The 144179-nt window shown below is 51.8% G+C and overlaps 2 long non-coding RNA genes across 5 annotated transcripts in view; one reads left to right on the top strand and one right to left on the bottom strand.

The window, feature by feature from the left end:
- Positions 1 to 12606, top strand: part of LOC140617948 (uncharacterized) — a 19535-nt gene extending 6929 nt beyond the window's left edge. Inside the window, exon 2 of the long non-coding RNA XR_012018100.1 lies at positions 10692 to 12606. This is a non-coding gene — a long non-coding RNA (uncharacterized lncRNA). The remainder of the gene's footprint in view (positions 1 to 10691) is intronic.
- A 17006-nt stretch (positions 12607 to 29612) lies between these two features.
- LOC140617947 (uncharacterized) lies at positions 29613 to 98998 on the bottom strand. 4 transcript variants are annotated; one of them, XR_012018098.1, is made up of 6 exons: positions 81970 to 82998; positions 81166 to 81236; positions 74725 to 74833; positions 58262 to 58317; positions 54118 to 57561; positions 29613 to 30401 (listed from the first exon to the last, which is right to left on the bottom strand). It is a non-coding gene; the product is annotated as an uncharacterized lncRNA (long non-coding RNA). The 4 variants fall into 4 exon arrangements; XR_012018096.1 differs by lacking the exons at positions 81166 to 81236; positions 81970 to 82998 and adding an exon at positions 98774 to 98998; XR_012018097.1 differs by lacking the exons at positions 81166 to 81236; positions 81970 to 82998 and adding an exon at positions 97652 to 97736.
- Positions 98999 to 144179: the final 45181 nt, after the last annotated feature.

Below are 144179 nucleotides of genomic sequence, written 5' to 3'. Positions count from 1 at the left end.
GAATAGAATAGAAATGATTGAAATAGAATAGAAATGATTAGAATAGAATAGAAAAGAATGGAAGAATTTAAAAGAATGGAATAGAAAAGAATAGAAATGAAGAGAAAAAATAGAATAGAAAAGAATAGAGTATAATACAATAGAATAGAATAGAAAAGAATAGAATGGAATTGAAGAATAGAAGAGAAAAGAATAGAAAACAATAGAATAGAAAATAATAGAATAGAATAGTGTAGAATACAAAATAATAGAATAGAATTGAAAAGAATAGAATTGAATTGAAAAGAATAGAAAACAATAGAATAGAATAGAATAGAATAGAATAGAATAGTGTAGAATACAAAATAATAGAATTGGGATCCCTGGGTGGTGCAGCGGTTTGGCACCTGCCTTTGGCCCAGGGCGCGATCCTGGAGACCCGGGATCGAATCCCATGTCAGGCTCCTGGTGCATGGGAGCCTGCTTCTCCCTCTGCCTGTGTCTCTGCTTCTCTTTCTCTCTCTGTGTGACTATCTTAATTAAATAAAAATTAAAAAAATAGAATAGAATTGAAAAGAATAGAATTGAAAAGAATAGAAAGAATAGAATAGAAAAGAATAGAATAGAAAAGAATAGAATAGAATAGGAATGAAAAGAATAGAATAGAATAGGTGAATAGAATAGAATAGAATAGAATAGAATGCTATAATTTAATTCAGGACATGTACAGTACCAATACATTTCTACTTTTTACTAAAGGAATATTTCTTGGTCACTTGCATTTTCTACATAGCACTGTCTTTTCTTGGACTTATCTAACTAACAAGAACTATTTTATTCTCAGGGGACTCTATGTGAATGGGTACCTTGTTGTCTTTTAATACATTTGTCTCCACTTATTCCAGTACATTTTTCTCTTGTAATTTTTTACATGTACCCTTATGACCATTATGTATTTTTAAGTAATAAAATAGTATTTGTTTAAAAAAGTCTCTTACTCTGAGCCTTGGTTTCCTCATGTGTAAAATGGGGATAATAATATATTCTTCACCTCAGAAATGTAGATATGGACCTGTCTCCTCAGGCAGGGGGAACAAAAGCAGAAATGAACTCCTGGGACTACAGGAAATCATTAACAAAATGAAAAGGCAATCCAATGACTGGGAGAAGATATTGGTAAACGACATATCTGATAAGGGATTAATATCCAAAATATATATACAGAACTTATACAACAACAAAACAAAACAAAACAAATAATCTGAAAATAATGGGAAGAGGACCTGAACAAACATTTCTCCAAAGACATATAGGTGGCGAACAGACACATGAGAAGTTACTCAACATAACATCAATCATCATAAAAGAAGTGCAAATCTGGACTACTATGAGATATCACCTCACATCTGTCACAATGGATAAAATAAAAATACAAGAAATAAGAATTGAAAAGGGAATCCAAATAAAAAAATGAAAAAGAAAAATAGAAAAATAGAATAGAATAGAATAGAAAAGAATAGAATAGAAAAGATTAGAATAGAAAAGAAAAGAATAGAATTGAAAAGAATAGAATAGTAGTAAAGAATAGAATAGAAAAGATTAGAATGGAAAAGAATAGAATAGAAAAGAAAGGATACAATAGAAAAGAATAAAAAATAAGTATTGAAAAGGGAATCCTCATAAAAAGTAGAAAAAGAAAAATAGAAAAATAGAAAAGAACAGAATAGAATAGAAAAGATTGGAATAAAATAGAAAAGAATGGAATAGAATAGAAAAGAATGGAATAGAATAGAAAAGAATGGAATAGAAAGAATAGAATGGAATAGAATAGAATTGAAAAGAAGAGAATAGAAGAAAATAGAAAAGAATAGAATAGAAAACAAAATAATAGAATAAAATGGAAAAGAATAGAAAAGAATAAAAGAGAATACAATAGAATAGAAAAGAAAAGAAGAGAATATAAAAGAACAGAATAAAATAGAATACAAAATATTAGAATAAAATAGAAAAGAATAGAGTAGAATAGAGTTGAGAAGAATAGAATTGAATAGAATACAGTAGAAAAGAATAGGATAGGATAGGATAGAATAGAAAAGAATGGAATCGAACAAAAGAGTAGAATAGAAAAGAATAGAATAGAATAAAAAATAGAAAAGAATAGAATAGAATAGAATAGAAAAGAATAGAATAGAATACAATAGAATAGAATAGAATAGAATAAAAAAGAATAGAATAGAAAAGAGGAGAATAGTATAGAAAAGAATAGAATAGCATAGGAAAGAAGAGAATAGAATGGAATGGAATAGAATAGAATAGAGTAGAAAAGAAAGGAATAGAATTGAAAAGAGTGGAATAGAAAAGAATGGAATAGAATAGAATAGATTAGAAAAGAATACAAAATAATAGAATAAATTAGAATAGAATAGAAAAAATAGAATAGAATTGAAAAGAATAGAATAGAATGGAAAAGAAAAGAATAGAAAAGAATAGAATAGGATAGGATAGAATAGTAAAGAATAGAATAGAAAAGAAAAGCATAGAAAAGAATAGAATAGAATAGTATAGTAAAGAATAGAATAGGAAAAAAAGAATAGAATAGAAAAGAGCAGAATAGTATAGAAAAGAATAGAATAGCATAGAAAAGAAGAGAATAGAATAGAATAGATTAGAATAGAATAGAAAAGAAAATAATAGAATAGAAAAGAATAGAATAGAGAGGAATTGAAAAGAAAAGAATAGAATAGAAAAGCATAGAATAGAATAGAAATGATTGGAATAGAATAGAAAAGAATGGAATAGAATAGAAAAGAATGGAATAGAATAGAAAAGAGTGAATAGAAAAGAAGAATAGAATAGAAAAGAATAGAATGAAAAGAATAGAGTAGAAAAGAATAGAAGAGAATAGAATAGAAAAGAATACAATAGAAAAGAATAGAATAAAAGAAAAAAGAATAAAATAGAAAAGAGTAGAATATAATAGAAGAGAATAGAAAAGAATAGAAAATAAGACAATAGAATAGAATAGAATAGAATAGAATAGAGTAGAAAAGCATAGAATCAAAGAGAAAAGAGTAGAATAGAAAAGAATAGAATAGAATAAAAAGAATAGAATAGAAAAGAATAGAATGGAAAAGAATTGAATCGAATTGAATGGAATAGAATAAAATAGAAAAGAATCAAATCGAATGGAATAGAAAAGAATCGAATTGAATACAATACAATAGAAGAGAAAAGAATTGAATCGAATCTAATCAAAAAGAATAGAAAAGAATCAAATGGAATCGAATAGAAAAGAAAAGAATCAAATCGAATAGAATAGAAAAGAATCGAATCGAATCAAATTGAATCGAATCGAATCAAATTGAATAGAAAAGAACTGAATCGCATTGATTAGAATAGAATAGAACAGCAAAGCATAAATCGAATCGAATAGCATTGAATAGAATAGAATAGCAAAGAACTGAAAGGAATTGAAGAGAATACAATAGAATAGAAAGAATAGAAATGATTGGAATAGAATAGAAAAGAATGGAATAGAATAGAAAAGAATGGAATAGAAAAGAATAGAATACAATAGAATAGAATAGAAAAGAATAGAATACAAGAGAATTGAAAAGAATGCAATAGAAGAGAATAGAAAAGAATCCAATAGAATAGTATAGAAAAGAAAAGAATAGAATGGAATAGAATAGAAAAGAATTGAATAGAAAAGAGTAGAATAGAAAAGAAAAAAGAATAGAATAGAAAACAATAGAATAGAATAGGATAGAATAGAAAAGAATAGAGTAGAAAAGAATAGAATAGAATAGAGCAGAAAAGAATAGAATCGAACAGAAAAGAGTAGAATAGAATAGAATAAAAGAGAATAGAATAGAAATGAATAGAATAGAAAATAATAGAATAGAATACAAAATAACAGAATAGAAAAGAATAGAAGCCGGGCTCCTGTGAGTGCGGACGTGGTCCCATGTGTTCCTGAGTCATAGTCAGCGGGTCCTGAGGACACTGGGTCTCCTGTCACTGTGGACTATGCCTCACATCCTCTGGAAGCCTCACAGCAGGTCCTCAGGAAGCCGGGGGATCCTGTCAGCCTGGACATGGCCCCATGTCCCCCAGAAAACTCACCGTGGGTACTGAGGGGGCTGTGGGCTCCTCTCAGCATACACGCAGCCCCTTATGTCCCGAAGCCAAAGTGCAGGTCCTGAGGAAGACAGGGTTCCTGTCAGCATTGACGTGGCCCCACATTTTCCTCAAGCCTCACCATAAGACCTGAGGAGGCTGGGGGCTCCTGTCAGCATGGATGTGGCCCCAAATCTTCCCAAAACTTCACAGTGGGTCCTGAGGAGGCTGGAGACTCTTGTCACTGTGGATGCGACACCCACATTTTTCTTAGGCCTCACCACAGGCCCTGACAAGGCTGGGGTCTTCTGTCCACATGGACGCATCCCCATATTTCCCCAAGTCTACACCAGGGGTCCTGAGGAAGTCAGCGTCCTGTTGTGTCCATGTGGCGCCAAGTCCTCCCAAAGCGTCGCTGAGGGTTCTTAGGAGGCCGGGGCTCCTGTAACCATGAATGTGGCCCCCACCTTCCAGAAGCCTCAACTTATGTCCTGAGGGGCCCGGGAGCTCCTGCCAGAGTGAACGCATCGCCACATCTTCCTGAAGTTTCCCCGCGGGTCCTGAGGCTGCTCAGGGGCTCCTGTCAGCGTGGATGCGGGCCCCACAATTTCCTGAAAACTCCCCGCGGGTCCTGAGGTGCTCAGGGCTCCTGTCAGCGTGAATGTGGGCCCACATCTTCCTGAAGCCTCCCCGCGGGTCCTGAGGATGCCCAGGTGCTCCTGTCAGGGTGGATGTGGGCCCACATCTTCCTAAAGCCTCATGGTGGGTCCTGAGGAGAACGGGGTTCCTGTCAGCATGAATGTGGCTCAATTTCCCCCTGAAGACTCCCCGCGGGTCCTGAGGAGGCTGCAGCTCATCAGCATAGACGCATCCCTATGTCTTCCACAGGCCTCCCCAGCACAGGCTGGCTCCTGTTAGTGCAGGCAGAGGAGGCCTACTGCACATGCGCGTGCCATGGGCGGGGCCTGGTCTCCGGCACACCCTGCGGGATGCTCAGGCGCTACAGGAGGCTGTGCAGGAGGCAGCGGGTGCTCTAGGGGCCGCACCTGCCTCCTTTCAGGCTCAGCTGGGGCCTGTTAGCTTCGGAAACATCTCACTGAAAAGGAGCCCAACACCCAGCTTCCCCAGAAATACTTAAGGACAAGTAATTGGAGCCCACAGGACGTGAAATGAAATGTGGACCAGACTTTTACCACATCCTGCAAAACTCACTCAACCCTCTTCCACTGTGGCTGGGACCGCGGGTTTGTGCAGCCGCCCTGGAAACAGTGTGGAGGCCCCTCAGGAATTTACAAATAGAGCTGACCTGCCACCAGCAGGTGAACGGCCTGGAGCTCACTCCGAAGATACAGATGCAGTGAGACTCGGGACACCTGCGCCCCAATGTCCACAGCAGCCGGGTCCACAGTAGCCACACTTTTGGAGGAGCCTCTGTGCCCTGAGGCAGATGATGGATAAAGAGGATGGGAGATAGATGATGGTCATAGAGAGAGGAATGGAACTCAGCTATCAAAGAGAAGGAAATCTTGCCATTTGCAATGATGTGGATAGAACTAAAGGGATCATATTAAGTGAAGTAAGTCACTCGGGAAAGAGAATGACCGTGTGGTTTCATTCATAGGTGGAATTAAAGAAGCAAAGCAGATGAGCAACTGTGAAGGGAAGGAAAAACAAATAAGATGAAAACAGATACAGGAAATACAGACTCTTAATGATAGGAAACAAATGAGGGTAGCTGGAGGGGGCGGATAACAGGGGACCGGCATGAAGCGTAGCGTACAGGCGGTCAGCATGTGGGAGGTTCAAGTCCTAAGCTCAATCCAAAGGAGTGTGCATGCCTTGGAGGCAGCTGTCTGCTAGGCGCGAAACTGACAAGGCATACACTTGGTTCTCACTCCGCTACTCTCCCCCATACAAGGAAATGCTGTGGAAGCGAAACGTACAGGCAGTCAGGATGGAGGAGATACAGGCCATAAGCTCAACTCTCAGAAGTGTGTATGCTTTGCAGGCCGATGTCTGCCAGACACTTATCGAGGCGAGGTATACTTGAGCTGCACTCTAATTGAACAAGGACCTTGGCAATCGCTGTATTGAATTCAGATACATGTGAGTAGAGTCCTGACATTTCTACTCGCATTTCTCCTAGCTCTCCCAGCACCTCACTTAAGGATGTTAGCAGCTATGACTATGGGCAGGCAGGATGGGGGAGAGTCCTGCCCTGAGCTCAGCTCTCACAAGAGACCATGCCTAGAAGCCAGCTTTCAACTAGCTGCGTTCTAATGGCTGTGAGACCAAAGCAGTCTTCTTACTCAGGAGGTTCGAAGAATACCACTCTACTGCACCTGGAGACACCTCCTGGGCCTGCATTATTCCACTTGCGTCTCACAAGCTTCTGAAAAACCTCTCTGGTGAAGATGTTCAAAACTCATTCTGCAGGCAGTGGGAACTGTGAGGGACTGGGTGTGAGCTCAACTCTCGGAAGAGAGATGCTTTTGGACTCGGGGTTCAGCTAGCTTCTCACGTATGGAACTCAGTATGTAGCACCTAAGACAGGAATTACTAGGAAATCGCTGGATTGAGCTTGGAGGCACTAGTCTTGTGTGCCGGGACTTTCCACTTACCTCTCACAACACCTCAAACATGCATCGAGCTTAGGCCTGTTAGCAGCAAAGTGTACCTGCAGGCAGGATGTGGGAAGTACAGGCCATACGCTCAACTCTCAAAAGTGTGTACGCCTGAGAGGCAGATGTCTGCTACCCACTCGTACATGGGAGTTAGAAACTAGCTACATTCTTTGAAGAAGGCCGTTTGAAATCGCTGTATTCAACTCAGATAATCGTGAGTACAGGCCTGAGACTTCCACATGCATTTCACCTCCCTCTCCCAGCACCTAACATAAGCATATTAGCAGTTACGTCCACGGGCAGGCAGGATGTGGGAGGGTCCTGCCCTGAGCTCAGCTCTCAAAAGTAAGCATGCCTAGAAGCCAGCTTTCTACTAGCTCATTCTGATGGCCGTGAGAATGTAGCAGCATTGTAAATCGGGACGTTCCATGAATACCACTCTACTGCACCTGGAGACACAACCATTGAAGCCTGCAGCTGGCCCTTGAAGCCCATGAGTTTCTGACAAACATGTCTAGTGAGGATGTTCCTAACTGTATCTGCAGGCAGTGAGGAACTGGGAAGGACCTCGTTTCAGCTCATCTCCGAGAGGGAAGTTTCCCAGAGAGAGAGCTTTCAGCTAGCTACTCAGGTTTGGAAGTTAGTACGTAGCTCCCATCTGAGAGAGGAATTCCTCAGAAGTTGTGGATTGAACTAAGACACATTTGACTCTCACAAAAGTTGCGTCCCATATTGAAAGAAATCCTTTGGGGATCCCTGGGTGGCGCAGCGGTTTAGCGCCTGCCTTTGGCCCAGGGCGCTATCCTGGAGACCCCGGATCGAGTCCCACATCGGGCTCCCGGTGCATGGAGCCTGCTTCTCCCTCTGCCTATGTCTCTGCCTCTCTCTCTCTCTCTCTCTCTCTGTCTATCATAAATAAATTAAAAAAAAGAAATCCTTTGGAAGCGAAGCGTACAGGCTGTCAGCATGTGGAGGTTCAAGTCCTAAGCTCAAACCATGGGAGTGTTCATGCCTTGGAGGCAGCTGTCCTCTAGGCGCGAAATTGACAAGGCAGACACTTGGTTCTCACTCCGCTACTCTCCCGCATACAACGAAATGCTGTTGAAGCGAAACGTACAGGCAGTCAGGATGGAGGAGGTACAGGCCATAAGCTCAACCCTCAGAAGTGTGTATGCTTTGCAGGCCGATGTCTGCCAGACACTTATCAAGGTGAGGTATACCCGAGCTACACTCTAATTGAACAAGGATGTTGGCAATCGCTGTATTGAACTCAGTACACCTGAGTACAGTCCTGACACTTCCACTTGCATTTTTCCAACCTCTCCCTGCACCTCACTTAAGGATGTTAGCAGCTATGACTATGGGCAGGCACGGTGCGGGAGGGTTCTGCCCTGAGCTCAGCTCTCACGAGAGAGCATGCCTAGAAGCCAGCTTTCAACTAGCTGCGTTCTAATGGCCGTGAGACCAAAGCAGTCTTCTTACTCAGGAGGTTTGAAGTACACCACTCTACTGCACCTGGAGACACCTCCTGGGCCTGCATTATTCTACTTTTGTCTCACAAGCTTCTGACAAACGTCTCCTGTGAAGATGTTCAAAACTCATTCTGCACGCAGTGTGGAACTGTGAGGGACTGGGTGTGAGCTCAACTCTCGGAATTGAATGCTTTTGGACTCGGGGTTCAGCTACAGGGTTTGTAACTAAGTAGGTAGCACCTTTCTAAGAAAGGAATTACTAGGAAATCTATTGATTGAGCTTGGAGGCACTAGTCTTGTGTGCCGGGACTTTCCACATACTTCTCACATCCCTTCAGTCATGCCTGGAGCCTAGGCCTGTTAGCAGCGAAATGTAGGATGTGAGAAGTACAGGCCATAAGTTCAACTCTCAAAAGTGTGTACGCCTGGGAGGCAGATGTCTGCTACCCACTCGTACATGGGAGTTAGAAACTAGCTACACTCTTTGAAGAAGGCCGTTTGAAATCGCTGTATTCAACTCAGATGATCGTGAGTACAGGCCTGAGACTTCCACATGCATTTCGCCACCCTCTCCCAGCACCTAACATAAGCATATTAGCAGTCACGTCTACGCGCAGGCAGGATGAGGGAGGGTCCTGCACTGAGCATAGCTCTCAAAAGGAAGCATGCCTAGAAGCCAGCTTTCTACTAGCTCGTTCTGATGGCCTTGTGAACGTAGCAGCATTGTAAGGCTGTACGCTTACAATGAATACCGCTCTAATGCACCTGGAGACACAACCATTGAAGCCTGCAGCTGGCCCTTGCGTCCCATGAGCTTCTGAAGACATGTCTAGTGAGTACGTTCATAACTGCATCTGCAGGCAGTGTGGAACTGAGAAGGACCACGTGTCAGCTCATTTCGCAGAAGGAAATTCCCGAGAGAGAGATTTCAGCTAGGTACTCAGGTTTGGAAGTTAGTATGTAGCTCCCGCTGAGGGAGGAATTCCTAGGAAGTCACTGGATTGAACTAAGAGACACTTGCCTCTCGCAAAACTTGCATCCCGTATCGAACGAATTCCTTTGGAAGTGAAGCATACAGGCGGTCAGCATGTGGGAGGTACAGGCCATAATCTCAACTCTGAGAAGCGTGTATGCTTTGCAGGCAGATGTCTGCTAGCCATTCTTTTATGGGAGTTAGAACCTAGCTACACTTTAATTGAACAAGGCTGTTGGAAATCGCTGTATTAAACTCAGTTACACGTGACTACAAGCCTGAAACGTCTACATGCTTTTCACAACCTCTTCCAGCACCTAACATAAGGATGTTAGGACCTATGTCTACAGGCAGTCAGGTTGCGGGAGGGTCCTGCCCTCACCTCAACTCTCACAAGGAAGCATGTCTAGAAGCCAGCTTTCAACTAGCTGCATTCTTCTGGCCCAGAGAACGCAGCAGTATTCTAACTCAGGAGGTTCCAAGAATACCAGTCTACTCCACCTGGAGACACCTTCCAGGCCTGCATTATTCCACTTGCGTCTCACAAGCTTCTGACAAGGGTCTCTGGTGAAGACGTTGGAAAGACATTCTGCAGGCAGTGTGGAACTGTGAGGGACTGCGTGTGAGCCCAACTCTCGAATGTAAGTTGCCGTTGGATGCAGGGTTCGATTAGCTAGTATGGAACTTAGTATGTAGCACCAGTCTAAGACAGGAACTACTAGGAAATCGAGGGATTGAGCTTGGAGGCACTACACTTGTGGGCCTCACCTGGACGAGGTGACTGGTTCCCACCTGGGACTCACCTGGACCTGATAACTTTGCTCCACACTTTGGCCTCACCTGGCCCTGATGACTCTGGGCCCCCCACCTAGGCCTCAGTCTGGACCTGGTGACTGTGGTCCCCACCTGGGTCTCACCTGGATCTGGTGACTTTCGTTCCCACATGAACCACACCTGGACCTGGTGACTGTGGTGTCCTTCTAGCCTCACATTTACTTGGTGACTCCAGTCCCCACCAGGGCCTCCCCTGGATCTGGTTACTCTGGCCTGCAGGTTGGTCTCACCTGGACCTGGTGAGTGGGGTTGCCACCTGGGCCTCACCCATACCTGGTGAGTCAGGTCCCCACGTGGGGCTCACTTGGACCTGGTGAATCTGGCCCTTACCTGGTCTTCACCCGGACCTGGTGACTCTGGTCACCACATGGGCCTCATCTGAACCTGGTGAATCTGGTCCCCATCTGGGCCTCACCCAGTCCTGGTCACTTTGTTCCCCACCTGTACATGATTGCTGTGGACTCCTTCTTGGCCTCACCTGGAACTGGTGACTCTGATCCTATCTGGGCCTCACCCAGATCTGGTGACTCTGGTCCTCACCTGGGCATCATTGGGACCTGGTTACTCTGTTCCACACCTGAGCCTCACCTGGACATGATGATCTGGAACCTCTCTGGGCCATACCCTGACCTGATGACTCTGGTCCCCATGTGGATGTCACCTAACCAGGTGATTCTGGTACCCCTCTAGGCCTCAAGCAGACCTGGAGACCCTGGTCCTCAACTGGGCCTCAGCTGGACGTAGTGATTATGCTCCCCACCTGGGACTCATCTGGACCTGGTGATTCTGGTCTGCACCTGAGTCTACTCTGGATCTGGTGAGTGTGGTCCCCACCTGGGCTTCACTTGTACCTGGTGACTCTGATCCCCATCTGGGCCTCACCTGGCCCTGTTGACCATGGTCCTCCACTGGGCATAATTGGGACCCAGTACTGTGTTCCACAACTGGACCTCACCTGGACCAGGTGACTCTGGTCCCCCTCTGGGTCTCAACCTGCCCTAGTGACTGTGAACCCCACTTTGGCCTGACTTGGTCGTGCTGACTCTGGTTGCCATTGAGCCTCACCTCGAACTGTTGACTCTGGTTCTTTCAAGGGCCTCCCCTGTATCTGGTGATCCTGGTTCCCATCTGGGTCTCACCTGGAGCTGGTGACTGTTGTCACCACCTGGGGCTCACCTGGACCTGGTTATTGTGCTCCACACCTGGGCCTCACGTAGACCTGTTGACCATGGTTCCCAGCAGGCCTCACATGGACCTGTTGCCTCTGTTCCCCACCTGGGCCTCACGTATACCTGGTAACTCTGGTCCACACCTGGGCCTCATCTGGACCTGGTGACTCTGGTCCCCACCTGGGCTCCACCTGGATCTGGTGACTATGGCGCCCACCTGGACCTCTTCTGGACCTGGTGACTCTCTTTCCAACATGGACCTCACCTGGATCTGGTGACTCTGGTCCTCAGCTTGGCCTCACTGGACCTGGTGACTCTCATCCCCACTGTGATCTAGCTCAGACCTGGTGAATCTTGTCCCCACCTAGGCCTCACCCAGACCTGGTGACTCTTATCCCCAGTTGTGCCTCAATTCGACCTGATGAATCTGGTCCTCACGTGGGCCTCACATGGACCTGGGACTCAGCTGGATAGAGTGGCTCTGGTTCCCACATGGGGCTCAGCTGATACTGGTGACTGTGGTCTCCTTCTAGGCCTACCAGGACCTGGTGATTCTGATCCCCATCTGGGCCTTGCATGGCCCTAGTGACTCTGGTCCTCACCTAGTCATCATTGGGAACTGGATACTCTATTCCACACCTGGGCCTCACTTTGACCGGGGACCTCTGGTCCCACTCTGGGCCTCAAACTAAACTGGTTACTCTGGTTCCCCCTCTGGGCCTCACCCTTACCTGGTGACTCTGGTCCCCCCGAGGGCGTCACTTGGACCTGGTGAATCTGGTCCTTACCTGGTCCTCACCTGGACCTGGTGACTCTGGTCACCACCTGGGTCTCACCTGGACTTGGTAAATCTTGTTGCCACCTGGGACTCACCTGGATCTGGTGGCTCTGGTTCCCATATGGGCTCTCCAGGACCTGGTTCCTGTGGTCTCCTTCTGGCCTCACCTGGAACAAAACGACTCTGATCCATATTTGGGCCTCACCTGGACCTGGTGACTCTGGTACTTACCTGGGCGTCATTGGCACCTGGTTACTCTATTCTATACCTGGGCCTCACCTGGACCTGGTGACTCCCGTCACTCTCTGGACCTCACCCTGACCTGGTGACTGTGGTCCCACCTGGGCCTCACCTCCACAAGGTGACTGGTTCCCACAGGGACCTCACCTGGACCTGGTGAATCTGCTCCTCACATGGGCATCATGGGACCTGGTTATTCACTTCCACTTCGGGGCCTCACCTGGACCTAGTGACTCTCATCCCCCTCCGGGCCTCACCCTTACCTGGTGACTCTGGTCCCTCCCTGTGCTTCACTTGGACCTGGTGAATCTGGTCATTACCTGGTCCTCACCTGGACCTGGTGACTCTGGTCACCACCTGGGTCTCACCTGAACATGCTGAATATTTTTTTAATAAAATAATTTTTATTGGTGTTCAATTTACCAACATACAGAATAACACCCAGTTCTCATCCCGTCAACATCCCCCTCAGTGCCCGTCACCCACTCACCGCCACCCCCCGCCCTCCTCCCCTTCCACCACCCCTAGTTCCTTTCCCCGGGTTAGGAGTCTTTATGATCTGTCTCCCTTTCTGATATTTCCCACACATTTCTTCTCCCTTCCCTTATATTCCCTTTCACTTTTATTTATATTCCCCAAATGAATGAGAACATATAATGTTTGTCCTTCTCCGACTGACTTACTTCACTCAGCATAATACCCTCCAGTTCCATCCACGTTGAAGCAAATGGTGGGTATTTGTGGTTTCTAATGGCTGAGTAATATTCCATTGTATATATAAACCACATCTTCTTTATCCATTCATCTTTCGATGGACACCGAGGCTCCTTCCACAGTTTGGCTATTGTGGACATTGCTGCTAGAAACAGCAGGGTGCAGGTGTCCCGGCATTTCATTGCATCTGAATGATTGGGGTAAATCTCCAACAGTGCAATTACTGGGTCGTAGGGCAGGACTATTTTTAACTCTTTGAGGAACCTCCACACCATTTTCTGGTGTGGCTGCACCAGTTCACATTCCCACCAACAGTGTAAGAGGGTTCCCTTTTCTCCACATCCTCTCCAACATTTGTGGTTTCCTGCCTTGTTAATTTTCCCCATTCTCACTGGTGTGAGGTGGAATCTCATTGTGGTTTTGATTTGTATTACCCTGATGGCCAGTGATGCAGAGCATTTTCTCATGTGCATGTTGGCCATGTCTATGTCTTCCTCTGTGAGATTTCTGTTCATGTCTTTTGCCCATTTCATGATTGGATTGTTTGTTTCTTTGGTGTTGAGTTTAAGAAGTTCTTTATAGATCTTGGAAACTAGCCCTTTATCGAATACTTCATTTGCAAATATCTTCTCCCATTCTGTAGGTTGTCTTTTTGTTTTGTTGACTGTATCCTTTGCTGTGCAATAGCTTCTTATCTTGATGAAGTCCCAATAGTTCATTTTTGCTTTTGTTTCTTTTGCCTTCGTGGATGTATCTTGCAAGGTTACTGTGGCCAAGTTCATAAAGCGTGTTGCCTGTGTTCTCCTCTAGGATTTTGATGGACTCTTGTCTCACATTTAGATCTTTCATCCATTTTGAGATTATGTTTGTGTATGGTGAAAGAGAGTGGTCTCGTTTCATTCTTCTGCATGTGGATGTCCAATTTTCCCAGCACCATTTATTGAAGAGACTGTCTTTCTTCCAATGGAGAGTCTTTCCTCCTTTATCGAATATTAGTTGACCATAAAGTTCAGGGTCCACTTCTGGGTTCTCTATTCTGTTCCATTTATCTATGTGTCTGCTTTTGTGCCAGTACCACAGTCTTGACGACCACAGCTTTGTAATACAACCTGAAATCTGGCATTGTGATGCCCCCAGATATGGTTTTCTTTTTTAAAATTCCCCTGGCTATTCGGGGTCTTTTCAGATTCCACACAAATCTTAAAATAATTTGTTCTAACTCTCTGAAGAAAGTCCATGGTATTTTGATAGGGATTGCATTAAACGTGTATATTGCCCTGGGTAACATTGACATTTTCACAATATTAATTCTGCCAATCCATGAGCATAGAATATTTTTCCATCTCTTTGTGTCTTCCTCAATTTCTTTCAGAAGTGTTCTATAGTTTTTAGGGTATAGATCTTTTAGCTCTTTGGTGAGGTTTATTCCTAGGTATCTTAGGCTTTTGGGTGCAATTGTAAATGGGATTGACTCCTTAATTTCTCTTTCTTCAGTCTCATTGTTAGTGTATAGAAATGCCATTGATTTCTGGGCATTGATTTTGTATCCTGCCATGCTACCAAATTGCTGTATGAGTTCTAGCAATCTTGGGGTGGAGGCTTTTGCGTTTTCTATGTAGAGTATCATGTCATTGGTGAAGAGGGAGAGTTTGACTTCTTCTTTGCCAATTTGAATGCCTTTAATGTCTTTTTGTTGTCTGATTGCTGAGGCTAGGACTTCCAATAATATGTTGAATAGCAGTGGGGAAAGTGGACATCCCTGTCTTGTTCCTGATCTTAGGGGAAAGGCTCCCAGTGCTTCCCCATTGAGAATGATATTTCTGTGGGCTTTTTGTAGATGGCTTTTAAGATGTCAAGGAAAGTTCCCTCTATCCCTACACTCTGAAGAGTTTTGATCAGGATTGGATGCTGTATTTTGTCAAATGCTTTCTCTGCATCTAATGAAAGGATCATATGTTTCTTGGTTTTTCTCTTGCTGATATGATGAATCACATTGATTGTTTTACGAGTGTTGAACCAGCCTTGTGTCCCGGGGATAAATCCTACTTGGTCGTGGTGAATAATTTTCTTAATGTGCTGTTGAATCCTATTGGCTAGTATCTTGTTGAGAAATTTTGCATCCATGTTCATCAGGGATATTGGTCTGTAATTCTCCTTTTTGGTGAGGTCTTTGTCTGGTTTTGGAATTTAGGTGACGCTGGCATCATAGAACGAATTTGGAAGTACTCCATCTCTTTCTATCTTTCCAAACATCTTTAGTAGAATAGGTATGATTTCTTCTTTAAACGTTTGATAGAATTCCCGTGGGAAGCCATCTGGCCCTGGACTCTTGTGTCTTGGGAGTTTTTTGACGACTGCTTCAATTCCTCCCTGGTTATTGGCCTGTTCAGGTTTTCTATTTCTTCCAGGTCCAGTTTTGGTAGTTTGTGGCTTTCCAGGAATGCGTGCATTTCTTCTAGATTGCCTAATTTATTGGCGTATACCTGTTCATAATATGTTTTTAAAATCGTTTGTATTTCCTTGTTGTTGGTATTGATCTCTCCTTTCTCATTCATGATTTTATTAATTTGAGTCTTCTCTCTCTTCTTTTTAATAAGGTTGGCTAATGGTTTATCTATCTTATTAATTCTTTCAAAGAACCAACTCCTGGTTCTGTTGATCTGTTCCACAGTTCTTCTGGTCTCGATTTCCTTGAGTTCTGCTCGAATTTTAATTAACTCTCTTCTTCTGCTGGGCATGGGGTCAATCTGCTGTTTATTCTCTAGCTCCTTTATGTGTAAGGTTAGCTTTTGTATTTGAGTTCTTTCCAGTTTTCGAATGGATGCTTGTATTGCGATGTATTTCCCCCTTAGGACTGCTTTTGCTGCATCCCAAAGATTTTGGATGGTTGTATCTTCATTCTCATTAGTTTCCATGAATCTTTTTAATTCTTCCCTAATTTCCTGGTTGACCCTTTCATCTTTTAGCAGGATGTTCCTTAACCTGCACGTGTTTGAGGTCCTTCCATACTTCTTGTGATTTAGTTCTAATTTCAAGGCATTATGGTCTGAGAATATGCAGGGGACGATCCCAATCTTTTGGTATTGATTCAAACCCGATTTGTGACCCAGTATGTGGTCTTTTTTGGAGAAAGTTCCATGTGCACTTGAGAAGAATGTGTATTCAGTTGAGTTTGGATGTAAAGTTCTGTAGATATCCAGTGTATCATTTAAAGCTCTTGTTTCTTTGGAGATGTTGTGCTTAAAATACCTATCGAGGGTAGAAAGAGCTAGATTGAAGTCACCAAGTATGAGTGTATTATAATCTAAGTATTTCTTCACTTTGGTTATTAATTGGTTTAAATATTTGGCAGCTCCCACATTCGGGGCATATATATTCAGGATTGTTAAGCCCTCTTGTTGGATAGATCCTTTAAGTATGAGATAGTGTCCCTTTTCATCTCTCACTACAGTCTTCGGGGTAAATTTTAGTTTATCTGATATAAGGATGGCTACCCCTGCTTTCTTTTGAGGACCATTTGAATGGTAAATGGTTCTCCAACCTTTTATTTTCAGGTTGTAGGTGTCCTTCTGTCTAAAATGAGTCTCTTGTAGACAGCAAATAGATGGGTCCTGCTTTTTTTCCAGTCCGAAACCCTGTGCCTTTTGATGGGGTCATTAAGCCCGTTCACGTTCAGAGTTACTATTGACAGATATGAGTTTAGTGTCATCATGATGTCTATTCAGTCCTTGTTTTTGTGGATTGTTCCGCTGAATTTCTTCCTAAAGGGGAATTTTAAGAGTCCCCCTTAAAATTTCTTGCAGAGCTGGTTTGGAGGTCACATATTGTTTCAGTTCCTGCCTGTCTTGGAAGCTCTTTATCTCTCCTTCCATTTTGAATGAGAGCCTTGCCGGATAAAGTATTCTTGGTTGCATGTTCTTCTCATGGAGGACCCTGAACATATCCTGCCAGCCCTTTCTGTCCTGCCAGGTCTCTGTGGAGAGGTCTGCTGTTACCCTAATACTCCTCCCCATAAAAGTTAGGGATTTCTTGTCTCTTGCTGCTTTAAGGATCTTCTCTTTATCTTTGGCATTCGCAAGCTTCACTATTAGATATCGAGGTGTTGAACGGTTTTTACTGATTTTAGGGGTGGGATCTCTCTAATTCCTGGATCTGAATGCCTGTTTCCCTTCCCAGATTAGGAACGTTTTCAGCTATGATATGTTCAAATACATATTCTGGCCCTCTGGCCCTTTTAGCACCCTCAGGATCCCCAATTAAACGCAGGTTTTTCTTCCTCAGGCTGTCATTTATTTCCTTTAATCTTACCTCATGGTCTTTTAATTGTCTCTTTTTTCCTCAGTTTCTCTCTTTGCCATCAACTTGTCTTCTATGTCACTCACTCGTTCTTCCACCTCGTTAACCCTCGTTGTTAGGACTTCTAGTTTGGATTGCATCTCATTCAATTGATTTTTAATTTCTGCCTGATTGGATCTAAATACTGCATCATGAAGTCTCTTGAGTCCTTTATGCTTTTTTCTAGAGCCACCAGTAGCTGTATGATAGTGCTTCTGAATTGGCTTTCTGACATTGAATTGTAATCCAGATTTTGTAACTCTGTGGGAGAGAGGACTGTTTCTGGTTCTTTCTTTTGAGGTGTGGTATTCCTTCTAGTCATTTTGCTCAGTGCAGAGTGGCCAAAAACAAGTTGTATCGGGAAAAGGAGAAAAAGAGAAAGAAGGAAAGAAAAGAGAAAAAGAAAAAAGAAAAAAGGAAGAAAAAAAGAAAAAAGAGAAGAAAAAGAGATAGAGAAAGAGAAAGAGAAAGAGAAAGAAAAAGACTGAAAGGGAGAAAAGGGTGGCGGAAGCAAACAGAAATCAAAAAGAAAAAAAAGAAAAAAAAAACACGGGGAAGTATCTTCTGTTTCTGTATACTTTAAGTCCCCTGACTTCCTCTGGAACTTGTCCTTCTAGCAGTTCTTCTGGGGAAGAGGCCTCTTGTGCTGATTTTCAGGTGTTAGCACTTGGGGGAGCTGCTCTGCCCCCTGCCTGGTGCAGGGCTCAGTGGGGGTTGTTTACCCCGAGAGGCCCCTGGAGGAACAACCCCAGTGGCGGGGCCAGCTCTGGAAACCTGGATTCAGCCCCCACAGGAACTCTGAAGCACTCCGCCTGCAGGGCCTGGAGGCTCCCTGGGCAGGGCCGCTGATCTGCTCAGCTCGGGGCAGGAGCGTCCTTGCTGTCCAGGGCCCTCCCGGCCTCTCTGTCCTGGGGGACGCAGGATCCTGGTCTGTGTCCGCTGCCTGAGCCCCTCCGAGGTCCTCTGGGTCCCGCTGTGTGTGCTGCAGCCCTTAGGGAGCTCGGTGCACTCTCCTGTGCGCGCAGGTGTCCGTTAATGTCCCAGGGAGCCCAAGGGCATCCCCGCCCTCCTGGGGTCCTGCTCTAACTCCCTGCGGGCGCCTTTCTAACAAGGAAGGTTGGTGCAGCTCCTGCTCCTCCGGGATGGGGCTCTCCTGTCCTGGGGACACTCGCCCCGGCCTCAGCCCGGCTCCTCGCAGCCCCTCCCCCTCAGAGGCCTTTTGTCTCTTTATTTCTTTTTCCCCGTCTTCCTACCTTGATAGAAGCATGAACTCTTCTCACTGTAGCGTTCCAGCTGGTCTCTCTTTAAATCTCAGGCCGAATTCATAGATTTTCAGGATGATTTGAAGGTTTTCTAGGGAATTTGGTGGAGACAGGTGATTTGGGGACCCTACTCTTCAGCCATCTTGGCCCTCCTCGGACTTGGCGAATATTGTTGCCACCTGGGCCTCACATGGACCTTGAGACTGTGGTCCCCACCTGGACCTCACCAGGAGCTGGGGACTCTGGTCCTGAACTGGGCCTCAACAGGACCTGGTGAATCTACTCCTCACTTAGGCCTCGTCTAGACTTTGTGACTCTATTCCCACCTGGGCATCAATGGGACATGGTTACTCTGTTCCCCACCAGGGACTCACCTGGACCTGATAACTTTGATCCACACTTTGGCCTCACCTGGCCCTGATGACACTGTGCCCCCCACCTAGGCCTCAATCAGGACCTGATGACTGTGGTCCTCACCTGGATCTCAACTGGACCTGGTAACTCTCGTTCCCACATGAACCACACCTGGACCTGGTGACTGTGGTGTCCTTCTAGCCTCATATTTACCTTGTGACTCTGGTCCCCAGCAGGGCCTCACCTGGATCTGGTGTCTCTGGCCTGCAGGTTGGCCTCACCTGGACCTGGTGAGTGGGGTTGCCACCTGGCCTCACCCATACCTGGTGACTCAGGTCCCCACATGGGCCTCACTTGGACCTGGTGAATCTGGTCCTTACCTGGTACTCATCCAGTCCTGTTTACTTTGTTCCCCACCTGGACCTGATTGCTGTGGACTCCTTCTTGGCCTCAGCTGAAACTGGTGACTCTGATCCTATCTGCGCCTCACCCAGATCTGGTGACTCTGGTCCTCACCGGGGCATCATTGGGACCTGGTTACTCTGTTCCACACCTGAGCCTCACCTGGACATGATGACTCTGGAATCCCTCTGGGCCTCACCCTGACCTGGTGACTCTGGTCCCCATCTGGATGTCACCTGGACCAGGTGATTCTGGTACCCCTCTAGGCCTCAACCAGACCTGGTGACTCTGGTCCTCAACTGGGCCTCACCTGGACCTAGTGAATATGCTCCCTACCTGGGCCTCATCTTGACCTGGTGACTCTGGTCCCTACCTGGGCATCATCGGGACATGGTTCCTCTATTCCCCACTGGGACTCACCTGGACCTGGTAACTCTGGTCCTCACTTTGGCCTCTTCTGTACCAGGTGACTCTGGCCCCACCTGGGCCTCACCTGGAACTGGTGATTCTGATCCTCAGCATGGCCTCACCTGACCTGGTGACTGTGGTTCCCACTGGGACCTCACCTGGACCTCATGTCACTGGTCCCCACCTGGGCCTCATCTGGACCTGGTGTCTCTGGTACTCACCTGGGTAGCATCAGGACATAGTTACACTGTTCCCTAACAGGGACCCACCTGGACCTGTTAACTCTGGTCTTCACCTGGGCCACACCTGGATGGTGACTCTGGTTCCCACCTGGGTCTCATCTGGACCGTGTAAGTCTGATCCCCACCTCGGCCTCACCTGTAACTGGTGACTCTCATTACCACATGGACCTCATGTGGACCAGGTGGCTGCAGTGTTTCTAGCTTCTAATGTATCTGGTGACTCTGGTCCCCACCAGGGCCTCACAGGGACATGGTGAGTGTGGTTGCCACCTGTACCTCATCTGGACCTGGTGATTCTGGTCTGCACCTGAGACTACCCTGGATCTGGTTACTATGGTCCCCACCTGGGCCTCACTTGGACCTGGTGACTCTGATCCCCATCTGGGCCTCACCTGGCCCTGTTGACCATGATCTTCAACTGGGCATAATTGGGACCCGGTGACTGTGTTCCACAACTGGACCTCACCTGGACCAGGTGACTCTGGTCCCCCTCGGGGTCTCACCCTGACCTGGTGACTGTGAATTCCACTTTGGCCTGACTTGGACCTGCTGACTCTGGTTGCCACCTGCGCCTCACCTCTAACAGTTGACTTTGGTTCTTTCAAAGAGGTCTCCCCTGTACCTGGTGATCCTGGTCCCAACCTGGGCCTCACCTGGACGTGGTGACTGTTGTCACCACCTGGCACTCACCTGGACCTGATTACTGTGTTCCAAAACTGGGCCTCACGTAGACCTGTTGACCATGATCCCCAGCTGGCCTAACATGGACCTTTGCCTCTGGTCCCCACCTGGGCCTCATGTGTACCTGGTAACTCTGGTACTCACCTGGACCTCATCTGGCCCTGGTGACTCTGGTCCCCACCTGGGCTTCACCTGGATCTGGTGACTCTGGTCCCCACCTGGACCTCTCCTGGACCTGGTGACGCTCTTTCCAACATGGACCCCACCTGTTTCTGGTGACTCTGGTCCTCAGTTTGGCCTCACCTGGACCTGGTGACTCTTGTCCCCACTTTGACCTAACTCAGACCTGGTGAATCTTGTCCCCACCTAGGCCTCACCCAGACCTGGTGACTCTTGTCCCCAGCTATGCCTCAATTCGACCTGATGATTCTGGTCCTCACATGGGCCTCACGTGGACCTGGTGAATCTGGTCCCCACCTGTGCTTCACATGGATCTGGTGACTCTGGTCCCCACCTGGACCTCTTCTGGACCTGGTGACTCTCTTTCCAACATGGACCTCACCTGGATCTGGGGACTCTGGTCCTCAGTTTGGCCTCACCTGGACCTGGTGACTCTCTTCCCCACTGTGACCTAACTCAGACCTGGTGAATCTTGTCCCCACCTAGGCCTCACCCAGACCTGGTGACTCTTATCCCCAGTTGTGCCTCAATTCGACCTGATGTATCTTGTCCTCACGTGGGTCTCACATGGACCTGGGACTCAGCTGGATAGAGTGGCTCTGGTTCCCACATGGGGCTGACCAGGGGTTCACCACCTGATACTGGTGACTGTGGTCTCCTTCTATGCCTCACCAGGACATGGTGATTCTGATCCCCATCTGGAAATTGCATGGCCCTAGTGACTCTGGTCCTCACCTAGGCATCATTGGGACCTGGATACTCTATTCGACATCTGGGCCTTACTTTGATCGGGGACCTCTGGTCCCACTCTGGGCCTCAAACTAAACTGGTTACTCTGGTTCCCTTTCTAAGACTCACCCTTACCTGGTGACTCTGGTCCCCCCCCTGGGCTATACTTGGACCTGGTGAATCTGGTCATTACCGGGTCCTCACCTGTACCTGGTGACTCTGCTCACCACCGGGGTCTCATCTGGACTTGGTGAATCTTTTTGACACCTGGGCCTCACCTGGACCTTGTGACTGTGGTCCCTACCTGGACCTCACCTGGATCTGGTGGCTCTGTTTCCCATATGGGGCTCTCCTGGACCTGGTTCCTGTGGTCTCCTTCTGGCCTCACCTGGAACAACACGACTCTGATCCATATTTGGGCCTCACCTGTACCTGGTGACTCTGGTCCTTACCTGGGCATCATTGGGACCTGGTTACTCTCTTCTATACCTGGGCCTCCCCTGGACCTGGTGACTCTAGTCACCCTCTGGACCTCACCCTGACCTGGTGACTGTGGTCCCACATGGGTCTCACCTGGATGAGGTGACTGGTTCCCACAGAAACCTCACCTGGACCTGGTGAATCTGGTCCTCACATGGGCATCATGGGACCTGGTTACTCAGTTCCACATCGGGGCCTCACCTGGACCTAGTGATTCTCGTCCCCTCTGGGCCTCACCCTGACGTGGTGACTCTGGTCCCACCTGGATATCACCTGTACTGGGTGACTCTGGTCCCCCTATGGGCCTCACCCAGAGCTGGGGACTCTGGTCCTCAACTGGGCCTCAACAGGATCTGGTGAATCTACTCCTAATTTAGGCCTCGTCTGGGCCTTGTGACTCTGGTCCCACCTCAGAAACAATGGGATATGGTTACTCTGTTCCCCACCTGGGACTCAACTGGACCTGATAACTTTGCTCCACACTTTGGCCGCACCTTGCCCTGATGACTCTGGGTCACCCACCTAGGCCTCAATCTGGACCTGGTGACTGTGGCCCCACCTGGGGCTCACCTGGACCTGGTGACTCTCGTTCCCACATGAACCACACCTGGACCTGGTGACTGTGGTGTCCTTCTAGCCTCACATTTAACTGGTGACTCAGGTCCCCACCAGGGCCTCACCTAGATCTGGTGACTATGGCCTGCGGTTGGCCACACCTGGACCTGGTGAGTGGGGTTGCCACCTGGGCCTCACCCATACCTGGTGAGTCAGGTCCCCACGTGGGGCTCACTTGGACCTGGTGAATCTGGTCCTTACCTGGTCTTCACCCGGACCTGGTGACTCTGGTCACCACATGGGCCTCACCTGGACCTGGTGAATCTAGTCCCCATCTGGGCTTCACCCAGTCCTGGTGACTTTGTTCCCCACCTGGACCTGATTGCTGTGGACTCCTTCGTGGCCTCACCTGGAACTGGTGACTCTGATCCTATCTGGGCCTGACCCAGATCTGGTGACTCTGGTCCTCACCTCGGCATCATTGGGACCTGGTTACTCTGTTCCACACCTGAGCCTCACCCTGACCTGGTGACTCTGATCCCCATCTGGATGTCACCTGGACCAGGTGATTCTGGTACCCCTCTAGGCCTCAACCAGACCTGATGGCTCTGGTCCTCAACTGGGTTTCACCTGGACCTAGTGAATATGCTCCCCACCTGGGCCTCATCTGGACCTGGTGACTCTGGTCCCTACCTGGGCATCATCGGGACATGGTTCCTCTATTCCCCACTGGGACTCACCTGGACCTGGTAACTCTGGTCCTCACTTTGGCCTCTTCTTCTGTACCAGGTGACTCTGGCCCCACCTGGGCCTCACCTGGAACTGGTGACTCTGATCCTCAGCATGGCCTCACCTGACCTGGTGATTGTGGTTCCCACCGGGACCTCAACTGGACCTCATGTCTCTGGTCCCCACCTGGGCCTCACCTGAACCTGGTTTCTCTGGTACCCACCTGGGTAGCATCAGGACAGGGTTACACTGTTCCTTAACAGGGACCCTCCTGGACCTGTTAACTCTGGTCTTCACCTGGGCCACAGCTGGATGGTGACACTGGTTCCCACCTGGGTCTCACATGTACCTGGTGAGACTGATCCCCACCTGAGCCTCACCTGTAACTGGTGACTCTCGTTCCCACATAGACCTCATGTGGACCTGGTGGCTGCAGTGTTTTTAGCTTTTCATGTACCTGGTAACTCTTGTCCCCTCCAGGGCCTCACCGGGACCTCGTGAGTGTAGTTGCCACCTGCATCTCACCTGGACCTGGTGATACTGGTCTGCACCTGAGACTACCCTTGATCTGGTGCCTGTGATCCCCACCTGGGCCTCACTTGGACCTGGTGACTCTGATCCCCATCTGGGCCTCACCTGGCCCTGTTGCCCATGGTTCTCAACTGGGCATAATTGGGACCCGGTTACTGTGTTCCAAAACTGGACCTCACCTGGACCAGGTGACTCTGGTCCCCCTCTGGGTCTCACCCTGACCTGGTGACTGTGAACGCCACTTTGGCCTGACTTGGACCTGTTGACTCTGGTTGCCACCTGTGACTCACCTCAAACTGTTGACTCTGGTTCTTTCAAGTGCCTCCCCTGTACCTGGTGATCCTGGTCACCCCTGGGCCTCACTTGGACCTGGTGACTCTGATCCCCATCTGGGACACACTTGGCCCTGTTGACCATGGTTCTCAACTGGATAATTGAGACCCGGTTACTGTGTTCCACAACTGGACCTCACCTGGACAAGGTGACTCTGGTCCCCCTCTGGGTCTCACCCTGACCTGGTGACTGTGAACTCCACTTTGGCCTGACTTGGACCTGCTGACTCTGGTTGCCACCTGCGCCTCACCTCGAACTGTTGACTCTGGTTCTTTCAAGGGCCTCCCCTGTACCTGGTGATCCTGGTCCCACCTGGGCCTCACCTGGACGTGGTGACTGTTGTCACCACCTGAGACTCACCTGGACCTGGTTACTGTGTTCCACACCTGGGCCTCACGTAGACCTGTTGACCATGTCCCCAGCTGGTCTCACATGGACCTGTTGCCTCTGATCCCCACCTGGGCCTCACGTGTACCTGGTAGTTCTGGTCCTCACCAGGCCCTCATCTGGATCTGGTAACTCTGGTCCCCACCTGGAGCTCTCCTGGACCTGGTGACTCTCTTTCCAACATGGACCTCACCTGGATCTGGGGACTCGGGTCCTCAGTTTGGCCTCACCTGGACCTGGTGACTCTCGTCCCCACTGTAACCTAACTCAGACCTGGTGAATCTTTCCCCACCTAGGCCTCACCCAGACCTGGTGACCATTGTCCCCAGCTATGCCTCAATTAGACCTGATGAATCTGGTCCTCACGTGGGCCTCACATGGACCTGGGACTCAGCTGGATAGAGTGGCTCTGGTTCCCACATGGGGCTCAGCTGATACTGGTGACTGTGGTCTCCTTCTGTGCCTCACCAGGACCTGGTGATTCTGATCCCCATCTGGGCCCTGCATGGCCCTAGTGACTCTGGTCCTCACCCAGGCATCATTGGGATCTGGATACTCTATTCCACACCTGGGCCTCACTTTGACCAGGGACCTCTGGTCCAACTATGGGCCTCAAACTTAACTGGCTACTCTGGTTCCCCCTCTGGGCCTCACCCTTTCTTGGTGACTCTGGTGTCCCCCTGGGCTTCACTTGTACCTGGTGAATCTGGTCCTTACCTGGACCTCACCTGGACCTGGTGACTCTGGTCATGACCTGGGTCTCACCTGGACTTGGTGAATCTTGTTGCCACCTGGGCCTCACCTGGACCTTGTGACTGTGGTCCCCACCTGGACCTCACCTGGATCTTGTGGTTTTGGTTCACATATGGGGCTCTCCTGGACCTTGTTCCTGTGGTCTCCTTTGGCCTCACCTGGAACAACACGACCCTGATCCATATTTGGGCCTCACCTGGACCTGGTGACTCTGGTCCTTACCTGGGCATCATTGGGACCTGGTTACTCTCTTCTATACCTGGGCCTCCCCTGGACCTGGTGACTCTGGTCACCCTCTGGACCTCACCCTGACCTGGTGACTGGTCCCACCTGGGCCTCACCTGGAAGAGGTGACTGGTTCCCACAGGGAACTCACCTGGACCTGGTGAATCTGCTCCTCACATGGGCATCATAGGACCTGGTTACTCAGTTCCACATTGGGGCCTCATCCTGACCTAGTGACTCTCGTCCCGCTCTTGGCCTCACCCTTACGTGGAGACTCTGGTCTCCACCTGGATATCACCTGGACCGGGTGACTCTGGTCCTCCTCTGGGGCTCACCCAGAGCTGGGGACTCTGGTCCTAAAGTAGGCCTCAACAGGACCTGGTGAATATACTCCTCACTTAGGCCTCGTCTGGAGCTTGTGACTCTGGTCCTACCTGGGCATCAATGGGGCATGGTTACTCTGTTCCCCACCAGGGACTCACCTGGAGCTGATAACTTTGCCCCACACTTTGGCCTCATCTGGCACTGATGACTTTGGGCCCCCCACCTAGGCCTCAATCTGGACCTGGTGACTGTGGTCCCCACCTGGGGCTCACCTGGACCTGGTGACTCTCGTTCCCACATGAACCACACCTGGACCTGGTGACTGTGGTCTCCTTCTAGCCTCACATTTACCTGGTGACTCCAGTCCCCACCAGGGCCTCACCTGGATCTGGTGACTATGGCCTGCAGGTTGGCCTCACCTGGTCCTGGTGAGTGGAGTTGCCACCTGGGCCTCACCCATACTTGGTGAGTCAGGTCCCCACGAGGGCCTCTTGGACCTGGTGAATCTGGTCCTTACCTGGTCCTCACCCGGACCTGGTGACTCTGGTCACCACCTGGGCCTCACCTGGATCTGGTGAATGTGGTCCCCAACTGGGCCTCACCCTGTCCTGGTGACTTTGTTCCCCACCTGGACCTGATTGTTGTGGACTCCTTCTTGGCCTCACCTGGAACTGGTGACTCTGATCCTATCTGGGCCTCACCCAGATCTGGTGACTCTGGTCCTCACCTCGGCATCATTGGTACCCGGTTACTCTGTTCCACACCTGAGCCTCACCTGGACATGATGACTCTGGAATCCCTCTGGGCCTCACCCTGACCTGATGACTCTGGTCCCCATCTGGATGTCACCTGGACCAGGTGATTCTGGTACCCCTCTAGGCCTCAACCAGACCTGGTGACTCTGGTCCTCAACTGGGTTTCACCTGGACCTAGTGAATATGCTCCCCACCTGGGCCTCATCTGGACCTGGTGACTCTGGTCCCTACCTGGACATCATCGGGACATGGTTCCTCTATTCCCCACTGGGCCTCAATTGGAACGGGTGGCTCTGATCCTCAGCAGCGTGCCTTGAATGCACCTTTCCACTAGCTGCGTTCTTATGGCCGTGAGAATGTAGCTACATTGTAAGTCAGGACCTTCCAAGTATACCGCTCTACTGCACCTAGAGACACAAGTATTGAAGCCTGCAGCTAGCTCCTTTTGTCCTATGAGCTTCTGACCAACACGTCTAGTGTGGATGTTCGAAATTTCATCTGAAGGCCATGTGGAACTGTGAGGGACTGGGGGTGAGCTCAAATCTCAGAAGAAAGTACCCTTTGGACACTGCGTTTCACTAGCTTCTCATGTATGGAACTTAGTGTGTAGCACCAATCCTAGAGGGCAGTTCCTCCCATATCTCTGGATTGGGCTTGGAGGCACTAGTCGTGTGGGCCGGCACCTTCCACTAACCTCTCACAACCCTTCAGTCACGATTCAAGCCTAGGACTGATAGGAGCGAAGTGTACCTGCAGTCAGCATGTGGGAGTTACAGGGCATAAGTTCAACTCTCAGAAGTGTGTATGCTTTACAGGCAGATGTCTGCTAGACACTTATTGATGGGAGCTAGAACCGAGGTATACTCTAATTGAACAAGGACGTTGGCAATCGCTGTATTGAACTCAGATACACGTGAGTACAGGCCTCTCACTTCCACATGCTTGTCACACAACCTCTTCCAACACCTAACATAAAGATGCTAGGACCTATGTCTACAGGCAGTCAGGATGCGGGACGGTCCTGCCCTGACCTCAGCTCTTACATGGAAGCATGCCTAGAAGCCAGCTCTCAACTAGCTGCGTTCTTATGGCAGTGAGAAGGTAGTAGTATTCTGAGTCAGGAGGTTCCAAGATTAGCACTCTACTGCACCTGGAGATAACTTCCAGGTCTGCATTGTTCCACTTGCGTCTCACAACCTTCTAACAAACGTCTATGGTGAAGATGATTGATACTCATTCTGCAGGCAGTATCAGACCGTGAGGGACTGAGTGCGAGCTCAACTCTCAAAACTAAGTTGCTTTAGGACAAGGCGTTCAGCTAGCTTCTCACCTATGGAACTTAGTATGTAGCACCAGTCTCAGACAGAAATTACTAAGAAATCGCTGGATTGACCTTGGTGGCACTAGTCTTGTGTGGCGGGACATTCCACTTACCTCTCACAACACTTCTGTCACGCATCAAGTCTAGGCCTTTTAGAAGTGAAGTGTACCTGAAGGCAGGATGTCGAGGTACAGATCATAAGCTCAACTCTCAGTAGTGTGTATGCCTGGAGGGCAGATTTCTGCTAACCGCTCGTACATGGGAGTTAGAACATAGCTACACTCTGATTGAAGAAGGCCGTTGGATATTGCTGTATTCAACTCAGATACACGTGAGTTCAAGCCCAATGCTTCCACATGCTTTTCGCACAACCTCTCCCAGCACCTAATACAAGGATGTTAGCAGCTACGTCTACAGTCAGGCAGGATGTGGGAGGCTCCTGCCCTGAGCTCAGCTCTCAAAACGAAGCATACCTTGAAGCCAGCTTTCTACTAGCTGCGTTGTTATGGCTGTGAGAACATAGCACCACTGTAACTCAGGACGTTCCATGTATACCGCTCTACTTCACCTTGAGAGATAAGCATTGAAGCCTGCTAGCTAGCTCCTTGTGTCCTATGAGCTTCTGACAAACATGTCTAGTGAGGATGTTCGAAATTCCATCTGAAGGCCATGTGGAACTGTGAGGGACTGGAGGTGAGCTCAAGTCTCAGAAGAAAGTACCCTTTGGACACTGTGTTCAACTAGCTTCTCATGTATGGAACTTAGTAAGTAGCACCATTCTAAGAGAGCAGGTCCTCACATATCTCTAGATAGGGCTTGGAGACACTAGTCGTGTGGGCCGGCACCTTCCACTAACCTCAGACAAAACTTCTGTCACGCATCGAGCCTAGGCCTGATAGGAGCGAAGTGTACCTTCAGTCAGCATGTGCGAGGTACAAGGCATAAATTCAACTCTCAGAAGTGTGTATGCTTTGCAGGCTGATGTCTGCTAGACTTTTCGAGGCAAGGTATACCCGATCTACACTCTAATTAAACAAGGACGTTGGCAATCGCTGTATTGAACTCAGATCATGTAAGTACAGTCCTGACACTTCCACTTGCATTTTCCAACCTCTCCCAACCTAAAATAAGGATGTAAGCAGCTATGACTACGGGCAGTCAGAATGCGGGCGGGTCCTGCCCTGAGCTCAGCTTTCAAAAGGAGACATGCCTCGAAGCCAGCTTTCTACTAACTGCATTCTGATGGCCATGAGAACGTGGCAGCATTGAATTCAGGATGTTCCATGAATACCGCTTTACTGCACCTGGAGACACAACCTTGAAGTCTGCAGCTTGCCCTTTGCATCCCATTAGCTTCTGACAAACATGTCTAGTGAGGATGTTTGTAACTCTATCTGCAGGCAGTGTGGAACTGGGAAGGACCACATTTCAGCTCATCTCCGAGAGGGAAGTTCCCCAGAGAGAGCTTTCAGCTACGTACTCAGGTTTGGAAGTTAGTATGTAGCTCCCATCTGAGGGAGGAATTCCTCAGAAGTTGCTGGATTGAACTAAGACATATTTGCCTCTCAGTAAACTTGCGTCCCGTATCGAATGAAATCCTTTGTAAGTGAAGCGTACAGGCGGTCAGCATGTGGGCTGTACAAGCCATAAGCTCATCCAAAGGAATGTGCATGCCTTGGAGGCAGCTGTCCGCTAGGCGTGAAATTGACAAGGCAGACACTTGGTTCTCACTCCGCGACTTTCCCGCATAAAACTGTAATGCTGTGGAAGCAGAACTTACAGGCAGTCAGAATGGGGGAGGTACAGGTCATAAGCTCAACTCTCAGAAATGTGTATGCTTTGCAGGACGATGTCTCTAGACACTTATCGAGGCGAGGTATACCCGAGCTACACTCTAATTGAACAAGGACGATGGCAATCAGTGTATTGAACTCAGATACAGGTGAGTACAGTCCTGACACTTCCACTCGCATTTCTCCAACCTCTCAGCACTTCACGTAAGGATGTTTGCAGCTATGACTATGGGCAGGCAGGATGCGGGAGTGTCCTGCGTGTGCTCAGTTCTCACAAGAGAGCATGCCTAGAAGCCAGCTTTCAACTAGCTGTGTTCTAATGGCCTTGAGACCATAGCAGTCTTCTAACTCAGGAGGTTCGAAGAATACCACTCTACTGCACCTGGAGACACCTTCCAGGCCTGCATTATTCCACTTGCGTCTCACAAGCTTCTGACAAACGTCTCTGGTGAAGATGTTCAAAACTCATTCTGCAGGCAGTGGGAACTGTGAGGACTGGGTGTGAGCTCAACTCTCAGAAGACAGATGCTTTTGGACATGGGGTTCAGCTAGCTTCTCACGTATGGAACGTAGTATGTAGCACCTGTCTAAGACAGGAATTACTAGGAAATCGCTGGTTTGAGCTTGGAGGCACTAGTCTTGTGTGCCAGGACTTTCCACTTACCTCTCTCAACACTTCAGTCACACATCGAGCCTAGGCCTGTTAGCAGCGAAGTGTACCTGCAGGCAGGATGTGGGAAGTACAGGCCATAAGCTCAACTCTCAAAAGTGTGTACGCCTGGGAGGCAGATGTCTGCTATCCACTCGTACATGGGAGTTAGAAACTAGCTACACTCTTTGAAGAAGGCCATTTGAAATCGCTATATTCAACTCAGATAATCGTGAGTACAGGCCTGATACTTCCACATGCAAATTGAATCGAAACCAAAAGAATCGCATCGAATAGAATCGAAAGAACGAAACCGAAACTATTGTATCGAAACGAAAAAAATCGAATCGAATCCTATCGAAATTATCGAATCGCATCGAATTGAAAAGAATCGAATCGAAAATAATTGAATCAAATCAAATAAAAAAGAATCGAATCGAAAAAAATCGAATCGAAAAGAAATGAATCGAATTGAATCGAAACGTATCTATTCGAATCGAATTGAATCAAAAAGAATCGAATCGAAAAGAATTGAACCGAAGGGTTTCGAATCGAATCGACTTGAATCGAAAAGAATCTAATCGAACCGAAAAGATTCGAAAGGAATCAAAAAGAAACAAATCAAAAAGAATTGAATCTAATCAAATCGAAAAGAATTGAATCTAATCGAATCGAAAAGAATAGGATCCAAATGAATCTAATCGAAAAGAGTGGAATCGAAAAGAATCGAATTGTTTCAAAGAAACCAAATCGAATTCAATCGAATCAAAAAGAATTGAATCGAATCGATTCTAAAAGGAAGGAATTCAAATCGAAAAGACTCGAATCGAAAGATTCGAATCAAATCCTATTGAAACAAAAAGAATCGAATCAAATAGAATCGAAAAGAAACTAATCGAAAAATATCATATCGAAAAGAAAAAAATCGTATCGAATCAAAAAAATCGAAACGAATCGAATCGAAATGGATCGAATCAATTTGAAACGAATCAAAAAGAATCGAATCGAATCGAAAAGAATTGAATCGAATCAAATTGAAAATAATTGAAACAAATCAAATAAAAAAGAATCGAATAGAAAAAAATCGAATCGAATTTAAAAGAATCGAATCGAATCGAAAAGAATTGAATCGAATCAAATCGAAAACAATCGAATCGAATCAAATCGAATCGAAAAGAATTGAATCGAAGAGTTTCGAATCGAATCGAATTGAATCGAAAAGAATCTGATTGAACCGAAAAGATTCGAATGGAATAAAAAATTAATGAATTAAAAAGAATCAGATCGAATCGAATCCAAAAGAATCGAATCTAATCAAATTGAAAAGAATCGAATCCAAATGAATCGAGTCGAAAGGAGTGGAATCAAAAAGAACCGAATCATTTAGAAAAAAACGAATCGAATTGAATCGAATCTAATAGAAAATAATCGAATCGAATCGAATAGAAAAGAATAGAAAAGAACCGAATCGAATCGAATCGTAAAGAATCGAATCAAATTGAAAAGAATCTGATCAAATTAAATCGAATAAAATCGAATCGAATCGAAAAGAATCGAATCCAAATAATCGAATCGAAAAGTTGATTCGAAAAGAATCGAATCGATTCGAAAAAAACGAATCGAAGAGACTTTAAAAGAATCGAATCGAATTTAATCAAAAAGAATCAAATCAAATCGAAAAGAATAGAATCAAATCGATTTGAAAAGAAAGACATTCGAATAGAAAAGACTCGAATCGAAAAGAATTGAATCGAATCGAATAGAAAAAAATCGAATCGAATTGCACCGAATCAAAAGAATTTAATCGAATGGAAGTGAAAATAAATCAAATCGAATCGAATCAAAAAGAATCGAATCGAATCGAATCGAATCAAAAAGAATCGAATCGAATTGATTCAAAAAGAAAGGAATTCAAATCAAAAACATTCGAATAGAAAGACTCGAATCGAATTGAATCGAATCGAAAAGAAACGAATAGAAAACTATTGAATGGAAATGAAAAAAATTGAATCGAATCAAATCGAAGAGAATCGAATCGAATCAAAAAAGATCAAATCGAATCAAATATAAGAATCGAATCGAATCGAAAAGAATAGAATCGAATCGAAAAGGATCGAATCGAATTGTATCGAATAGAAAAGAATCAAAATCTAAAAGAACTGAATCGAATCGAAAAGGATCGAATCGATTCAAATTGAATAGAAATGAATCGAATCGAATCGAATTGAATCAAAAAGAATCAAATCAAATCGAAAAAAATCGAATCAAATCTATTCGAAAAGAAAGAAATTGAAATCGAAGAGCCTTGAATCGAAAAGATCGAATCGACTCGAATCGAAAAAAATCGAATCGCACCAAATCAAAAGAATCGAATCAACAGGAAGTGTAAAGAATTGAATCGAAACAAAAAGAATCGAATCGAATAGAATTGAAAAGAAACGAATCGAAAACTATCATCCAAACGAAAAAAATCGTATCGAATCGAATCGAAAAGAATCGAATCGATTCGAAATGAATAAAAATCGAATCGAATCGAATCAAAAATAATCGAAACAAATAAAAAAATAGAATAGAAAAGATCGAAAGGAATCCAAAAGAATCGCATCGAATCGAAAAGAAATGAAATGAATCGAATCAAAAACAATCGAAATGAATCGAATCGAATCAGAAAGAATTGAATCGAAAAGTTTTGAATCAAATCAAATTGAATCGAAAAGAATCTAACCGAATTGAAAAGACTCGAATAGAATCGAAAAGAAACAAATCAAAAAGAATCGAATCGAACCGAATCGAAAAGAATAGAATCTAATCGAAACGAAAAGAATCGAATCCAAATAAATCGAGTCGAAAGGAGTGCAATTGAAAAGAATCGAAACGATTCAAAAACAACGAATCGAATTGAATGGAATCGAATAGAAAATAATCGAATCGAATCAAAAAGAATCAAATCGAATTGAAAAGAATCGAATCAAATCAAATAAAAAAGAATCAAATCAAATCGATTCGAAAAGAAACTCGAATCGAAGAGACTCGAATCGAAAAGAATCGAATTGAATCGAATCCAAAAAATCTAATCGAATTGCACTGAATGAAAAGAATCGAATCAAATGGAAGTGAAAATAATCAAATCAAATCGAATTGACTCAAAAAGAATCGAATCGAATCGAAAAGAATCGAATCGAATCGAAAACGATCGAATTGAATGAAATCACATAGAAAAGAATCAAATCGAATCGAAAAGAATGGAATCGAATTGAATCGAAAAGAATCAAATCAAATCGAAAAGAATCAAATCAAATCGAAAAGAATCGAATCGAATCAAATCGAAAAGAATCGAATCAAATCGATTTGAAAAGAAAGAAACTCGAATCGAAGAGACTCAAATTGAAAAGAATGGAATCGAAAAAATCAAATCCAATCACACCAAATCAAACAATCGAATTGAATGGAAGTTAAAATAATCGAATCGAATCAAAAGGAATCCAATCGAATCGAAAAGAATCGAATCGAATAGAAAAGAAAACAAAGGAATTCAAATAAAAAACACACGAATAGAAACATTCGAATTGAATTGAATCGAAAAGAATCGAATCGAATAGAATAGAAAAGAAACAAATAGAAAACTATTGAATGGAAATGAAAAAAATCGAATCGAATCGAATCGAAGAGAATCGAATCGAAAAAGATCGAATCGAATCAAATATAAGAATCGAATTGAATCGAATCGAATTGAAAAGAATCGAATCGTATCGAAAAGGATCAAATCGAATTGTATCGAATAGAAAAGAATCAAATCCAAATAAATCGAATTGAAAAGAATCGAATCAAAAAGAAACGAATTGAATCGAATCGAAAAGAATCAAACCCAAATGAATCGAAGAGTTGAATCAAAAAGACTCAAATCGATTCGAAAAACGAACGAATCGAATGGAATCGAATAAAAAATAATCGAATCGAATTGAAAAGAATAGAAAAGTATCGATTCAAATCGAAAAGAATAGACTCGAATCGAATCAAAAAGAATAGAATCGAATCAAATTGATAGAAAAGAATCGAATCGAATTGAATCAAAAAGAATCGAATCGAATCGGAAAGAATCAAATCGAATCGAAAAGAATCAAATCGAATCGAATCAAAAAGAACTGAATCAAATCAAAACGAAAAGAATTGAATTGAAAAGAATCGAAGAGAATAGATTCAAATAGAATTGAGTCGAATGGAAAAGAATCGTATCGAATCGAAAAGTATTTAATGGAAAAGAATTGAATCGAAAAGAATCGAATCAAATCGAAAAGAATTTAATTGAATCAAAAAAATCGAATTGAACCGAAAAGAATAGAATCGAATCGAAAAGAATCGAATCGAATCGAAAAGAACCGAACTGAATCAAATCGAAAAGAATCGCATTGAAAAGAATCTAATTGAATAGATTCAATCAAAAAGAATCGAATAGAATCAATTCTAAAAGAAAGGAATTCGAATCGCAAAAAACTCGAATCGAAAGATTCGAATCAAATCAAATCCAAACAAAAAGAATCGAATCTAATGGAATTGAAAAGAAACGAATCAAAAACTATATCGAAACGACAAAAATCGTATCGAATCAAAAAAAATCGAATTGAATTGAGAAGGATCGAATTGATTCGAAATGAATCAAAAAGAATCGAATCGAATTGACAATAATCGAAACAAATCAAATAAAAAGAATCGAATGGAAAAAATCGAAAGGAATCGAAAATAATCAAATTGAATCGAAAAGAATTGAATTAAATCGAATCAAAAACGAATCGAATCGAATCAAAAAGAATTGAATCGAAGAGTTTCGAATCGAATCGAATTGAATCGAAAAGAATCTAATCGAATCGAAAAGATTCAAATCGAATCGAATAGAAAAGAAACGAATAGGAAACTACTGAATGGAAACGAAAAAAATCGAATCGAATCGAAGAGAATTGAATCGAAGAGAATCGAATTGAATCAAAAAAGATCGAATCGAAAAGAATCGAATCATATCGAAAAGGATCAAATCGAATTGTATCGAATAGAAAAGAATCAAATCAAACTGAAAAGAATCGCATCGAATCGAAAAGAATCAAATCGAATCGTTTGGTAAAGAAAGGAATTCGAATCAAAAAGACTCGTATCATATGATTCGAATCGAATCAAAAAGAAACGAATCAAAAAGTATCGAATCGAAACGAAAAAAATCGAGTCGAATAGAAAAGGATCGAATTGAATCAAATTGAATAGAAAAGAATCGGATCGAATCGAAAAGAATCGAATCAAATTGAATCAAAAAGAATCAAATCAAATCGAAAAGAATCGAACCGAATCGAAAAGGATGGAATCGAAAATAATCCAATCCAAATGAATCGAATCGAAAAGAGTCGAATCGAAAAAAATCGAATCGATTCGAAAAAAAAGAATCCAATCGAATCGAAAAGAATCGAATTGAAAAGAATCAAATTGAATCAAATTGAAAAGAATTGAATCCAAATGAATCGAATCGAAAAGAGTTGAATCAAAAAGAATAGAATCGATTCGATAAACGAATGAATCGAATGGAATCAAATCAAATATAATCGAATCAAATCGAAAACAATAGAAAAGTATCAATTCTAAAAGAAAGGAATTCGAATCGAAAACACTCGAATCGAAAGATTCAAATCAAATCTAATTGAAACAAAAATAATAGAATCGAATAGAATCGAAAAGAAACGAATTGAAAACTATCATATCAAAACGAAAAAATCGTACTGAATCGAATTGAATCGAATCAAAAAGAAATGAATCAGAAACGACGAATCGAAACAAAAACATGGAATCGAATCGAATCGAAAAGAATCGAATCGAATCAAGAAGGATCGAATCGAAAAGAATCCAATCCAAAATAATCAAATTGAAGAGTCGAATCAACAGAATCGAATCGACTTGAAAAAAACCGAATTGATTCGAATCGACTCGAAAAGAATCGAATTCAATCGAATCAAATCGAAAAGAATCAAATCAAATCGATTCGAAAAGAAATTCAAATCGAAAAGACTCGAATCAAAAAGAATCGAATCGAATCTAATAGAAAAGAAACGAATAGAAAACTATCGAATCAAAACAAAAAATTGAATCGAATCGAAAAGAATCGAATCGAATCAAAAAAGATGGAATCGAATTGAATATAAGAAGCGAATCGAATCGAATTGAAAAGAATCGAATCGAAAAGAATCGAATTGAATTGTATCGAATAGAAAAGAATCAAATCAAATCGAAAAGGATCGAATCGAACTGAAAAGGATCGAATCGAATCGAATCAAATCGAATAGAAAAGAATAGGTTCAAATAGAAAAGAATCGAATCGAAATGAAAAGAATCGAATCAAGTTGAAAAAATCGAATCGAATCGAATCGAAAAGAATCGAATCGAATCGAAAAGAATCGAATCGAATAGAAAAGAACCGAATCGAATAGAAAAGAATCGAATTGATGAATCGAAAAGAATCGAATCGAAAGGAATTGAATCGAATAGAATCGAAACGAATCGAATCCAAATAAATCGAATCGAAAAGAATCGAATCAATTCGAAAAAAACGAATCGAATAGAACTGAATCGAATCGAGAATAATCAAATTGAATGAAATCAAATCAAAAAGAATCGATTCGAATAGAATCGAATTGAAAAGAATAGAATTGAATTGGAAGAGATCGAATCGAATCGAAAAGAATCGAATCAAATCTATTCGAAAAGAATCGATACAAATCAAATAAAGAAGAATCGAATCGAAAAAATCGAATCATATTGAAAAGAATCAAATCCAATCGAATTGAAAAGAATCGGATTGAATCGAAAAGAATCGAATAGAAAAGAATCGAATCGAATTGAAAATAATCGAATTGAAAGGGATTGAATTGAAAAGGATCGAATCGAATCGATCAAAATGAATTGAAACGTGTCGATCGAAAAGAATCGAATAAAATCGAACAGAATAGAATCAAAAAAATCGAATCGAATCGAAATGAATCGAATCAAAAATAATCGAATCAAATCGAATTGAAACGAATTGAATAGAAAATAATCGAATCAAATCGAATCGAAAAGAACTGAAAATAATCAAATCGAATCAACTCGAAAATAATCGAATCGAATCAAATCGAAACGAATCGAATAAAAAATAATCGAATCGAAATGAATTGAATAGAAAATCAAATCGAATCGAATCGAAAATAATCGAATCTAAATGAATGGAACCGAATCGAATCAAAAATAAACGAATCGAAACGAATTGAATTGAAAATAATCTAATCGAATGTAATCGAAATGAATAGAACGGAAAATAATCGAATCGAATCGACTCGAAACTAATTGAATCAAAAGTAATCGAATGGAATCGAATCGAATCGAAAATAACCAATCGAAACGAATTGAAACGAAAATAAGCAAATTGAATCGAATCGAAACGATTCGAATCAAAAATAATCAAATGGAATCGAAATGAATAAAAAATAATTGAATCGAATCGAATCGAAATGATTCGAATAGAAAATAATCAAATCGAAATTAATTGAAGAAAAAGAATCGAATTGAAACAAATCGAAAATAATCGAATTGAATTGAATTGAAACGAATAGAATTGAAATGAATCGAATCGAAAATAATCGAATCGAATCAAATCGAAAATAATCGATTCGAATCGAAAATAATCGAATCGAATCGAACTGAAACAAATTGAATCGAAAATAATCGAATCGAAACGAATCGAATCGAATAAAAAATAATTGAATCGATTCAAATCGAAACGAATTTAATCGAAAATACTCGAATCGAATCGATATGAATCGAATTGAAAATAAACGAATCGAAACGAGTCGAATCAAAAATAATAGAATCGAATCGAATCGAAAATAATCGAGTCAAATCAAATCGAAACGATTCGAATTGAAACGAATAGAACCGAAAATAATCGAATTGAATCGAATCAAAAATAATCGAATTGAATCGAATCGAAACGAATCGAATCAAAAATATTCGAATTGAAACGAATCAAATAGAAAATAATCGAATCGAATTGAAAATAATCGATTCGACTAGACTACAATAGAAAATAATGGAATTGAATTGAATCGAAAATAATCGAATCGAATCGAAGAGAATCGAATCAAATTGGAAAAGATCGAATCAAATCAAGTTGAAAAGAATCGAATCAAATCGAAAAGGATCGAATCGAATCGTATCGAATGGAAAGAATCAAATCAAATCAAAAAGAATCAAATAGAATCAAATCGAAAAGAATCGTAAAAAGTCTAATAAAAAAGAATCGAATCAAATCGAAAATATCGAATCGAATGGAAAAGAATCGAATCGAATCAGAAAGAATTGAATCGAATCGAAAAGGATCGAATCGAATCAAATTGAATAGAAATGAATCGAATCAAAAAGAATCGAATCAAATCGAAAATAATTGAATCCAAATGAATCGAATCGATTTGAATTGAATCGAAAAGAATCGAATTGAATTGAATTGAAAAGAATCGAATTGAATCAGAAAGAATCGAATCGAATCAAAAAGAGTTGAATCGAAGAGAACTGAATTGAATCAAATTGAAAAGAATTGAATTGAAAAGAATAGAATAGATTCAAATCGAATCGAAAAGAATCGAATCAAAAATAAATCAAAATGAATCGAAAAGAACTGAATCGAACCAAATCAAAAAGAATCGAATTGAAAATAATCGAATAGAATAATTCAAATCAAACTGAATTGAATCAAAAAGAATCGAATCGAATCAAATCGAATTGAAAAGAATCTATTCGGGGATCCCTGGGTGGCGCAGCGGTTTGGCGCCTGCCTTTGGCCCAGGGCGCGATCCTGGAGACCCGGGATCGAATCCCACGTCGGGCTCCCGGTGCCTGGAGCCTGCTTCTCCCTCTGCCTGTGTCTCTGCCTCTCTCTTTCTCTCTCTCTCTCTCTGTGACTATCATAAATAAATAAAAATTAAAAAAAAAAGAATCGAATTGAAAATAATCGAATAGAATAATTCAAATCAAACTGAATTGAACCAAAAAGAATCGAATCGAATCAAATCGAATTGAAAAGAATCTATTCGGGGATCCCTGGGTGGCGCAGCGGTTTGGCGCCTGCCTTTGGCCCAGGGCGCGATCCTGGAGACCCGGGATCGAATCCCACATCAGGCTCCCGGTGCATGGAGCCTGCTTCTCCCTCTGCCTGTGTCTCTGCCTCTCTCTCTCTCTCTCTCTCTCTCTCTGTGACTATCATAAATAAATAAAAATTAAAAAAAAGAAAAGAATCTATTCGAATCGAAAAGAATCAAATCGAAAGAATAGAATCAAATCTAAAAGAATTGTATCGAATCGAAAAAAATTGAATCAAATCAAATCTAAAAGAAGTGAATCGAAAAGAATCAAATTGAATCAATTCGAATTGAAAAGAATTGAATCGAATCGAAAAGAATCGAATTAAAAAAAAAAGAAAAAAAGAAAAGAATCGAATTGAATCGAATCGAATCGAATCAGATCCAAAAAAATCGAATCGCACCGAATCCAAAGTATCGAATCGAATGGAAGTGAAAAGAATTGAATTGAATCAAATCGAATTGAATCGAAAAGAATTGAATCGATTCTAAAAGAAAGGAAATTGAATCAAAAAGACTCGAATCGAAAGATTTGAATCAAATCGAATAGAAACAAAAAGAATCGCATCGAATAGAGTCGAAAAGAACGATTCTAAAACTATCGTATTGAAACCAAAAAAATCGAATCGAACCGAAAATAATTGAAACAAATCAAATAAAAAAGAATCGAATAGAAGAAAATGAAATTGAAAAGAAATGAATCAAATCAAAAAGAATTGAATCGAATCGAAAAGAATAAAATCGAGAAGAATTCAATCGAAGAGTTTCAAATCGAATCGAATTGAATCAAAAAGAATCTAATCGAACTGAAAGATTCGAATGGAATCAAAAAGAATTGACTCGAATCGAATTGAAAAGAATCGAATCGAATCGAATCGAAAAGAATCAAATCCAAATGAATCTAATCGAAAAGAGTGGCATCGAAAAGAATCGAATTGTTTTAAAAAAATAATCAAATTGAATGGAATCGAAAAGAATTGAATCGAATCGATTCTAAAAGAAAGGAATTCGAATCGAAAAGACTCGAATCGAAAGATTCGAATCAAATGGAATTGAAACAAAAAGAATCGAATCGAATAGAATAAAAAAGAAACGAATCGAAAACTATATCAAAACGAAAAAAATCGTATCGAATCGAATCGAATCAAAAAGGATCGAATCGATTCAAAACGAATCAAAAAGAATCGAATCGAATCGAAAATAATCGAAACAAATCAAATAAAAAAGAATCGAATAGAAAAATAACGAATCGAATCGAAAACAATTGAATCAAATCGAAAAGAATTAAATCAATTCGAATCGAAAACAATCGAATCCAATTGAAAAGAATTGAATCGAAGAGTTTCGAATAGAATCAAATGGAATCGAAAAGAATCTAAATCGAATTGAAAAGATTCGAATAGAATCGAAAAGAGATGAATCAAAAAGAATTGAATCGAATCAAATCAAATCGAAAAGAATCAAATCCAAATGAATCGAGTTGAAAGGAATGGAATCAAAAAGAATCGATTCGTTTAGAAAAAAATGAATCGAATTGAATCGAATCGAATTGAAAATAATCGAATCGAATCGAATTGAAAAGAATCGAATCGAATTGAATCGAAAAGAATCAAATCGAATCGGAAAGAATCGAATCGAAAAGAATCGAATCAAAACCAAAAGTACGAATCCAAAAGAATTGAATCGAAGAGTAGAATCGAAAAGAATCGAATCGATTCGAAAAAAACCAAATCAAATCGACCTGAAAAGAATCGAATCGAAAAGAATCGAATCGAATTGAAAAGAATCGAATCGAAAAGAATCAAATTAAATTGATTCGAAAAGAAAGAAATTCGAATTGAAAAGACTCGAATCGAAAAGAATCGAATCGAATTGAATCGAAAAGAATCGAATCGAATCACACCGAATCAAAAGAATTGAATCGAATTGAAGTGAAAATAACCGAATCAAATCGAATCAAATAAAAAAGAATCGAATCGAATCGAAAAGAATCGAATCAAATCGATTCGAAAAGAAAGGAATTCAAATCAAAAAAACTCGAATAGAAAGATTCGAATCGAATTGAATCGAATCGAAAAGAATCGAATCGAATCGAATAGAAAAGAAAGGAATAGAAAACTATCGAATCGAAACGAAAAAAATCTAATCGAATCGAATCGAGAAGAATCGAATCGAAAAGAATCGAATTGAATCGAATCGAAAAGAATCGAATCCAAATGAATCGAATCGAAAAGAATCGAATCGATCCAAAAAAAGAACGAATCGAATGGTATCGAATCGAAAATAATCAAATCGAATCAAATCGAAAAGAATAGAAAAGTATCAATTCGAATCGAAAAGAATCGACTCAAATTGAATCGAAAAGAATCGAATGGAATCATATTGAATCGAAAAGAATTGAATCAAATCAAAAAGAATCGAATTGAATAGAAAAGAATCGAATCCAAATGAATTGAATCGAAGAGTCGAATCGAAAAGAATCGAATCGATTTGAAAAAAACGAATCGAATCGAATCGAATCAAAAAGAATCGAATCCAAATGAATCGAATCTAAAAGAGTCGAATCGAAAAGATTCTTATCGATTCGAAAAAAGAATGAATCGAATGGAATCGAATCGAAAATAATTGAATCGAATCGAAAAGAATAGAAAAGTATCGATTTGAATCGAAAAGAATCGACTCGAATCGAATCGACTCGAATCGAATCGAATCAAATTTAATCGAAAATAATCGAATCGAAAAGAATCGAATCGAATTGGAAAGAATCGAATCGAATCGAAAAGAAATCGAATCGACTCGAAAAGAACTGAACCGAATCAAATCGAAAAGAATCGAATTGAAAAGAATTGAATAGAATAGATTCAAATCAAATCGAATCAAATCAAAAAGAATCGAATCGAAAAGAATCAAATCGAATAGAATCGAAAAGAACTGAATCAAATCAAATAGAAAAGAATCGAATTGTAAAGTATCAAATAGAATAGATTCAAATTGAATCAAATTGAATCGAAATAATCGAATCGAATAGGATGAATCGAATCAAATCGAATAGAAAAGAATCGAATCAAATCGAAATCGAATCGAATCAAAAAGTATCGAATCGAATCGATTTGAATCAAAAAGAATCGAATTGAGTTGAGAAGAATCTAATTGAATCAAAAAGAATCGAATTGAATCGATTCGAATCGAAAAGAATCAAAAGGAATCAAATTGAAAAGAATCGAATCAAATCCAATCGAAAAGTATCGAAACAAATCAAATGAAAAAGAATCGAATCAAATCACAAAAACCGAATTGAACTGAAAAAAAAGAATCAAATCGAATCGAAAGAAACCAAATCGAATCAAATAGAAAATCGAATTGAAAGGAATCTAATCGAATAGATTCAAATCAAATTGAATCAAAAAGAATTGAATCGAATCGAAAAGAATCGAATCGAATCAAAAAGAATCGAATTGAATTGAAAAAAACGAATCGAATCGAATCTAAAAGAATCGAATCGAGGGCAGCCCTGGTGGCGCAGCGGTTTAGCACAGCCTGCAGCTCAGGGCGTAATCTGGAGACCCTGGATCGAGTCCCACGTCGGGCTCTCTGCATGGAGCCTGCTTCTCCCTCTGCCTGTGCCTCTGCCTCTTTCTCTGTCTCTCTGCATTTCTATGAATAAATAAATAAAATCTTAAAAAAAAGAATCGAATCGAAACAAATTGAAAAAATCATATCGAATCGAATAGAAAAGAATCGAATCGAATCAAATCAAATCCATTCGAAAAGAAAGGAATTCAAATAAAAAAGACTCGAATCGAAAAGAATCGATGCGATTCAGAAAAAATCGAATCGAATCGCACAGATTAATTAAAGAATCAAATCGAATGGAAGTGTAAAGAATTGAAAAGAATCGAATCGAATCGAAAAGAATTGAATTGAATCGAATCAAAAACAATCGAATCGAAAGATTTGAATTGAATCAAATCGAAAAGAAACGAATTGAAAACTATCGAATCAAATCGAAAAAAATTGAATCGAATCGAATCGCATCGAAAAAAATCCAATCGAATCGAATCGAAAAGAATCGAATTGAATCAAATCAAAAAGAATCGAATCGAATCGTTTGGAAAAGAAAGGAATTCAAATAGAAAAGACTCGAATCGTAAGATTCGAATCGAATCAAAAAGAAACGAATCAAAAACTATCAAATCGAAACGAAAAAAATTGAATCGAATTGAATCGAAAAGAATCAAATCGAAATGAAAAGGATCAAATCGAATCATATTGAATAGAAAAAAATCAAATCAAATTGAAAAGAATCGAATCGAATTGAATCGAAAAGAATAAAAAAATCTAATAAAAAAGAATCGAATTGAATCAAAAATATCGAATCAAATGGAAAAGAATAGAATCGAATCGAAAAGAATCGAATAGAAAAGAATCGAATCGAAAAGAATCGAATCGAAAAAAATCGAATCGAAAAGAATCGAATCGAATCGAAAGGAATCTAAAAGAATAGAAAACTATCGATTCAAATCAAAAAGAATCGACTCGAATCGAGTCGAAAAGAATCGAATTGAATCAAAAAAATCGAATTGAACCTTAAAGAACAGAATCGAATTGAAAAGAATCGAATTGAATCGAAAATAATCAAATTGAATCAAATTGAAAAGAATCGAATTGAAAAGAATCTAATCGAATAGATTCAAATCGAATTCAATCGAATCGAATAGAATCGAATCGAAAAGAATCGAATCGAATTAAAAAAATTGTATTTAATCGAATCTAAAAGAATTGAATCGAAAAAATCGATTCGAATGGAATCAAAAAGAATCGAATCAAATCAAATCAATTCGAAAAGAAAGGAATTTGAATCGAATTGAATCGAAAAAAATCGAATTGATTCGAATCGAATAGAATTGAAAAATTTCGAAACGAATCTAATCAGATCAAATGGGAAAGAATCGAAACCAAATTGAAAAGAATTGAATCGAATCGAACCGAATAGAAAATAATTGAATAGATCGAATCAAAAAGAATCCAATCGATTTGAAATGAATAGAGTAGAATCGAATCGAAGCGAAGTGAAAAGATTCGAATCGCATCAAGAATCGAAATGAATCGAATTGAATCCAAAAGAATTGAATCGAATCGAACAGTATTGAATCGAATCCAAAGAATCGAATCAAATCGAAAAGAATTGAATCGAAAAGAATCGAATCGAAACGAAAAGAATCCAATTGTATCGAATCAAATCGTAAACAATCAAATCGAATCGAATCGAAAAGAATCAAAATGAATCGAATCGAAAAGAATCGAATGGTATCGAATTGAATCAAAAAGAATCGAATCATATCTAATTGAATTGAAAAGAATCAAATCAAATCGAATCGAAAAGAATCGAATCGTATCGAAAAGAATAGAATCGAATAGCATCAAAAAGAATCAAATCGAATCGAAAATCGAATTGAATCGAATTGAAAAGAATTGAATCGAACCGAAAAGAATCGAATTGAAGGGAATCGAATCGAATTGAATTGAATCGAAAAAAATTTAATTGAATCGAAAAGAATCGAATAGATTCGAATCAAATCAAATCGAAAAAATTCAAAACAAATCTAATCAGATCGAATGGAAAAGAATCGAATCGAATTGATTTGCATCGAAAAGAATTGAATCGAATGGAATTGAATCAAATTGAATTGAACAAAAAGAATCGAATCGAATCAAATTGAATCGAAAAGAATCGAATAGATTCGAATTGAAACGAATCGAAAAAAATCAAAACGAATTGAATCAGATAGAGTGGAAAAGAATTGAATCAAATCGAAAAGAATCGAATCAAATCGAACTGAATCTAAATGAATCAAATAGATCGAATCAAAAAGAATCGAATTGATTCGAAATGAATCGAGTAGAAACGAATCGAAGCGAAAAGAATCGAATCGAAAAGAATAGAATTGAATCAAATTGAAAAGAATCTAATAGAATCAAAAAGAATCGAATCGAAACGAAAAGAATCATATCGAATCGATCGAAAAGATCGAATTGAAAAGAATCGAATCGAATCAAATCAAATCGAAAAGAATCAAATCGAATCGTATCGAATCAAAAAGAATCAAATCGAATCGAATCGAAAAGAATAGAATCGTACTTAATTGAATCGAAAAAAATCGAATCGAACTGAAAAGAATTGAATCGAATCGAATCGAAAAGAATCGAATCGTATCGAATCAAATCAAAAAGAATCGAATCGAATACATCGAAAAGAATTGAAACGAATCGAATCGAATCGAAAAGTATCGAATCAAATCGAATCGAATCAAAAAGAATCGAATCAAATCGAAAAGAATCGAATTGAATAGCATCGAAACGAATCGAATCGAATTGAAAAGAATCGAATTGAATAGCATCGAAACGAATCGAATCAAAATGAAAAGAATCGAATCGAATCGTATCGAATGGAATCAAAAAGAATTGAATCATATCGAATTGAATCGAAAAGAATCGAATTGAATAGAACCGAAAAGAATTGTATCGAATCGAATCGATTCGAAAATAATCGAATCGAATCTTATGTACTCGAATCAAAAAGAATCGAGTCGATTCGAATCGAAAATATCAAACCGAATCGAAAAGAATCGAATCGAAAAGAAAAGAATCGATCCAAATCGAAAATAATCGAATTGAATCAAAACGATTCGAATCGATACGAAACGAATCGAATCGAAAATAATAGAATCGAATCGAACCGAATCGAAATGAAAATAATCAAATTGAATCGAATTGAAAATAATCGAATCAAATCAAATCGAAAATAACTGAATCGAATCTAATCGAAAATAATCGATTCGCATTGAATCAAATCGAAAATAATCGAATTGAATTGAATTGAAAACAATGAAATCGAATCAAAAATAATCGAATCGAAAGTAATCTTATCGAATCGAAAATAATCGAATCGAATAAAATCAAAACGAAAATAATTGAACCGAATTGATCGAATTGAGTTGAAAGTAATCGAATCGAATTGAACCGAATTGAATCGAAAATAATCGAATCGAATCAAATCGAAAATAATCGAATCGAATTGAAAAGAATCGATCGAATCAAAAATAATCGGATCGAATCGAAAATAATCAATTCGAATCCAAGCAAATCGAATCGAAAATAATCAAATTGAATTGAAATGAATCGAAAATTATCGAATCGAAATTATTCAAATCGAATCAAATCGAATCGAATTGAAAATAATCAAATCGAATCGAAATTAATCGCATCGAATCAAATTGAATCGAAAAGAATCGATTTGCATCAAATCGAATAGAAAATAATCCAATCGAATTGAATGGAAAATAATCTAATCGAATCGAAAATAATCCAATCGAATCGAAAATGATCAGATCGAAAATAATCTAATCAATTCGAATCGAAAATAATCGAATCGAAAAGAATTGAATCGATTCAAATCGAAAATAATCGAATCGAATCGAAAATAATCGAATCAAATAAAAAATAATCGAATCGAATTGAATTGAAAATAATCGAATTGAATGCAATCGAATCGAATCGAAAATAATCGAATCGAATCGAAAAGAATCAAAACAAATTGAATCGATAATAATCGAATCGAATCATTGAATCGAATCGAATCAAAAATTATCGATTCGCATTGAATCAAATAGAATCAAAAAGAATCGAATCAAATTGAATAGAAAATAATCGAATCAAATCGAAAATAATCGAATCGATTCGAAGAATCGAATCAAGTCGAATCGATAATAATCGAATCGAATCGAATCGAATTGAAAATAATCTAATCAAATTGAATCGAAAATAATCAAATCGATCGAAAATAATCGAATCAAATCTAAAATAATCGAATCGAAAAGAATCGAATCGATTAGAATCGAAAATCGAATTGAATCCAAAAGAATCGAATCGAATCAAAAATAATCGAATTGAATCGAAATTAATGGAATGGAATCGAATCGAATCTTTTTCAATTTGTTTCGATTCTTCTTGATTTGATTCGATTCTTTTTGATTTGATTCAATTTGATTCGATTCTTTTCAACTACATCGATTCTTTTCGATTCGCTTCTTTTCGATGTCATTCGATTTGATTCTGTTCGATTCGATTCAATTCAATTCGATTTTTATCGATTTGATTAGATTCTTTTCGATTTGATTCTTTTCACTTCGATTCGATTCGATTCGAGTTTTTTCAATTCGTTTTGATTCTTTTTGTTTCAATTCGATTCTTTTCGATTTGATTCGATTCGATTCTTTTTGATTTGATTTGATTCAATTCTTTTCTATTCGATTCGAATCAATCTTTTCAATTCGATTCGATTCATTTATTCGAATCGAAAAGAATGGAAACGAAGAGAATCGAATCGAATCAAAAATAATCGAATTGAATCAATCGAATTGAAAACAATGAAATAGAATGGAAATGAAAACAATCGAATCGAATCGAAAAGAATCTAATTGAATCGAAAATAATCGAATCAAATCAAATTGAATCAAAAATAATCGAATCGAAAATAATCGAATCGAATCAAATCAAAATATCGACTCGAAATTGAATCGAATAGAAAATAATCGAATTGAATTGAATCTAAAATAATCAAATCGAATCAAAAATAATCGAATCGAGTTTAAAATAATCGAATCGAAAATAATCGAATCGATTCGAATGGAAAATAATCAAAACGAATTGAAAAGAATCGAATCGAATCGAAAATCAAATCGAATCGAAAATAATCGAATAGAATCAAATTGAATTGAAAATAATCGAATCGAATCGAAAATGATCAAATCGAATTGAATCGAATCAAAACGAATCGATTCGAAAATAATCGATTCACATCGAATCGAATCGAAAATAATCGAACCGAATTGAATCTAAAATAATCGAATCGAATCGAACCGAATTGAATCGAAAATAATCGAATCGAACCGAATCAAATTGAATTGAATCGAAAATAATCGATTCGAATCGAACCGAATTGAATCGAAAATAATCAAATTGAATAGAAAAGAATCTAATCGAATCAAAAATAATTGAATCGAATCGAAAATAATCGAATCGAATCCAATCAAATCGAATAAAAAATAATCAAATTGATTTGAATTGAATTGAAAATAATTGCATCGAATCGAATTGAATCGAAAATAATCGATTCGCATGAAATCAAATCGAAAATAATCCAATCGAATCGAATCAAAAATAATCGAATCGAATCGAAAATAATCAAATCGATCGAAAATAATCCAATCGAAAGAATCGAATTGATTCGAATAGAAAATAATCGAATCAAATCGAAAAGAATCGAATCGAATCAAATCGAATCGAAAGTAATGGAATAGAATCGAATTGAATCGAAAATAATCGAATCAAATCAAATGAATCGAAAATAATCGAACCTAATCAAATCGAATTGAATCAAAAACAATCGATTCGAATCGAACCGAATTGAATTGAAAATAATAGAATAGAAAAGAATCGAATCATATAAAAAGTAATTGAATCGAATAGAAAAGAATCAAATCGAATCCAATCAAATCGAATCAAAAATAATCAAATTGATTTGAATTGAATCGAAAATATTTGCATCGAATCAAATTGAATCGAAAATAATCGATTTGCATCTAATCAAATCGAAAATAATCCAATCGAATTGAATCGAAAGTAATCGAATCAAAACGAATATAATCAAATCGATTGAAAATGATCCAATCGAAAAGAATCGAATCGAATCAAATCGAATAGAAAATAATCAAATCAAATCGAATTGAAAATAATCGATTCGCATCGAATCGAAAATAATCGAATGGAAATGAATTGAAAACAATCGATCAACTCGAAAAGAATCAAATCGGGGGATCCCTGGGTGGCTCAGCGGTTTAGCGCCTGCCTTCGGCGCAGGGCGCAATCCTGGACTCAATCGAATCAAAAAGAATCGAATCGAAATAAAAGATTTGAATCAAATTGAATCGAATCGAAAGGAATCAAATCGAATCGAAAGAATAGAATCGAATCAAATCGAATTGAAAAGAATCGAATCCAATCGAAAAAAATTAGGTCGAATTGAAAAGAATTGAATCGAATCGTAAAGAATCGAATTGAATCGCACCGAAAAGATTTGAATCGAATCGAACTGAAAAGAATCGAATCGAAACAAATCAAATCAAAAAGACTCGAATCGAATCGAAAAGAAAAGATCTAAGAATCGAAAAGAATCGAATCGATAAGAATCGAATTGAAAAGAATTGAATCGAATTGATTCAACCCTAACCCTAACCCCTAACCCCTAACACTAAACCTATCCTAATCCTAACCCTTAACCCTAACCCTTAACCCTCACCCTAACCGTAATACTAACCCTAACCCTAACCCCTAAACCCTAACCCTAACCCGAACACTAAACCTAAACTTAAGCCGTACCCTAACCCTAACCCGTACCCTAACCCTAACCGTACCCTAACATTAAACTGTACCCCAACGCTAACCTGTACCCTAACCCTTACCCTAACCCGTACCCTAACCCGTACCCTAACCCTAAGCCCGTATCCTAACCCATACACTAACCCATTCCCTAACCCTAACCAGTACTCTAACACTAACCCGTACCCTAACCCGTACCCCAACCCGTATCCTAACCCTAACCCTAACACGTACCTAACCATAACCATAACCCTAACCTCTAACCCTAACACCTAACCCTAACCCATAAACCTAACCCTATACCAAAACCTAACCCTAAGCCCTAACCCTAGCCTTAACCCCTACCCCTAACCTGAACCCCTAACCACTAACCCTAAACCTAACACTAACCCTTAACACTAACCCTAAACCCTAACACTCACCCCCCTAATCCTAACACTAACCCAAACCCTAACCCTAACCTCTAACCCTAACATTAAGCCCTAACCTTAACCCTAACACTAACACTAACCCTAACATCTAACCCCTAACCCTAACCCTTAACACTAACCCTTAACCCTAACCCTACCCCTAACCCTAACAGTATCCCTAACCCTTAAACCTAACACTTAACCCTAACCCTAACCCTAAACCTAACACTAACCCCTAACCCTAACCCTAACCCCTCACCCTAACCCTAACACTAACTCTATCCCCTAACTCTAAACCTAACACTAAACCTAACCTGAAACCTAACCCATACACTAACACGTACCCTAACCCTAACACTCACCCGTAACCTAAACCTAACCCTAACCTATACCGTAACTCTAACCCGTACCCTAAACCTAACCCTAACCCGTACCCTAACCTATATCCTAACCCTATCCCGTACAGTAACCCTACCGCTAACCTTACACTAACCATAACCCGTACACTAAACCTAACCCATACCCGTACCCGTACCCTAAACCGTACCCTAACCCTAAACCATACCCTAACCCTAACCCATACCCTAAACCTAACCCCTACCCTAACCTGTACGCTAACCAGTACCCTAACCCTAACCCTAACCGTAACCCGTACTCTAACCGTAACCCGTACCCTAACACTAACCCTAACCTAACCCTGACCCCTAACCCTAACACTAACCCTAACCCCTCACCCTAACCCTAACCCTAACACTAACCCTAACCTTAACCCGAAACCTAACCCGAAACCTAACCCATACACTAACCCGTAACCTAACCCTAACCCTAACCCGTACCCTAACCCTAACCCATACCCTAACCCGTACCCTGACCCTAACCCATACCCTAAACCTAACCCTAACCCTAACCCATACCCTAACCCTAACACTAACACCCATACCCTAACCAGTACCCTAACCCTAACCCGTACCTTAACCCTAATCTTACCCGCACCCTAACACTAACCTGTACCCTAAACCTAACCCGTACCCGAACCCTAACCCTGACCCCTAACGCTATCCGTAACCCTTAACCTCAACACTTAACCCTAAACCTAACCCTTACCCTAACCCATACCCTAACCCTAACCGAACCCTAACTGTAACCCGTACCCTAACCCTAACCCGTACCCTAACCCTAAACCATACCCTAACCACAACCCTAACCCGTATCCTAACCCTAACCCGTAACCTACATCTAACCCTGACCCTAACCCAAACAATACCCTAACCCTAATACTAACCCGTGCCCTAACCCTTACGCTAACCCCAAACCTAACGCTAACCCGTACACTAACCCTAAATGGTATCCTAACACTAAACCTAACCCGTACCCTAATCCTAACCCTAAAACTAACCCTAACCCGTACCCTAACCCTATACCGTACCCCACCCTAACCCTAACCTGTACCCTAACACTTAAACTACCCCTAAACCTAACCCTAACTCTAATCATAACCCTAAACCTACCTCTAAACTTAACCCTAACCCTAACCTAACCCTAACCCTCACCCTAATCGTATCCCTAACACGTAAACTAACCCTAACCCTAACAATAACCTTAACCCATAAACTAAACCTAAACCTAACCCTAAACAGTACCCTAACCCTAACGTGTACCTTAACCCTAACCCTAAACCAACCCTAAGCCAAACCCTAACTCTAACCCTAACCCTAACTCCTAACCCTAACTGTAACCCTAACCTTAACCCTAACCTCTAATCCCTAACCCTAACCCTTAACAATAACCCTAACCCTAACTCCTAACCCTAACCCGTACCCAACCCTAAAACGTACCCTACCATAACCCTAACCATAACCCGTACCCTCACACTAAAACTACCCCTAACCTAACCCTAACACTAATCATAACCCTAACCCTATCTCTAAACCTAATCCTAACCCTAACCTAACCCTAAACCTCACCCAAACCCTATCCCTAACACGTAAACTAACCCTAACACTAACCCTAACCCGTAAACTAAACCTAACCCTAAACAGTACCCTAACCCTAACCCTAAGTGTACCTTAACCCTAATCCTAAACCTAAACCTAATCCTAAGCCGTACCCTAACCCTAACCCTAACCCAAACCCGTAACCTAACTCTAACACTAACTCTCCCGGACCCTAACCCTAACACATACCCTAACACTAACCCTAATGCATACGCTAACCTGTACCATAACCCTAAACCTAACCCTACCCTAAACCTAACCCTAACCCCAACCCTAACCTGAACCCTAACTCTAACCCGACCCTAAACCTAAACCGTAACCTAAACTGTACCCTAACCTGTACCCTAACCCGTACCCAAACCCTAATCCTATCCCGTTCCCTAACCCGAACCCTAACACTAACCCGTAACCGTACCTGTACCCTAACCCATAAACAAACCCATACCCCACCCTTAAACCTAACCAGAACCCGTACCCTAAGCCTAACCCCAACCCTAACCCTAACCCATTCCCTAACCCTAACCCTAAACGTATCCCATACCCTAACCCAAACTCTAACCCTAACCCTAACCCATAACCTAACCCTAACCCCTAAACTAAACCTAACACTATACCTAACCCTAAACAGTACCCTAACCCTAACCCTAAACCCTAACCCTACCCCTAACCCTAACTGAAACCTAACCCTAACACTAACCCTAACCGTAACCTACCCTAACCCTAACCCTAACCCGTAACCTAAACCTAACCCTAACCCTAAACAGTACCCTAAACCTAACCCTAACCCGTACCTTAACCCAAACCCTAACACTAACCCTAAACCTAACCCTATCCTGTACCCTAACCCTAACCCAAACCTAACCTTAACCCGTACCCTAAACCTAACCCAAACCCTAACCGTTACCAGTACCCTAACCCATACCTTAACCCATACCATAATCCATACCATATCTCTAAACCATACCCTAACCCTAACCCATACCTTAACCCTAATCTGTACCCTAAACCTAAGCCTAAACCGAACCCTAATCATAACCCTAACACTAACCCTAACCTGTAGCCTAACCCTAACCCGAACCCTAAATATAACGCAAACTCTAACTCTAACCCTAACCCGTACTCTAACCCTAACCGTAACCCTAACCTGTAACCTAACCCTAACCCTAACGCTAAACAGTACCCTAAACCTAACCCTATCCCATACCCTAACCCTAAACCTAACCTTAAACCGTACCCTAATCCTAACCCGTACCCTAACGCTTACCCTAACCCTCACCCGTACCCTAACCCAAACTCTAACCCGTACCCTAACCCTAACCTTACCCCAACCCTAAACCTAAAGAAACCCAATCCCTAATCCTAACCCTAACCTAATCCTAACCTTAACCCTTACCCTATCCATAACCCTAACCCGTAACCTAACCCTAACCCTAACCCTAAACAGTACCCTAACTTTAACCCTAACCCGTACCCTAACCCTAACCATAAGCCTAAACCGAACACTAAGCTGTACACTAAAGCTAACCCTAACCCTAACCCTAACCCGTACCCTAACCCTAAAACTAACCCTTACCTTAATCCATAACCTAACCCGACCCTAACCCGTAACCTAACCCATAACCTAACCCTAACCCGTAGCCTACCCCTAACCCTGAACCTACCCCTAACCTAACCTGAACCCTAACCCTAACCCTAACCCTAACCCTAAGCTTAAAAAGGACCCTAACCCTAACCCTAACCCGTAACCTAACCCAAACTTTACAGCATTGGAAGTCAGGTTGTTCCATGAATAAAGCTCTACTGCACCTGGAGACACAACCGATGAAGCCTGCAGCTGGCCCTTGCGTCCCATGAGCTTCTGACAAACATGTCTAGTGAGGATGTTCGTAGCTCCATCTGCAGGCAGTGTGGAACTGGGAAGGACCGCGTGTCAGCTCATCTTGCAGAAGGAAGTTCCCCAGAGAGACAGCTTTCAACTAGGTACTCAGGTTTGGAAGTTAGTATGTAGCTCCCTTCTGAGGGAGGAATTACTCAGAAGTTGGATTGGGCTAGGAGACACTTGCCTCTCACAAAAATTGTGTCCCGTATCGAACGACGTCCTTTCGAAGTGAAAGGTACAGGCGGTCAGCATGTGGGAGGAACAAGGCATAAGCTCATCCAAAGGAGTGTGCATCACTTGGAGGCAGGTGTCCGGTAGTCGCGAATTGACAATGCAGACACTTGGTTCTCACTCCGCTACTGTCCCGCATAGAAGGGAATGCTGTGGAAGCGATCCGTACAGGCCGTCAGATTGTGGGAGGTACAGGCCATAAGCTCAACTCTGAGAAGCGTGTATGCCTTGCAGGCTCTGCTAGCCACTCTTTTATGGGAGTTAGAACCTAGCTACACTTTAATTGAACAAGGCTGTTGGAAATCGCTGTATTGAACTCAGTTACAAGTGACTACAAGCCCGAAACGTCTACATGCTTTTCACAACCTCTTCCAGCACCTAACATAAGGATGTTAGGACCTATGTCTACAGGCAGTCAGGTTGCGGGAGGGTCCTGCCCTCACCTCAACTCTCACAAGGAAGCATGCCTAGAAGCCAGCTTTCAACTAGCTGCATTTTTCTGGCCCTGAGAACGCAGCAGTATTCTAACTCAGGAGGTTCCAAGAATACCAGTCTACTCCACCTGGAGACACCTTCCAGGCCTGCATTATTCCACTTGCGTCTCACAAGCTTCTGACAAGGGTCTCTGGTGAAGACGTTGGAAAGACATTCTGCAGGCAGTGTGGAACTGTGAGGGACTGCGTGTGAGCCCAACTCTCGGATGTAAGTTGCCGTTGGATGCAGGGTTCTATTAGCTACTATGGAACTTAGTATGTAGCACCAGTATAAGACAGGAACTACTAGGAAATCGAGGGACTGAGCTTGGAGGCGCTGCACTTGTGGGCCTCACCTGGACGAGGTGACTGGTTCCCACCTGGGACTCACCTGGACCTGATAACTTTGCTCCACACTTTGGCCTCAACTGGCCCTGATGACTCTGGGCCCCCCACCTAGGCCTCAATCTGGACCTAGTGACTGTGGTCCCCACCTGGGTCTCACCTGGACCTGGTAACTCTCGTTCCCACATGAACCACACCTGGCCCTGGTGACTGTGGTGTCCTTCTAGCCTCATGTTTACCTGGTGACTCCGGTCCCCACCAGGGCCTCACCTGGATCTGGTGACTCTGGCCTGCAGGTTGGCCTCACCTGGACATGGTGAGTGGGGTTGCCACCTGGGCCTCACCCATACCTGGTGACTCAGGTCCCCACGTGGGCCTCTTGGACCTGGTGAACCTGGTCCTTACCTGGTCCTCACCCAGACCCGGTGACTCTGGTCACCACCTGGGCCTCACCTGGACCTGGTGAATCTGGTCCCCATCTGGGCCTCACCCACTCCTGGTGACTTTGTTCCCCACCTGGACCTTATTGCTGTGGACTCCTTCTTGGCCTCACCTGGAACTGGTGACTCTGATCCTATCTAGGCGTCACCCAGATCTGGTGACTCTGGTCCTCACCTGGGCATCATTGGGACCTGGTTACTTTGTTCCACACCTGAGCCTCGCCTGAACATGATGACTCTGGAACCCCTCTGGGCCTCACCCTGACCTGGTGACTCTGATCCCCATCTGGATGTCACCTGGACCAGGTGATTCTGGTACCCCTCTAGGCCTCAACCAGACCTGGTGACTCTGGTCCTCAACTGGGCCTCACCTGAACTTAGTGAATATGCTCCCCACCTGGGCCTCATCTGGACCTGGTGACTCTGGTCCCTACCTGGGAATCATCAGGACATGGTTCCTCTATTCCCCATCGGGACTCAACTGGACCTGGTAACTCTGGTCCTCACTTTGGCCTCTTCTGTACCAGGTGACTCTGGCCCCACCTGTCCCTCACCTGGAACTGGTGACTCTGATCCTCAGCAGCATGCCTCGAATGCACCTTTCCACTAGCTGCGTTCTTATGGCCATGAGAATGTAGCTACATTGTAAGTCAGGAGGTTCCATGTATACCGCTCTACTGCACCTAGAGACACAAGCATTGAAGCCTGCAGCTAGCTCCTTTTGTCCTATGAGCTTCTGACCAACACGTCATGTGAGGATGTTCAAAATTTCATCTGAAGGCCGTGTGGAACTGAGGGACTGGAGGTGAGCTCAAGTCTCAGAAGCAAGTACCCTTTGGACACTGTGTTCAACTAGCTTCTCATGTATGGAACTTAGTGTGTAGCACCAATCCTAGAGAGCAGTTCCTCACATATCTCTGGATTGGGCTTGGAGACACTAGTCATGTGGGCCGGCACCTTCCAATAACCTCTGACAAAACTTCTGTCATGCATTGAGCCTAGGCCTGATAGGAGCAAAGTGTACCTGCAGTCAGCATGTGCGAGGTACAAGGCATAAATTCAACTCTCAGAAGTGTGTATGCTTTGCAGGCCGATGTCTGCTAGACACTTATCAAGGCGAGGTATACCCAAGCTACACTCTAATTAAACAAGGACGTTGGCAATCGCTGTATTGAACTCAGATACACGTCAGTACAGTCCTGACACTTCCACTTGCATTTCTCCAACCTCTCCCAACACCTAAAATAAGGATGTTAGCAGCTCCAACTACGGGCAGTCAGGATGCGGGAGGGTCCTGCCCTGAGCTCAGCTTTCAAAAGGAGGCATGCCTCGAAGCCAGCTTTCTACTAACTGCGTTCTGGTGGCCATGAGAACGTGGCAGCATTGTAATTCAGAATGTTCCATGAATACCGCTTTACTGCACCTAAAGACAAAACCTTGAAGCCTACAGGTTACCCCTTGCGTCCCATGAGCTTCTGACAAACATGTCTAATGAGGATGTTCGTAACTGTATCTGCAGGCAGTGTCAAACTGGGAAGGACCACGTTTCAGCTTATCTCCAAGAGGGAAATTCCCCAGAGAGAGAGCTTACAGCTAGGTTCTCAGGTTTGGAAGTTAGTATGTAGCTCCCATCTGAGGGAGGAATTCCTCAGAAGTTGCTGGATTAAACTAAGACACATTTGCCTCTCGCAAAACTTGCGTTCCATATCGAACAAAATCCTTTGGAACCGAAGCGTACAGGTGCTCAGCATGTGGGGGGTTCAAGTCCTAAGCTCAATCCAAAGGAGTGTGCATGCTTTGCAGGCAGGTGTCCGCTAGGCACGAAATTGACAAGGCAGACACTTGGTTTTCACTCCGCTTCTGTCCCGAATACAACGAAATGCTGTGGAAGGGGAACATACAGGCAGTCAAGATGGGGGAGGTACAGGCTATAAGCTCAACTCTCATAATTGTGTATGCTTTCCAGGCCGATGTCTGCTAGACACTTATCGAGGCTAGGTATACACGAGCTACACTCTAATTGAACAAGGACGTTGGCAATCGCTGTATTGAACTCAGATACACGTGAGTACAGTACTGACACTTCCACTTGCATTTCTCCAACCTCTCCCTGCACCTCACTTAAGGATGTTAGCAGCTATGACTATGTGCAGGCAGGATGCGGGAAGGTCCTGCCCTGAGCTCAGCTCTCACAAGAGAGCATGCCTAGAAGCCAGCTTTCAACTAGCTGTGATCTAATGGCCATGGAACTTTAGCAGTCTTCTAACTCAGGAGGTTCGAAGAATACCACTCTACTGCACCTGGAGACATCTTTCAGGTCTGCATTATTCCACTGCATCTCACAAGCTTCTGACAAACGTCTCTGGTGAAGATGCTCAAAACTCATTCTGCAGGCAGTGTGGAACTGTGAGGGACTGGGTGTGAGCTCAACTCTCGGAAGAGAGATGCTTTTGGACTCAGGGTTCAGCTAGCTTCTCACGTATGGAACTTAGTATGTAGCATCTGTCTAAGACAGGAATTACTGGAAATCGCTGGATGGAGCTTAGAGGCACTAGTCTTGTGTGCCGGGACTTTCCACTTACCTCTCACAACACTTCCGTCACGCATCGAGCCTAGGCCTGTTAGCAGCGAAGTGTACCTGCAGGCAGGATGTGGGAAGTACAGGCCATAAGCTCAACTCTCAAAAGTGTGTACGCCTGGGAGGCAGATGTCTGCTACCCACTCGTACATGGGAGTTAGAAACTAGCTACCCTCTTGGAAGAAGGCCGTTTGAGATTGCCGTATTCAACTCAGATAATAGTGAGTACAGTTCTGACACTTCCACATGCATTTCGCCGCCCTCTCCCAGCACCTAACATAAGGATATTAGCAGTTACGTCTATGGGCAGGCAGGATGTGGGAGGGTCCTGCCTTGAGCTAAGCTCTCAAAAGAAAGCATGTCTAGAAGTCAGCTTTCTAGTAGTTTGTTCTGATGGCCGTGAGAACGTAGCAGCATTGTAAGGCAGGACGTTCATGAATACCACTCTACTGCACCTGGAGACACAACCATTGAAGCCTGCAGCTGGCCTTTGCGTCCCATGAGCTTCTGTAAAACATGTCTAGTGAGGATGTTTGTAACTGCATCTGCAGGCAGTGTGGAACTGGGAAGGACCGCGTGTCAGCTCATCTCTCAGAAGGAAATTCCCCAGAGATAGAGCTTTCAGCTAGGTACTCAGGTTTGGAAGTTAGTATGTAGCTCCCATCTGAGGGAGGAATTCCTCAGAAGTTGCTGGCTTGAGAAGGAAGGAAGGAAGGAAGGAAGGAAGGAAGGAAGGAAGGAAGAGAGAGAGAGAGAGAGAGAGAAGGAAAGAAAGAAAGAAAGAAAGAAAGAAAGAAAGAAAGAAAGAAAGAAAGAAAGAAAGAGTGGCACCTGTGTGGCTCAGTCTGTTAAGCTTCTGCCTTAGGGTCAGATCATGATCCAGGTCCCAAGGAAGGCTCCCTGTTCAGCAGGGAACCTGCTTCTCCCTCGCCCTCTGCCCCTCTCGCTCATGCTTTATCTCTCCTCACTCTCTCAAATAAATAAAAAACATCTTTGAAAGAGAAACAAACAAACAAACCCACAAGGAAGAGAAATCACCCATATAGAAGAATTTCAAACAATTTGTGAAGACATTCCACCCTCAAGTTCATGAGCATAGCTTCCCACTCGTACGTGTGGAATACACATAGTAACTTCTTCTACAAAATATAATATGAAAAGCTTAAAATAATATTGATAATATAATAATAATTAATAATAATAAAGAATGAGTTTACTACTGAGAAAGCTGACAAACACTACCTCAGCAAGATGATCAGATCGATACCAAGACTGATAAATCATGTTGATAGTATCTATCCTTTATATGATATAATGAAAATGGCAGTATATCTCTGTATATAATCCACAAAAACAGTTCAGTCATGAGATAAACAACAGACATGTCCCAACTGAGGGAAATTTTACAAAATACTCTACTTCTCAAAGCGTTCCAGTTCAATAACAACAAGGAAAGGCAGAAAGACTGTCACAATCCAGAGGAGCCTAAGGAAACAGGAGGACAAATGGAATGTGATATGAGGGATGGTAACTTAGCAAAAACTAAGGAAATCTGAATAAACTATGGCCTTTGTTTTGTTTTGTTTTGTTTCTTGTCTTTGTTTAATGCGAAGTTTTTCATATTGATTCATTAGCTAATATTTGTACCGTACTAATATAAGGTATCAATAATTGGAGAAATTGAGTGCAAGTACATGAGAATGCTCTGTACTATCTTCTCAATTTCCCTATAAATCTTTGTTTTTTTCCTAATAAATAAGATTTATTTTGAAAATTGACTTAAATGAATCAGGCTCCAAGTGTAAGACATTTTAAGAATAGTTGAATTAACTTTTGCCTTATTCTTAAAGAGTTCCTTTGATGGAAACAAAGTAAGAATTTTAGATCAGAAGGAAAGAAAAACACTTATGAACATGTATAATGCCTCCTCAACCTGAAAAGCAGGAACAGATAATAAATAGCAAAAATCAGATAAAAATACGTCTAGTATAATAGACACCATATTGCAAGTGCATTTAAAATTAGCAATGCATAACATTTATTTCCTTGACATTTGTCTTCCAAAGAGTTCACAGTGTTTCAGTGTCAGTTGAAACAGGGGAAGAATCTCATGGAAGGATCCTTCACATAAATAATAGGACCATTGATAATAATGTCTCTCAGTTCTTTCTAAATCCATAAAGATGCATTTCCTGATGAGTGACTGAGCTGTGAAGAAAGAGATGAGAAACCCTCATCCCTCTGAATTACTTGTGTTAGAATATTTTAACCATAGTACCACGGATAGTAAATTATCCTTATTAACAGGAAATACGTCTCAGATTGGAATCTGAGCAATTAGATACGCAGAGAAAAAAAGCTTTGACTCGCTCTTCATCTTTTAAAGACAAAGGAGAGCTTTTCTATGTACAAAGTCAGTTGTCAAGATAGCCTTAGGGAATAAGAGTCTGCAGCATGGAATCCCGCTGCACAGCTGGGAAGCCCGCGTCCCAGGTCTTCCTGATCCCAAATCCCTGGGCCTGTCCCCCAACACAGGCTGCCAAGCTGAGGTCATTTGCAATTACTCTCTTAGGAGCTCTGGGGAAGGGGGAAGGAGCTAGATAGGATGGGACTGGAAGGGTGGAGGCCAAGAAAATTAAGGCCATTCCAATTTAAATTCAGCTTTAGCACAAGTCCACCCATCCCAGGTCCCTGTGAAGAAGAGCTGAAATTTACATTCTTTCAGTTACAGGAAAAAAACAAAAGTTTACAGCTTAATGACCTAGAAAGCCCCACAATAGAATCAAAACTGAGCCCAGGCCAAGGACAGGAAGCCTCTATTAGAATGAGAACAGAGCTCAATGCCCTTGAATGTCCCATATCAAAATGTAAACAGAACTTGAGGAATTGCTCCAGCCCTTCTGGAGGTCCCCGAGACCAGCCCTTAAAACTAAGCTAAAACCCTCCTCGGGGTCCAAGTCCCTGCTCCACTCTGTCGGGTATACTTGGACACAAGCTCGAGCTTGTAAATAAACCCTCATGTGTTTGCATCATTGTCGGCTTCTCGGTGGTTTCTCGGATTTGCAATCTTGGGCACAACACTCTGAGATAAAAAAACAAAACCAAAAGAAGCTCGGACACAGGTAGAGTAAACGCAGGGTTCTGAGAGAATCGGCGGAGACCCGGGGGCTTGGGAGCTCTTCTGTGGAAGCCCATGCATACTGGGGGGCAGGATGCTCAGCCCCAGAGCCAGAGGACCCAGAGACCCCACCCGCATCCTGCCCATCAGGGGGGGTCTCAGGGAGCAGCACTGCACCGCACACTGGAGGCCAGAGGTGCTGATGCCCACCCCGCCTCTGACCCCGCAGGTGCATCTGCCACGCAGATGTGCACCTGATAATCAGCGCCATAACTAGCAAAAGAATTGAATCAGGAAGGCACCTGGGTACCTCAGTGGTTGATCATCTGCTTTGGCTCAGGTCATGATCCCGGGGAACTGGGGGATCAAGGGTCCCCGCATGGAGCCTCATTTTCCCTCTGCCTATCCCTCTGTCTCCCTATGTCTCGCATGAATCCATAAATAAAATCTTTAAAGATAAAAAGATGAGAAAGGACCCAAATAAAATCACAAATGAGAAAAGAGAAATAACAACCAACACTACAGAAATACAAATGAGTATAAGAGAACATTATGAAAAATTATATGCCAGCAACGTAGAACCTGGAAGAAATAGATGAATTCCTGGAAATATACAACATAACAAAAATGATAAAGGAAGAAATAAGAAACTAAAACAGACAGATAACCAGCAAAGACATAGAATCAGCAATCAAGAATCTCCCAACAGGAGACGCTTAGATCAACAGAACAGAATGGAAATCCGAAACAAGATACAAACCTGTAACTCTATGATCCATTAATCCACAACAAGGCAGCAAGGAATATCCAAAGGCACAAAGACAGTCTCTTCAACAAACCCTAACTCTGACCCCAGGATAAGAACAAATGGTGTTGGGAAAACCAGGCAGCCACATACAGAAGAATGAAACTGGACCACTTTCTTATACCATATATATATAAAATAAATTCAAAATGGATGAAACACCTAAATGTGAGACCTGAAACAATACAAAGAAGAAAAGATAGGCAGCAAAGTCTTTGACATTGTCCATTGGATCTTCTTTCTAGATATGCCTCTGAGGTGAGGCAAACAAAAGCAAAAATACTATTGGGACTTCATCAAATTGAAAAGCTTCCGCAAAATGAAGAAAACAACCAAAGCTAAAATGCAACATACAGGAGGAGGGGCAAGATGGCGGAAGTGTAGGGTCCCCAAATCACCTGTCCCCACGAAATTACCTAGATAACCTTCAAATCATCTTGAAAATCTATGAATTCGGCCTGAGATTTAAACAGAGACCAGACCGAATGCTACAGTGGAAAAGTCCGTGATTCTATCAAGGTAGGAAGACGGGAAAAAGAAATAAAGAAACAAAAGGCATACAAGGGTGAGGGGCCCTGTGAGGAGCCTGGCTAAGGCCGGGGCGAGTGCCCACAGGACAGAAGAGCTCTGTCCTGGGAGAAGGAGGAGCTGCACCAATCTTCCAGGGCAGAATGGCACCTTCAAGGAGTCAGAGCAGGAGCCCAGGAGGGCGGGGATGCCCTAGGGCTCCCTGGGACACTAATAGACACCTGCACTCCCAGGAGAGTGCAGCGAGCTCCCTAAGGGCTGCAGGGCACATGCATTGACCAGGGAGCAGCTGATGGGCTCGGGTGGCGGCTCTGCACAGAGGGGTTTGCACGGCCCTGGGAGCAGCTTGGCAGCGGCGCCTCCTGCAGAAGAAGAGGCTCCATTCGGAGGGGGATGCGGAGCTCCGGGAGCAACTCGGAGGGGCTCGGGCGGTGGCTCTGCAGTGAGGTGGCTGTGCAGCCGGGAGCGAGAATCCAACAGCACAGGCCCCGGAGCACAGGGCACTGGGACACAGCCCAGTTTTTGGCCTCCCCCAGGACAGGCAGAGGCCCGCAAGGCCCAGGACAGCAAGGATGCTCCTGTCCAGAGCTAAGCAGATCAGCGGACCCGCCCCAGAGCCTCCAGGACCTACAGAGGACTGCTCCTGAGTTACTGCGGGGGCTGAATACAGGTTTCCAGAGCTGGCCGCTACCACTGGGGTTGATCCTCCTGCGGCCTCATGGGGGAAACTAATCCCACTGAGCCCTGCACCAGGCAGGGGACAGAGCGACTCCCCCAAGTGCTAACACCTGAAAATCAGCACAACAGGCCCCTCCCCCAGAAGACCGGCTAGACAGGGGAAGTCAAGGGACTTAAAGTATACAGAATCAGAAGATACTCCCCCATGTTTTTTTATTTTTATTTCTGATTGCTTCGCCCTCCCCTTTTCCCCCCTTTCTTTCTTTTTCTTTCTCTTTTTATTCTCTATTTCCTTCTTTCTTCCTTTATTCTTTTTCGTTTTTCTCTTTTCTTTCCTTCTTTCTCTCCTCTCTTTTTCTCCTTTTCCCAATACAATTTCTTTTTGTCCACTCTGCACTCAGGAAAATGACTAGAAGGAAAACCTAACCTCAAAAGAAAGAATCAGAAACAGTCATCTCTCCCACAGAGTTACAAAATCTGGATAACAATTCATAGTCAGAAAGCAAATTCAGAAGCACTATTATACAGCTACTGGTGGCTCTAGAAAAAAGCATAAAGGACTCAAGAGACTTCATGACTGCAGAATTTTGATCCAATCAGGCCGAAATTAAAAATCAATTGAATGAGATGCAATCCAAACTAGAAGTCCTAAGGATGAGGGTTAACGAGGTAGAAGAACGAGTGAGTGACATAGAAGACAAGTTGATGGCAAAGAGGGAAACTGAGGAAAAAGGAGACACACAATTAAAAGACCAGGAAGACAGATTAAGGGAAATAAACGACACCCTGAGGAAGAAAAACCTACTTGTAATTGGGGTTCCCAAGGGCGCCAAAATGGACAGAGGGCCAGAATATGTATTTGAACATATCATAGCTGAAAACTTTCCTAATCTGGGAAGGGAAACAGGCATTCAGATCCAGGAAATAGAGAGATCCCCCCCTAAAATCAATAATAAGCATCCAACACCTCGACATTTAATAGTGAAGCTTGCAAATTCCAAAGATAAAGAGAAGATCCTTAAAGCAGCAAGAGACAAGAAATCCCTGACCTTTATGGGGAGGAGCATTAGGGTAACAGCAGACGTCTTCACAGCGACCTGGCAGGCCAGAAAGGGCTGGCAGGATGTATCAGGGTCCTCAATGAGAAGAACATGCAACCAAGAATACTTTATCCAGCAAGGCTCTCATTCAAAATGGAAGGAGAGATAAAGAGCTTCCAAGACAGACAGTAAATGAAAGAATATGTGACCTCCAAACCAGCTCTGCAAGAAATTTTAAGGGGGACTCTTAAAATTCCCCTTTAAGAAGAAGTTCAGTGGAACAATCCACAAAAACAAGGACTGAATAGATATCATGATGACACTAAACTCATATCTGTCGATAGTAACTCTGAACGTGAACGGGCTTATTGACGCCTTCAAAAGGCACAGGGTTTCAGACTGGATAAAAAAGCAGGACCCATCTATTTGCTGTCTACAAGAGACTCATATTAGACAGAAGGACACCTACAGCCTGAAAATAAAAGGTTGGAGAACCATTTACCATTCAAATGGTCCTCAAAAGAAAGCAGGGGTAGCCATCCTTATATCAGATAAACTAAAATTTACCCCAAACTGTAGTGAGAGATGAAGAGGGACACTAAATCATACTTAAGGGATCTATCCAACAAGAGGACTTAACAATCCTCTACATATATGCCCCGAATGTGGGAGCTGCCAAATATTTAAACCAATTAATAACCAAAGTGAAGAAATACTTAGATAATAATACACTTACACTTGGTGACTTCAATCTAGCTCTTTCTACACTCTATAGGTCTTCTAAGCACAACATCTCCAAAGAAACGAGAGCTTTAAATCATACACTGGACCAGATGGATTTCACAGAAATCTACAGAACTTTACATCCAAACTCAACTGAATACACATTCTTCTCAAGTGCACATGGAACTTTCTCCAGAATAGACCACATACTGGGTCACAAATCGGGTTCTAATAGATACCAAATGATTGGGATTGTCCCCTGCATATTCTCAGACCATAATGCCTTGAAATTAGAACAAAGGTATCCCTGGGTGGCGCAGCAGTTTGGTGCCTGTCTCTGGCCCAGGGCATGATCCTGGAGACCCGGGATCGAATTCCATGTCGGGCTCCCAGTGCATGGAGTCTGTTTCTCCCTCTGCCTATGTCTCTGCCTCCCCCCCCCATATATATATCTCTCTATCAGTGTGGCTATCATAAATAAATTTAAAAAAGAAAAAAATAGACCTTCCCTACAATCCAGTAATTGCACTGGTGGGGATTTACCCAAAGATTCAGATGCAACGAAACGCTGGGTCACCTGCACCCCGATGTTTATAGCAGGAATGTCCACAATAGCCAAACCGTGGAAGGAGCCTGGTGTCCATTGAAACATGAATGGATAAAGAAGATGTGGTTTATGTATACAATGGAATATTCCTCAGCCATTAGAAATGACAAATACCCACCATTTGCTTCAACGTGGATGGAACTGGAGGGTATTATGCTGAGTGAAGTGAGTCAATCGGAGAAGGACAAACAGTGTATGTTCTCATTCATTTGGGGAATATAAATAATATTGAAAGGGAATATAAGGGAATGGAGAAGAAACGTGTGGGAAATATCAGAAAGGGAGATAGAACATAAAGACTCCTAACTCCGGGAAATGAACTAGGTGTGCTGGAAGGGGAGGAGGGCAGGAAGAGAGGGTGAATGGATGACGGCACTGAGTGGAACACTTGACGGGATGAGCACTGGGTGTTATTCTGTATGTTGGTCAATTGAACACCAATAAAAAATAAATTTATTTTTAAAAAAAGTTCCAACAACTAAATATTTATGCTGCCAACATGGGAGTACCTAAATATACAAACCAATTAACAACAAACATACAGGAACTCACTGATAATAATACAATAACAGGGGATTTTAACACCCACTTATGGCAATGGACCGATCATCTATGCATTAAATCAACAGGGGAACAATAGCCTTGACACACTGGACCACAGGGACTCAACAGATATAGTCTGAACATTTCTTCCTAAAGCAGAATACACATTCCTTTCAAGTGCACATGGGACATTCTCCAGAAAAGATCATATCATGGGCCACAAATCAGCCCTCAACAGGTACAACAGGTACAAGAAGGTTGATATAACACCCTGTACATTTTCAGACCACGATGCTATAAAACTCGAAGTCGACAGTTAGAAAAAATTTGGACAGACCAAAAATACGTGGAGATTATTAACATCCTACTAGAGAATGAATGGAGCAACCAGGAAATTAAAGAGGAAATTTAAAACAAATGAAAATGAAAACATGTTTCTCCAAACTTCTAGGATGTAGAAAAGGCAGTCCTAAGGGGGAAGTAGAATAGCAATACAGGCCTACCTCAAGAAATAAGAAGTCTCCAATCCACAACCTAACGCTCCACCTAAATAGGCTGGAAAAGGAATAGCAAAAAAAGCCTAAAGACTACAGAAGAAGGGAAAAAAAAGGTGAGAGCAGAAATAAACAATACAGAAACAACAAAGCAGTAGAATGGAATAATGAAACAAAGACATGGTTCTTCAAAATAATTAAGAAAATGGATCAAGCCCTAGCCAGCCTTATCAACGAGAAAAGAGAAAAGACTTAATAAATAAAATCACAAATGAGAGAGGAGAGATCACAATCAACACCAGAAAAATTAGACAATTATAAGGGAATACTATGAAAGATTATACGCTAACAAACTGGGGGACCTGGAAGAAATGGAAAAATTCCTAGAAATGTGCAAACGAGCAAATCTGAAATAGGAAGAAATAGAAAATGTGAGGAGACCCATAATGAGCAAAGGAATTGAATCAGCAAGGAACCTGGGTGCATCAGGGGTTGAGCATCTGCTTTCGCTCAGATCATGATCCCGGGGTCCTGGGGAATCATGTCCAACATCAGGGCCCAGTGGAGCCTTATTTTCCTTCTGCCTTTACCTCTGCCTTTCTGTGTCTCACATGAATACATAAATAAAATATTTTAAAAAAGAAAAAAGATAAAAAATGAGAAAGGACCCAAATAAAATCACAAATGGGAAAAGAGAAATAACAACCAACACTAGAGAAATACAAACAATTATAAGAGAACATTATGAAAAATTATATGCCAGCAACCTAGAACCTGGAAGAAATTGATCAATTCCTCGAAATATATAACATAGCAAAAATGAAAAAGGAAGAAATAAAAAACTTGAACAGATAATCAGCAAAGAAATTGAATCAGCACTCAAGAATCTCCCAACAGGAGACGCTTAGATCAATAGAACAGAATGGAAAGCCGAAACAAGATACAAACCTGTAACTCTATGATCCATTAATCGACAACAAGGCAGGACGGAATATCCAATGGCACAAAGACAGTCTCCTCAACAAACCCTAACCCTGATCACAGGATAAGAACAAATGGTTTTCGGAAAACCAGGCAGCCCCATGCAGAAGAATCAAACTGGACCACTTTCTTACACCATATATATAAAAAATAAATTCAAAATGGATGAAAGACCTAAATATGAGACCTGAAACCAGCACCTCTGGCCTCCAGTGGGCGGTGCAGTGCTGCTCCCTGAGACCCCCCCCCCCATGGGCAGGATGCGGGTGGGGTCTCTGGGTCCTCTGGCTCTGGGGCTGAGCATCCTGCCCCCCAGTATGCATGGGCTTCCACAGAAGAGCTCCCAAGCCCCCGGGTCTCCGCCGATTCTCTCAGAACCCTGCGTTTACTCTACCTGTGTCCGAGCTTCTTTTGGTTTTGTTTTTTTATCTCAGAGTGTTGTGCCCAAGATTGCAAATCCGAGAAACCACCGAGAAGCCGACAATGATGCAAACACACGAGGGTTTATTTACAAGCTCGAGCTTGTGTCCAAGTATACCCGACAGAGTGGAGCAGGGACTTGGACCCCGAGGAGGGTTTTAGCTTAGTTTTAAGGGCTGGTCTCGGGGACCTCCAGAAGGGCTGGAGCAATTCCTCAAGTTCTGTTTACATTTTGATATGGGACATTCAAGGGCATTGAGCTCTGTTCTCATTCTAATAGAGGCTTCCTGTCCTTGGCCTGGGCTCAGTTTTGATTCTATTGTGGGGCTTTCTAGGTCATTAAGCTGTAAACTTTTGTTTTTTTCCTGTAACTGAAAGAATGTAAATTTCAGCTCTTCTTCACAGGGACCTGGGATGGGTGGACTTGTGCTAAAGCTGAATTTAAATTGGAATGGCCTTAATTTTCTTGGCCTCCACCCTTCCAGTCCCATCCTATCTAGCTCCTTCCCCCTTCCCCAGAGCTCCTAAGAGAGTAATTGCAAATGACCTCAGCTTGGCAGCCTGTGTTGGGGGACAGGCCCAGGGATTTGGGATCAGGAAGACCTGGGACGCGGGCTTCCCAGCTGTGCAGCGGGATTCCATGCTGCAGACTCTTATTCCCTAAGGCTATCTTGACAACTGACTTTGTACATAGAAAAGCTCTCCTTTGTCTTTAAAAGATGAAGAGCGAGTCAAAGCTTTTTTTCTCTGCGTATCTAATTGCTCAGATTCCAATCTGAGACGTATTTCCTGTTAATAAGGACAATTTACTATCCGTGGTACTATGGTTAAAATATTCTGACACAAGTAATTCAGAGGGATGAGGGTTTCTCATCTCTTTCTTCACAGCTCAGTCACTCATCAGGAAGCAGATTGTCCTCCCTGGCCAGGGTGGGCCTTGTCTAAACAGGTGAGGACCTAAACAAAATGAAGTGCAGAGGAAGAATTCTCTCCGCCCGACTGCCCTTGACCTAGGACATCAGTGCTCTCCTGCTTCTGGACTCAGACTTGGGCTGGAATTTACACCACTTCTCCAGCTTACCACCAGCCGATCTGGAGCACCCACAACCTCCTTAACCACATGAGCCCAACCCCTTATGACAAATCCCATGGGTTCTGTTTCTCTGGAGAACCCGGCCTAATATAAGGCGGAAACAGGCTGAATACAGAAGCAGATGGGAGAATCCAGCCCCTCCACTAAGTCACAACTAACAAAAGCACAAAACATATACGTAGGTACACACACGGCAGCCTCACGCTTCTCGTTGTACAGAATGAGAAGCGGAACAGCGTGATACCAAAGATTCCGTTCTGCCATGAAGAAAAGAACCTGTGAAAGCAATTCTTAAAAAGTGTGTGTCCGTACATAAAATACTGGGTAGCTACGGAAACACTGTGATTTCTAAAAATCTACTATGGGATAACACTTGCAGTAGGCAAGCAAAGAGACGTGAAGCTCCGTACAGAGCAAAACAACTCTGTCAAAACAGATGTGACCAACGGGCTCATCCCCATGTGAGAACGCCGGGCAGGATGGAGTCACCCCAACTCGGTTCAGCAAGGGTGGACCGCGCAGTACATCTCGCGGGGAAAACCAGCTAAGTCATGAAAAGTAACAGAAAGAGCACCAACTCCAGAACGAATCAACCATGAAACTGGGTCGGAACTGGAAAAGCAGAAGAAATATTAGAATAAAATACGCAGGACATCCTTACGGCCGCAGAAAACGGGAAGGGGCCTCAAATGACAAGCCAACACAGAGATTAAATGAGATGATGGTAGATTTGAACAAGCCGCACCTGAGAACTTTGCCGAGACAAACACTCCACAGGGCACCTGGGGGTCAGCGGGTGAGCGTCTGCCTCTGGCTCAGGTCATGACCTCAGGGTCCTGGGATCGAGTCCCGAGTCGAGCTCCCTGCTCAGCGGGGAGCCTGCTGCTCCCTCTGCCTCTGCTGTCCCCCCACTTGTGCTCTCTCTTCGTCTCAGATAAATAAATGAATAAATAAATAAATGAAAATACTTCACAGACGAAAGAATCAGACAAACAACCGGAAGGCTTGCAGTGCAGAATGCGGAACGGTAAGAAACTGCCCCCCGACACCTGCGGGCCAGAGTCCATCAAAGGCTGGCAAGTATGCGGCCGGATGTAACGGTGAGATGCCAAGTGCTTGTAAGACAGAATGAGAACTCAAAAAGAAAAGATAATGAATAATCTGATTTTCTTAAAGATGTATTTATTTATCTGAAGAGAAGAGAGAGTGCCCACACGCTGAGCAGAGACACAGGAAGCCGAATCCTGAGCGGACTCCGTGCGGAGCGCGCAGCCCAACGCAGAGCTCGGCCTCACGGCCCCAAGGTCGTGACCCGGTGGGGAGCAGGCCAGGCGCTCCGCTCACTGCGCCCCCGGTGCTCCGGTACCCTGAGCTTCTGAGCGAGCGAAGACCTGAAGGTCCAGCTCAGGACGGGGGCAGCACCGGAGCCTCAGTGTCCGCTCGCAGGCCCGCCCTCTGCTAACCACCGCGGAATGGGAGCCTACAGTCAAAGCACGTGCCGCTTCTCAGCCATCGACGGCTCGCAAAGACCAACGCTGCCGAGCTCCGGGAGGGGGCGAGGCACCCGGGCCGTGGGTGCGGGGTGGGCACCGGTCCCGCCTCACGCTCAACGAAGCCCCGCGGGCGTCTCCCAGCCTCGAAGACACACACGTGCACGCCATGTGCCGGGCCCCTGGTCACGGGTGTCTGAGCCTGGGGCCCCAGCACGGCCCAAGCACCGGCCTGATGCTCCGACGTTGCTTCCTGCTGTCTCGGGGCGCTGGGCGGCCAACGTCTGCGGAGCCTCGGGACCGGGCCTCGCGGGCAGGCCCATGGCCCCGGCCTCCATGAGCCGTCACTGAGGCCACCACGGCCCTGAAGGCCCCGGGACAGGGCACCCCTCAGACTGTGGCCCTGACGGCCCCGGGGACAGGGTGCCCCCTCACAGCGTGACGTCCTTACACGCAGCGCAGAGCTGTCTTGTCGTCTCACTCTAGCCGGTGCCTAACGTACATTTGTTTTCTACCCGGGAAGAGTCGTCACCCAAGCAGCCTTGGCAAAGCCCTGGTGCCTCCTCCCTCCGGCCTCCTCCCCCTCCTTGGCCTCCTGCCCTCATTCCCTGGCACGCTTCCCTTCCAGGCTGTTCTCTCCTAGTCCGCAATGCGATTGGGGCAAAGCCTTTCCAGGGAGCACTTCTGCTGGGTCTGACCCTGCCCCTTTTGGATTCATCTCCCTCTCGGGGCAAAATCCCCAGAACTCACATTTGTCTACACCCATCAGGACCAGAACTCCAAGGTCGCTGCGCCGCAGCCTTCCCGCTGCCTCATGCAAAGTATGACCAGGTCGGGCTCACGAAAGCACCACCAGTGACAGCTGAACCATTTGCGACCACCTGAGGGTTCCTGGCGGAGCGACGTGTACCAGAGCCATAAGCAGTGGCGAGGGCGCAGAGCTGAGGTGGCATCAGTGGGGCTCGGGGGAGCTGAGGGGGCCACAGCCAGACACGAAACCCCATCCCCACCCCACTGCCATCTGTGCCTTTTCCTGGGAGGTTCCAGAATCAGAGATAAGAAAGCCACTATGTGGGATCCCTGGGTGGCGCAGTGGTTTGGCGCCTGCCTTTGGCCCAGGGCGCGATCCTGGAGACCCGGGATCGAATCCCACGTCGGGCTCCCGGTGCCTGGAGCCTGCTTCTCCCTCTGCCTGTGTCTCTCTCTCTGTGACTATCATAAATTAAAAAAAAAAAAAAAAAGCCTCTATGTGCAAGTGTCCCAGCTTCGTGAAAATGAAGCTTTTTCTTCTACTGTCACCACATACAGAACACGAGGTAAGACAGGAGGTGGAACGTCAAGTAAGGGACTTGAAGGTCAAGAATGAGCCAGAAAGGGATCCCTGGGTGGCGCAGCGGTTTAGCGCCTGCCTTTGGCCCAGGGCGCGATCCTGGAGACCCGGGATCGGGTCCCGCGTCGGGCTCCCAGTGCATTGGGCTTGCCTCTCCCTCTGCCTATGTCTCTGCCTCTCTCTCTCTCTCTCTCTCTGTGTGTGACTATCATAAATAAATAAAAATTAAAAAAAAAAAAAGAATGAGCCAGAAAGGGAACAGTAAAAATAGGAACCTGAGTCCCAGAATACATGCCTGCCCTTCCCTACCGTCACCGTATCACCAACAGGACCACCACAGTCACCATTATCACCAACACCACCCCCGGGGCCACCACTGTCATCCTCACCATCATCGTCACCACCAACGCTACCATCACCACCATCATCACCATCAATACCACCACCATCATCATTCTCACCATCATCAACATCTTCATCATCACCATCATCACCACCATCATCGCAATGATCATTTTTACGATCAGCATTATCACCGATGCCATCAAGGTCACCACCATCATCATCATCATCAACACCAGCATTATTATTACTGTCATCACTGATGTCACCACCATCATCGTAACTGTCATCACCACCATAATCGGCTTGACCACCAGCATCACCGTCACCATGATCATCATTACACGCACCTTACCGCCAACCTCAGCATCATCCTCTCCACCACCACCACCATCATCACCACCTCCACCATCACCATCATATCACTGCCATCAGCACCACAATCAGCAGCATCATTGCCTGCATCACCTTCATCACCATCACCAACACTACTAGACACTTTTTTTTTTTTTTAAGATTTATTTCCCCATGAGACACACAGAGAAGAGAGAAGCAGGGACCCAAGCAGAGGGAGAAGCAGGCTCCCTGCAAGGAGCCCGACGCGGGACTCGATCCCGGGACCCCCGGGGTCACGCCTTGGTCTGAGGGCAGATGCTCCACCGCTGAGCCGCCCCGGCATCCCTACTGCACACCTTGAGCCAGTCACCACTCGGTGTGCTCCGTGTAAGCCATTATTCGCTAGAGGAAAATTCGAGCACAGACAGGCAGAGTGGGAAGCCTGGCAGCCTGGCTCCACGGTCCCCACGCGACGCCAGCATCCCTCCTGCTTCTCCAGCCTTCCCCCTTCCCCCACAGCCTCACGACGCGGGCGGGCGTGACTGCTTAGACGCCGTGTGTACCGGGCGGGCCTCCTGGTCTCCGGGGCCCACACACAGGCTCCGCACACAGAGGCACGTGACGCGTATGACTCGCAGGAGACAAAGCTCCCCGGGCTCTCCTTCGCGGTCTTCACGCTGCCGTGACAGAAGGAACAGACCTGACAACGCGCTGTCAGGGGCACTGAAGAGAACCACGGAAAGGCCACCGCTCCCCTGAGCAGCCAATCACGGATACTCGCACGACCCTGCCGGGCCCTGTCTACACCCGCATGACCCTGCCCGGCTCCCAAACCCGGCCCTGGGAGCAGCATGTGCACACCCTGCCCCCGCACATCCACAGGGAGACACCTCCACGCTGACGAGTCAGTCCCCAGGAGACGCGTCCCTCACAGGCCCTCTTCGCCTGACGCCATCACCGGGTGCCCATTCGAGGCTGGAGCCAGCACAGTGATCCCTCCAGCAGGAGCACCGAGTCCCGAATGCACGACCCCTCCGGCCCCGGCGGCAGCTCTCGGGGGCCAGGGGAGGGGGAGGCCCCGGGCCCGTTCTGGGAGAAGGGAGGGGGCCCGCGCGCCCAGAAAAGGAGACAGAGACACCGGGGATCAGGGAGGGAGGGCGCGGGTCCTCCGGAGGAGCAGCCACACCAGCTCCCCCCACCCTCCGGCCCCTTCCCGGCAAGAGGGGCCCCGAGAGGCCCGTGTCGCCCCCTCACTGCGGATGCCCGACCCTCGTCCCCGCAGCCCAGCGCAGGGCAGCCCTGCAGACAGCACCGCGGGTCCTCAGGGGGGACGGGGACCAAGAGGCAAGCCCGACGCAAACGAAGGCCGCCAGCGACACCCGCCAACCACAGGGCACCACCCGGCAGCCCGCGCCTCCTCCGGGCCCAGCCCGCCCCACGCTGTGACACAGGCCCACGCCCCACGGGGACCCTGGGGCTCTCGGGACCAGAACCACCGCCCCCACAGGCCCGCTGCGCAGGTCTCCGACTGCACAAGCAGCGGGCCGCCTGGGTGTGAGCTTTGGAGCACCGGCAGCCACAGAGCCTGACGACAGGCCGAAGGCCCAGCACCGACGTGCAGAGCGCCCGCCTGCCAACTGTGCCGAGGGTCGGCGTGCGCGACTGTGAGGCCGAGCCACGAGGGCCACGGCGCCCCCAGCACGGCCAGCAGCCTCGCTCCTTCTAGCCACGCTCCTCCCCAGCTGCAAGGGGGTAAGCTCAGTGGACCGGCCGGCAGCGGTGGGGGAACACCCGCCAGGAAGGGGCGCCACCACTGAACATTTGGGAACCGCCCACCCCCCCCCCACCCCGCCCCGAAAGCAGCTTTTCATTTGGGTTTTGCTCCAGTGTTTGCTGCGGTTCCGTTTCCTCGGCGGGTGAACGACAGACGTGCACTCACCTCGGCATAAAATCCCGTGGCTGTCGATAATCTGCTTGCAAACCCCACAGACCTTGGGCTTTTTAAAGACTTTGTTCTTAAAGCTGTGCAGGCTCGTGAACTCCTCCAGCTGAAAGAGCAAAGGGAGAAACTGTCAGCTCCACGAACCAGTTTGTTTGCTTTTCTCTCTTCTCTTTCAGGAAGTGGGACGTCTAGCGGAGTCCGGGAAAAGCTAAAACAGGAACCTTACAGTTAAACAGGGAAGAACAAGCAGCCATGCCACCAAGGCCGGGATTCCCCCGGGGGCCGCGGATACCCCGCCAGCATTCCCAGTGCCAGGGCCCAGCCGGAAGCCCACAGCTGCCCCGCTTGCCGATCCCCTGAGACTGGGCCAAGGCCGTCAGGGCGCCGCGCTCGTCAGCACTGCTTATAGGACCATGTACTAGCGTCCACGCTGCAGGCCAACGGCTACTGCTATGACAAAGTCATCCACAGGCACTGCCAGAAGATGCTCAGCCAACAGAGGAAGCTAGTGACTGAGTCTCCTGGCCCCTGGGCCTCTCCGGATGCAGCTGGGCTCACAAGGATGGAGAAGCATTCACGTGAGGCCAGTGTGCTAAGATATGTGGTTCCTCCCTACACCCGGCCCGGCACTGAATCCACGACACACGCCGGCTCGGGGACTACACAAACCACTTGCCCACCAGACCCCTCTTTGCAGGGTCAGGGCTCATGGCCATATCTGATGATCTTACAAAAATTCAATTTGCCTGAGAAACCAAACGCCAGTCAGTCTACCCGATTGGTGATACGTTTGAGCGTCTCCTCTGAGTGCACAGATTCACTGAAGCCGGTACTTAGCACCGGAAGATTAAATGTTAGCCAGAATGGGAAACAAATGGTACAACTACAGCTTCTTACACATGTTTTTAGATCTACAACAATCTGGTGACTCAGCAATCCACTCCTAGAGTCACGAACTGGAACGAATGCATATGCCCACAAAAGTTTTGTGCAAGAATGGGCAGATCTGCCTTATTAACAGTGCAAGATTTCCAAACAGAAAATAACTCAAACACCCATCCAAAGGAGACTGGGTACACAAACTGCGATACAGTCCTACGGTGGAACACTGTTCAGGAGCACGGAAGAGCTTACTACCGTTATATGCTACTAACCATGGATGAGCATCGAAAGCTCATTGATAACTCATGCATGAATTATTGTGCCGAGCGAAAGAACTCTGAGAGGAAAGCACACAGTGATGACTATTTATCGGACGTTCATGAACAGGCAAACAAATCTCTCCAGTTCCCCAGAGGCAGGAAAACAGTGAGGTGAGCTCCATGACTGCTCCAGATTCCTGCATCAAGGAAGGCCCCAGGATGCAGAGAAGGAGGGGACCAGGGAACTAACTACCTGGGACTGAGGAGACGGTACTAAGCATTCATGCAAAACAGGGCAGCAAGAGTTCACTTGCCACAGCACCTTGAAACAGAGCCGCGTGGAACCCCTAAGATGCGCACAGGGCCCTCTGATGAGTACATGTGTGCAGTGTGTGCACACATTACAGTACAAACTGCCCGGAATAAAGTACAGAAAGGAGAGACCACCTAATTAAACACAGATAAACAGAGCATCAGTGAGCTGTGGGAAAGTTCAAGCAGCCTAACACACGTGTAATTGGAGTCTCTGTAAAGTTGGGGGGGGGATATGAAAAAATAAAGCCTAAAACTTTCCCAAAATTTAAGCAAAATTATCAACCCAAAAACTGAAGAAACTCAACAAATCCCAAGCACAAGAAGTGTGGCCGAAACAACGCCAAGGCACATGATAATCACACTGCTCCAACCCAGTGATATACAGAAAATCGTAAGTGCCCCCCAGAGGGAAGGAAAGGACACAATGCGACAGGGGACCAACCATTAGCACAAGAGCAGATTTCCCACAGAGAACAAAGCCAGTGAGAAAACGGCAGAGAGACAGAGAGCGCCCAGAGAAATTCTGACCTAAAATTCTGGACCCAGCAAAAACAGCATTCAAAAAGTAAAGTGAATTTTAAAATTCTTATGATACGCAAAAGCTGAAACACATCCATCCCCAGATGACACCTACTACAAGTTAAACATAGTCTGAGTGCAAGGAAAGTGATCACAAGTGGAAAGACCGCTTTACACAGAAGGAACAGCACCAGAAATGTTAAGTATGTGGATAAATACGTAATACTTTCTTTTATATTGAAAACTCACTACAAGATAATTAACTGTTTAATAAAAAAAAAACTAATAGTGATGTAATGTGAGCTTCAACAGACGTAAAACTAAAATTTCTGATAAAACAGCACAGGGGCACCTGGGTAGCTCAGTCAGTTAAACGTCTGCCTTCGGGATGGATCATGATCTCAGGGTCCTGGAATCAAGCCCCGTGTTGAGCTCCCTGCTCAGCGAGGAATCTGCTTCTCCCTTTCCCTCTGCCTCTGTCCGCCATTCGTGCTTGCTTTCTCTCTCTCTCTCTTTCTCAAATAAAATAAAATATTAAAAAACAAAGAAAAGCAGTACAAAGCTCAGGAAAAAAGAAATGTAGGTTCTACTGCAAGGCTCTCATACTATTCATGAAGTCATACACTCTCATGTGAAGCAGACTGTGAGAAACTAGGGATATGTACTATAAATCTCAAAGCAACTACTAAAATAATGAGTGATAGGTAATAATCCAACAAAGGAGAGAAAATGAAATTATTTTTTAAAATTTCAACTAATTTAGTCAGTGGAGCACAAGACCCTTGATCTCCGGCCCTGAGTTCAAGCCCCACATTGGGTGTAGAGATCACTTAAAAATAAAAGTTTTTAAAATAAAAAATTAAAGTAAATAAAAGTTCAACTAATCTAAACATGGCAGAAAAGAGAAAGCAGAGCAAAGGCTAGGTAAAAGAAACAAAACAAACAGCAAATTGATGATTTAAATCTAACTGTATTAGTAGTCACATTATGTACATAGTTTAGATGCCTTAACTCAAAGGCAATGGTTGTCAGATTATATTCTTTTAAAAAGTGAAAAGACAGGGATGCCTGGGTGGCTCAGCAGTTGAACATCTGCCTTTGGCTCAGGTCATGATCCTGAGGTCCTGGGATCGAGTTCTGTATCAGGCTCCCTGCAGGGAGCCTGCTTTTCCCTCTGCCTGTGTCTCTGCCTCTCTGTGTGTGTCTCTCTTTAAAAAAAATAAAATAAAATAAAGACAAGACAGAGAAAACATACAAGGGTAATGTTAAATGAAAGCTGGAGTGGCTATATTAATATCAAACAGAGTCAATTCCAGGTTAAAGAATGTTACTATTGATAAAGAAAGGGATTTCACAATAAGAGGGTATATGCATTAAGAGAACATATAATCCTAAACATTTATGCACCTATTAACAATACTTTCAAAATCCATAAAGCAAGAAATGATAGAATTGCAAAGACATAAATAGACAAATGTGTAAATATTGTCAGAATCTTATTTCTTTGGTGACGGGCACTGACAGCAGCACTTGACTGGATGAGCACTGGGTGTTATACTATATGTTGGCAAATCAAACTCCAATAAAAAAATACAAAAAAAAAAGGAAACTGTTTCTCTCTCTTTTAGACTGAACTGTGCTCTCATGAAATTCATACGTTAAAAAAGCCTTAACCCTGAATATGACTGTATGTAGAGATGGGACATTTTAAACTGGTGAATAAGGTCAAACATGGTCATAAGGGTGGGATCCTACTCCAGTAGGACTGCTGCCCTTACAAGAAGAGGAAGAGATACGGGCGGGGAGGTGGGGAGGCTTGCACACTGAGAAAAGTCCATTTGAGGAGTCAGTGAGAAGACAGTCATCTAAAAACCAAGGAAAAAGGCCTCAGAAAAACCAAGGCTGTCAGCACCTTGATCCTGGACTCCCAGCCTTCAGAACTGTAAGAAAATAAATTACTGCACTTAAGTCCTGCAGTCCACAGTATTTTGTTACAGCAGCCCCAACAAGCTAATAGACCCGTTCTCAATCACTAATAATTATTTTTATCAATAATAACAATTGATAGTTATTGCAGGAAATAACCAAAGATACATAACATTCTCAAAAGACCTGACCTAATTGACACTGATAGACTATCTGACCCAACAGCAACAGAATACACGTCCTTTTCAAGCACACATGGAATGTTTAATGAGGCAGACCACAGTCTAGGACATAAAACACGTCTAAATAATTTTTTTAAGTCTAAATAAATTTAAAAGCATTCAAACCATACTAAATATATTATCCAATCACAACGGGATTATATTAGAAACCATAAATAAAAGATCTCCATAAAATTCCCAAGTTTTTGGAAACTAAACACATTTATAATTTTTTTATTATTATTTATTCATGAGAGAAGAGAAAGGCAGAGACACAGGCAGAGGGAGAAGCAGGCTCCCTGCGGGGAGCCCACTGGGGGACTGGATCCCAGGACCCCAGGATCACAACCTGAGCCGAGGGCAAACACTCAACCACTGAGCCTCCCAAGTGCCCCCAACAACACACTTCTAAATAATACATCATAGCAAACAGGATTTATCCCAGGGGGGCAAAGTTGGTTTAACATTCAAATACCAAACAATAAACTAAAAAAGAAACCTACACAATCTTTCAATTAATCAGGAAAAAGAAAAAAAAAATTCTGACAAAATCCAACATACACTTTCTGATAAACACTCTCAAATCAAAATAGAGAAAGGGTTCCTCAACTCGATAAAACCTATAGCAAACCCCAAATTAACAACAACAGACTGAATGCTTTCCCTTTAAGCTCTGGAATGAGGCACAGATGTCTGCAATGAACATTTCTATTTAACACTAACCAGTGCATCTGGGCAAGAAAAATAAATAAAAAGTATCCAGTTTGCAAAGGAAGAAGTGAAACTGTCCTTAGTCACAGACACCACTGTCTATAAAAACAAACAAAAAAAAGTTATGAAATGTACAAAAAACCCTCTAGAACTAACAAAGAAGTTTAGCCAAGTTGAAGGACAGGAGTTCACTGGATGTACAAACTACTTCCTAGCAATGCACATTCAGAAACTGAAACTCAAAGAATATTACCATTTATAGTATCATCAAAAACATTAAGTCTTAGGAGTAAATCTAACAAAAGACGTGAAACACCTAAAAGATAAAAAAAAAAGAAAACAAACCACAAACCAGGGCAGCCCAGGTGGCTCAGCGGTTCAGCGCCTGCCTTCGGCCCAGGGCGTGATCCTGGAGACCCAGGATCGAGTCCCACGTCGGGCTCCCTGCACAGAGCCTGCTTCTCCCTCTGCCTGTCTCTCTCTTTATTTCTGTCTCTAATAAATAAATAAAAATCTTTAAAAATTCTTTAAAAATACATAAAAATAAAAAAAAACATTCTCACCTAACCATATATTAAAAAAAAAAAAACACAAGCCATTTCAGAAAGAAAGTGAGGAAGACCTGGAGACAGAACGGAGGGATATACCATGTTCATGGATGGTAAGCCTCACTCGAGTCAAGATGCAGTTCTTCCGTACAACCTACAGATTCCACACCATCCCAATGGAGATCCCAGCAGGATTTTTTTTTAAATAATAAATAAATCGGCAAATGGGTTCTAAAATTCATGTTTACATTCAAAGCACTAAGAACAGCCAAAACAACTTTGAAAATTGCACGTGCTTACATGCACAACTCGATGGTTTCAGACCAGGACCCCTTACTCCCTGACCCACAGCCTAACCGCTCACAGCTACCATCCCCCGGTTGGCCTTATAAGGGCCTGGAACCGGCCGAGGGGGGATTCCCATGTGGGCAGCTGCTCTGGCTGCTCCAGTCTTCCCTGCTATTCCAGCTGTCTGGAGTGCAGGCAGCTTACAGGTCCCCACATTCCACCTCACCACTCCCAGTTCCTCTGCAGTCTTGTCGAATCCTCAGGCATCTTGTGGTGTTTTTGCTGATCTTGTCAAGCCTAAGGGGGCAGTGTCGTGCACCAAGCAGGATGCAGGTTCTGCTGCTTGCAGTGCACGCTCCGGGGCCCCGGGCACGTGCCTAGGGACTTGGGGACCCAAAGGATACTTCCCATCCCGCCTAGGAACAGAGCTACTGTAAATGACCAAATACTATAGATACCAGGTACCAGTCGTGCGCACCAGCAGCCGCAGGAATCACCAGGTCAGCTTTTTTTTTTTTTAAACATTTTATTTATTTATTTATTCATGACAGGCAGAGACACAGGCAGAGGGAGAAGCAGGCTCCATGCAGGGAGCTGGATGTAGGACTCGATCCTGGGACCCTTGGGTCACGCCCTGGGCCGAAGGAGCCCCCCGGGCTGCCCATTTGCTCAGCTTTTGAAACCACTCTGTGTAAACCCCACCCCACCCAGTTAAGACAGACCATCTGGAGATGGGGCCAGAGTACACATTTTTTTTTCCAAACTCACCCCATGATGCCAACCTGCAGCCAGGACTGGGTGCCACCACTACGTCGTGGACCACACCAGAAGGACCCACCCTGCGTAAACAGAAGGCACCCAATCACCTGCTCATTACGGAGACTGAACTCTTTGAGAGCCCCCCAGTGCCTGCAAGACAGGGACCTCGGTGCTCCCACTGTGAAACCCGGGACCTCGGCAGGGCCCTTGTGTGCGTAACCATGACCACCCCAGTCCCACAAACATGGACGGGAGGACGCAAAACCGAAACCACACGGCCGAAGTCCAAGGCTGTGGGCTCGGGCCCCGTCTCCCCCCGGCTTGCGCTCAGACAGGAGCAGGCATTCAGACATCTCAAAATACAGTCCTCGTGGCCGTGCCCCAGCTGGCACATCCCTTCCCCCGCATGTCAGGGTGGCTTCTGTGCCTTCTCTCCCGTGTGGGCTCCATCGCGGGGCACAGGGCTCTCCCCCGCGTCCCCAGCCCCTGCACAGCGCCTGCAGACAGTGGGCCTTGGACCCTCAATTACCATTTGTTAACGAGGCATGAATCAGCCCCAGTCAGTGGGCCAACTGGGGGACACTGGGACCTTTTATTCCTTCCAAATACCTTTATTCCACCCAGGGAGAAAGAGGCACTGTGTTCCGCGGCTTTCCTGCCCGCTGGGCCGCGGCTAGAAGGCTGCAGGCTCCCCAGAGAGGCGCTGAGCCGGGCGGGCCCATCCCTGAGCCCCGGCCTCTGCTCCCGCGTCACCCGCACAGAACATCCCCGGTGTGAGGTGAGCCGGCGGGATTAGCCGGCCTTTGTTCTCACCTGATGCCGCGCTCCTTGCTCCTTGCTCCGGGGAGGTGGGGCCGCAGCGTGCCGGGGGCGGGAGCTGCGAGGCGGGGCCTTGGGCAGGCTCAGTTCAGGAATCTAAATTGCATTTAATTGTTAGGAGCAGACAGTTGGAAGGGCAGCGCGCGGGGCTGCCCATTCCCCGGGGACTCCCCGAGGGGCACCCAGTCATCAGCGCCCGTCTTGACCGTGAGGTCCCTTTATAGAAGGAAAAAAAAGTCTCTGCAAAATGGAGCAAAGGGAAAGCTCCCCGTGCGCCCGCGGGTAAGGCTCTGCTGTGCGCTGCGGAATGCGAAGCTGCACAGAACTCTCCACAGAACTCTCCGTGGGTCCCCCGGGTGCAGTCACGGCGCACAACAGCGACCCCCACAAAGGCCAAATCAGCAGAATCCGGGCCTGGGAGAGAGGATTTAGGCATGACCTCCGGGGCCGGGAAACCGCAGGTGTCATTCCCAGGGGCGGACCCCGGCCAAAAACACAGACCAACCTCCATGCACGGACACAGGGGCCCCCGCGCCTCCGGGACGATGCCCACTGGGCCGTCCGGCCGCCGGCAGCGGAGGACACAGGCGTGGACGCCCTCCACCACCACACACTGTCCCCAGGCTCCCGGCAATAGTGTCGGGCCCTGACGCCGAACACCCGCGCGCGCGGGGCGGCCACAGTGACGGGAAGTAGCCGCTGCTGCGACTTTTCATTTCTCAGAACCTTACAAGTTTCCAGGAGAAAAAATGTAATAAATGCCCAATTACCAGGCTCAGATGGACGGCTGCTGGAGCCAGCGGGGCCTGGGGCGTCTCCTGGACCAGGAGGGCGGCGTGGCCCTGGTGAGGCAGTCGGCACAGCCCCAGCACCAGCAGGCTGGGGGCCCCCTCCCTTGGGGGGAATCTGGGCTGCGGCCAGCGTCCCACTCCCACCCCAGGAAAGGAGTCCAGGGAGAGTGTTCAAATGGCACTTGCATCGGACAGCTGGCCCCCCGACTGTCCCCCATGTGCGCTCCCCAGGGCGCCGGCCTCCCGCCTCGACCCCCTGAGGGCCATGCAAGGCGCCCACGTGCACAGAAACACGCCAATGTGCACCGACAAGGGCACACTCGCAGGTGCCCTGGCCCAAAAGCTCTTGGCTCCCAGAGACCCGGCTCCCCAGCTCCCGCCCCCCCCACCCCCCCCCCCCCCCGCACACCCACGGCTCGCACCCACTCACCCGGCGCGGGTGCCGGCGCGGCCGGGCCCGGTGAGCGCAGCCTCCAGGCGGCCCCGAGGTCAGGGCGCGCAGCCGCATGGCCGGCCCGGCAGGAGCCCCTCAGTTGGCGGGCGCTGAGCCCCTCTCCCTCTGCAGGAGTTCCCGCCAAGCGCGACCAGAGACGGGCAGGGGGCAGGGGCGCAGCAGCCTCCCCGTGGCCTCCCACGGCCACGGCACCGTCAGGAGTCAGAGGCCGGAAACAAAAGCCAGGCGAGCGAGCACGGCCCCCCTGCGCCCCTCCATCTGACACGAATTAGCTTCCCTCCCCCGCCCGCCTACCCGCCCGCAGCCCGGAGGAGGCTCAGGCTTCTCAGCAGCTGGGAAGTGGAGACAGCGGCCTCCGGGCACGCGGGCAGGGCAGGCCGGGCCCCTGCTTCCACGTGCTCCCCTCGCCTCTGCTGGGGGGTCTGCGTGCCTGCGGCTGAGGCCTCGGGGCCAGGGGGGGGCACTCGGCAGTGGAGCGAGCTCAGGCCATGACCCCGGGGTCCCGGGATCAAGTCCCGTATCCGGTCCCTGCATGGAGCCTGCTTCTCCCTCTGCCTACGCCTCTGCCTCTCTCTGTCTCTCTCATGAATAAATAAATAAAATCTTAAAAAAAAAAAAAGGAAAATCCCAAAGTGGAAAGTCTTTTTCTCCAGTTTGCCCCTTCAACCAAGGAAACCGGGGAGCCCTCCTTGCCGGAGAGGGGTGAGGGTCCCGGCAGGCCGGGAGCAAAGGGTTAGGGCCCTTGCACAGCCTGGGGGCTCTCTGTACCCCGCCCCATCCTCAGGGCCTTCCAGCTGCTGGAAAATCCCGTCCCGTTCTGTGCTGTGGCCCTGGGTTCTTGCAGGGAAGGGGAAACCCCGCAGGGTGGGAGCCAGGGTGCCAGCGAGACGGCGGAGGACGGGTCACTTAGCCCGAAGGAAGCCGGGCGGGGGTGCGGGGACGCCCACGGCCAGAGCCCCACAGGACCAAGGGGACGCGGCTCTCCTCCCGGGGCGAGGAAGGGCGGCCTGACCGCGCGGGGCCACCAGGAGGGGGAGCGGAAGGCGGGGAGCCCCCATGACCTGGCCACCCCGGCCCTTGCTCGGGCTTCCCATCCCTGATTCCACGCGAAACTCCAATGCCTTAGCCCGGGAGCCGCCGGGTGGGCGACAGCAAAGCCTTTATGGCTAACACATGTGCAAATTCCAGCGGCTTCCAGGCCAGAATTAACCTCTCCGGGTCTGGCGCGCAGCATCCATCCCCCTGCGTCTGCAGGGAGCAGCAGGGGCCCGTTGGCCTCCAGCCGCAGGAACGCCAACCGGCCAACCCATCGGGGGGTGACACCCCGAGTCCCACTCCCGTCGCCGGGCACCTTGCTCCCCACGCTCGCATTTCTGAGGTTCCTTCACTGCTGTTCGTCTTTCCAAGGCGGATTCAGGCTTTGGCTTTGCAGACACTTCGGGGTCCTGTTTCCCCTACACCTCCCTGCCCCTGCTGAGTGACGCCCCTCTGCGGCTCGCCAGCCCACATCCAAGCCGCCTCATCCCGGGGCCCGACCCCGCAGCGTGGCCGTGCGTCTGGGCCTCAGTCTGCAGGATCGAACCTTTGTCTGGGGTTTTCCGCACACAAACGGAGCGCGGGTAATAAACACTGGGCAGGAATGAAAAAAATCCGCTTTGCTGCTTACCCATGCTGTCAGCCTGCCTCCGCTCACCCTCTGGCCCCCTCGCAGCGGGGTCTGGGGCTCCCTGGGGAACCCCGAGGCCGGGACGGGCTCTCACCACAGCCCACCTGCCCCGCATGAGGCCGCAGCCGCCCACCCCTGGCTTCTGGCTGCACGAGACCCCAGGAAAAAAGTGAGGCCCGTCCCGCAGAGGATGGACTGTGCTCCCGGGGCACAGCAGGGTCGGCACAGGACCACAGAGGAGGGGTCTTCGCTGCTCCACCTGCCCGAGCCAGGGAGCCGGGGGCAGCACCAGGGCGTGCGGACAGAGAAGACGGCCGCCGGGGTCGGGGGCAGAGCCTCGAGAGGTTCCTGCCAAGTGGGCCCCACGGCCCCAAGTGCAAACCTCAAAGCCACAGGCAAACCCCGTGGGGTGCATCTTACCTGCCTGCAGCCCCAGCTGGCACCCGGCACTTCCTTCACCCGGCGAGCGTGAACCCCGACCCCAGCAGTGGGGTGCCCCCCCAGGAGACCAGCTGCAGGAGGGGCGCAGGCGCAGGCCCAGACCACATACGCGGGTTTCCCTTCCCCTGCACCAAGACGGTCCAGGGGCGGGATCCCCGGGGAACCCCACTGAGAAGGAGGAGCCCGGCAGCCCGAGGCCGAGTGCCCTGGCCTCCGGTCCACGCCGTGTCCACGAGGACAGGCCAGCAGCTGCGCCACCCCTTTCCTGAGCAAATGCACCAGCCCCGCAGGTGGGGGCCGCCCTGCTCTGCGCTGTGCGGCTACAGGTTTCTTAGTAACCGGTTTCATCAACACCACCAGCCCCCAAAAGTCCCTGTGAGGTTGGCCCCGGAAGGCGCGGCCCCCGAACGCGCCTGCTTCCCCCGCTGAGCCGCTGCCACCCACGGTCACGGCCGCTGCAACCCAGAAAAGGGAAACAGCAAATTCTCTGTCCAGGGACGGGACGTCCGTGGGACCAGCAGGCCGGCGCCGCCCTCGGCCACACACCTGGCAGGACCTCGTGCCTCGGGCCCCGGGACGGGGACTCTGAGCGCAGGCCGCGACCCCCAAGCGCCCCACACGCTGCCCGGCCCGCCGGACACACGGCAACCGACGTAGAGCCGAGGGCGGCCAGGGGTGGGTGACGGGGCGACGCCCCAGTGGCGGCCGACGTTGACCCCACTGCCTGCGCACGCCTGCGGAGCGCCGTGTTGCACGCCTGAAACTGGCAGAGTGTCGTACCCCGATTATACCTCGATCTCAGAAAAGCAAAAGTGAAGGTCAGGAGAGTTCTTGTCCGGTCCAGCCTCAGAACAAGTGGCCTCGCTGACCTCCCCTGAAGGCTGAACACGGGCCGGGGCACCCGGGTGGTTCCACTGGCTCTTGATTTCGGCTCAAGTCAGGATCTCAGAGTCCTGAGATCGAATCCCACCTGGGGCTCCACAGTCAGTGTGGTGTCTGGCTAAGATTCCCCCCCTCCTGCTGCTGCACCCCCTCCATTCTCTCTCTTAAAAAAAATATTTTTTTTTTAAATTAAAAATGAAAGAGGCCATATACGTTCTGGGCTTGAGCTTCCAAACATACAAACTCAGAAGTTAGAGAGTATGTTGTTGCGCTAGATCCGCCATCGTCTTCACCCTCCTTCCAAGTCAGCTCAGGGCTTCTGCAGCGTCTCAGTCCATGCCCATCCCGCAGGAGCAGCACCGCAGGTGTCCCGGGCATCCCCCGGCCCCGCACAGGCGGCACTGCCCGCCCTCGTCACCCTGTAGCTGGGGCACCCTGTGCGCAGCAGCCCGGGGTGGGGGGAGTGAGTCAACACAGACAGACGCCAGGTCTGAAGGCGGCGGCGACGGAGGCCACTCCCTGCGGTCACACCCGGGCCGAGCCTTGGGGCCTGCGGCCTCCTATCTGCTGCCCTTTGAGATCCAATTAGCCGAGCGACACTGATTCACGGCCACCGTTCCCCGCCCACCATCATACCCCGGTTTACAGTGTGGGAGGGACGCAGGGACGGTGGCACCCACGGGGATGTGGTCCCGGTGGCGCCGTGTGCCCGGCTCAGGGTGAGGCTTGACCCTGCTGGAAATGGGGCAGTGGGGGCTCGTGGCGGAGGGTCGGGGCCGGGGCAGGGGAGACAGGGGCCTGCGGTGACGCCGCGGGAGGAGGGGAGGCCACGTCCCGGGGCCAGAGGGGCCCTCGCTGGGCAGGGATGGAGCCACTCGGGGCGGCGGCACTAGGCCACCTCTGGCGCTGCTGGGAGCACTGGCTCCAGGGCCCTCTGGGCGGCAGGCTCTCACCTTGGGGGCGGGACCACACGGCCAGGAGGACACCCGGGGGCTGTCCCCCCCCTCCCCCCCCCCCCAGGAGCCCAGGGCCACAGGGACCCCTTCTGGCCGGGTCCACACCTGCACCTGCTCCGCACCAGGTCAGGAAGGGGAGGGACAGAGGCACAAGCCCAGGTCACCACCTGCAAGGAGCACCGGGTGTAGCCCTCAGGGACCCTCCCCAGGAGGGTGCTGCATCCCCCCCCCCATTCCTCTGACAGCCTGGCACCCACATGGTTGGTCGGCACCCTGCGTGCAGAGCCACTGTCTCCCATCTCCCGCTGCAGGCCACCCCGCACCCGGACGCCCTCCTCAGCCCAGGGGCTCCCAACAGCCCACTGCCTGATCCCCTTGAGGCCGCAGTTGCTGTCTCCCCCATTGTGTCGTTGGCCCACGACCCCTGGTAACCATCCCCAGCAAGTGCCCAGCGGTCCCGGGCCACCCCGGCCACAGCCACAGCCCCACCAGCACCTGCCTGCGGCCTCCTGCCCTCTTGCCAGACAGGCCCTCGCCACCCGTGGAGGCCCCTGGCCCTGGCCCCAAGCCCGTCCTGGGCCGTCCTGCGCATGCTCGGCCCAGCTGCAGCGCCCAACCCGGCCTCCCCCACCCAGCCCCCCCACCCCAGCCTCCTCCAGCCCCTTCTCGCCCCCTCTTCCTGAACCCCTGAGCTCTGGGAGTCCCCGCTGCTCACCTCCCCGGGCTGTGCCCCAAGGCGACGTGACCCTCCACCCTCCGGGCCAGAACTGGGGATGACCTCCGCGGACACGCTCCTCCCACCCGTCTCCACGGCTCACCCAGAGCCAACCTCCACCCCACCCCACCCCCGTCCCACGCCTACAAAACTGCAGAGGAGGCCTGGCCCCCGTCCCCAGCTGACCATCCTGGCATCTGCAGGCCGCCAGGGACCAGGCCGTGACGACACTCGGCACCCGAGACCTCTGATCCCAGGCCCACAGGCCCCCTGAGGCCGACCCTGCCCACTGGGGCCTGTCTGCCTCCCTGCTCGTCTGTAGCCTGCCGGGCAGCTGCTGCCCCAGGACATTTGCACGTGCTCTTCTCGCGCCTGTGACCTCAGATGTCTGCCACAGTACCGCACCCTCGCCAAGGCCTCACCCGACGCCTGGTGGAAAACCGCCCCCCTCCTGAGCCCACTCCTCCTCGAGCCTCCTGGACCTCCCTCAGGTCCTTACGACTGCCTCACATCCCACCCGGGGTCATTGCGTGGGATGGGCCGGCGCCCCACACACGCCTCAGTCTAGGGGCACAGCTCCCCCCGCAGGGCACCCCCGTGCCTCAGTCTCCGTTCCATTTCAGGGGACACTTCACCCCCCAAATGCCCAGCAGAGCTCGCTCAGACTCGGCCCCAGACAGAAACGGGACCCTTGGGCAGCCCCGGTGGCTCAGCGGTTTAGCGCCGCCTGCAGCACGGGGTGTGGTCCTGGGGACCCGGGATGGAGTCCCATGTCGGGCTCCCTGCATGGAGCCTGCTTCTCCCTCTGCCTGTGTCTCTGCCTCTCTCCTCGCTCTCTCTGAATGAATGAATAAATCTTTAAAAAAAAAAAAAGAAAAGAAAAGAAAAGAAAAGAAACGGGACCCTTGGAAGGTTCTGAGCAAAGGAGCGCTGAGATGTGGCTCAAGATGCCCAAAAAGGTTTCTCCGGCTGCCCCGGGACAAAGACCCAGAGGACGGACGGGGACGGATGTGCGCGTGCGCTGGCCAGAGACAACGAAGCTGGTGCCGCACCCGGTGGGGACGGTGCCCAGGGCAAGACACAGGCCGGGATGGGGCATCGACACGGCGCTCGGGGGTCAGAGGGTGTGGGAGCCGGGGCGGTGGGCATGGGGACAGCCGGGGTGGCGGGCACGGGGACAGCCGGGGCGGCAGGCACGGGGACAGACGGGCCCTCCGTTCGGGGCACAGCCAGGACCTCCCGGGGACAGCCAGCGCCTAGCTGGGGTCCCACTGGGAACGTGATGCGGCCCTATGTCCACCTGCATGGAGAACCACAAACGTGTCCACATTCCTGGCCCTCCAGCCCCGCCAGCACAGTTGGGGGGGTCCGGGGGGAGCACCCGGCACGAAGGGGTGACCCCGCTGTGTTCCACGACGGCTGGAAGGACCCGGAGCCCACGGGGCCAATGGGTGGCACCGTGTCCCCAGCCCCCCCGTGCAGGGGTGCATCCCACGGACAAGGAAGGGTGAGCCCAAGGACAAGTCCACAGGTGGAAATACGACGTGAACACCAAGCGCCTGGCTGCAGGGCGACGCAGCAACAGGAGGCCTCTGCTCGCCCGTCGAGGGGAGGGCGCACTCAGGGCCACGCAGGCGGCCTTTCAGGTGGGCAGGGTGCGGGCGGGTGCCCCTTCCCCTCGGCCCCCCTCGGCCCCCCGCCCCCACCCCCGCCCTGGCCTGTCACCCCGAAGCCCTCTGCACGGTGAGCGTGACAACGGGGAAAAGGAATAGGGGCGCGCCGACCAAAGCCCAGGCCCCAGGCTTCCATTCTGGGGATCCGCAGCACGCAGACGCACGCACAGGGATGCGCGCAGACACAGTTCGTAGAAGGAAAGAAATAATAAAGATGAGAGCGGATATACATGCAACAGGAGGGACACCCGGGGGCTCAGCGGCTGAGCGTCTGCCTTGGGCTCAGACCATGACCCTGGGGTCCTGGGATCGAGTCCCGCGTCAGGCTCCCTGCGTAAAGCCTGCTTCTCCCTCTGCCTGTGTCTCTGCCTCTCTCTGTGTCTCTCATGATAGATAAAATCTTTAAAAAAAAATAAAATAGGGACGCCTGGGTGGCTCAGCAGTTAAGCGTCTCCCTTCCAGCCCAGGGCGTGATCCTGGGGTCCTGAGATCAAGTCCCACATCGGGCTCCCTTCATGGATCCTGCTTCTTGGATCTCTGCCTGTGTCTCTGCCTCTCTCTCTCTCTGAATAAATAAATATAATCTTTATAAATAAATAAATAAATAAATAAATAAATAAATAAATAAATAAAAGAATCTTTACCATGATGGAGTGAGACTCGTGCCTTGAATGCAAGGATGGTTCAACACCTGTCAGGGGGTCAGTGCATGCACCTCGTTAGGAATACAGACAGGAAGGGCACCCAGGTGGCTCCGTGGGCTGAGCATCTGTCCTCGGCTCAGGTCCTGAGCCCAACTCAGGCTCCCTGCTCAGCAGCTCCTCCCTCTGCCTCTGACCCTCCCTCCTGGCGCCGGGGCCTGCAAGCCCTGCCCTGCCGCCTCCAGGCTGACCCAGCCCCAAGCTGCCCCCTTCCTGCAGCACGGCGACGGTGAAGAGCACCCGGGGACCCGGCGGTCCTCCCAGAGCCCTTCTGGCGCGTCCTCGGCCACACCTGTCATGCATCAGGCCGGGGCCAGAAGAGCGCATTAAGGAAACAGGCAGGGGGTGGAGTCACACCTCGGCCCTCCAGGCGCCTGATGTCCATTTCTGGGGCAGACGGGCCGGGCTGGGCCGGGTGGATGCCGTGTGGCCTGCGAGCAAGGCCAGCCCCTTGCCGTCACCTCACCTGCTGCATCCCCCTCACGATGGCAGGCGGAGGCTGTGGCACCACATGTACCGCACCGCGAAGGTTAGTATCTCTCCAGAATCTGGACGGTTTGGGTTTTTTGGTTGTTTGTTTTTTTTTTTTTTTTCACATGCACAGTCCCAGAGAAAGGATGCTGTGAACGTGACCTTGGGCCGGCTGGACACAACGCCCGTTCGCAGGACGGGCCGCTCTCATCCCCACAGGGCTTTGCCGGGTGCCTGGCACTTTTCCGAGAACAAACCCCCGTTTAACTATGAGACACGAGCTCTCACGTCCTGGTGACTGTGCGTCGACACTGGATCCATTCTGAGCGTCAGACAAAGGAAAGGATTGTGGCCGCCCGCACGGCGTGGGCTGCTGGAAGGCCCACCTCTGCCTCTGTCCAGAAAGAACATTCCTCTGTGCTCCGAGCAGAGGAAAGCGTCTGCGCCCTTGTCCGGGGGCCTGCGTGGATCCCTAGCGGGCACTGACTGACGGCTTTCAGTAAAACGACAGCTTGGAGTGTGGCTGCTTTCCAAGAGCATCACAGTGGACGAGACCCTCCAGTCCCGTGGACGCGTCAGCGGCCTCGTCCGACTACGCAGTCGAATGCAAGGCGAACCTTCCAAAATTCCAAAAACAGGACGTGGTGGCCTCGGGAAGCCTGTGGAAGCCCTGGGGACACGTGTGTGCACGCCCCTCCCTCCGGCGAGGAAGCTTCTAGAACGTCCCTGGGTGGGCCTGGAACCACAGCCTCGGGGGCGGCACAGAGACTCCCGGGGACCAAGCGCCTCGCCCACGGGCACCCAGCTAACCCCACGCTCCTCCCCGAGCTCTTATCGCACAAAAATGAAAGCAGCAGCCTTGCTTCTTGTCCTTGGAGAAGCCCGGACTTGAGGAGGGCGGGACTCCCGCCGCCCGGGGGTGTCAGGAAGGGCACAGGGGGCAGTGGCGGGTGTGTGTCCCCGTCCCCAGGTGTGTGTCCCCCGGAAGGAAGTGCCTCCTGGGGATTGAGCTCCTTCCAAGGGTAAGAGACCAGGGGAAGGACGGCTGGCAGGTCCCCGGAAGACCCCAGTGCACGCCGTCACCAAGGGGCGTCCTCAGCGCCTCCCCACCCCCCAGCCCCGTGTTCAGTGATGAGCAGCAGACCTCACCCCACCGGTTAAACAGCACGGAGAGCGAAGGCTTTGACACCGGTCCCAGTTAGACAAGTGGGAAGCCCCGGCTCGGCCTGTGCCTCCTTTTTCTCAACTCAACCCCCTTCCCGCCCCATCCCTGCGCAAAGCAGCCACGGGGACCCGGTAACTGCGCTCCCAGATCACGGGCGCCGGCATGCAGTTCCCAGACCGAACCATTTTTCCAAATTAGAACCATTCTCCAGAAACAAAATCAGACCATTTTAATTGAAAATAAAACCCAGCAACCCTGAAGACTTTTTTTTTTTTTTAATGAGAGACAGTCTTCCTGCTTTCTCCTTCCATTAATCACAGAGTTTACAGGATCTGTCAGAACAGCTCAGTAAGAAGCCTCCCTCCTCCTTGGCCTGCGGGCCTGGTTTTCGCCCCATGGGCACCAGGGCCCAGGGACGCAGAGCGGACACAGGGAGGTCACAAGGCGTGCGTGGCTTCTCGAGGGCCAGCTCGGGGGAGCTTCCAGAGGTCCGGGCGCCCGGAAGGACGTACAGCCCCCACATCCTAGTCCCAGCAGCCCAAGTCCAACAACAGATACACAAGGATACTCGGCCTTGACATGGGGGCCACCGACACCGGCCACGGGGCACCGACCCTGGAAGCGTGATGCTCAGTGAAGGAGCCAAATACTGTGTGACCCGACCCCGACGAGGCCGCTGGAGGACTCGCACCCGGGTCCCTGGAGGTCTCGCTCTCCTAGAGCCGGAAATTGTGCAGCAAGGAGGGGGCAGGGGGGGACTCGGTGCTTTAGTTTCACGAGATGGACACAGACTTAGGGATGCACGGCGACGGCGCTAGCAGGACATGACTGTGCTTGGTACTGCTGGACGGCCCGGGGCCTCTGCCCACAGGCCCTGCACCCCAAAGCCCCCGGGACTTCCTCCCTCCCCGGCTGCAGTGCAACTTCAAAAAAAGCTTCAAAAAACGTTAAAATGGGAAATTTTTTTTATGTTCTGTGTGTTTTAGCACAATTAAAAAAAAAAAAAAGTTTGTGCTCTTTGACCTCTTGGCCCAGGCTTGAAAGTCGTGAACATGCCCAGCCAGGGTCTTGGTCAACAGCTTCTGTTTCCTCCAAGTCTACAGCCAGCGGGGAGCATGGGAAAACTATTTTGGAGCAAGAGAGTCAAAAATCAGTGGAAGAAGCTCAGAGCTGGAGCGCCTGGGAGGCTCAGCGGTGGAGCGCCTGCCTTGGGCCCAGGGCGTGACCCCAGGGTCCCAGGATCGAGTCCCGCATCGGGCTCCCTGCATGGAGCCTGCTCCTCCCTCTGCCTGGGTCTCTGCCTCCCTCTCTGTGTCTCTCACAAAAAAATTAAATAAAAAAACAAGGCTCAGACCTCCTTTACCCAGGAAGCTTCTCCGACCCCTGAGCCAGGCAGATGACCAATGGCCCATCCCTTCCTGGGCTGGGACACAAGACGCAGCCTCACTGGCGTCCAAGGGCCCTCCCCCGCTCAGCACCCCCACCCCCGGAGTCTAAGCAGAGAGGAGGCCCCCTGCCCTCACCCCCGCCCGCCAGCGACTCAGATCTTTTTAGTGATGAACTGGAAACACACCTGTCCCAGATCACAGGGCAGACGCACCCCGCCCCGTGGGGGATCAGATAGCACCTCGGAGAATGAGGAAGTGCGGTTCCGACGGGGACCCCGGGCTACACACGCAGGGAGGGTCACCCAAGCCGCCAGCAAGCCCCCCAGGTCACACGACACAGCGCTGCGGGTGGGGCGAACCCCCGTGAGCCCCGGGGCAGGGGCAGAGGCAGGGAGCCCCAGGATGCTCACGGTCCAGAAGGGCGGCTCCACCCCAGGTCTCGGGCCACCAGAGTCCACTCTTTCCTCCCAGTGGGCTGCCCGAACCTCGCCTTTGATCTGCATCCAGAATCACCCGTGGGGAGGGAGGAGGGTGGCACCGAGTCAATGGAGCCCTTTTGTCCCAGGAGCCAGGCCGCTGCTCCAGCTCCGGGAGGAATGTGCACAGAACGCAGCCGCCAGCTAAAGGCCCGCCGGCCCTGGGCACCTCGCCGGCCAGATGCGGGCCTGCACCCCCCCATAGCGACCCGCGGCCCCGCAGCTGTGAGCCGGGGGCCTGGAGCACTTGCCTGCTCCCCTGGCTGGCCGCGGCCCGAGTCTTGAGCCTCCCACCCCTCAGGGTGCTTTCGCTCCAGGCCAGGGCCAACTGCTCATGGCTGGACGGGGCCCACGGGTGCAGTGAGGGAACGGTGAGGGCAGTGCGGGCGGGGCAGCCCGGCCCCGGGGCGCCAGCTGCTCCCCGCTAGGAGGCTGGAACAAGGTCCCACAGATGCGTCCGGAGAACAAAGCCAGGGCTGCCCGGGCACGGGGAGCTCGAGCATCTCCCCTGAGCAGGGAAGAGGAAGGCGGGAGCCCCACCCCCACCCCCGGAGAGCAAGGGGAGGAAGGAAGGGAGAAGCAAGGACAGACACAGGCTCTGTGTCCGAGGAAGCAGCTGCTGGGGGAACCCTGCCAGCTGGGGGCACCTCGCCCGCCCCCCGCAGGAACCGTGGTGACCCCGAGAAGGAGCCTCGGGATCATAGACGGGCTGGTTCCCAACCCAGCCCCAGGCTCCGGGCCCCGTGTGTCTCCAGACCTGCCGGCCCCGTGACGGGTGAGGGGTGAGCCGGTGAAGCACGCGGGGCAGCAGGGCCCACCTTGGGGGAAATACAGACAGAAACCACGCGGGGCGGGGGTGGTGGTGGCACGAGTCAGCTGCCGTCCAGCAGCGCCGCGGCAGTGAGCACAGCTGTGCAGTCAAAGGGACACGTCGACTGTGCAAGGTCACCAGGCTGGGCTCCGGGACGCTCCCAGGCCCTCCCAGGCTTCCTGCCCAGCCCCGGAATGCCTCGGAAAGGCCCGGAATGCCTCGGAAAGGCCAGGAGCAAAGGCTCCCCACCCCCCCCAACCCCCCCACCCTGGGACTGCTGGCCGGAGGAGGGACCTCGGTGGAGGGCGTGTTCCCGTGACTCCCCGGGGCGTAAACTAATTTGTCCTAGTTTAGCCCACCCGGGACAAAATTCTTTGATGCTAGTCAGTAGATTGTTGTTAAAAAAAAAAAAAGTAACATAAAAAAAATTTTTTTAATAAAAAAAAAAGTAACAACTCTTATAAAACACGTAGGGGCCACTGCTGAGGACTGGGTGACACAGTGACACAGGGTCCCAGCCCCAGTGGGGGGCACCCGGGCCTCCTCCAGCCAATTCAGCAGAGGCAGCCCCCAGCTGGGGGAGGGGGTTCCAGAACACTCTACCGGGCGGCACCAGCAGGCCCACGGGCGACACCGCGCAAGAGGACGGGGCGGCGAGACGCAGGGGAGCAGCAGAGCCCCTCGGGCTGCACGGGGCCCTGGGTGTTCAGCAAACCCTGTCCTCGCAGGCAGGGGCAACAGGAAGGTGTAGGGACCTGCAGATTCGCGTTTCCTGCCTTTATAGGAAAGGGAAGAGACACCAAGAAGGGACTTCCTACCCTGGACGGCTGTGGGGTGGAGGGACCGGGCCCTTCGCCCTCAGAACCCGACGGATGGGGTATCGCAGTCACAGCATCTCCTGTGCTGAAGGGAAGTCGAGGCAGCAGCCCTCGATGGACACGCTCTAGGAGGAGCGGGTGTTTCCAAGCAGGGAGGCAGCGTGACAAGGCCCGGCTCCAGCTGCACGTGGGCACCATCCCCTGCTGGGCCAGGACCCCCATCACCGCAGCGCGATGCAGAGGCCCCAGAACACCCGAGGGCGAGGACAGCGACCCACGCAGCTCTGACTTCACCAGATACCTTCTGCACCGACCAGCTAACCCGGGCTGCTCCTGCCGGCTCCCCGGGGATGTCGGCTCAGGCCCCCGAGTGCACGGGGACCCCGGCGTAGAGCGCCTCCGGAAGGGGCCCGCAGTCCAGGCTGGGCACACCTTCTGGGCCCCACGGCCGGGGGCACGCTCGGGGGCCCCGCCACCAAGCAGGGCCTCTCCAGAGCCCAGCCTGTGGCTGGGAGCCACCCTGAGGAAGCCTCCTGCTGCGACGGATGGGCCCGCTGGGTGGCCGCTGGGTGGCCGGCACCCACAACAGCCCCGCCCGGAGCTGGCAGGTTGTCCGGCAGGGACGTCCGTCCACGCGTCCCCACTCCGGGCACTCCCGGGGCTGGGGCGGGTGTCGGGAGGGAACAGAAGCTTTCCCCCAAGATGCGGCTGTTTATGCCAGGCTGATCCCGGCGAAGGAGCCCGGGAGCCTGGGCGCTGGCCAGAGCTCTGACCCAGATCCCTCTTTGTCAGTTTACTCATCTGTAAAACGGGCCAGCCGGTGGGTCAGACATGAGGACTCTCTCCCCTCATTTTTCTAGCCTTTTTGCCTTCTTCCCAGGTCTTTTTTTTTTTAACACCCCCCCCCATCCCAGTCAGCAACATCCTCTGCAGGAACATATTTGACCCCGCGACCTTTAGCTCCCAGGGTCACATTTGCAAGTTGCTCCTTTTGAAACCATTAGAAGCCAGAGCGACACTTTGTAAAAGCTCCTCGGTTTGCAGCCAGGAGCTCGGGGTTCCAGGCAGCTCCTACTTTTTCCACCTTCTCAGAAGGTTGCAAAGAATCCATCGGCGGCGGCTAGCCCCGGCACCCCGGCGAGGAAGGTCAGCACACGCACCCACTCGGTCAGGGCGAGGACCCCCAGGCTGCACCACCCCGTTCCACCAACTGCGACGAGATACCTGGTCTTTCCTCTGCCTCCCTTTGCACGCCCGTAAAATGGGGCAATGACCCAGCCCAGCTCCCTCCGAGGGATGGAAGGCAAAGGCAACACACGCAGAGCATTCAGAGCGAGCAAACTCTCGGAAAGTACCTGTCCTTGGGCCGCGGCTCGCGTCTGAGGTCCCGGCCACTGCGCGATATTGCAAAGTAAGATACTATTACTTGGTCTGCGAGGTCAGGAGTCTGGCCTCCTGCCAGTTCCCCGGGCACAAAGGTCCCCTCATTCCGGCAGCCCGGCCTCCCCTCCACCCTCCAGCTGCCGGCCCCGTGCAGGCCTCTCCACACAAACGCCTTTCTTAATACTTGTTGATTGATTTGCAAATATAACCTCCCGGGCCCTGGAGCGCCCTGGAGCGCCCCAGAGCGCCCTGGAGCGCGGGGATCGAAGGACAAGAGTCTCTTTGGGGAGCCAAGGGTCACGGGGCTTCAGGGACCGCAGTGGGCACGCATCAAATCCACCCAACGTCAAAAGGCCTGATCCAGAGGCCGTTCTCAGGATGCAAGGAGATATCAATCGGTATCAATACGGTATCAATACGGTATCAATACGTTATCAATACGGTATCAATACGGTATCAATGCACATCAACGCGACGAGCGCCGCGAGGCCTTCAGGCCCCCCCCCCCCCCCCCGCCCCGAGCGGCCTCCCGAGTTCCGGGGCCCCCGCGCTCGCCGCCCAGGGCCTGCGCCCCCGAGGCCGGTGTGAGGCGCGGGGCGCCCTCCAGGTTGCGGCCTCCGGGAGGCAGGCCCAGGCCCCAGGGCGCAGGCCGCTCCCCGGGCTCCCTCCCCGCGCGGTGCCGGCCCGGGGGTGCGTGCCACAGGTGGCGGGGCCGGGCCGGGCGCCCTGCTCCTCCGCGGGGACCCACAGGCCCGCGGTCCGCGCTGGGAGAGGCCCCGGCGCCCCCGCCCCGCAGGCTCGGGCCCCCAGGGAGCGGAGGCCGCCCCCCCGCCCCCCGCAGGCGGGCCCGGCCCGAGACAAAGCGGGCGGCCGCGCTCCCCATACCTGGGCCGGCGCTCCCGGGGCGATGGGCGCAGCAGGCCGGGCGGCCGTCCTCCCCGCTCGCAGCCGCGCCCGCCGCAGGGCCCCCTCCAGGCGGCGCGGGCGAGCGCCACCAGTCGCCTGGCCTCGGGGTCAGGCCCCGCGGCCGCCCCGGCCCCGCGCGCCCCCGTGCACCCCCGGGACCCCCCCCGCGCGTCCCCGTGCACCCCCGGGACCCCCGTGCACCCCCGGGACCTCCCCGTGCGCGCTCAGGACCCCCGGGACCTCTCGGGCGCCCCCGGGATTCCCCCCGCGCGCCCCCGTGCACCTCCGGGACCGCCCCGTGCACCCCTGGGACCTCCCCGTGCGCCCCCGGGACACCCCGCGCGCCCCCGTGCACCGTCGGGACCGCCCCGTGCACCCCTGGGACCTCCCCGCGCGCCCCCGTGCACCCCCGGGACCTACCCGTGCGCTCCCGGGACTCCCGCGAGCCCCCGTGCACCCCTGGGACACCCTGCGCGCCCCCGTGCACCCCCGGGACCTCCCCGTGAGCCCCCGAGACCCCCCCCGCGCACCCCCGTGCGTCCCCAGGACCTCCCCGTGCACCCCTGGGACCTCCCCGTGCGCCCCTGGGACCCCCCCGCGCGCCTCTGGGACCTCCCTGGGCACCCACGGGACACCCCCCCCCGTGCGCCCCCATGCACTCCCGGGACCTCCCCGTGCGCCCCCGGGACCCCCCCCGCGTGCGCCCTCGGGACCCCCACCCAGCGCGCTCCCGGGACGTCCCCGCGCATCCCCGTGCACACCCGGGAGACCTCCGGCGAGCCCCCGGGACACAACCCCCTCCCCGTGCGCCCCAGGGACCTCCCCAGCAGCCCCCGGGACACCCCGTGCGCGCCCCCGGGACCCGCCCCCGTGCGCTCCCGGGACCGTGCCCCGCGCGCCCCCGGGATCCCCGTGCGCGCCTCAGGGACCTGCCCCCGCGCGCCCCCAGGACCCCCATCCCCCGCTCCGAGGGTCCACGCGCCGCAGGTGGGGGCGGAGGGCGGCTCAGGCCCGGATCCCTGCAAAACTGGTTGGTTCGTTTCCACCACCTCAGCCCGCCCCCCGGACCCAGGGCTCCCCGCCCGCGCGCCCGCGGCTTACAGTCCGGCGGGGTGGTGCACGCAGAGCGCCCCGCAGCCATGGCAGGCAAAGTTCAAGACTTTTCAGGAGTCCCTGGAAGGTCCGGCCAAAGGAGAAGGAGGGAGGCTCCAGGAAGACTTGGGAAGTCACGTGACTTGCTAAAGTGAGCCAGAAGCAATCAGCAGGGTTTGGGCGGCCAGGAGCCTTCAGGAGAGCCAGCCTCGGGCCAGAGGGATGCTTGGGGGACAGGCAGAGAGAGTCCAGCATCCCCCACCCCGCCCCGGACCCACATCCCCCCTCAGTCGGTATCTCTGCCTCTGTTTTCCCATCAGTGAAATCCGAGAAATGGGCAGCACCCCCCAAACACACAGGTGTCTGCAGAATTAGAAGCAACGTTGCTGGCACGTGCAAGAAAGGCGCCAACCGCACCTTATCCTGGGGACAACGAGTGCGTGGGAAGCCCCTCATCCAAGGAAAGTGCACCCACAAACATATCCACCCCACATCCTACAGAAGGGGGGGCGGGGGTCATATCTGCCACCAGGAGCAAATCTCCTATCAGAGTCCCACCTGGAGAGGGCTGCCCACGTCCTAAGGCGCCGGCACCAGGAAATGCCCGATGCATGGATCGGGGATGCAACACCAGCACCTCCCCGGGTGCTCAGGGCCCGGCCCTGCCTGTCCCACCTCCAGGGGACCTCCCTCAGTCCCCTGCTCCCACCCTACCCCTACTCCACCATGCCTCTTTGAAAGACGAGCAACCCCTGCATTGCTGGAGAGGGTGGAAAGGCTGGAGAGGCTGGGGAGGGTGGAGAGGGACCACGATTTCTCAAGAGGTCACAAGCCATGACTCTCATCTGCAGACTGAGCCGGGCATTCGTTCCCCGAGGCCTGCCCTCTACCAGACCCCAGCCCCACAGCCCGCAGGACAGGGCAGGGGGCACCAGGAGAGGCGCCGCAGTGGCGGAGGTCACAGCCAGCTGACCCCGGAGTGGGGCCGAGGCTGGCATTATCACGATCCAGGTAACCGCCCAAGGTCACCCAGCTGTTCGGCAACAGAACATGATAAAGTTCCAAAACCTTCAGGCCAACAGCGATCTCAACGCCTCCATTCACCCCCCGCGGGTGCGTCCACCCGTCTCTTTGCTGGAACACCCCAGAGCCGGCCACATCTATCCACTCTGCCTCTCGGAGTCTGTTCCAAGGTCCAGGTCCCCGCTGGCCAAATGAATGACTACGCAAACTTGAGCTTCGTGAGGTGTGAGAACGTCCACTTGCAGCTTCAAGGTCCCTAAGCCCAAGGTTGCACGGCCTCATAAAACCTCTGCCCTCCCATTGCTCTCCCAGAGCCAGACGGCCTCACTGGCTGCTGCCACTTGCCGGCTGGCCGGCCCCAGCCTCCACCTTGCTTCTGGGGCTGCGGGAACTTGGGGCCCATTCACACAGCGTCTGTCCCCGTGCATCCCCACTGGGAGCCCCGGGGAGGGAGGAGGCGCTCTGGACCTGGTGCCTCCTCCGTGCGCTCGCCTGTGCAGCCGGCTCCCAGATCCCCCGAGGGGCAGACACCCACACCTGCCCCGGGGGCTCCCAGGTGAAGGGCCTCCCACGTCACAGCCCACAGCTCTGAGTCTCCGAGAACTTGAGCGGGGCAGGCTACAACGATCTGGAAAAGGGCCACATGCTTTTCCCATCCTTCCCCACCCAAAAATACCTCAAATCTGAAAACAAAAGCCTCAAACCAGTGTAGCTGAGGACAAGCTGGGGTAGGACAAACAGCCCTACACCGACACCGACACCGAGAGCAGCCACTCCCTTCCCAGCACTGCCGATGGCAGAGGCGGGCCCGGGGTGGGGGGCGCGGCCCATCTCCAGTGCCCAGAGCCCCTCTGGCTCCTGCCCACCGCGGCTCTGAAAGCTTGTCGTCGCCGTGAACGTGGTCTTGGCCACGGCCCAAGCCTGATAGCTCAGCGTCCCCGGTCAACACGGCCCATGGGCCAGGACTTGGACAGGTTTCTGACGTCCTCGCACTGGCAATCCAGAGAGCCGGTCCCTGGAAGGGGCAGCGGAAACAGGGCAGGAGATGCAGCTACGTGAAAACCCGTGAAACCTCGGCCGCCTCTCTGCCAAAATGCACGCACACGCCATCTGTGGCCACAGCCCTGGGAGCCCGTCTGGGCCACTGCTGGAGCGGCGGACGCGGGCTCTGAGATAGATCCGAGTAGGCTCACACTGCAGGTGGGGAGAGGGAGGCAGGCCCAGTGGGTGCCGGCACTGTGGGAGCTGCCCTGGGGCCCAGGGGTCAGTGTTGGCCACGGGCCACCCCAGAGGAGGCCGAGGGCCAGCTCCCAGCCGCCCAGTTGCACGCGTTCACTGAGGGATCTTCACGGTTCTCTGCAGGAACCTCGAGGTCCCACTGGGCTGCTTTGTCCCAGAGCTGCCACCCTCTCCAGAGGGCATCGTCTGCACGGGCTCTCAGTTGTCCTGCCATGCGTAGAAAGGAAAGGGAGCTGCCCCTGCCCTACGAGCGCCCAGCTCAAACCCAGCTGTGCACCATCCTGCAGGCGGCGGAGGCAGAGCCCCGTCCCCATGAGGACCACTGTGCTCTACCGCCCGACGTACCCCCTGGTGGCACGTAGAGCAGGAGCCTGGGAGACCCGGGGCACAGAGCGCGGCAGAGAGGAAGGAAGGACACCCAGGGCAGACTGGCCAGGACTCCTGGGGCCGGACACTGAGCCCCGATGGCCCGGCCAGACGCCTTCCTAACGGGATTGGCTTGACCAAACCCCGGTGCCGGTTCCCGAGGTATCGGAGCCCAGGCACGTACCTGCCCCCTAAGAGGAGCTTCCTGCCGGGTGTGGAACAGCCACTGGGCCTCTGCTTGGAGCAGCAGCCGGGCAGGTGCAGGGCCCTTGTGTCCTGAGCTCACGCATCTGGTCGGCTGGGGACCCTGGACAGCATCCTGCCTTCTGTCTGGCTCCCTGGTGCTGAGCTGGGTGCACGCACACGGACCTCGGCAGCTCTTCGGCGAGGCTGTGCGGGGAGTACATGGGTGGTCCCGCAAGAATGAACGACTCTGATGGGTCCCAAGAGTCCAGGGGACCTAAGGGACACTTACTTAGTCCAGGCCCAGAAAGGGTGGAACATGCTCGCTGTGCCTTCGAGAAGGTATGGATTCCACCTCCATGCTCAGGAGAGGGTCCCAAAGCGAGAGAGGGCACAGGTGTCTCAGCCCCGGGCCCCAGTCCAGAGAGCTGAGGTCCGCTGGCCCCGTGACGCTCTGGGGTCACACACGGGTGGACCGGCTCTGGCCTACCTCCCTGTGGGATGGACTCGGTCTTTAATTTAAAACACCGCTGGAGGGGGGCCCTGGGGGGCTCGGCGGGTGAGCGCCCGCCTGCCTGCCTTCGGCCCAGGTCATGATCTCAGGGGCCTGGGAGCGAGTCCTGCATTGGGCTCCCTGCTCAGGGGGCCTGCTTCTCCCTCAGCCTCTGCTCCTGCGCGCTCTCTCTCTGTCTAATAAATAAATAGTCTTTTAAAAGACTAGGACTGGGACTGCAGGCAGGCAGAAGCTCAGCTGCAAGGAGCTCGAGGGGCAGCCCTGCACCCCCAGCCACCTGGTCCTTCAGCTGGGAACCACCCCCCCCAGTTTCACGAGCTGGAGTCCTGGCTCCCAGGACCTCAGAATGGGTCTGTACGTGGAGAGGGGTCTTTAAGGAGGTGACGAGGTAAACGAGGTCACTAGGGTGGGCCCTGCTCCAGTGTGCCTGAGTCCTCATCAGAAGAGGACGTCAGGACGCAGACCCGCACCGAGGGACGACCCTGGGAGGACCCAGGGAGGATACGGCCGTCCGCTCGCCCATGGGAGGCCTCGGGAGGGACAGCACCCCCACCCCCGCCCTGCCTGGATCTCGGACGTCCGGCCTCCAGCGCCAGGGGAGGACGGATGCTGTTCCAGCTGCTGGCCTTGGAGCCCAGTCTCGGGGGCCCGAGTGGAAGGAGACAGAGGCGCCTACCGCGGGCTCACAGCCCAAGCCCGGGATCGGGGACGCGGGCTCCACTGTTCACGCCCCCTGCCTTCCCGCGGCAGCGAAGGTCCGCTGGACACCCGGCTGTGGCAGCACGGGGCAGCCGGATGCTGCTGCATGCTTTGCTGGACGTCCATCCCCAGGCCTTTGAAGGTGCGCATCCGTGCCACACGCAAGGTCACTGCACCCTGGGCTCTATGAGCCTGCACTGAACGTGAGCCGGGACTCCGGGGGGGGCGGCAGCCCGGTGGCAGTGGGCCCCGTCAGGCAGATCTGAGGATTCCAGAATGCTCCAGCTGCAAAGTCCCTGATGTCCGCCTTCCACGCCAGGGTGTCCCCTTCGCCGTCCTTGCACACTCACCAGCCTCCGCTTGAACACTCCCGGTGAAGGGGAGCTCCCAGTCTCGGGGACACCAGCCCCCTCTCCCGAGGCCTGCATGGCACAGCAGCTCTGGCTGGTAGGAAGGCCTCACCGAGAAGCCGCCCCCCACCCCGGGGGGCGCAGGGCAGGTGCCCCCGCAGGGAGAGCAGGAAGCAGGGGGCAGCCAACTGGGGGGCACCCGAGGAGGCGGCCCCCAGGGAGGGACAGCTGGAGGGTTCCTGCCTGGGCCGAAGAGAGCTTGGGCCCTGTCAGTTCTGGGGGAGAATCAGACCCACACCCTGCACCCCTGCAAGCCTCGGTTTCCAGTCGGTGACCCGAGGCCGCGACAGATGCGGCGCCAGGGCCCACAAGGACCCCACGTGGCTCCCTTGGCCCTCCGCGCTGGGCCAGGCTGTGAGTCCAGCAGCAGGTGCAAGTGGCCACCCAGCTCCGTGGTGGGGCCTGGGGGCGGCCAGAGGGGGAGCCGAGTGCTGGGAAGCTGGGGAGGGGGCTCAGGTCGGGCAAGCATCCCGGGAGGGGGGCTCCTACAGGGCGCAGGGCAGCGGGCCGACCGGCTCCTCTTCCTGGTGCAAACACAGAGGTAATAGTAGCTGCGCCCACGGCCTGGTGCTTTGTGGTTTTGCTTTGAAGCAGTTACTGGGCTATTTTTCCTTGGCTCAGCGGCTCTCCACTGAGAAGGAGCCCTGCTGGTAGACCTGCCCGCAGGCGACACTGTGAGGCCAGCATCCTGCTGATCTCCAGACCCCGCCGGGACCTCCCCGCACAGCCCGGGGGGGGGGGGGGGCCCATCATGGTACTAGTTAACCGAGAGTTGGATACTTTTTCTAGACGTATCCCTTTGAAAATGCAACATATGATTCATTTATAAAAACCCCACAGGAGGGTCGCCCACCTCCAGCTCAGGTCAGGACCTCAGGGTCCTGGGATCGAGTCCCGCGTCCGTCAGGCTCCCTCTCCGGTTCCCCCTCCCCGCTGCTCGCGCTAAATAAATAAATAAGACCTTAAGGAGACCCCACCCACGCGCGGCCACCGACGACGGCCTGTGTCGCTGCAGCCAGGGCCGGGCCCAGCCACAGGACAGCGGCAGTGAGTAGAGGTGCCGGCGGCGCCGGGCGGCTCCCTGACCTCAGGCAGGTTCTGGAGTTTGCCAGCCTCCGGATACCGGACAGGTGAGCACGACCGTGAGTAGGACAGAAGCCACCTGATGTGGGCCCCCGTGGCTCCGGTGTCTGTCTGCAGAGGTGGGGGCCGGTGCCTCCAGGTGGCACATGTTCATGCTCGGGGAGGGGCCGGGGGGGGTGCATGTCCTCTCCACCTGGGAGCTCCTGGGGGCACATCCAGGACGCCTGAATCTGCAATACTGGCGTGACTGGCCATCTGCCCTATGACCTCGTAAGGTCAAGTGACCTCTGTGCCCTGGCGACCTCTTCCGTGGGGGACACGGGGATGATACCAGAACCTGCCCCTCAGGGGTGCAGGCTCTGAGCTCCGTTTGGAGGGTGTCCGGCTCCCAGAGCAGATGTCGGCCACCCGGGCCGCCGCCCAGACGGCCTGCAGGCCTGGCACCCAGGGAGGGTAGCAGAGCCCTCGCCAGCTGAGCCTCCCGCTGTCGCCTCGGGTCCTCTACCCTCAAGCCAGGGGCAGCTCCCGCCTGGGGTGTGGCTTCCCAACCAGCAGGGCGCCAAAATCCTTCCCCCCGCCCCCCCCCCCCCCCCCCCCCCCCCCGGGAGGGATTCCTGAGCCCCTGAGCCCGAATTCCAGGGCTGGGTCCAGGAATGTGCTTCAAAAAAAAAAAAAAATCCCTTGTTTTCGTCCTTACTGCCTAAGAAGGGGGTACGTGTACATCCGGGAGGAGAGCTCTGTTATCCCGAAGCGCTTTAACCGGGGCCTCCTTTTGCTAAGTGCTGTCTTCTGGGGGAGGGGGGCCTGGAGATGCTAGATAGACCAAGATGCAGGTGGGTGTGTCCCTGGCAGCTCGCCCCTGCCCCCGCCTGGGTCCAGGGGGTGGTGCCCACCCTGCAATCCCATCCGGGCTCCCCACGGGATCAGGTGGATCGGCCCCAAGGGGTTGGGAAGCAAACCTTTGGAAGCTCCTGATGGTCTGCGAGCACCTGAGCACCCGGGTGGGAAGGTTCTCCTGGGAGAGGTGTGCAGGAGCTCCTGGGGCACGGCCACCTCCCCACAAGGGCAGAGGAGTGTCTGCAGCCTGTGTCCCCTCCCCAGGCCTCCAGGCCTTCCCTGCTGCCCCCACCAAGGTTCCCACTGCCCCATGCCTCCCGCTGCTCCCTGGGGGTCTCTGCTGCAGGGCCCCCCAGCCTGCGATGGGGACAAGTGAGGCTGGCTTGCACAGAGACTGCCCCCGGGGCTGCACCCCAAGGAGCGCTGCAGTCCCCACATTGTACCCCAAGACTCGAAGGCCCTCCAGAATTCTATCCCGAGACCCAGAGGCCGTCCGTTTGCACCCCAAGAAACCCCAAGCCCCCTCAGACGGCACCCTAAGAAACTCTGGGCCCCCCAGGCTGCACTCCATGAAAACCCAGGACCCGCACTCCCTTCAGGGCTGCACCCCAAGAGCCCCCTGAGCCCCCAGGATTGCTTCCAACTATTTTGTGAATGATATCTTTATTCCCACGAGAAAGGACAGCCTCACGGTCCTTGGGTCCCCTCCCAGTCCCTGCTCTGCGGCCGTCAGGTGACAGATTGCCGTGGGGCTCCCCGCGTGTCTCCGGGTAGGAGCTGCTGACTGCTGGCCCTTCCTGGTGGGCGGGAGCCCAGGGCCTGGGGCCGCTCTGGTTTGCAGCCACATCTGCGTTTCTCTCTAAATGACGAGTGGCGGGAAGGCTGCTGCTTTCCTACCTCATGGACTCCCCAGGGTCCATGCGGTCACGGGTCCCCCTTCTCCGCCCCATCCGGGGTCAAGAGCCACAAGCGAGTTCTTCCAAATTGGGTCCCTGACAGGCGCCCAGCACCACATAGAACGACGAGGCCCGGCCTTGCAGAGGGGAGCGGGCAAAGGCCAAGGCTATGACCCATGAGGCCGTCCAGGCTGCCACCCCGAGAAGCCCAACACTGTGGGGAGCGACCTGCAGGTGGTGTCCCGCAGGCTCTGGGGCTCAGCCAGACGCCCCGAGGGCAGCAGAGCACACAGCCAGGCCCCTCGCTCTGCCCGCCACCCCCAGGGCCTCGGTCAGCAGCAGACCCGGGGCGCGGGGGGGGGTCTCCTGGGGCCCCAGCCCCTCGTGTGCTCAGCCAGGCGCTGGGTGGCCTCACGGGCTCTGCACACGCACACGCCTTGCACTGGAACCTGTAAACCCGTGCACAACGTGACGGCTTCATCCAACGTCAGGGCTTTTTGTGTAGCATCAGTTCGGTTCAATAACAAGTTCCATTAAGGGCGCCCGGGGGCTCAGGGGTTCAGTGCCGCCTTCGGTCTGGGGCGTGACCCCGGGGTCCCGGGATGAAGTCCTGCGTCGGGCTCCCCGCAGGGATCCCGCTTCGCCCTCTGCCTGTGTCTCTGCCTCTCTCTGTGTCTCTCGTGAGTAAATAAATAAAATCTTAAAAAAAAAAAAAAAGAATGTATGCCAGGGCACCTGGGGGCTCAGTAGGTTGAGTAGGTTGAGCCTTTGGCTCAGGGCATGATGTCGGGGTCCTGGGATCTTGCCCAGTCCCATGGGCTCCTTGCGCAGCGGGCAGCCTGCTTCTCCCTCCGCCCCTGCCTGCTGCTGCCCCTGCTTGTGCTCTCTGTCTCTCTTTCTCAAATAAATAAATTGAATTTGAAAAAAACGTCTGCCAACCTCTGCTCCGAGGTTCTGCAGCATGATCCATGGGTGCGAAAGCTGGGGTCACAGGATGGCACGGCCGGCGGGTCTCTTTCTCAAGGTTGGAAGCACACTCTTTCCTACCCAGTCCCGCTCACACCCTGGGGCTGGGGGGGGGGCAGCTGACCCCCAAATCCCGAGTGTCCGACTCTGAGGCACCTCCCGAGCGAGGGAGGGACACTTCCCATTGAGCCAGCCAGGCCGGCCCTCTTGATTTTGGTTTTTATCCTCAAAGTCAAGGGCAAAAAAAGAGGGGGATTTCACTGAAGTGTGACAAGTGATTTAGTGATCGCTGCAACCAGTGTGGCCCCGAGGGGCCGCTCGCAGGAGCAGGTGATCTCCAGGAACCCAGGTCCGGCCCCTGGCATCAAGCCACTCTCTGTGGTCTCCCTTGACCCCCCAAACAGGGACCTCATTTCCCACTTTGGACCCTCTGAGGGACGTGGATCATCCTGCGGCGGGACACGGCCCCCGGGAAGCGGTCTGCGACACCCCTCAGGTATGGTGGTGCGCACCATCCCCTTTACAACCTGGAGAAGCCCAGCAGCAGGTGAAGGCTTCCTGCAGACACCCCGTGGGCAGGGAGCGTCTGTGCGCCTCACTATGCGCACATGTGCTGTGTGTACGAGCCTTTTAAAGATCGATTGATTGATTTGAAAGGGGGGCGGGGAGAGAAACTGGGACTGACTCCCCACTCAGCGCGGATCCCACGACCTGAGCTGAAACCAGGAGTCGGACGCCGTGCGGTGTGGGCTCGCTGATGAGCTCAGCTGGCACCGTTCCGGTTTCCCAGTTTCCGCCATGGGCTAGCATCGCTCTCATGATGTGGAGTAAAACCACATTGGGCAGTTTTTGAAAATGATGTATCCTGGGGGGATCCCTGGGGGGCTCAGCGGTTTCGCACCTGCTTTCGGCCTTGGGTGTGACCCCAGGGTCCCGGGATCGAGTCCCATGTTGGGCTCCCCGCATGGAGCCTGCTTCTACTTCTGCCTGTGTCTCTGCCTCTCTCTCTGTGGGTCTCTTGTGAATAAATAACTAAAATCTAAAATCTAAAATAAAATAAAATAAAATAAAATAAAATAAAATAATAAAATAAAATAACATGACGTATCCTAGTAACGCCGGCCCCATCCGTAGTTCCAGAGACCGTGCAACACAGAGAGTGGGACCACTCTGTACTTCCCACGCCCGCAACCCCTGCGTGTTGTCAGCGCGGATACTGTTTCCCAGTAAAGTAGATTTCACGTCTCCAAACAAAATGACCCAAAGCAGCCTTTTCACCCCGGCCAGCTCTTGCCACATACTTGGGATGCCAACATTCTTCCAAACAGCCTAGGAAGGCCCCAGTGGCCAACATAGACGTGCACTTCTAAGTAAATAATTTTACTTGCCAACATTCCTTTCTGGGGCGAATCTTCCTGCCTGTGTGCGCCGCTCAGTCTCTCCGCCCTGTGCAGCCCTGCCGCAGGCACGGTGCCTCCCGGCTGTGTCAGTGAGGGGCTCGGAGTTTGAGCCCCCCACTGTGGGGTGGCTGAGATAAGGGGGATTTCCCCAGCAAGGGACGAAACAGCAGAATCAAGTTCACTTGGGTGGGAACGTCATCCTCATCCCTGGTTGTGTTGCCACACGTGTGTGGGTGGGAGTCAAAGGGTCGATGCGCACCCAGCCCTGGCTGCGCCCGTGGAGGGGCTCCCCATCATCGGCCGTGGGCGTTGTGCTGGATCGAGAGTCTGAGCATTCCTGGTGACGAGTCAGTCTTTGAAGAAGGAGCCTCCTCTCTCCAACATTCGGCTGAAACAGCATCCCACAGTGGGGAGACCAGAGGCCTGCTGGCGCAGCCCACTCGCTGGCTGATTTGCTGAGAGCAGAGGGGGCTGGCACGGCCCAGTGGAGCCTGGGGTATCAGCAGGGGATCCGGGGGGTGGGGGTGGGCTTGCCAAAGGGACGGGCTGCGGGGTGGGGGAGACCAGAAGCCGGCAAGAGACACATCAGGGCAGCTCGGTGACCAGCCGGGGAGCCTCGTTTTCTACTGGACTTCAGCCTTATTGCTGAATCGGGGTGATCCTGACCCATGGGGTGAGGGTGGGGGGGTGACCACAGTGATGACCCTCACCATCCAAGGCCATGTCGTGTCTCTCTCTGGTCAAGGTGTAGACAGATGTGTTCGGGTTCCTATTATAGATCCCTATTGCCTGCCATGTGCTTACTAACCTTTTGCACTTATAAATACTTATAAATGGTATTTTATTAAGAAGACTAAGGGGCACCTGGGGGGCTCAGTTGGTTAACCGCCTGCTTTTTTTTTTTTTTAAAGATTTTATTTATTTATTCATAGAGATGCAGAGAGAGAGAGAGACAGAGACTCAGGCAGAGGGAGAGGCAAGCTCCATGCAGGGAGCCCGATGTGGGACTTGATCCAGGGTCACCAGGATCACGCCCTGGGCTGCAGGCGGCGCTAAACCGCTGAGCCACCGGGGCTGCCCTAACCGCCTGCTTTTGGCTCAGGTCCTGACTCCAGGGTCCTGAGATCGAGCCCCGTGTTGGGCTCCCTGCTCAGCAGGAAGTCTGCTTCTCCCTCTGCCCTTCTCTCTGCTTGTGCTCTCACTCTCTCTCTCTTAAATAAATAAATAAAATCTTATAAAAATAAAATAAAAAGGGAAGAAGCCTGGGACATTGCTATGGGCTGAGTTGTGTCCCCTCAAAATCCATATTTTGAGGCCCTACCTCCACCAGGACCACAGGATGTGACCATATTTGGACACAGGGCCTTTAAAGGGATGCTTTTTTTTTAAAATAAATTTATTTTTTATTGGTGTTCAATTTACCAATATACAGAATAACACCCAGTGCTCATCCCGTCAAGTGCTCCCCTCAGTGCCCATCACCCATTCACCCCCACCCCCTGCCCTCCTCCCCTTCCACCACCCCTAGTTCGTTTCCCAGAGTTAGGAGTCTTTATGTTCTGTCTCCCTTTCTGATATTTCCCACACATTTCTTCTCCCTTCCCTTCTATTCCCTTTCACTATTATTTATATTCCCCAAATGAATGAGAACATACAATGTTTGTCCTTTTCCAATTGACTTACTTCACTCAGCATAATACCCTCCAGTTCCATCCACCTTGAAGCAAATGGTGGGTATTTGTCGTGTCCTCAATAGCCAAACTGTGGAAGGAGCCTCGGTGTCCATCGAAAGATGATGGATAAAGAAGATGTGGTTTATGTATACAATGGAATATTACTCAGCCATTAAAGGGATACTTAAGGTAAAATGTCGCTGGGGGCTTTGTAATATGACCGGCGTCCTTAGAAGGAGACACACACATGTACAGAGGGACAACCCCGTGAGGACGCCCAGGAGAGGCCCCGGGTGGACCAGCGCCCCCACCCCTGGGTCTCGGACGTCTGGCCTCTAGCACCGAGAGACAATAAATCTCTTGTTTTCAGATGCCCAGGCTGTGCACTCGGTTATGTTGGGCTGAGCTGATTGATATAAGCATGAAGCTTTTTCTTTTTGGGGGGTAATTTCCTTGCTTTGTGCACCCTGAGTCCTACTGCAGTGATTTCCCCGCCGGTGGGCTGGTGCTAGGAGACCCACACGTGTGATTTCGTGTGTGCAATCCTAAGCATCTGAGGATCGGGGGCGCTTGTCTTGGGGTCGCACTGAGCTCCTTTGCAACCTGCTGCACCCATGTCCTCAAGGAACGTGCCTCGCATGGCGTGTTTGCTGACCCTGCAGCCTCGGGTTGGGTGTCGCCCGTGGTCGAACCAGAATCCTACAGCTGGGGCTCCTCGGAGAGCTCGATTCCAGCTCCCTGACCTCTGGCCTGCGTGGGACGGCCCGCTCACTCCCTGAGGTACCGTGCGGCCCTCACCCTGGTCCAAAGACTATCACCCTCAGAACAATAACATCCGGGGAGCAAAGGCTGGTGTGGCCTGGGGCGGGGGGTGGGGCAAACGTTTCTCTCCCCCGACTGCGGAATTGGTCACGAAACAGCTCCCTGACAGGTGAGCGGGTCCAGAAGCCCGTTCCAGGGACCAGTGTCAATCCCGAGTCTTGCGGCTCCTCCTTGGTCTGCAGTCACTAACCGGTAGGTCCGCTGCGGCCGCATGAGAGTGTCACCAGTCTACACGGCACGCTGCGCCCATCCAGCTCAGGGCTGCTCTGCTGCGCGTCCTGTTCAGGTCTGTAGCGGGCTACAAACCAAGCCGGCCCTTGCATGATCCCGTTTGCCAGGCACCCGGTCGGAGGGCTTCAGTGCTTGTGAGTAGTCGGGAAACCAATAGGTGGAAGAGGAAAAAGAAAAAAAAAAAAGGCCGATTAATGATATTGCCAAAACTCGTAATATTTGGAAAGATTTGGAAATATTTCTTTAGCTTTTTTTTGCTGAGCTTTCTCTCTGAATGAAAATCAGCTGTGGCGCCTCCTTTCTCCCAAAGTCAGGGGCCAGGGAGTGTTTGGGAAGCGCGTTCCCATCGCCAGACCCTGGACGGGGCGCCCACGTCTGGTGAGCGGGACACCAGGGGTGATGGGTAGTCGGAAACGCCCCGGGCTCAGGAGGAGGTTGCTCCTCAGGGACCAGAGCGAGGCAGGGTCCGTCGCCTGCACGGGGTTCGGCTCTAGCACGAGCCTCCGTGCGCCCCCCGGCCTCACCTGCAGACTCGCCAGGACACCACACCCCAGGAGCACCATTGCCTCGGGCCAGGCTGCTTTCCCGGGACAGCGCGTCGGCAGCGCGTCCCCTGCACCCCAGGGCCTCCTCTTCTGGAGGGCGGTGGTCGCGGGCACACGGGGCGGGACCCGCAGGACAGAGCGGGCGTCTGCAGGTGCCCGAGGACAGAAGCCCGCCGATGGCCCCTCCGACTGCGCTTCTGCAGGACACAGAAGGTGGGGCGGGCGCCGTGTGGCCACAGTCGGTGGCTTAGCTGCTCGAAAGGACACAGCACGGCTTCACCTTCGAAAATAACTCTGCTCCGTGTGGTCACAGCCGGGCGTGGGAATGCCCTCAAATCGAAACCAGCTGCTCGATCCTCAGGAATGGCGGAATCCCAGGCCCCTGTTTGAGGCCCTGGTCCCTGCGCGGCAGCTGCGTGTGTGACTTTGCCGAGCGCCCGGGGCTTGTGGGGGCAGAGCCGGGTCACTCACCCGGGCTTTCCGTGAGCTCCTGGCAGGCTCGGCTTGGCCGTGGCTCCCGTTGTCCTGCAAGAGGGGATCCTCCAGGACGTGCCTCTCGCTCACATGGAGAGTCAGAGCCAAGATCTGCTGTGTGTGTGGGTTTTTTTTTTAATATTTATTAATGAGAGACCCAGAGAGAGAGGCAGACACCCAGGCAGAGGGAGAAGCAGACTCCATGCAGGGAGCCCGATGGGGACTCGAACCCGGGACCCCAGGGTCACGCCCTGGGCTGAAGGCGGCGCTAAACCGCTGTACCACCCAGGCTGCCCGAGGCCAAAGTATTTTAAAGCAAAAAACAGCCTGTTGCTTCCATCCGGCTCGGTTCCCTCAGCCCCAGGATGGTGCCATTGGGTCCCTGCAGCCCGTCCATCCAGCAGAAGCACGCTTCAGGCCGCCGGGGAGTCTGACGGTGGAGGCCGGGGTGCGTGATGGAGGAGGTCGGGGTATGGACGGGGGAGGTCGGGGTGTCTGATGGTGGAGGTCTGAAGGTGCCGGGAGGCCCGGCGTGGACGGAGGAGGGTGGCTGTGGTGGTGCCCGCGCCTGTGCTGCAGCCTCTGGCAGGGGCAGCAAGGGCCGGGAGGCTGGCTGACCCCGGGCCGCGAGGGGCCCTGTGCTAGGCCGCGGGAGCTGAGCGGGGGTAGCTGCTGGGGGCGCCGCGGAGGAGCCACCCGGCTGCGAGGTGCTGCACGCGGGCTCCGCATGTGGGGGGCCTGCGTCTGACCGCAGCTCGTCCTCCCTGTGACTTGCGGAGCGTGGGCTCCCGGAGATGGGCCGCCCGTGAACATGGGCCGCGTGCTCGAGGGACGCTGCGATGCCGCAAGGTCCGGGGAAGGGCAGGGCTGGTATGTGCTGCAGCCCCACGCGGCTCTAAGGACACTAGCAGAGACGTGAATGGCCACGAGGTGTGGCTCAGGGGGCTGCTCGGCAGTGGAGGAGCCCTGGGGACCCCGTGCTGCCGTCGCCCTGTCCCTGTGGGCGGCCCGGTCCGAGGTTCCCCCCACGCAGCACAGGCCACCGGCCGGGCCCAGTGCCCCACCCCATGGAGGAGCCCAGCCCTGAGCCCAGCCCCCGTAACCCGAGCCTCCTCTGGAATGCGGGACCCTGCGAACAGAATTAATCCTCTTGGCTTTGGCAGCTCTCCTGGAAGGAGCAGTGTGGGGGCAGGGTGCACATTGGCCGGGCGGGAGGACGCAGGATGGCTGCTGCGACTCGGGTCCTCCCTCTAGGCCAGCCATGCTCGTGGGCTGGGCGGGCATTTCGAGGGTAACAGGAAGTGGTTGGGATCCCCGCGCCCCAGCCCTGCGTCCCCGGGGTCGGCAGCGGTCACCGGGGCGCCGCCTGGGCCCAGGCTTCCTCCAGGGGCCCTAAGTGGAGTCTTCACTGTCCGGAAGAATTTGGAAATAGTGTCCCAACGTCCTTGTTAAAAAACAAATTCGGCGATCAGAGGGAGGACCCTGTCCTCAGGGTCAAGCGCGAAGCTGTTCTCGCAGCTTCCCCGGCAGGCAGCCCCCTCAGCCTGCAGGGTCGCCACCCCCCCCAAACGTCTCCATCGGCCGGAGGGCCGCCCCGTTCTGTTTGTCTTCCGTGGCCGGTTTATTTTAGTCCCAAGGACCTGGCTGGTAGGCTGAAGCTGGCTAATTAGAGGGTCCCTCCTCCCCGCTCCCCGGTCCCGGCTTCACCTTCTGGACGCTGCCCCAGCGGCAGGAGCGGCCGCGTTTCTGGAGTGCAAAACAGCCCCAAACCAAACCCCAAACCAAAACCCACAAGAAAACACCCACCCAAGCACTGGGGACAGGAATGAGTAGGGGCGCCTCCTTTCCCAGGCCAACGGGAGCCCCAGGTGGGTGGTGGAGGGTAGGGGAGGGCTGGGGGGCGGCGAGCACCTCCAAGCGCCCACAACCAGGGACGCGTGTATTTGAGGCTTCCTGAGACTCTGAGCCCGAACCGCAGGCACCCACGGCCTTTCCCTCTGAGCTCCCGCCCTGTTTTCGTTGAGACCGTTGTGCAGACATTCCCAAAAATCCGGCGTCCGTGCCCACCCGTGATGAGTCCCCCGCTGGCGGATGACCCAGGGGACGGGAAGCTCAGCTCTCGCAGGACCGCGATCAGCGGCCCTGTGTCCCGGCACCAGGAGAGCTGACGGGCATCTAAGGACGCCCCTCCGGAGCCTGTGGTGCGAGGCTGTGCCCACGGCCTCCCATGGCCTCCCACGTGCCCCCCGGGCCGGGGCTCCTGCAGGGTCCGTGAGGAGGGGCTTCCCCTGGACCAAGCGGGAACAAGGCCGGCACCTCTGCCGGGCCACAGCCGCCGACAAGCTTGGAATCCACGAGTTTGCAGCCACAGGGCTGGGGGCACACGGCTGGCTTTGCCCTCAGGAGGAAGGGTTCAGAGAACCACATGCCCACGGCCGCTTTGTCGCCCGGCGGGCACCCAGGGCCTAGGGCGACCCCCGTGTGCCCCCACGGCTCCAAAGGAGTCCCAAGGACAGCAGGCTCCCGGGTGTCACGCCTGGAGCCTTCCGACTCTCCTCGGGAGGCCTCTGGCACAGTATCATGACTTCAACACGAAACCGCACGATAATCCCGTACAACTAGACTGGGCGCCTGCTCGCAGGGACTCCCCGGAACGGATCACGAGTCGCCTGAAACATTGCAGGCACAGGTGGCTTTTGGGCTGGTCCTGTCCTGAGTCGCCCGGGGCCCGAGGGTCCTGGGGGCCAAGCCAGTGTGTAAGGGCGGCTGCAGGGGTGTGATTCAGGGGGCAGGTCACCCGGGATCCTGCCCGGGTCTGGCCACAGGGGTGTGGGTCAGGGGGGTCACCTGGGGCCGCTGTCCCCTGTGGCTGCAGGGACGCACCCAGGACCCCGGAGGCTCTGCGTTCTCAGTGTGAAACAACCGGATCAGTGATGCGACTTCACGGACACGCTTGAGGTTTCAGTCACTCCCAAGTGCCCGTGAGGCTCTGCAGGGATCCGGGTCCTTTGGCCTGTGTCTACGGCTTCACCTAAAACGCGTCTAGCTCCGGGCCAGGTTACGCCGGCCGAGGCACAGCCGGTGGGAACTACTCATCCGCCTCTCAGATCAGCTAATTTCTTGGGGTTCTTTTGGTTTTGTCTTTAAGATCTTGGGCCTCGTGCTTTGATCCCACAGCACATCTCTAGTCGTGGGCCCTGGGCTCTGGGTCTAGGCCACGCGAGGCCACCGGCCCCAGGCACACCCTGCGGACGCCCCTGCAGACCCTCCCTCCAGCAAGTGCCCTCCCCACGCCCTGCGTCAGGCCAGCCTCCGCCCCACGGGCCCCCGGAGCCCCTCCTCGGCGGGAGTGCCTCCCCCTCCCCCTCCTCCCCCCCCTCCTCCCCCTCGAGCCCCAGCTCCTTGACTCACTGCCTGGGGCCCATCTCACCCAGAGCTCGGGAGCTGCCTTGGCCCAGAGCCCCGCAATCTCGGCGGGAAGCAGCTTCCACCCTGTAAGACCCCTGGTGGGCACCTCGGGGGGGGGGGGGGGGGGGGAGTCCCCGTCCACGTCCCCATCAGTGATTTCAGAGGGATCGTATTTAAACCCCAGAGTCTCACAAGAGGACTTAGAGAGTGGCTCCGCCTTTTGGGACGAAGTCGCTGGCCGAACAGATCCCTCAAAATTGCGGCTGTTATGGGACGAAAAGTCCGCAGTGTGCTTGCAGGAGGGGTCGGGCCACGAGGTGCTGCACCCCCTGGATGGCCTCTAGAGTCACGCCGGCTCCTGGGACCATTTCTGACTTACCCACAGACTGTCCGGAAGGACCTTTTTTTTGTTTGTTTTCTCTGGGTGAAAACAAGCACAAAGGCCCAGGATGGTCATTAAGGTTTCTGATGGTTTGGAAGTCAGCCTCCGGCCCTGGACACCGTCGGCCCCTCCCACCCCCACCCCTGCGCTGGCCATCGCAACACCCAGGATTTAAATGGCGACGTCGCAAAACATCCGTGTTCCTGCGCTCTGAGCACTGCTGCCTCAAATAGACGCAGGGCCTGAAATTATAGGTCGCCGGTGCAAGTGCAGGATGGGTGAGGCTCCGCGGGCCGAGCCCATTCCACTCCCTGGAATGAGTGCTGTGAGGTGCCCAGGACACCCTCGCTTTGGGGCCGTCGGGGGGTTGCCCGGTCCTGCCCCCCCGGAGTCTGGGGCAGGGCACAGGTCACCGGACGCCTGCCGCAGGTGGCTGTCATCCGTACCCCGGGGACCTTGGGTGGAACCTGAGGCTGAGAGCCCATCAAGTGCTGCCCCAGGGTGTGGGATGCAGGGTAGGCTGTGAGCTCCTGGCTTCACCCCTCCATTCCCGGGCAGTGGGAAGACAGGGTGCTGGCAAAGTAACAGAGAGAGCGGCTCCGGGAGGCCAAGCTCGTGGCCAGGACCGCGGCTATTTGTGGGACGGGGCGGGGCGGGCCCGTGAGGGTGGCCAAGATGCCTGGACCGTGGTGATGGCCTCTGCCAGGCCTAGGAGGGGGAAGCACGGGTGCATCCACTTCACAGTAACCCTCCGGGTGTTTTTGCACCTTTTTCTGTATATTTGCTATTCACAAAGGTCTGAAAATCATCGCGGCTCCTTATCAAGCCTGCAGGGGTGGCAGGCACCCCCAGATGGCAAGCCTGCATCCCACCAGCCTGCAGCGAGGATGCCTCAGAGGCTGCACGAGCTCGTGGAAAGCAAGTAAGGGCACTGATGCGTCTTGTGCAGGGCAGGGAGACGTCTGTCCGAGTCGGCTCAGAAATGCGCCTCCCAGCTGACGTAGCCGCTCTGGGGAACTGCGTGGAGGTTCCTCGAAAAGTTGAAAATAGAGCTACCCTACGAGCCAGCGATGGCGCTACTGAGGATCCATCCCAAAGACTGAGCGCCCGCCGCCTGCCCCCTCCGGGTCTCCAGGTCTCCGACCTGCCGAGTGTCCGTGCCTCCAGCTGCAGACCCTAAGGGGAACCGAGCCACACCTTGCGCGTCGCAGTTAAAGCCCACGAGCGCTGAGCTGAGCTGAGGGACGGGGAGATTCTTGGGGAGCCACTGGCTTTCCTGCAGAACAGAGCTGGGTTGTCGGGAGGCTCGGCTCTGCAACGGCAGGTCAAATTCTTCACCGGGGTCCCCGGCTCAGGAGAGACCCGGCTTCCAGGAAACACGGGGTTCCCGGTGCACGACTTTCAGCCGGCCTGACCCCGCTACGCTTCTTGCCACCGCACCTGTCCTGCAGCTGCGTGTCCGCCTGGAACACCTCTCCGTCCACAAAATCCCTGGGGCGCCGGGCCCGCCGATGCCCCAGAGGAGGTAAAGCCTCGTCCTCTGCGGGCCCGCTGACTTCCCAACCCCTTGGCACCAGCGCTTATGGGCAGGGACGAGGTCGCCCCCGACTCTGCCCTCACGGGCTGTTGAACTTGGAACATCTGTCTCTGTGCCTCACTTTCCTTATCTGCGCAATAGGGGTAATGACTCTGGGCTCCCGGCAAGGTCACTGCGACAGTTGAGTAAGCCAACGAGGGAAGCCCTCAGCTCAGGGGGCGAGATCTGGAGTTGCTATTGCATTTATCACTCGGGGTCCTGGGCCCCAGCGCCCCCAGGCCGCGAGCTGCCTTCAAGCAGAAGCTGTGCTCACCTGCACGTGGTCTGGGCCATATAGAGGCCACGGCCGGCCCCCCAAATGGGGTTGATGAGGGGGGGCAGCTCTGGGCGGTCTCGTGCCAGGCCTCGCCCCCCGGCCTCTGCCTCCGCGGTCTAATGGAAAGAGGGCCCCTCACCTGGGCGCTCGCCAGGTCCAGGACTCTCGCCCAGGGCCCCGCAGCAGGAAGCAAGGCATCCGACCGGCCTGCGGGGCTGGCTGCCTGGCCGGCGCTGTGCCCCTTCACTGTCTGCCGTACACGGGCTGCTGAGGTCTGCGCGCCCAGGAAGCGGGTGGCAGGGGTCCAGCGGTTGACCGGGCCCCTCTCGGCGCCCCACACAGCAGGCTCTAAAGTGCTTGAGGGCAACGTGCTCTGCGGTGGGAGATGCCGGGAAGCGTTCGGAGCCTGACGGGGAATCTGGGAGCACTGGCCTGAAGGACCCAGATGGGGACACTGGGGAGGGATCCAGATGCGCACCTGCAGGGACCCCGGCCCGGCTGGCCTCCAGCTCTAGCTTCGAGCTTTCATTTTCAGTGTTCACTTTATTCTTAGCCCGAGCGGGACACTTCCCATCTGCAACATGCAAATTTGAGGCTGGCCCAGGTGTGGAAAGCCGCAGCCCTGATGTGGTCGGCAGGGAAAGTAGACTTCATCCCTCGGCCTCCCCACCTGCAAAGTGGGGCCTGACCAGGCTGGTTAAGGGCACGGCTTACAAACGTTACTGAGCACCTCTGCTGCCTGCAGCTGGGCACCCGGGGCGATCGGACGGGGGCCCTGCCCTTGACGGGCTGGAGGGGAAGAGAGAAAGTTCCAGATGCAACTAGAATTTAACGCGGCGCGTGCAGTGGTGGAGCAAGCGCCGTGCACATCCGGGGCAGCTGGAGGGGGGCCCTCGGCGGGGCCGGACTCAGCAAATACAGAAGGATGAGTGAGCCCGGGCCTCAGGGCGGACACAGGTCCGTGGTGGACACAGCCATGGGGCAGGGCGCGAGGGGGCACCTGGCCCTGCAGGACCTCGGCTTTGTCGGTGAGGCTGAGCCACCTGACACCCCGGCAGGCCTGGCCCGGGGAGATCTCTGCTACCGAATGGCGGCCAGGGGCGCCGCTGGTCAGTGTCAGCCCCGCAGTGGGTCACTGTCTCCGGCCACCGAGCAGGGACGTGACGGTTCCTGTGCTTGTGCTGATGGGTGTGGGCGCTGGTGACCTGGTGGCCGAGGTCGGGGAGCACCTCTGCACGCCCGCGCCTGCCGTCTGCGTGTCCCCTGGGGGTGTCCTGTGTGCCTTCTCCGGGCCGGGCGCAGCGGGGGTGGAGAAAGCCATGCGGCGGCAAGCGAGGACCTGGTGGCCGCACTAAGGCTCAGCTGACGGAGCGGCTGTGACAGACGCCTGCAAGCAGGACCGGCTCTCTGGGCTCGTGGCCATACTGCGGGTCGGTGCTCTGGGGCCCCGGGCGGGGCACACGGACGACCCTTGGGGCCTTTCCGGAGCCCGTGGCTCTCTGACGTCTGCAAAGGAAAAAGCGAGCAGCGGCGCCAATGCCGACGGCTCCGCCCGTAGGAGTGCCGCACGCCTGGCGCCCGACCCACGGCCTGCGTGTCCTCAAACAGCCACATCCCCCTTTGACGCGAGGGCTCCACGGGGCCCGGTAAGGCGCACGCTCGTCATGGGGAAGCAGCTGCCCAGTGTCACCTGAGGAGTGAGGAGCGTGAGGGTGGAGACAGGACGCGCTCCCGGGGAGCTGACAAGTGCAGGCTGCCCACCTGTGACGGGGGACGGTCTTGCCCTAATGAGAAGCAATAAAAGCTAATTGTCCCGAGAGTTTGACAGGTGTTTCTCGGCCCTTCTGCCCAGAAAGCCAGGCCGCCCTGGAGCCCCTGGGAATCCCATCGTCGTGAGGCTTAAACAAGTGGAGAAGGTCCATCAAGGGGCCTTTCGTGGCTGCCGGGGGAGTGGACCTGGCGGCGGCCTCCTCCGAAGGTGGAAAGGCGGGTCGGGGACAGCACTGGGGGGGCTTGCACCCAGGGAGGCTGGGCTGATGCGCACGCATCTGCATAGCCGCCCGCGCTGAGCGCCCTAGGCTGGAGCCTGGGCAGTGAGGCTTGGCGGCCCCAGCGTCCGGCCCGGACAGGGTCCCTCACGCGGCACCTGCGCCCCCGTCCTGCTGCTCCTGCTGCTTTCTGTGGTGACTCCCTCCCGGGCAGGGCCCCAGAATGACAGAGGGACCCCGGGCGTGGCCTCTGGAGGCGGAGGTGAGGACGCAGGCATCCGTGCAGGACAAGGGCTGGCATCCGGGGAAGCCGGGCGGAGGGGTCCAGGCAGGCCAGGCGGGGTCCCCTGGGAGGTGAGCGGAGGATTTAGTGGGCGAGGAAGAGGAGGGGGTCAGATTCCAACACAGCGGCTGGTGCTGTGTAGACAGGGAGCCACGAGCGAGGGGCAAGAGGGGCCAGCCAGGGAGCAGCGGGGGCACACTGGCTGGTGCTCAGGGGGTGACAGGGGCCCGAGGTCGCCTCTTTCCCCACACGCAGGAGGTAAGAGGCCCCCAAGCAGGAGCAGGACGGTCCGCAGGCTCTCAGGGTGAGGTCGAAGTGCACAGCAGAGGGCTCCTGGCGTGAGCCTCCTGCAGGAAGGCGCACGGGGCTTACTGAGCCGACTCGGCGTATGGGCAGGAGGCTCCCCGGAGCGAGCGGAGGGCGTCTGAGGTCCACGGGTATGGCCCGCAGGTAATCCAGCTACTGACCAGGGCCAACCTCCCGGAGCCGTCCAACCGAGGCTCTCAGGACCCCCGGGGTCTCCCCGCCCTTGCACGTCTGGGGCAGCACAGGGAGCAAGCCCCCGGCTCCGGCCTCATATCCACCATGAGAACGTGGATCTCTGATGGGGTGACAGAAATTAATGATGACACGTAAGACCTCCCCCTGAGCAGACTTCTGTGGTTTTTTAAAAGATTTATTCATTTATTTATTCATAGAGACACAGAGAGAGGCAGAGACCCAGGCAGAGGGAGAAGCAGGCTTCCTGCAGGGAGCCCGAGGCAGGACTCAACCCCGGGACCCGGGGGTCACGCCCTGAGCCCAAGGCAGATGCTCCACCGCTGAGCGCCCCGCCCCTGAACAGGCTTCCCAACACTCTGCGCAATAAAGGGAGGGACGCAGAGCGCCCCGAGGACGAGCCCCGGCCCTGCTGTGCCACAAGCTCCCCCTCGGCTTCGGGGAACGCCTCCGGGCCCGGCAGTGCAGGTCCTTGCCCCGATGGAGCCGGGCAGGTGCCAAGGAAGGCGCCCGGAGCAGCGTCCAGGCCAAGCATAGAGTCCAGGCGTTGGCCAGGAGGGTTAGTTTTCCCAAAGTCGCCCTGCAGGCCTGGCGGCTTCCAGAAACCCGCGGGGTCAGAACTGACTTGGGGGCCCTAAGACCTGTCTTTTCGGGCGGGGGGCTGTTACATAATGAAGCGAGTTGTCACGTGGAGGGTCTACCACGCTCACGGGGTCGAGGCCTCGCAGGCGTGGTGCGCGGCGGTGCACAGCTTGTGCGAGGTGCAGAGCCGCCAACGTCCAGGCATCCACGCACCTGTTTTACGGAGCCCACGAGGGCAGGTTCACCGGGAGGATTCTGATCCCACCTCGCAGTTCACCGTGGAAAATAGTGAGGCATAGAACCCACAAGAAGAGGTTCTTTGGGGTTCTCGATGAACACGGGGAGAGCGCAAGGGTCTGCGCAGCCTCACGGACGTCTGGTGTGTGTAGGTCGGGAGATGGGGCTACAGGGTGGAGGGGAATGTAGGGTGTGGGGGTGAATCCAGGAGGAGGCAGGGAGGCAGCGGCCAGGGTGCAGGCAGGGCGGGGGGGAGGTGTGCACACCGCATGTGGAGGCCACAGGAGGCCACAGAGGCTCACAACCGCACATCGGGCTGGGCTGCGGGGCCGTGAGGGGCTTTGCAGTGAGCCTGTAAGAACAGAGTGTGTGTCTGCATGCGTGTGTGCACAAGTGTGCACGCTCGTGGGCACATGTGTCCAGATGCGTAGGTGTGCACATGAGCATGCAGCAGTACGCGTGTGCACAGCTACCGTCTATATGTGTGCGTGTGCAGGCACTGGGCCGGGCGTCCAGGGGATGGGGCCCCACCGCGGGGAGCGCGGAAGGCGACCTCGAGCCCCCAAAACTGCCAGGGCCTCTCCCTGCCGCCGGTGTGGCAGAACGTCCGTGGAAGGCTCCGGCGACTTCGATGCCCCAGCATGTGTGCACCTGCCCGGGTCTGCTCCGGCTCCCGCGTGTACCCGTCAGGGGAGCCCAGGCGGGAAGGGTACCTGCGGGGGGCCCAGGTAGGGATGGGTACGCATCCGGGGGCCCAGGTGGGGATGGGTACCGTGGGAGGCCCAGGTGGGGATGGGTGCGTGTCTGGGAGCCCAGGCAAAATGGGTGTGGGTTGGGGGAGCCCAGGTGGGGATGGGTGCAGGTCCAGGAGGCCCTGGGCAGCCCCTGCAGGGCGCTGAGTGAGCGGTGTGGGGTGCATGGGGCTGGGGCACGCTCGGATCTCAGGAGCCTCGGGAGCCAGGTGGCCTGGCTTGGGGCCCTGGACAGCCAGTCCCCGGGCGGCTCTGGGGACCTGGGGCTCCCGTGCTCACCTCAAGGCCAGGGCTTGGGTGACACCTGGGGAGCCCCACCGCTGGGGCCTTATTTGGTGTGAGCTCTGCGGCTCGCGAGTCCCCACTGCGCTCGTTGCCTGCCCTCTGACCACTCACCAACTCTCTTCTTCTCTAGGGGTGTCGCGGATTTTCTCAGGTCTGCAGTCTTGGGCCCGTGAGTGGAGCCCCCGAGAAGCCCAGATGCAGAGATGCCCGGGGGCTCGGGGGCTGAGCATCTGCCTTGGGCCCAGGCCGTGACCCCAGGGCCTGGGATCGAGTCCTGCGTGGTCTCCCCGCAAGGGAGCCTGCTGCTCCGTCTGCCTGGGTCTCAGCCTCTCTGCATATATGGCACTGTGACGCCCCTGGCTTCCCGGCTGTGCGTCCACATGCGGGAGGCTCGGGCCGGGCTCCGACTGCTGCCCAGGGCCCCTCGCCCGCGTGCGGTCCTGAATGTGTGCATCCGCAGGGACTTGGGCTGCACCCCGTCCACAGCGCTTCTCTGGCCTCCGTTGAGCGTTCCGGTTGGGGCCGGAGCAGACACAGCAGCTGCTTCCCTGCCTCACCAGGTCTGGCCCCGTCCCCGCTGCGTGCCACCCCGGCTGACCCGCAGTCACCCCGCAGAGCAAGCTCCATCCTCCTGAGTTAGAGGTGGGTAAACTGAGGCCGTGGGAGGCGGCGCTTCGCCCTCAAGGAGACAGAATCCATATTCAAGCCCTGCTCTGCTCTTTCTGTGCTGGTTCAGGGCAACGGGGAGCAGGACCCCAAGTTGCTGAAACCAGCAGGTGACATTAGGGACGAAGGCCCTGGAGGCAGCGTTTGTCCGTTTAAAACATTCCTAACAAACAAACAAGACAGAACTATGGCAGAGACTGTGACCCGTCGGGTAACTTCCACTCTTGCTTCAGAACTTTCTGGGCGCTTGCACACCTGGGGACCCTGGGCAGGAGGCCGCTGGAGCCCAGGTTGCAGACCAGGAAACCGAGGCCTGGGTGTTCAGCGAGGCGAGAGGTCCCACTTGCTCCTGCCCAGGGTGCTGACGTCATGCAGGTGCCCCCCAGCAGCCCCACCTCTGCCCAGGGAGTGGGCCCCGCACCGGCCAGTCTCCCCTTGGGCCCCCCCACCCGACCCCTGTCTGTGATCCTGAGGACTGCCAACGGTCCCTGTGGTGCTTCTGGGCACGTCTCCTTGGTGAGACCCATCTGCTTGCAGAGCCCGTTGGGTTTATGGGCACAAGGATGAGGCTTCAAGAAGAGGGTAGGACGGAGGGAAAGATGGGGGTGGGGGTGCGGGGGTGTGAGCGCAGGTCTGTGCAGGGGGGTGGAGGGCCCAGCCCTCAGGAGGGTCATGCACTGAAAGGCGTGGACGAAAGGGCGGTGAAGGATGCGGGGCCCTGGGGCGCGTACAGTCACGATAAGTAGCACATAATAAGTTCGGTTTACAGGGAAAGTGAGCCGAAGGGAGACTTGTACGCAGCCCCCCCCCCGCCCCCGGGTCTGGACAGGGGTCCTTGCAGAATCACGGGGTCGGCGCGCCGCCCTGCACATCCCGAGCTCCCCTATTCCTCCTCCTTGGCCCCCAGCGCCCGACAGCAGGGCGTGTGGCTTTCCAGCACGTCCCCGCCACCGTCCGCCATGGAACCTTCGCAGCTTGCCCTCTGTCCCTTAGTGACGCTCGCTGCGGGCGTCACAGCTCCTTCCTTCTTAGCGCCGAACGGTCTTTCCCCGTCGGGATGGAGCATGGTTGACCACCCGCTCATCCGGTGAGGGGCATCGTGGCCGCCTGCAAGCTTCGGCGACTGTGAAGCGCGTGGGCCAGGTTCGGCATGGACATGAGGCCGTGACCTCGCTGGGGTCAGCACCTGGGGCTCGATCGGCGGGTCGCACGGTAAGAGTAAGCTTAGTCCTCTACGAAACCAGTACAGCGGCCTCCAGAGTGGCTGCGCCATCCTGCGTTCCCGGCCCGGCGGGTGAGCGTTCTAGCTGCTGCACGCCCTCGCCGGCTCTGGGGGTCATCAGTGTCCTGCATGTGGTTCTAACAGGGCTGCTGCCGTGTCCCATAGTTTTTATTTACGGTTCCCTGATGACGCATCACGTGGGGCATCTCTTCATGAGCTTCTCGACCCTCTGCATGTCTTCTCCAGCGAGTACCTGCTCAGACCTGTTGCCCATTTTTAGTCGGGTTGCTGTTTTCCTCTTGTTGAGTTTTAGGAGTTCTTTGCATATTCTGGCTATGGGTCCTTCATCGGATGTGCGTCTTGCAAATACTTTTGGTCGGCGGCTCATCTCGTTGTCCTGACGGCATCTTTCCCGTAACGCAAATTTTAAATAATAATAAAAGGCCATCAGTAGTTTTTTTCTTTCACGGCGTTGTTTCGTTAGTGTCGCATCTAAAGAGTCCCGCCAAACCCAGGGTTACTTAGGCTTCCATCCGTGTTATCTTCTAAGAGTTTTATATTTTTTCTGTTTTGAATTGAGGGGTGTGACCCATTTTGAGTGAATTTTTGTGAAGGCTGTAAGGTCTGTGTCTACATTCACTTATTTTCACGTGAACGTGCAGTAGTTCCAGTGCCATTTGACGAAAGGGCCAGCTTGGTTCCCTTGGGTTGTCTGTGCAATTTGGTCAATTTGGTTAATTAATAAATGATAAATAAAATAAAATAAAATAAAATAAAATAAAATAAAATAAAATAAAAAAGATCCGTTGACTATATGGACAGGGGCCTACTTTTGGGCTCTATCCTATTCCATGGGTCTGTTGGTCCCGTCTTTCACCGATGGCTTGCTCTGGTTCTGGAGAAAGTCTTCAGGCCGAGCAACGCCAGTCCTCAGGCTTGGTTTTTCAGCTTCGGTCCTGCTGCCCTTTGCGGGGTGTTTGCCCTTTTCATGTGAACCTTGTCGACATCGACAAAGTAATTGCTGGGAGTTTGACTGCAAGTGCCTTGAACCCACAGACCAACTCGGGAAGAGCCAATATCCTGGCGACATCAAGTTGTCACACATGCGAACTCCATCTTCCAGTTCCTTTGTTCTTTCTGTAGAGAAAAAAAAATCACTTTGATGAAAGACTCAATTTCTGAAAATCCTTAAAAGAGGAACAAAGTAAACGAACTCTGGTGGAAGAATGCGACGATCCCCACATTGCAGGCGTAATTCACAGAAGCGAATTACGAAAAGATATAGGATTTGGGGATTTTGGGGGGGCAGCGGATGCACAGAATGTGAATTTAAGAGACGACTGTTCTGCACATTTTAGCTAGAGACCTCCACTCAGGTCTGCGGCTAGCTTCCGACAATTTTATTAAGCTCATTATTGGAATGCGTTGAGAAACCATCTCTGGAGGACTCACGTGCTTCAAAATTAAAACCAAACTAAACCCAAACGCCACCGGTGGCGGCGGTGTGGAAGCTGGCTGTGCTCTTGGTAACAACGTGTGTGTGTGTGGGGGGGAGGGTGGGGTGGGGACAGCTGGGGCGTGACCTGGGCGCCTCGTCTGCAGTCGCGGGCCGGGCGGGGAGGCTCCGGGTGTCTGCAGGAGGCAGCCCATGTCTGACGCTGTGGCTTCTCCCCTCACTAGGCCAGGCTCGCCCCTGCCACCCTGCACCCCCCTGTGGCCAGGCCACTGCCAAGGCCCATCGCTCAGGGCTGCATGGGGAGGTCACCGGCCGAGGCTCTCCGGATGCTGGCCCGCCCGCACCTCGTCCCCTCCAGCGCCCAGCCTGAGCCCCGCCGGCTGGAGGCCTAAGGCCAGCTGCACGAAGCAGAGGGTGCACCGTGTGCTCGGCGTCCTCACCCGCTGCCATGGCACCGCAGACCCGCGGCCGGTCCCCCAGGGTCACCTGCTGTGCTGTCCGCGGCCCCATCCTGCTTCCGGACGCCATCAGTCCTCCCTGCCCTTTAGACGATACTTTACCATCTAAATGTGCATCCCCAGACGGGCGAGCCTGGCTCGTTTGTGAGCCGCCCGTGAGTAAAACCTCCTGTTTCTGTACCTTTGCTCCTAGCGTCTTTTGCTCAGTTTCTCTTGCAAGACAAATGTTGGGTCTGAGGCCGCTTGTCACTTACTGGTTTTCCTGCTGCCAGACATTCGGGCCTTTCCGGGGCTGGACTTTCAGAAGCAGCGCTGCTCTGGCAGGTGGGCAGCCGTCCAGTGGCCGCTGTGCCTGCGGCTCCTGCCCCCTGTGTGCGAGCCCCGGCCGCGGCCCAGGTAGCCCGTGGAGGCGATGCCCGACCACTCTCCAGTGGTTGCACAGCTCGCCTGGCTGCCCCACATCGTCCGGGCCCTCGGTGCCGCCGGACACCTGGCAGCCTGCTGGTGTGCAGGGAGGCCTGACCCAGGGGCAGCATGAGCCGGGTCACCGGGGGCGGGGGCGGGGCAGCGGCCCGGCCCACGGCCTTCGGAGCCTCCGCACCCAGTGGGCCTGTAACGACGTCAGCGCATGCATACGTGGGTCCCCTAGTTGGAGCCTAGCCATGTGCCAGGGACGTAGGTGTACGCACACGTGGTTCTATTCGTCGATCGAAGCGTGGCTTCTTGATCTCGGGGTTGGGAGTTCGAGCTCCGCGTTGGGTGTAGAGATGACTTTATTTTTATTTTTAATTTTTAATTTTTTGAGATGACTTTATTTTTAAACCCTAAAAAAAATATACTAGTTTTATTTAAGAAAACTCTCTTAACTTCTCTCTCTGTGTTACTCTACCGTCAAAATGACTTCTCTTTTAATGCGTGTCGCCAAATAACCCCTCGGTCCCTCCTTACGTGGAACACGGAGAGGCTGATTTTTAAGATGTGTGAACCTTTCAGGGTCACAACACCGATCGCGTTCTTAGGAGCCAGGACGGCAGCTCCCCGGGGTGCAGACTTGCTGAGCAGTTCCGCAGGCCTGCGGGCCAGATGGAAGTGGCGGGATGTTGCCTTTCATGCAGCATCTTAAAAAGCTTGAAATTAGCTGGCTTTGCTTGCATCTGATCCTCTTTTATTCAGACCTGAAATATTTTGAAGACAAATGATCTAATACTCTACTTCTATCTTTGATATATCACGTAGAATAGGTAAATATGACCTTTCTGGAATATTATTAAAAAGATAGACTGGTTTGTATTCGGTACAAGTAGAGAACTCGACTTTTTTCCAAGAGCAGCACATAAATTTTTTCACCCTATTTTACATGTGGTTATTGCATCATTAAAAAAACATCAAAATAACTTACGAGTTTTAGAAAGTCCACGGTGCTGGTCCTTATTTTGCAAAACAGCGGGGCGAAGGCTGGTAGGTGGAGTGATCTCTCATAGTTGTTTTTCTTGAGATTTCTTTTTTTTCCTGTGTTTTATTTATTATATAGGAGGCTTGGAAGTAGAAAAACCAAACTTGGTCCTTGAGTCTCAGAATATGATTTCGCCTCTCTTCTCACATTCGGAAGATCTACACATTGATTCATGCTCGGTTTCTTATGTCAATCACTGAAAAGTAAAATCATCCATTTTTTTTTAAATCATCTTTTTTAAAAAAAAATCATCCATCTTTTTTTTTTTTAATCATCCATCTTTTTAAGAAGCCTTCTCAAAGAGCTGGTGGGTCACCACCACTCGGCTCCTCGGCACGTTTGCTCTTCCTCCTACAATGGGATTACCGTTTGGAAAGGTCGGAGAATACGGTCCTGGCGGGCGGAGAAAAGAGCTGTTTGGCCGCAAAGTCGTGGAAACCGTGGCTGGGGAGGAAGGCGGAGAAGCCTGCATCTGTCTCACCAGGTAGGTCGGGAAGACGCGGGTGTCCGTCCTTGGAGAGGACACGCCGCCAGTGTCCAGTCGTCCTGTGGTCCACCCACAATGCGGATCCTCGGTCAGGACGCGAGTCTGCCTAGAGTCGCGGACCCCAGCCCCACCAGGGTCATGGCCTGCTCTTCCGGTCACAACGTGACTGTCCCCAAGGCCACTGCTCTCCGTCTTGTCTTCACTCTCAGCCAGTGCGATGGCATCAACTCTCACGGTCGCAGCTGCCGCCCACCCGTCGCACCCGCCCTAGCATTTCCACCTGGCCCAGTCCCTGGGGTGACCTGAGCCCCCGGGGCCGCCTCGTGGGACCGACCTTGCGCGCTGCTCCATTGGCTTCCAGCAACACTCCGCACCCAGAGCAGCCTCCTTCGTCTCCTGGGACACTGTCAGCAACTCATCCACTTTGTCATCATTTTTGTTCTGTGGATTTTATTTCCCGGATTCCCCTCGAAACCCTCCCCTCTTCTGTGCCAACGCTGTTCCTTGCTCAAGACTGTGCTCCGTGTCTCCGAGCCGAGTCCCATCCTGCAGCCAAGTCCCATCCTGCAATGCTCTGGGGCCGCTCTCTCCCATGTGACGAAACCCCAAACTCCTCACGATGATCCAAAAAAGCGCCTGCAGAGACGTGGGCCTCCCTGGCCTGCTGCTGGCCTGGGGTCCCGGGCTACGGGGCAGGTGGCCCACCCACATCTCGGGTCAGAATCCGCAGCATGGAGTTTCCCACCACAGGAAGCCCCAGACTTGGGTTCACGGGCACCCCCTCTGCCCACATGGAGCTTCGTGCCGAGAAGCTCAAGCATATCTCTTGTGAAACCGTGGTGGAGTGGATCGCCTACTACCAGGAGCGATAAGCCCCCGCGTGGGCTCCACTGCAGGAAACAGCCAGTCTGCACTGCCGGAGGCAACTGTTCTGTGTTGTCCAGACTTGAAACCTGCATAACCTGGGATCTCCTTTGTGCCGGGAAACTTGGAACTGGACACGTTACCCAACAAGTGTAAACCGTGTGGCTCTGCTGTCAGAAACCCCGTCGCCTCCTGGAAAGGGATTCTTCTCTGTGACCCTTGGGAGGCATTCCCGAGCTGCCTCTCCTCTCCCACAGTGGGGACTTGGCACGGGAGGGCTCGGGGTCCACCCGCACGCACTCAGCAGAATGGGGCGATTGCCTTCTCCTCTGTCTACACCCACATGTTTTTACAGACGTGCCATTTTCACTGAACACGGGAAAGATCAGTATGTCCTGTCCACTCAGGTTTCTCGCACACTTGCTCTGTGTCCCTTACTTCTACCTTGTTCAGACCCCCATGCTCTGGGCAGGATGACGGCAATCGTCCTTTTCAGAACCTTTGCCTCCAGACCTTCTTGTGCCAACCCAGCTTCCCAGATCCCGGGAGCCAGATGGCTCTAAAGTCCGTGCGGTGGCTCAGCTATCTGCTGGGGGAGGGATTTTATTCATGCGTGTGCATGCAAGCATGCTTTTTACTCAAACACACAATTACGTTAACCTGGATTTTGCTTATGGGGGTGATGGAGGCGATGAGAGTGCTCAAAGATTCAGATGTACCCAGGGGTTCTAGAAATCTCTGGGAAGACAGGAGGTGGGGACTGCAACCCCCTGTGTCTGTCTGGGCCTCTAAGTGTAAGAGGATTGTGTTTCCGGAGGTTGAGTGGGTAATGCATGCATGTTGCACAACCCACATTATGGTTAATCCATTGCCTTCCTCCAGGAGATACGAGGAAGGCAGGAGAAATGATCCGCGGGAGACTCCGTGCACCGAGCGTTTGTCTCCATCCACGGGGAAGCACGGGTACTTCTGGGCCCTCTCAACCTGCCCTCCAAGGGAGGGACAGTCCAGCAGAGTGTGGAGAGCTGGGTGGGTCCCCCGGGGCCCTGAAGGCAGCCAAGGTCTACCTGCCTCACCTGCAAACAGCTGGGCGTGGCTGTGTCACTCGCTGGAGAGGGGGCCTCCATGGGGCAAGGCCACATTCCCGTGGCCGGGGGCGGGGGGAGGTGTGGCTTCCACGGGCTAGATGTGCAGTCAGGGCTGAATCGCTTTTTTTTTTTTAAAGGTTTTATATATTTATTTGAGACACAGAGAGAGACTGAACTCGAGAGAGCAGAAGCAGGGGGAGGGGCGGAGGGAGTAGCAGACGAGCAGGGAGCCCGGTGCGGGACTCGATCCCAGGACCCTGAGACCGTGACCTGAGCCAAAGGCAGACACTTCACCCCCTGAGCCCCCCGGGCGCCCCAAGGCTCAAATCCTTTTGGCAGTGACCCGGCCACAGAGTGTGGGCGTTCATCGTCCTTCCGGGCACCAGGAGGGTGCCTCTGCCCCTGCCGCTGGGGGGCACCTACGGCCATGAGACTTGCTCTGTGCATCAAAGTGTGGGTGGAAATGCTGCGAGTCACGCACAGGTAGAAGTTTTAGGAGTCAGGGGGTGAGATGTGCTTCTCTTCCTCTGTTTCGATGGCTCCGAACGCGTCGCTGGTTCACGGCCTGGCGTGTGGATGATGTGGATCGGAGCCCCCGCCACACCACAAGGGCCGGGGGTCCTCAGTGAGGGAGTTCCCGCGCTCAGACAGCACTGAGCTAGGACACTGTCCCCTTCCTGCCCAGCCTGGGGTCCCCACGCGTCATCCCCCTGCCTCGTGCATGCAGAGGGATGGCCATTGGCGGGCGGCCCTCGGGGCCCACGGGGAGGGACCCTCAGATGCAGTGCCGCTGGGGCTGCGCAGTGTTGCCTTGGGACCAGGGACAGCCGGAGCCAGAGGGGCCTGTTCGGTGACATCGTGAGGACGTCCGAGGGCCAAGGAGGCACGGTGTCTGCCCCGAAGCCAGCGTAGAGGAACGCGTCGCCTTCAGGCCCACAGACGCGGCTCACAAAGGAAAAGGTGGACGCGAGATGACCAGGCGTCGGAGGAGGGCGTCTGTCCTGCTGGACCCGGCTGAAGCCTCAGTGGCCCCCGGGAGCCAAGCGAGGTGCGGGAACCCCAGGAGAGCGTCATCTGAATGGGCCCTTCCCCGGGTGCGGCCGCTGGGTGCCCTGCTCCCGCCTCTCCGTTTCGCCGACGTCACTGCTTTACGGTCTCGATGAATCAGCGGCCACGGTTTATGGACTTCCCTCCAGGAACTCAGCCCACGCTCCCGGGGCTGTGGCCTCCCACGCAACACGCAGCTGCTGTACAAGAGCTTCGCGCCGAGAGGTCACCGTGACACCCAAGGGTCTCCCAAGCTGCAGCCGCGCGGTCGGGTGGCTCATCTGTCGCCTGAGGACACAGTGGCCGACGCAGGGCTTCCGACTGTGATCGCGGGGCCCTGGGCCCCCTCCGGGCAGCGACACCCTCCCCGCCTCCTCCTCGGCCCGTCAGGGACCTGTAGACTGAGCGGCATCCAGAGGCACCGTCCGTCCCGGAGGATGAAGGCCGGGGGCTCCAGTGTAAGCCAGTGCTCCCCGTAGCCAGCGAAGCTGGAGGACCCAGCTGCGGGAGGACCCACCTCGGGAGGACCCAGCTGCAGGAGGATCCACCTGCGGGAGGACCCACCTTGGGAGGACCCACCTCGGGAGGACCCAGCTACGGGAGGACCCACCTTGGGAGGACCCAGCTGCGGGAGGACCCACCTCGGGAGGACCCACCTCGGGAGGACCCAGCTGCGGGAGGACCCACCTCGGGAGGACCCACCTTGGGAGGACCCAGCTGCGGGAGGACCCACCTCGGGAAGACCCAGCTGTGGGAGGACCCACCTCGGGAGGACCCAGCTGCGGGAGGATCCACCTGCGGGAGGACCCACCTTGGGAGGACCCAGCTGCGGGAGGACCCACCTCGGGAGGACCCACCTTGGGAGGACCCACCTTGGGAGGACCCAGCTGCGGGAGGACCCACCTCGGGAGGACCCACCTTGGGAGGACCCAGCTGCGGGAGGACCCACCTCGGGAGGACCCAGCTGCGGGAGGACCCACCTCGGGAGGACCCACCTTGGGAGGACCCAGCTGCGGGAGGACCCACCTCGGGAAGACCCAGCTGCGGGAGGACCCAGCTGCGGGAGGACCCAGCTGCGGGAGGACCCACCTCGGGAGGACCCAGCTGCGGGAGGACCCACCTCGGGAGGACCCAGCTGCGGGAGGACCCACCTCGGGAGGACCCACTTGTAACCGCAGACCTTGCAGTGCTCGTCCCTGGGAAGCCCTTCCCTTTCTCCTGGGAAAGTCCAGGGGAGCAGAGGCTATCTACATCACAGGCCAAGTGGTGAAGACATCGTCATTAGGATTCTGTTAAGATTTTTTAAAAGATTTTATTATTTATTTATTTATTTATTTACTTATTTACATTTATTTTACGCAGGCTCCACCATGGCCAACGTGGAGCCCTATGCAAGGCTCGAACTCAAGACTCGGAGATCAAGCCCTGAGCTGCGATCCAGAGTCCCAGGCTCCGCCGCTGGAGCCGCCCAGGTGCCCCGAGGACACGCTCAGTTATTGCTTTAGCTTTGGGGCGACCCTGACATGAGGCTTGGATGCTCCGCACAGGCTGGGCCGCACTCAATGCCGGCAGGAGAGAGGCCCCAGCCCCGGGTGTGGGGCCGAAGGCCTTGCACAGGTGCCGCTGGCCCACCTGCCTGGTGCCAGAAAGGGACTCTGGCCGTGGGGCATCATTGTGACTGCAGGTTAGCACCTAAGGGGGGTTGTTGGTTTCTTTTTTTTTCAATTTTATGGAAAAAATGGAGTAGATCTAAAAGGCCAAATAATAAACCCGGGGTACAATTATACCTCCGGGGATCGGAGCAGGGCAGGGTGGAAGCCGGCCGAGGGGGAGATGAGGGCTCGGAGAAGCCGCGGCCCAGCCGGGGGCCCCAGGGGCAGTGAGGGGCCCGAACCAGCGCTGCTGCAGGTGCCCCGCCGGTACAGCCCCCCCAGGGTGGCCGCCATCTGGCTTTGGGACCTTCACATGATAAGGGTGTGGGAGCTGGGGCCGCGTGGTGCCAGCTGGCGGGGAAGCCGGGCCCGCGGGGAGCAGCTGCGGCGGTGGGGGGGGGGGGCGTAGGGGGGCAGGACCAGACCCCCTGCAGCGTGCCCAGTGTCATCCTGATGAGGAGCTCAGGGGAGCAGAGAAGAGGCCCCTTCACCGGAGCAGCGCTCCGTAGGCCGCACGCATTTGTTTTCTGCATAGAATTTGATTTCCGCACTCTTCACGTGCTTTATTTGGCCCCAAGACGCGTGGAAACCATCCTCGGCTTCCCACGCTCCCCCCCCACGAACCAGGAAAGCAGAGAGTCAGGCCGTCTAGAAGCTGGAAGTCAGGCGGGGGTCAGTGGGGACTCCGCAGCCCTCCCCTTCCTGCTGTGGCCTTGCCCCTCCAGCCACTGAGCCCGGGGGAGCAGGGCAGCCCGACGACCCCTGGGATCCCTCTGCCGCACCCATGGGGAGCCGGCCTGGTCCAGGGGCCCAGCCACCCAGAGGGAGAATCAGGGAGGGGGAGCCGGACGCGGGGGCGGGATGTGGGCTGGGGGGCTGCTCTGATTCCTGCTGGGCCCCAGACTCGTCTGACTCCTGGCCAGGCGCCAGGTCACAGGAACACAGTCTCCCCTCGCCCACGGGCGCTCACCCCACCCCAGCTGCGCAGCCTAGCGGCGCCGGCCCCCTGGACGTCAAGGCTCCCGGCGTCTGCAGAGCTACCCGGGGCCGTCCGGTGCCGCCCGTGTCTCTTCGGGAGGACACGCGTCTTCTGTGCGGGACGGAGCTGCGAGCTGGCGGCTGGCACCGCTTCAGGCCCGGGTTTGCTGCCTGGCTGGGCCGTGGTGCCGACGGAGGAGGCTGGGGTCTCCGCGGCTTCCAGCCCAACCGCCCAGGACAGCCCAGGGAAGTGAGAAGTGGGGGGATCCCTGCCATGCTTGCTAAGCCAGAAACTGGGGCAAGCACACGCTTCCTGGCGCTGCTTCAGAGCCTCCCCGCGGACACCCACGGTGTGGACGCCCCCGAGTGACCCTCGCTTCTGACCAGAAGGCCCTTCTGGCCTCTGCGGGCAACCTGCCGGCCGGGCACCAGCCTCCCGCCCCAGAGCCCCCAGCCGTGCAGGGGAGCTTTGGGTCAGGGACAAAATGCTGGGACTCCATCCAAATGGAGGCGGTGGGGGCAAATCGCTCCCTGAAACCAGAGCCAGGTGGCCACTGAAGGCCAAGGCCGTCCTCGCACACAGCTGTGCCTGGCACAGGGCCTGCTGGGGCCCGAGGTGGGGGACCGACCCCATGGCAGGAGAGGCAGGCTGAGAGTGTTCTGGAAAGAGGCGAGGGACAGCGGAGGGCTGCCCGGGGGTGCCACACGCATTCCTGAGTAACCGTGGGGGCATGTGGGGTGAGGGAAGCTCAGGGCAGGAGTGGGGAACGCCACACCGGAGCTCAGGGACTGAACCAAGCCTGCACGCCTGAGTCCAGAGTGTCTCCGGGCACCCAGAACGGCCCTGCACCTGCAGTCCCTGCACCCCACGCCCCTGCAGCACCTGCAGCACCCTTAGCACCTGCACCCCATGCCCCCGCAGCACCTGGAGCACTCACAGCACCCTCAGGACCCATGCCCCACGCCCCCGCAGCACCTGGAGCACCCTCAGCACCTGCAGCACCCTCAGCACCCTCAGCACCCTCATCCCCATGGCCGCTGCAGCACCTGTGCACTCACAGCCCCTGCAGTACTCTCAGCACCTGCACCCCACACCCCCTCAGCACCCACAACACCCGCACCCCCACACCCCTGCAGCACCCTCAGTACCCGCACCCCACACCCCCGCAGCACCCGGAGCACTCTCAGCACCCGCCGCACCCTCAGCACCCGCACCCCACACCCCCTCAGCACCGAGAGCACTCTCAGCACCTGCACCCCATGCCCCCGCAGCACCTGGAGCACTCATAGCACCCGCAGCACCCTCACCCCCATGGCCCCGCAGCACCCGGAGCACTCTCAGCACCCGCAGCACGTTCAGCACCCCCACACCCAGAGCACCCCCGTGACGCTGGCCCTTCCCAAGGACTCATGTACTCTCCTTCCTCCCGCACAGTTCAGAAAAGACTGGGTTGCAGGCGTCTCGGGCTCTCAGGAGGCCGGGTGCAGGCGGTTTGGGAGCGAGGGGAGATGGGAGTCAGGACGCGGTGCAGGCAGGGAACCCAGGGCCACGGCCCAGCCCTCAGGCCAGGTGGAAGCCTCCGTGGAGTGAATGGGTCCCCGTGCCTCAGTTTCCCAACTGTAACCGGACTGGTCAGGAGCAGAGCCTCCCTCGCAGGTTCGGGGAGAGGCAGCACATCCGGGGGCTGAGGCAGAGGCCGGGGACTGTGTCCCCGCGGGCACCCCACAGGGGAGGTTTGCGTCTAGCTCCTGCTCGCCTTTGTTCCAAGAAAACGTGGGCCGTGTAGACAGCCAGACACCAACTCTGAGTCACCTCCTGACTTTATTTTGGGGAGCGGCGCGTTTCCAGGGGCTGTTCCTCGGACGCAGACGAGTCAAACACCAAAGCTGCCCCTGCCCCACGGATTGGCATCAGTATGAAAAGCAAGCAATTACGTTTAACGATCAAAATACCCTTATTAAGCGCCAGCGGCTTCAGCAGCTTCAGGATGGCGGTGAGCGCCCAGGCCGGGTCCCCCGCGGGAGCAGGTCCCCGTGGCCCAGGGAGGGGAACGGTCCTGATCCTGCCCGACGCCCTGGAAGTGGCCCGGAGACTACGCTCACGGAGGCCTGACTTGGATTACGTCGGAGCTTCGGAGCAGCTGCACCCGCAAGCCGCCCCATCTTGGCTAAATTAGCCTCTTCAAAGTCAATCCTTTAAAGTAAACATAGAAAGATCATCCTTAAATAGCACAAGGAATTGCATATTTGAGGCAAGGGGGCCCCCAAATCCCGATGTCGTGCACGGCACTTGGGATGTCAGGGCACACTTTCCCTTAAAAGGGCTCCTGCTTCCATTTGGTGGAAAACGCAGGCGCCGGCCCTGATCATTCTGAAAAATACAAAGATTTTTTTAAAAAATGTTTCTTCTCAACAATTATTGCAGAAGTTCTATTTCTTTCTCTTTTTTTAAGGATGTTACTTATTTATTCATGAGAGACACAGAGAGAGGCAGAGACACAGGCAGAGGGAGAAGCAGGCTCCATGCAGGGAGTGCAGCCTGGGACCTGGTCCCGGGAGCCCAGGGTCGCGCCCTGAGCCAAAGGCAGGAGGGTAGCCGACCGAGCCGCCCGCGCCCCTCCGAAATATCCCATGTGTTGCTTCTTACTCCGAATAGAATACTTTTTAAAAGATTTTATTCTTTTAGAACTTTTTAAAGATTTATTTATTTTTGGAGAGAGAGAGGGAGAAAGGGAGAGTGGGGGGAGGAGCAGTGAGGGAGCAGATCTCGAGGAGCCCCATGTGGGGCTCAGTCCCACGCCCCTGAAGTCATGACCTGCGCCGAAACCAAGGGTCACATGCTGAACCGGCTGAGCCACCAGGGCGCCCCTTGAGATTTTTTTTTTTAGTCATCTCTGCCCCCGGCGTGGGGCTCGAACTCACAACCCTGAGATCGAGAGTCACGTGCTCCACTGCCTGGGCCAGCCGGGCGCTCTGTAAATAGAATATTTTAAAAGAAATGATGTTCTTTTGCTGAAAATGGCTGAAAATTGGGAAAGCTTTGGGTTTTCAGGTATTCATATTGTCACCAACTGCTGTCTGTATCCTATCGGGTCGATGGACCCTTACCTGATTGTCTTAGCCGTCCCATGCTGGTGATCCCGTTGTCCGGATGCCGAGCCAGTGTCCCTTCCGTGTCTCCCTCCACGGTTCTCGCGCTGAGGCTCGGCTGCCACACCCGGGGTGAGAGGTGTCCGCGGCGGTGATGAGCGTCCCGCCGTCCGGTTGGGGGCCGCGCCCGAGTCACAGAACCTGGCGGCCCACACTAGCCCTACCTCCCAAGACGTGGGTCTCTATCTCCCCACTGGCCCATCCGTAGAGAAGGCAGGTTCATGGGGCGGGGGCGCTGGCCCGATTCCTGGCCCAGCTTGGAGCTAATCATGCCCCCCCGCCCCGGGGCTGGGTGTGCGAGGCCCGGCTCACTCCTCTTCCTGAGATCCCGATGACAGGGCCGAGGAACCAGGCTTCCCAGGCTGACCGGACGGAAGAGCCGGGCTGTCGACACAGGAGGGAGGCACCCGAGTGTGGAAGGCGGGGAAACCGGCGGGCATGGGTGGGCTCAGTTTTCCTGGCTGGGAAAACAGGGGTGTGGTGCGGCGAGGAAGAGGAGGAGGGGGAGGAGGACAAGGAGCACTGCGCCGCAGGGACGGGGTCCCGTGTCCGGGCAGCAACAGCCGCTCGTTCCTCACCTTGGGAGCAATTCCACTGGCTGCCCGGGGACACTGGCCCCAAGCACGGGATTTGGCCGCGGGGGACGCCGTGTCCCTGGCCCCTGACGGGCCCCTCGCTGGGCCTCCCCTGGAGATGCGTCTCCCCACAGGCCTCAGGAGCTGCACCCAGGTCGCCGAGAGCCCCAGAGCCACCTGCCTCCTCCACTCCTGCTCCGAGGGCTGCCCAGTGGGCACACCTGCCCCGTGACCCCGGGGCCCGAGCGTATTGCCGCCCAAGCCCCGTGGCAGCCGTTTCAATGCACGAAGGGCCGCACGGGGCAGTTTCCAGCTCATTGCTCATGTCTGAAAAGTGTTTTTTGTTTTTTGGTTTTTTTTTAAGATTTTATTTATTCATTTGACGCAGAGGGAAAGAGAGAGAGCGAGAGCGAGAGCAGGGGAGGGGCAGGCAGAGGGAGAAGCAGGCCCCCTGAGCAGGGAGCCCGATGCGGGGCTCGATCCCAGGACCCCGAGATCATGACCCGAGCCCAAGGCGAGGCTTCACCGGCTGAGCCCCCAGGCGCCCCTGGAAAGTGTTGGATCGTGTATTCCCCAAGTAATTATCAACACCCCTGATCACGCCGCGGCCTGAGCCGATCCTCCACGCGGCGCCCTGGCGAGGACCGCCCACTGCGTCTCAGGCCGATTGTCATGACCTGGGCCCAGCGCCGCCGAGGCCACAGGGGTTCATGTCCAACATGGTCACCCTCTGGGCTTCCCGACTCTGAGACAAGGAGGCAGAGCTGGCCTGGGTGAGACGCGGGCGCCGGGACTTGCAGCAGGGGGCTAGCTGGGCGCCTGGCTCTCCTAGTGCCTCCTGACAGTCCTGGGGCAGGTGGAGCACGAGGAGAAGGGGCGGGAGGAGGAGGAAGAGGGGGAGCAGGAGGGGGAGGGGGTGAGGAGAGGGAGAGGGAAGGAGGGGAAGGAGAGGAGGAGAGGGAGGGGAGTGGGAGAGGGAAGGAAGGGAGTGGAGGTAGGGGAGCAAGGGCGCTCAGCCGGCCCCTCTCCAGTGCCCCTCCTGGATCCCCAAGTCCAGCCAAGGGCTCAGCCCAGCACCCAAGGTCCCGGGACCTGCCCCCCTCACCCCCCTCTCAGCCCCGAGGCCGAGTCCGAGCCCTGAGCTTGCAGTGACCCTCACGCTCCTTGCTGCCCGGCGGCCGCTGTCACAATCATGGTGACGGGGAGAAGGAAGGAGCCGTCGGGGGCCAGCAGGCGCCCACCTGGCGGGGAAGGAGGGGCGTCAGGGCCAGGGCCCGCTCCGGGTGCTCAGGGTTAATAAATCAGAGTAATTAGTTAGGGGGCCATGATTTGGACCCTGTCTCCCCCTCGCACAGCCCTTCTGGGGAGTGGAGGCCGTGGCGCCCCCTCCGTGGCCGAGACGCCGCATGCCGCTCCCACTCTCCTGCCTGCGCAATGGTCCCCGTGGCCCTGATGCCGCTGGTGGGCACTGCCAGGGGTGCCTGGCCCCAGAGTCCAGGCTTCGGGGAGCGAGTGAGTGACCTCGGTGAGTGACGTCCCTGCCAGAGGCTCACCGGGCCCCTCGTTGGGCCTCAGGGGGACACCTGTGGCCCCGTCCCAGCAGCAGGTGTCCGGGGCAGGCGAGGCATGCGGGACAGAGCGAGAGTTGCCCTGCTCCGGCCGGCTTGGCCCCCTGGGGGTCGTCTGCGCCCCCACAGCAGGGAGGGGAGCCCACGGAGGCCCCGGTGCACAGGTCCAGGCTCCTGGCCCCACGGGACACACGCACCTGCTCCCAGGGGCCCGTTGGGAAGCAGCCATGTGTCCCATCTAACGGCAAGGAGCCTGGGGAGGACAGCAGGGTGTGGGCGCCCCCAGGAAGTCGCCTGCCGGCCTGCCCGCATCCACAATGACAGGAGCCAGTTCCCCAAAACGAGGATCTCCACCCTCTACTGTCTCCCCCCCACTCCATATACACATGTCCCTACAACCTATTGGTTCTGTTTTTCTGGAACAACCCAGAGTCATTTTCACGTGTTTGGAGCACCTGAGGTATTCGCCGCATCGCGTCGGCAGGAGGCGTCGGAAGGTGGATGAGCCAGGAGCCGACTAAAAAGAGAGTGGAGGCACGTCAGCATCACCTGTGGGGGAGAATTGCCTTAACATGTCTCTGCTTCAGTTTCCCTGCCTGCCAACGGGCAGCCCTTCCTGCCTCGACTGGTCTAACGAGACGAAGGGGGGATGTCAGCCCCACGGGGCCTGTGACCAACAGACCTTAACGGCCCTCTGTGCGGCCGCAGGACCTCACTATGGTGGGGGCGGGCAGAGGGCAAGGAAGGGGAGCCTGGTGCTTTCCAGCCAGACTGGCTGGCACCACAAGCGCTTCTCAGTTCTGCTTTTCACCGGAGAACCCCGCTGCTCCCCCATAAAGCCAACCCAGAGCCTCCAGCCGGGCCTTTCCCTGCACGACTTTGCAGCCAAGCTCTTCTGCGGCTCGGAGCCAGCTGCAGGCATTCTGGCCAGATGGCGCAGGGGGCGGGGGGGGGGGATGAGCCCATGATGCTGCCCCGGGTCCCGCAGATGTAACATCCCCATCAGAGCCTGTTAGTTAGTCAACGGAAACCAGGATTTGAATTAGGATTTCTTGATGGAAAGCCTGGCCATGCTTGAACTCTCCATAACCTGGTAAATTCTTAAATGTCCCTATTAGGAGGAAATTAAAGCTCTGTTGGCCTAGTCATAGATTAGTGATAGGAAATCTCATTACGGAAGTGTAGGCAGAGTTCACGTGTCCTCAATGCTCCGAACAAGCCAGCAGCAGCCACGCGTCTTGGACATGAAGCACAGAAACCAGAGGTTTACTGCCTCAGCAATGAACTTGCTTTCCTGCTCCTGCTGCAATGGAAGGAACTCGTCCCTGCGCGTGCGTGACCGTGACTTGCCTCGAAGACCTCGGCATGGAGCAAGGGTGCAGGGGCAGACGTGCCCCGGATGCATGGCTCTCTGGCGTGGAACCCTTTTCTCGTCCCTCCCCCTGCCTCGTCTTTGTGCTTGTTTGCTTTCCCTTTCAAATATATTTTCAAAGTTGTAAAGATTATTGTGGAAAAAACGTTTATTTTCTAAAAGCCACGCAGTTCAGGAGTCACGGGTGGGCCTCCCTTCCAGCCCTGTGGTGTGTTTTAGACTCTCCCTCTGCATCTCCTTGGCCCTGATGGATGGCGGGTGGGAAATTTTCAGTGCTCTTCCAGGGATGCTTTCGACGGGGACAACCACAGGGATGGTGACCCAGCATCCACACCGGGGGGCTGTCTCAGTCTGAAGATTCTCATTTCCCCCTCGGAGCCGTAGAGCGAAGCAGGACGTGGGGTGTGGAGCATCGCTGCAGGTGGGCCAAGCCCCCGGGAGCGTCTTCGGCGAGGCCCGCGTGGGGGGACGTGGAGGCAGGCCAAGGAGGGGGTGCCCCGGCCTTCGCCCAGCATCAGCGCCCCACTGCTGACCGACAGATGGACACATCTCTGCATCTCGGGACTCGCTCCTTGCGTCCACTGCTTCCAACGAAAAGTGTCATTGTTTCTACAATTTCCTAATCACACCTCTTATTACACAGAGCAGCACCATTGGAGAGAAACACAGGGCAGGACGCATCGCATATGCACCTTTTTTTCCTTGAGAATCACCATGATGCAACCTTTGCTCCGAATATCACACAGAATCTAGAAAATTGCAGAGAAAAGGGGCCCGTCTTTTGCATTTACCTATGTTTCTGCTCTCCCCATGATTCTTTCCCCCTCCTTCTGATCCAATATTTGTCCTCTTTTTTCCCTTTTCTGTTTAGAGATCTTTGGGTGGTCCTCTCTTAGGGCGAGCCTGTGGGTGGCAAAGCCTCTTCATGTCCCACCACTTTATTTCCCTTTGACTCCCGAGTGCCATTTTGCCTGGGTATAGAACTCTGGGTTGACCTTTCCTTCGACACTTGGGAATAGGATGCCGATTTCTTCGGGCCTCCAGTTTGGGATAAGAAATCTACTGTCGTTTGGATGGTTTTCCACCCCTGCGGGTAAAGGGCTACATTCATGATGTTTTCCCTTTTTTGTTTTTAGCTTTGATGTGATGAGTCTTGGTCATGAGTCTTGGTCAAACAAAATATATATATATATTTTTTAATTTTTTAAATTTATTTATGATAGTCACAGAGAGAGAGAGAGAGAGGCGCAGAGACACAGGCAGAGGGAGAAGCAGGCTCCATGCACCGGGAGCCCGACGTGGGACTCGATCCCGGGTCTCCAGGATCGCGCCCTGGGCCAAAGGCAGGCGCTAAACCGCTGCGCCACCCAGGGATCCCCTGAACAAAATATATTTTGATATATATGATATATTTTGTTTGATATATTTTGTTTGGGATTCCCTCAACTTCTTTGAAGCTGTGGGTTTTATGGGGTTTTCGCATGTGCCAAATTGGAGACATTTTGAGATATCATTCCTCCAAATATTCTTTCAGCCGCACCTGTGATCTCCAGTCGTCTCTTCCAGACCCTGAGGACATGACTGTTAGGCCTTCAGTTATGGTCCCAGCAGCCTGATGTCTCTGCTCTGCAGATTGGGTAATTCCTATAGTTCTGTCTCCACGCTCACGGGCGCCATCCTGCTCTTCTCCATCCTGCTCTTGAGCTGATCCATTGCATTTCAAATTTGATTATTGGGTTTTTTGGTTCTAAAATCTCCAGGTGGTTCTTCTTTATATCTTTCATTTTTGGTTCCTGTGATGTTCTCTTTTGTTTCCATTTGTTTCACGTGTGCTCCCAGTTGCCCGTGGACGGATTTCCATAGTGGCTGCTTCACAGTCTTCGCGCTCCATCTTGCTCCGTGACCCCATTCCAGGCTCCTTGGCTGGAGAGTAAGCTGTTGGGTTTTTTTGTGTTTTGTTGTCAGTCTGCACTTCCTGACGCCTCCAGGCTGTTGGCTTCTCCACCCCCCTGTCTGGGTTATGCAAGGCAACATGGAAACCCAGGGGCCTCACCCCGGGCCGTTCCTCAGGTCCTGAGTTGTAGCTGGTCTGCCTCCCTCCGTTTCCCAAGCCTTCCTATTTTGTGTTTTATAGAGCGCCCGGGACTTTAAGTTGAAAATACAGAAAAATATGTGTACACCACATTCCCTGAAGAGGAACTCCCCTATTGTGTAGGTGTGTGTGTCGATATTTTGGTCGATGGACGGAGCTATGAGGGAAGCATGGAGTGGACGCGTAGCACGCAGATGACCATGACAACAGAGGCAAGCATGCCCGATGACAGGCTCAGGCATAAGAGCCGTTAATCTGAAATCAAGAAAACGTTGGTTCATTCTGAGCTAAACTTAAGCTGGAAAGATCTTTCATAGGAATGATGATCGGAGAAGTAGCCCTTTGACTCTCGGTGGGGGACAGCCTGTTGGATAAGTGCTGGATGCCCACCCATCCTGCCCCCAGCGCATGTGGAAGCACAGGGATCCAGAAATCCTTGACTGATGCAGGACATGGAAGGGCTTTCGGGCAGGGATGGAATGCACGGGCAAATGGAAAGGTAGCGAGAAAGAAAAGACAAGCCCTGCAGGCCCTTCTGGTTAAAAGTCAAACAGTTGGGGCCCCCGGGGGGCTCAGTGGTGGAGCATCTGCCTGCAGCTCAGGGCGTGACCCCGGGGTCCCGGGATCGAGTCCCTCGGCCTCCCTGCATGGAGCCTGCTGCTCCTCTGCCTGTGTCTCCGCCATTCTCTCTCTCTCTCTCTCTCTCTCTCTCTCTCTCTCTGTGTCTCTCATGAATAAATAAAGTCTTAAAAAAAGTCAGTCATCCTAAAAAATTATGTGGAGCAGCCTGGAAGAAATCACGGAAGTCAACGCGGCATTTCACGGACAAGGACGTCAGAGCACTCTGTGTATATTCTACAGCCTTTCCAGTCCTCTCCCTTCATTCCCCCACACCACACAGGTGCACTTACACCCCCACTCACACTCCCACGTGCACACACCCACTCCCACATGCGCACACACTCACACATGCACTCACACACTTCCACACATACACTCACACACACTTAAATGCATGTGTACTTACGTGCACGCACAAGTACTCACACACAATACACTCACATTTACACAATCATATACACACTCACACACTTACACACTTGCAATGTAGTAGCACACATGTACACCTGCTCTCGCACACTTACGCGTACTCTCCCACACATGCACACTTACGGACGTGCACTCACACACACTTAGACACATGCACTTGCACGTGCACTCACACATACAGCTACACACTAATACAGTTACACATGCACACACACATGCACACACATGCACTCCCACGTGTGCACTCACACAGGTAGCTTACAAATATGCACACCCAAGGCGCCCACACACACACACACATGCACACACATGCACTTACACACACAGACCTACAATGAACACAAATGGCCATATTAAAATTAAATGCTAAGGGAAGTCAACATCAGCAAAGAGAATTTCAAGGCTATAAAACAAAATCAAGCACAAATGCATTAAGAGTTCTTAGTTCAACATCTTCTCTCCAAATGTTAGTCAAAGAAGAGATCCAGCCCCTTTTCTGAGGAAGAAAGGCTTTGAAGGACATTTTTACAGAAGAGCTATTTACGATCAGAAGATCCAGATGTGCTCATATTTTTAAAAAATGTTGAGACTAGAAATGACTGCCCAGA

This window comes from Canis lupus, chromosome 26 (assembly GCF_048164855.1).
Source record: "Canis lupus baileyi chromosome 26, mCanLup2.hap1, whole genome shotgun sequence".
Classification (NCBI taxonomy): domain Eukaryota; kingdom Metazoa; phylum Chordata; class Mammalia; order Carnivora; family Canidae; genus Canis; species Canis lupus.
The sequence above is the reverse complement of the archived record's forward strand: the minus strand, read 5'-3'. Positions and strand labels throughout refer to the sequence as shown.